Source organism: Haliotis rubra, unplaced genomic scaffold (genome assembly GCF_003918875.1).
Source record: "Haliotis rubra isolate DU_JTF1 unplaced genomic scaffold, ASM391887v1 Scf139, whole genome shotgun sequence".
Classification (NCBI taxonomy): domain Eukaryota; kingdom Metazoa; phylum Mollusca; class Gastropoda; order Lepetellida; family Haliotidae; genus Haliotis; species Haliotis rubra.
In genome coordinates this window covers 1,307,738-1,451,916 of record NW_025765325.1, presented here as the reverse complement: position 1 = coordinate 1,451,916, position 144,179 = coordinate 1,307,738, and the positions used below count along the sequence as shown (strand labels likewise).

At 40.5% G+C, this 144,179-nt stretch overlaps 3 protein-coding genes across 6 annotated transcripts; all 3 read left to right on the top strand.

Moving 5' to 3' along the window:
* Positions 1-18,415: 18,415 nt before the first annotated feature.
* LOC124268540 (monocarboxylate transporter 12-like) lies at positions 18,416-45,120 on the top strand. Of its 4 annotated transcripts, none has more exons than XM_046703532.1 (7): positions 18,416-18,644; positions 31,115-31,321; positions 31,714-31,857; positions 32,649-33,434; positions 42,031-42,081; positions 42,498-42,853; positions 44,942-45,120. In XM_046703532.1, the coding sequence occupies exons 2-6, from the start codon at positions 31,138-31,140 to the stop codon at positions 42,800-42,802; spliced, it is 1,470 nt and encodes a 489-aa protein (XP_046559488.1). In that variant the 5' UTR covers positions 18,416-18,644; positions 31,115-31,137; the 3' UTR covers positions 42,803-42,853; positions 44,942-45,120. The 4 variants fall into 4 exon arrangements, with proteins under 4 accessions (XP_046559488.1, XP_046559489.1, XP_046559487.1 ...); XM_046703533.1 differs by lacking the exon at positions 18,416-18,644 and adding an exon at positions 21,597-21,689; XM_046703531.1 differs by lacking the exon at positions 18,416-18,644 and adding an exon at positions 21,848-21,959.
* Positions 45,121-69,401: 24,281 nt separating this feature from the next.
* LOC124268542 (monocarboxylate transporter 12-like) lies at positions 69,402-133,334 on the top strand. The gene is given in 8 exon segments (XM_046703535.1): positions 69,402-69,458; positions 69,739-69,832; positions 127,135-127,342; positions 129,690-129,833; positions 130,500-130,720; positions 130,722-131,286; positions 132,333-132,383; positions 132,827-133,334. Coding segments are annotated over 6 exon segments (1,470 nt in total). The 5' UTR covers positions 69,402-69,458; positions 69,739-69,832; positions 127,135-127,158; the 3' UTR covers positions 133,132-133,334.
* On the top strand, positions 111,226-111,636 carry LOC124268565. The gene has a single exon (XM_046703558.1). The coding sequence runs from the start codon at positions 111,226-111,228 to the stop codon at positions 111,634-111,636; it is 411 nt and encodes a 136-aa protein (XP_046559514.1).
* Positions 133,335-144,179: the final 10,845 nt, after the last annotated feature.

The following is a 144,179-nucleotide window of genomic DNA, read 5'->3' as shown; positions in this document are numbered from 1 at the left end:
TGTGTCCTTGAATGGCTCAATCAGGATGATTCTATTTAATTCCGGTCTGAGCTTGGGTTCATCGAGGTCAACAGCAGAGAGATATTGGATTCTGCAGCACTTCCGAGTACTTCACCGATTTCTTGCAGATGTAATTGGTTCTGAAGACGCAGATAATCCGACAGTCATATATATTTCTCCTTATTCGCTGATTTGACAACTTGAGAGATATTCTTCAGTAGTGTTAATAGTGTTTACATTGCTATGGAAATTAAACAGTAGGCTTCATTTGTGGTTACTTTTATTTCAGCGGATGAAGGGAACGAAGAACTGCACGGAGTGTTGTCAAAAGTCACAACAATGACATCACTTATATTTCACGTGTTCATGTAACGTTTAACGTATATATACATACTTTTGTACACACCGAAGGACAATGGATACATTTATAGGTAAACATATTCAGAGGAAATTAAGGTATTTAATGTGCCAAAATCCCAACATACCATAACATGACACATTTCAGGACATTGTATGTTGATGCGAAATTTTTACTTTCTATTTTTCATTATGTTTAATATAACGAAATATTTCAACAGGGTAATAAACTGTATGCATTCTTTCCATGAGTTGTATTACAAACAGAACCGTGAAAGGCCGGGTAATTGCTGGCCTACATCAATCATCCTGTTATCAATCACTGGCTTATCTGGCCCAATCTCGATTATTTACTGGAATAATGCTGTGTACTGGCAAACGTCAAAGAAACGAACGTACAATATAACTAAACATTTTATTATCAGCTTTCTGAAATTAAAAGTCTTGAATCGAACGATTGACCTGTTTTTAAGTCATATTATAGATTACTGTTTTGTTCAGCCCTTACGTCGTATGCATTTGAAAATTCAGTTCCCTTTGAAATAACACTGAACAAGACACATCATTACAAACTGCGATGTGACTTCTGTGTTCACCAAACTATCATGTGATAGATTATACGCACGACTCTTTTGAAAATATTCGTTTGTGTTTTGGTTGTCGGCGACGTTCAAGCTGGATTACGGTCTGTGTGTAATCGAGACTTGACAATCCAGTGATGGACATCATGAGCAGTGATCCTTGAAGAAGGGACTCTATGGTATGCATCAACGAAGTCAACGAGTCTACCCACCAATCCTCATCCACAGAGCGGCGCCTCATCAAACAAGAGATTGGTTGGTTTGTTGTTTAACGCCGCACTCAGCACTATTACAGCTATAATCGGGTCTTGGTCCCGATCCTCAAAGCATTCGTAAAGTTACGACCTATCGTACCTCTATACATCGCCGTATGCTTACGAATGTGATAGTGCTACGAACGTTTTGTGTATAGGGTCCCCGGACCAGAGATTCCAGTGATCAACAGCATAAGCAACGATCTACGGAATTGGGATGCGATGAAATGTGTCAACCAAGTCAGCGAGCCTGACCACCCGATCCCGTTAGTCGCCTCTTACGACAAGCATGGTTACTGAAAATCAGTTGTCAACCCGGACCTTCACGGGTCTCAAACAAGAGGGTTGCGGAGTACCAACGCTAACACGATCTTGATGGATTCTTAACCAAGCGATATTAACCTGGTCACAACCTTTCATCTATGCGCTTGAATTGTAACGATCGCTACAAGAATGACGAGAATGACTCTATGAGTACGTTGTGCCATTTAGAAAGTGGATAAATGTAACGTATGTTAAATCGGGAATTGCACTTTCTTAGTAAAGTACAGATACTAAAGTACTGTCGGAAATAGAAAAAAAACCCTGTTTTTTGGCTGTTACTCCGTATCCCGAAATTTTACACAAATGCAAATGGCATATGTCGAAATCACCCACATCGACCTAACTGGGCGTTCAGTGGGATGGAAACAGATCATTTGTCGCGATACTCTACCGTATTTTGTGTCCTGTACATGCGTAGTAAATTACCTGCCCATATATAGCTGGTCACAGCCATTTCAGGAAAACAAATACTTGGCACATATTTTCTTATAGCGTTGCTGAGGCACCTTTCCTTGCGTTCAATAGCGTTGGCATAGGGTTGTTGAATAACTGTCGCAGGTACTTCCTTTCCATTCCGTGGGAGTGCGCGTCCTTCACCTTAGCGGTGATGATGTGTCCTTGAATGGCTCAATCAGGATGATTCTATTTAATTCCGGTCTGAGCTTGGGTTCATCGAGGTCAACAGCAGAGAGATATTGATTCTGCAGCACTTCCGAGTACTTTCACCGATTTCTTGCAGATGTAATTGGTTCTGAAGACGCAGATAATCCGACAGTCATATATATTTCTCCTTATTCGCTGATTTGACAACTTGAGAGATATTCTTCAGTAGTGTTAATAGTGTTTCCATTGCTATGGCAATTAAACAGTAGGCTTCATTTGTGGTTACTTTTATTTCAGCGGATGAAGGGAACGAAGAACTGCACGGAGTGTTGTCAAAGTCACAACAATGACATCACTTATATTTCACGTGTTCATGTAACGTTTAACGTATATATACATACTTTTGTACACACCGAAGGACAATGGATACATTTATAGGTAAACATATTCAGAGGAAATTAAGGTATTTAATGTGCCAAAATCCCAACATACCATAACATGACACATTTCAGGACATTGTATGTTGATGCGAAATTTTTACTTTCTATTTGTCATTATGTTTAATATAACGAAATATTTCAACAGGGTAATAAACTGTATGCATTCTTTCCATGAGTTGTATTACAAACAGAACCGTGAAAGGCCGGGTAATTGCTGGCCTACATCAATCATCCTGTTATCAATCACTGGCTTATCTGGCCCAATCTCGATTATTTACTGGAATAATGCTGTGTACTGGCAAACGCCAAAGAAACGAACGTACAATATAACTAAACATTTTATTATCAGCTTTCTGAAATTAAAAGTCTTGAATCGAACGATTGACCTGTTTTAAGTCATATTATAGATTACTGTTTTGTTCAGCCCTTACGTCGTATGCATTTGAAAATTCAGTTCCCTTTGAAATAACACTGAACAAGACACATCATTACAAACTGCGATGTGACTTCTGTGTTCACCAAACTATCATGTGATAGATTATACGCACGACTCTTTTGAAAATATTCGTTTGTGTTTTGGTTGTCGGCGACGTTCAAGCTGGATTACGGTCTGTGTGTAATCGAGACTTGACAATCCAGTGATGGACATCATGAGCAGTGATCCTTGAAGAAGGGACTCTATGGTATGCATCAACGAAGTCAACGAGTCTACCCACCAATCTCATCCACAGAGCGGCGCCTCATCAAACAAGAGATTGGTTGGTTTGTTGTTTAACGCCGCACTCAGCACTATTACAGCTATAATCGGGTCTTGGTCCCGATCCTCAAAGCATTCGTAAAGTTACGACCTATCGTACCTCTATACATCGCCGTATGCTTAGTGCTACGAACGTTTTGTGTATAGGGTCCCCGGACCAGAGATTCCAGTGATCAACAGCATAAGCAACGATCTACGGAATTGGGATGCGATGAAATGTGTCAACCAAGTCAGCGAGCCTGACCACCCGATCCCGTTAGTCGCCTCTTACGACAAGCATGGTTACTGAAAATCAGTTGTCAACCCGGACCTTCACGGGTCTCAAACAAGAGGGTTGCGGAGTACCAACGCTAACACGATCTTGATGGATTCTTAACCAAGCGATATTAACCTGGTCACAACCTTTCATCTATGCGCTTGAATTGTAACGATCGCTACAAGAATGACGAGAATGACTCTATGAGTACGTTGTGCCATTTAGAAAGTGGATAAATGTAACGTATGTTAAATCGGGAATTGCACTTTCTTAGTAAAGTACAGATACTAAAGTACTGTCGGAAATAGAAAAAAAACCCTGTTTTTTGGCTGTTACTCCGTATCCCGAAATTTTACACAAATGCAAATAGCATATGTCGAAATCACCCACATCGACCTAACTGGGCGTTCAGTGGGATGCGTAATAGGATATCCAGAAAAGCATGTTTACTCGTAAAATCGGGCAAAACTTAGAAAAAATACGAATAGCTGCTTAAAACAATAGATCAGTCTATAGATGGCAGTTAGGTCGCCAGGCCAGGTGTGATGACGGACCGTTGACACACCGAGCGTGAAATGTACGTGCTGCCTACAGGCACAAGGGGTCATCTCAAAGATATTCTATGCGTTTTTTGGTGTGTTGAATATGTCTCAAATATTGATTAACATCTAAAGTGTCTTATTTTCATAAAGTTTATGTTGAGATATGTAAAACAGTATGATACCCATAGAAAGGCTTAAATCAGCCATCGCATTAAATGTCTCAACATATATAGGTAGAATGAACACCCGAATATCGACAGGACTGGATATTATTTTGTAAATTGTTACTTCCCGGCCCCAGTTTAATTCCCCTAAAGGATTATCTTATCTTAGCTGATATCTCTATCCCCCAGCCCGACCCCAACCATCGTCTGCGACACCCGACCTGGTTTTGCTTTTGAGACGACACCCACCCCCCATCTCCCTACGTCTATTTTTTTTTTTAGTGGCAGTGAGACTCCATGGTAGGTACATCCTTAAGAGTTTCACAAGTAAAAATATTATTTTGTACGTCAGCTATCGTTTCTAATGAAGCTAAGTCTAATTTCAAAATGGGTATTTAAAAAGTGTCCTTTGCAATACATTATCATCGCACACTAATTTGCATACAGCCAAGGTCTTTTCCAAATAAGTCGACTTGGACTTAGAAAAAAACCCACATTGCTCATTTCTGCACTAATTTCTCGTCAGTAATGTCCCTTTTTTACGTTTCCTATCTCCCTACCACCGATACTGTAGTTAGGCCGAACTTAGTTTAACAGATATTTCACACTTTCACATATTAACTACATAAATTGTGGATCTAAATGTAACAAAAACAGGGTTTTTTTCTATTTCCGACAGTACTTTAGAACTTTTGTTTTTGGGACCCATCCGTGATTCGAAATCACGCCCTCGGAGTCAGGCACCTAATCGCTAGCACTCGTGTGAAGTGAGTACATTAGACTACCAGTTGTTTAAATTCCGTTTTAATGGAGTGAGTGAGTGAGTGAGTGAGTATGGCTTTACGCCGCCTTTAGCAATATTCCAGAAATATCACGGCAGGGGACAATCGAAGTGGGCTTTACAAATTGTATCCATGCTCGGCGTTTCGAGCAAACGCTTTAACCACTTCGTTACCCCACCGCCCCCTGTTTTAATGGAGGTTACGATGGCTGAGTGGGCTAGATCGTAGATTGCTAATATTTGCAAAAATACATGATTTTTAGTGAAGACTAGCGATATAAATGACAATGACAGTCTACTCTTGAACACGGTTACCCGTCTGTGAAACCCATCACAAAGTATATAATGCTGATACACCAAGAACCCTGATGAGATTACAGTAACTCCTAAAACAGAGAAGGGCTATGTGTCATAACTGTACTTGTTTGTCTAGCCAGCGAAGTCTGTTTGTCAATATCTTTTCTGTGTACCATCAGTTCAATGTTCCCTCCTTCCTTGTGAACCCAAATGCCATCTTTAATTTGTAGTTCTATGTAAGCAGAGTGTGCAGGAACCTTTGTGCTTTTGTTCATTGTAACAGTGTTGGGACGGCATTCTCAAAATACAACATTTTGGAGAACAACGTCCAAATAAGTAAATGCTAGAATACAAGACTAATAGACTAGGAAAGAGGTGTACAGTTAACAACACGCTCTTCACTCAAAGATACAGATGCTTGTATATGATTGGTCCTTATCCCAAACTTCGAAAACGGGACGCGATGGTAGACGGCGGATTGTACGACATGGGCATTTCAAGTTTTTGAAGCGTCATCTGGAGAATGGTGTTTGTGTAGTAATTGGGTAATTTATGGAAATGATGTTTATTCACACTCGTACGCTGGACGTTAAATCCAGGGAGTATTTCAAACGAGGAATCATTTCAAACGTGAGTAAAACGGACATAAAATATCCACAAATTACCACCCACTATTTGCAAGTTATCAGTGGGTGTTGTGCCTCTTGTTTGAATTTCAGAGTGTCCATGTGATGGAAGATGTTTGTTTATTCTGTCCCTCTCAGCTGTATGATGGCGGTATCATCAGTTCACATCAGTTAATACTGTTCTTTGTGAACAATGTAAATCGAAAGGAGGGCCCGTTTCAGTTTAAATAGAGTTATTTGTATTTTTACTAAGCTTTAGTCAAGGATATAATTCCGCAGTCATTTACTCAATCCTCACTACATGAATATAAACATTAAAAAATAATGTTCTTGCCGATCGACACTGTACTGGATAATAATGGATAATATGGATAGGTCTCTATACTGCTCAAATAATCCCGGATTTATTTAACATCAATTGTAAGATTGGTACAAACGATGAGTGTCGTGCTATCTTGTTTAATGCTCTGGACATATTACATAATGGCTCGCTCTGGTTCCGGTCATGTGGGAGACGACAGCGAGGCTCGGTGTATACGAAAACCTGGCATGCATTAATGTATAATATGGAATGTCAATTGACCGGAATATGGATTCTACATCAATAAAGTACCTGTGTGACCCTGGCTGTTACGTTCATCCAAAGTCTCATTGTTAGAATATTTCAGTGACCATCTTTGGCGACTGAAAAGACAAAGTCATAACCATCAGAACAACGTACAGCATCTGGAACGTGGGAAGTCGGGTCAGTGGAGTAAGGGTCCTGGAATGTATGGACGCCCGTGGATGTCACTTTCTCGCCTTCAGTTACGGCCGCGAGAGAGAGTGAGTGAGTGAGTTTAGTTTTACGTCGCACTCTAGCAATATTCCAGCTATATGGCGGCGGTCTGTAAATAATTGAGTCTAGACCAGACAATCCAGGGATAAACAGCATGAACATCGATCTACGCAATTGGGATACGATGACACGTGTCAACCGACTCAGCGAGCCTTACCACCCGATCCCGTTAGCCGCCTCTTACGGCAAGCTAGGGTTACTGAAGGTTCATTCTAACCCGGACCGTCACGGATTACGGCCGCGAGAACGCGATATTTGTACATTAGATGATTGCTTTATCATACCTTTCAAATGAAATATGAACACATTCACTGGTTTTAGCAATATTCCAGCAATATCATGGCGGAGGGGAACAGAAATGGGCTTCACTCATTGTAACCATGTGGGGAATTGAACTCGGGTCTTCGGCGTGACGTGCCAAGGCTGTAACACAAGGCAACCCAACCGCTCCTGTCCCGCCGGCGGACGTCACGCAAAATACATAGCTCGAAAACGGCAGGTGAAAACAGCGTATTACAAGTGGTAGTTATTATTATACTGAAAGCCATTAAAAATGCAATTTGACATTCATACTTTCTTTCCTCACACCAATTTCAACATATATAAACCTAACTGGCAGATATGTTTCAAGTTAACATCTGTGAATAATTTCATCTGAAAATGTCCAGTCAACAACAACATCAGTAACGCAACAACGACATCACAAAAAGGAGGGTCACTTGCAGTCAATATCGTGTGTGTCCACCGTGCGCTGCAAGACATGCTCGCAGTCTTTGGGGCATTGAAAGACACACATTTCTCAGGAACAGCTGTTGGATGGTCTGCAGCGTCTGATGGTCTGTGGTCTGATCATGACACCACCGCCTCCAAAACGATCATTATCAAGGACACAGGTTGGCGCAAGTCTTTCTCCTTTACGTTGATAAATCTGTTGACTCCCATCTGCAAAGGATAAGTTAAACCTGATTCATCTGAAAAAATGACATCTGGCCATGTCGGGTTGCCAAGATTGGCCCCATTTGCTGCCCATCGCCGTCTGGCAAGTCTGTGGCGATGCAATAAGGTTGGACCGCGGTACGGGTGACGACGCCGGATGTTGAAGGCAGCAAGGCGTCCTTGCACCTTTGGGCGCTGAAATGACGTTGACTTGTCCCAGTTGTCCGCCTTGCCTAATCATCAGCTGTTTGGAACCGATTTCGCAAGTGTGAAACTCGGATATTTCGGTTTTGTCGAGCTGTTATCACAGGTGTGGACCAGGTCGCGGACGATCAGCAACACTTCCGGTAGCCCGAAAAACGTTGTCTGAGTCGACTTACAGTGGATGGATGCACATTAAAGTGCCTGGCAATCATCACATCTGAAGCACCTTGGCTGACCATACCGATAACCTGATTCCTTTCGTCTTGTGTCAAGTGTGGCATTTTCTCAAAGTGATTGAGTTCCACGATTCCTTGTGCTTTACAGGGCCTGGGTACATGTAATGCATGTGCACAACGTGTTTCATGAATGTGGTTGTGTTTACGAGAAATGTCAAAGGTTCAGTTTTAAGTATCAAAGTTCATGTGAGAGGAATGCTCCGGGACTCGAACTCGAAAAGGGCCAGAATAACAGCCTTTTATCCCCACATCCTCTGTATCGCAGGAAAAATCTTCAATAGAACTTTGTAAGTTTCAGGACAACAAATACCAATTGCGTTTTTTAATGGCTTTCAGTATATTATGATCATTATTTCTTTTCTGTTCCTAAGCTCACAAAATGATTTCTTTCCAGAGATTGTTCACCACAAAGGGCACCTTATTAACTGAATGGTGTTCTTTGTTTCAATGAAAATTACATATTCTTAGAAATTACGTATTAGCAGCAAATGCTCTTGAAAACAACCAAAGTCAAATAGCCCATATCATGATATATTTGGTTTAACCAGGTATACTGACATTTGGTCCAGTTTCTTTTGGTCTTTCTTCGGATTAAGTTCACTCTTCGTGCTACACGAACAAAGGATATAGTCTATAAATTGCGTATATACCTTCGGAGAGATAACGCTGAGAGATGGCTACCTTGCCTTATCCGCAAGCGGTATGTCTGTGAACCACTAGACATTAATACAGAGCAACAGATGTTTCTCACCATACAATGCGTACAGGCCTAGGAAGGAAGTGTGCGCAGTGGAAATATCCCCGTCAGACTGAAATGTACCCATGATATCTGAGCATCGTCGGTGCATTTTAGTGTGGTGCGTTTTAATGTTGTTCAGTATATGTTCATCCAAACATCGGCACACAATGTCCGTACCTTTTACTGGAATTCCGGAAAGGTTCCTTAATCATTTATTTATTTTCAAAATTAGCCTTCAAAGTCAAACGAAAGTACACGATATGAATCTCACAGATTGTTTAAAAGTCTACTTAGTCTAAATAATACCTTTTCGTCACCAAGTCCAGAAAGGTATGTGGATATTTGCCAGGTTTAGAATGAGTTTGACTGATGAAAGTAGAAACAATAGGTATCGATAAAAGGAGCCCTGAGACCTTCATTTTCAGAGACTAAACAAATCTGCAGAGGGATCATTTCTTAGAATTTCACAACATCGAACCCGGGTCTTCGGCGTGACGAGCGAACGCCTTAACCACTGGGCTACCCCACCACCCGCCCAATCTGTAAGCAACAAAACTGTTGAAATTGTGGATGTTATCATGGATGGAAAGTTGGATATATACTACCCATCAAAAGTTTAGACTCCCTTTAAGCACTCACTATATGTTATGTATATATATGTGGTTACATCGAAGATGAATTTCTCCACTAAATTTGGAGAACCAACTGCAAACTTTATGCAGATGAATTGCACGAGGATCATGCATTAAATTGCTAAACAGCATGTGCAAATATCGTGCATGTGATATTTGTTAAAATGCGCCAATTTTCAGTCAGTTTCATCATTTTTTAGCCCATGACAAAAATCTTTTCAACGTTACGAATTTGTTTTACAATACATCAGTTCATGTGTAAACAGTACCTTTAAACAGTATTGATTTTTTTGCAAAATCTAGTTTAGAAGAGTTGACTTAAGTAAGTGGCTACTTTTACACTAGTGAGTCTAAACTGTTGATGGGGTGTATATGTTTCCTTCTCTGAAAGTTGGCTAAAGGAATGTCGATATGAGGCCAGAGTTTCTGAAATACACCTGAGTGATATAAGTGTAAACACTTGCCGCGGCCAGGCTGTTCAGTTGGGGTGTAGCAGTCATACACCGGTGTGATCATAGTTGCATCAGAATGCTCTTTCATTTCAATGGAACTTTTGGGAGTGTTAGTTACCTCTGAGAAGAGTTGTCTACGAGTTTTATAAACCTAACCCTATGTTTGTCCATTATTGAAGAGGTAGCTTAAAACCTTGAAATAGCCTCAAATTGAGATTTTACCTGTTGTAAAACAGAGTTAGGTGTTTTACTTTTGAATAAAGACCTCTAACCGTGTTTTTACCAGTGGTAAAACCTGAAAAAAGATAAAATAACAAGTTTCTTCCGTACTTTTTTATTTAATGATTAACTACTTAAAGTTGAGAATAACATGGAAAGTCTTCTGCGAGTCAGTAGATGGGATTTCGGGTTGTGAACGAGCCTCTCCAACAGAACATCCTGGCTGTAGGTCGGTCTTTGTAACCATGGTTACGGTTGTGTGCGGGTGGGTCTCGGCTGGTTTTGAATTTTTAGCATGCAGGATGTCAGACACTGCAGCTTTCTGGCCTCACATGTACACCCTTACTGCCTCGCTGCGATGTCCTAGACAATGGAAATATGTATAATTTATACACCTTCAACAATGTGTTTTCAGTAAATTCTGTAGATGACACTTTTGTTCCAAGATCAGATCATATCCATATTTCCGTTTTAATAAGAAACGTGGAATCATATAACACACTTTTTATTGTATCTCAACATCGTCATTGATCCATATAACTGAACCTTTGAGTTATTGGATAAACATGCACCGGTTACAACAATGCAGAAAAGCAAACATCTCCATGGTACACGGAGGGGTGACAGAAGCCAAATCAAAGCATTGTCAAGCAGAGCGCCGGTTGAGAAAAACAAAGCTAGAGATCCACAGACAGGTCTTCTGTAACACCTGGTCTGATGTTGTCCAGCTCATCAGGACTCTGAAGTCACGCTATAACAACGAAGAGTTGGAGAAGAACGAGTCTAATCCCAGAGTTTCGTTCTCAATTCTTCAATCTCTGGTGGGAAAATCATCCAAACTCTGTAAATGACCCAAAAGTCTTAGCTGATGGTTTTCTAAATTCTTCACTGAAAAGATCAAAGAAATCAGACAACAGCTCAAGCCAGATCACAAGCCACAGTCTGCACTTTCTCATCTTGATGGTACTAAGCTCTCGAGGTTCAAACCATTCACCGAGAAGGAGATATCCGATATGCTTGCTTTCTCAAAGGCAACATCATGAAGAATTTCCGGCCGGTCTCAAATGTGCCATCTGTCTGCAAGATACTGGAAAAAGCTGTCAAAGGAGATAGGTGGAGCATATTCAAGAACATGGCTTACAAGAAAAGTTTCAATCCGCCTCTCACAGCACAGAGACAGCTCTCAGTAGGGTGGTGAACGACATACGCACGTACGCTGACAACGGAGATGTCGCCTTATTGGTGCTCCTTGATATGTTGGCAGCGTTTGATACAATTGATCACAACATCCTGTTAACTCGCCTCTGTAATGACTATGGAATTATGGACACTGCATCACAGTGGTTTCATCTTACCTGACGAACAGAAAGCAGAGGGTACAGATCAACTCGTCATCATCAGTTGACGTAGTTCTGACCTGCGGATAACAACAAGGCTCAGTTCTTGGACGACTGCTCTTCACACTATACAACTAACCTCTAGGAGAACAAATTGCAGTAAAGGATGTAGCTTGTTTTTCTATGCAGATGACGCACAGCTGTATAAAAACATCCCTTTGAAACCAGAGAGTCAAGCTGACACAATGTTGGAGGTGGATGCTGCATCAATTCGGCAAAATCCTGGATGACAAAGAACATGTTGATGGTAAACGAGGAAACGACCGAAGCCATACTATTTGGCACAAAGGCAAGACTGAATCAGATCACACCTCAGCACATATCTGTCGGTAAGACAAGCATCAGTTATGCTCAGAATGTGAAAAAACCTTGTCATCTACCTCGAACAAACTTTATCCATGTACAAAAACATCAATGAAATCTGTAAGAAATGTTTCTTCCACATCAGGAACGTAAGCTGCATCCGACATCTGATTTTATCCAAATCTGCTGCAAACTTTTATGAGATCACTTGTTCTCTCAATCAAAACCTTATTTACGTACAAAGACCATCGACCCATATACATACAGTTTCATACATATAATACAATTTGCATATATGTATACACGCCCATCTGAATACATGTATACAAGTAATCAGAACATGCAATACAGGTTAATGTGGATAAAATATTAAAAAGGTATGATATGATAACACAAAAGTATAATATGGTAGACCTCCGTAGCATATAGGACATATTCTCAGATTTGCGTTAATTCTACACCATCGTCCTTCATTAAATTTTATCCTTAGTAATCCTACTCTAAACCTAACTAAATATTTACGTAATTTATAATCTGCAATTTCAAAAGGTATTTTTCAGGGTTTAATAAGCTTTAGAATGCTCTATGCAAAGTTATCGAGATTAAGTAACATTTCATAAGCTTCCTTTGGTATGCGATCTTTATGCATTGTTATTATTTTCATCAAGTGGTTAAGACAACGAACAGCTGCATTTACAAAAATAGGGGAAACGGCCACATTCACCATACACAATAGCGTTAGGTCTCTGAGGTCCAACGTTTAGGTATAATTTGCAAGCCGAAAGACGTATTTTTGTTCTCTCAAGATTGGACTATGGTAACAGTCTCCGGTACAGTATCTCTTATGAAAACCTGAGGAAACTACAGAAAGTTCAGAGCTTAGCAGTTCGTGTGATAGCCAAGATAAAAGTCAGGGCATATGTTCGAGTAAAGGAGAGAATATCTGTCAGAGTTGATACATCTGTATGAACCATCAAGACGTCTTCGCTCAGTCGACCAGGACCTGCTCCAAGTTCCTACATGGAAGCTGAAAACATGTGACTCAAAGACATTTGCCAGTTCTGCTGCCTTCTGCTGGAACAACCTTCCAATCTCTGCAAGACAGTGTCTGCATTTAGCTCCTTCAAATCACTCCTGAAAACTCACCTATTTAAACGATACACTGTCTAATATTGTCGGGTATCATAATGACTCAAAATATCATCTGTCTTCCTACCTTCTTCTAAGCGCCTTGAGCATGCTGAATTGTGTGGATTGCTGCGCTATACAAGTTGCCTTATTATTCTCTACACATACTGTTTATAGAAAATGTTTAGGTGAGGTCACTCGTGTGGTCAATTCTTTGTGCCTTGAAAAGAAATCTGCAATTAATTTTTACCAATCCTGTGGAACTGAAGTGAACTGAAGTGAAGAAGATGATTTTGAATCAAGGGATTCACGGAAAAGTTGTTTTTGCAGGAAACAAGATCGGAAATCTCCCATGAATCAGACACTGCGTCAGCTTTTATCTGTATCATGCCACCTGCATCATGCATGAATGAAATGCGCCAAAAGACAGATACAAATATTGGCATCGTGGAGACTGAGCAATATATTGATGATATCACGGATATCAGCAACTTTATTCAGATATCAAGGAATATGCCATCAGATACCCATGACAATGTCTTTTCAAATTTGATGGAAACAGTCACAAATGCCTAGATCGTTGAGGTACACTGCTTTGAGCCTAATGATCTATATTTCTCTGTTTGTTTCCTCACCGTGGAAATAAGGGTGACACAACAATGATAGAAGCATGACTTGTATTTCCTACAGCCTTGTATAAATTGGGAGGATTTCGAATGTCAGTGATTTTCCACTCTTGGTTGGAGAACAAAACAACACGTTTTCACCACTTAAGTACCTTTCAACCATTGTGTTCTGATTTGGACGAATGCTCTGTATATTTGCTTTCACTTCATTTTTACCCTGAGGTGAAAAACTTTTTGGGTCTTGGGGAGTGGTGGCGGAGGCTCCCATGAGTTAATATTAAACACTAGTGACAGCAATAGATCAACTGGTAATTACAAGCGATCTGCTCGCTGGTGAATTCAGCAGATTGGTACAGACCCTGAAGCTGTGACATACTATGTAGACCCGTTAAGCACGACATGATACAGTATTAGTGTTACATTGGACTATGATCGTACATTTAATACAGCTGATACAGTATTAATGTTACATTGAACTATGATGTACATTTAATACAGCTGATACAGTATTAATGTTACATTGAACTATGATCGTACATTTAATACAGCTGATACAGTATTAATGTTACATTGAACTATGGTCGTACATTTAATACAGCTGTTACAGTATTAATGTTACATTGAACTATGGTCGTACATTTAATACAGCTGACAGCTAATGTAGTATTTGTTTATACTATGATCGTACAGTCGCTTTTACATTGAACTATTTATGTACATTGAACTACAGCTGATCAGTAATAATGTTACATTGAACTATGATGTACATTGCTACAGCTGATACAGTATTAATGTTACATTGAACTATGATCGTACATTTAATAACAGCTGATACAGTATTAATGTTACATTGAACTATGATCGTACAGTTAATACAGCTGATACAGTATTAATGTTACATTGAACTATGATCGTACAGTTAATACAGCTGATACAGTATTAATGTTATATTGAACTATGATCGTACAATGTTAATAACAGCATGATACAGTATTAATGTTACATTGATCTAACTATGATCGTACAGTTAATGTCAGCTGATACAGTATTAATGTTACATTGAACTATGATCGTACATTTAATACAGCTGATATAGTATTAATGTTACATTCAACTATGATGTACACTTTAATACAGCTGATACAGTATTAATGTTATATTGAACATGATCGTACATTTAATACAGCTGATACAGTATATTGAACTAATTGTTACATTGAACTATGATCGTACATTTAATACAGCTGATACACAGTATTAATGTTATATTGAACTATGATCGTACAGTTAATACAGTATTAATGTAACATTGAACTATGATCGTACATTTAATACAGCTGATATAGTAGTAATGTTACATTCAACTATGATGTACATTTAATACAGCTGATACAGTATTATTGTTACATTGAACTATGATCGTACATTTAATACAGCTGATACAGTATTAATTTTACATTGAGCTATGATAGTACATTTAATACAGCTGATACAGTATTAATGTTATATTGAACTATGATCGTACAGTTAATACAGTATTAATGTTACATTGAACTATGTATCATACATTTAATACAGCTGATTATACAGTATTAATGTTACATTGAACTATGATGTACATTTAATACAGCTGATACAGTATTAATGTTACATTGAGCTATGATCGTACATTTAATACAGCTGATACGAGTATTAATGTTATACTGAACTATGATCGTACAGTTCATACAATATTAATGTTACATTGAACTGTGATCGTGCATTTAATACAGCTGATACAGTATTAATGTTACATTGATCTATGATCGTACATTCAAACAGTATTAATGTTACATTGAACTATGATCGTTAATACCGATGATTACAGTATTAAGGTTACATTGAACTATGATCATACATTTAATACAGCTGATATAGTATTAATGTTACATTCAACTATGATCGTACATTTAATACAGCTGATACAGTATTAATGTTACATTGAACTATGATCGTACATTTAATACAGCTGATACAGTATTAATGTTACATTGAACTATGATGTACATTTAATACAGCTGATACAGTATTAATGTTATATTGAGCTATTCGTAACATGACATTGAACTATGTACATTTAATACAGCTGATACAGTATTACATGTTACATTGAACTATGATCGTACATTTAATACAGCTGATACAGTATTAATGTTATATTCAACTATGATCGTACATTTAATACAGCTGATACAGTATTAATGTTACATTGAACTATGATCGTACATTTAATACAGCTTAATACAGTGATACAGTATTAAGGTTACATTGAACTATGATCGTACATTTAATACAGCTGATACAGTATTAATGTTACATTGAACTATGATGTACATTTAATACAGCTGATACAGTATTAATGTTATATTGAACTATGATCGTACAGTTAATACAGCTGATACAGTATTAATGTTACATTGAACTATGATCGTACAGTTAATACAGCTGAATGTTACATTGAACTATGATCGTGATACATTGAACTATGATCGTACAGTATTAATATATTGAGCTATGATCGTACATTTAATACAGCTGATAACGTTATATTGAACTATGATTGTACAGTTAAATACAGCTGATACAGTATCAATGTTACATTGAACTATGATCGTACATTTAATACAGCAGACACAGTATTAATGTTATGTTGAACTATGATCGTACAGTTAATACAGTATTAATGTAACATTGAACTATGATCGTACATTTAATACAGCTGATATAGTAGTAATGTTACATTCAACTATGATGTACATTTAATACAGCTGATACAGTATTATTGTTACATTGAACTATGATCGTACATTTAATACAGCTGATACAGTATTAATTTTACATTGAGCTATGATAGTACATTTAATACAGCTGATACAGTATTAATGTTATATTGAACTATGATCGTACAGTTAATACAGTATTAATGTTACATTGAACTATGATCATACATTTAAAACAGCTGACACAGTATTAATGTTACATTGAACTATGATGTACATTTAATACAGCTGATACAGTATTAATGTTACATTGAGCTATGATCGTACATTTAATACAGCTGATACAGTATTAATGTTATACTGAACTATGATCGTACAGTTCATACAATATTAATGTTACATTGAACTGTGATCGTGCATTTAATACAGCTGATACAGTATTAATGTTACATTGATCTATGATCGTACAGTTCAAACAGTATTAATGTTACATTGAACTATGAATGTCGCTTAATACCGATGATACAGTATTAAGGTTACATTGAACTATGATCGTACATTTAATACAGCTGATATAGTATTAATGTTACATTCAACTATGATGTACATTTAATACAGCTGATACAGTATTAATGTTATATTGAGCTATGATCGTACATTTAATACAGCTGATACAGTATTAATGTTACATTCAACTATGATGTACATTTAATACAGCTGATACAGTATTATTGTTACATTGAACTATGATCGTATATTTAATACAGTTGATACAGTATTAATGTTATATTCAACTATGATCGTAACGTTCATACAGTATTAATGTTACATTGAACTATGACTGTCACTTAATACCGATGATACAGTATTAATGTTACATTGAACTATGATCGTACATTTAATACAGCTGATACAGTATTAATCTTATATTGAACTATGATCGTACAGTTAATACAGCTGATACAGTATTATTGTTACATTGAACTATGATCGTACATTTAATACAGCTGATACATTATAAATGTTACATTGAGCTATGATCGTACATTTAATACAGTTGATACAGTATTAATGTTATATTGAACTATGATCGTACAGTTCATACAGTATTAATGTTACATTGAACTATGATCGTACATTTAATACAGCTAAAACTTTAGACTGGCATACAGGCCCTTGCAAGTCTAGAATATATGGGAAGTCTAGATTACAATAGTTTCAGGAAATAAAGAAGTATGTGGGCACCTTTCGATTAAGTTTTATGAAATAGTTTCCTCTATAAAATAGGGGCGGTGGTGTAGCCTAGTGGTTAAAGCGTTTACTCGTCACGCTGAAGACCCGGGTTGGATTCCCCACATGGGTACAATGTGTGAAACACATTTCTGATGTCCAGCGCCGTGCGTAAAACTAAATTCAATCACTCACTCTGTAAAATATGTTCATTTCAGAGACTAAATGTGAGTCTATACCGTGTTAGCTTTTCATACAGAGCTAGAAAAAAACAAAGCCAGCACACTTGCTTGAAGCATTGTGCTACCTCGCATAAAACAACCTGTTGCAATAGCAGTGCAGACGGGGGAGATAGGGTGCGCCTTTCATTCTTGACCTGAATTCCTCCCTGCTGAGATTTCTCCTTGGTTGCCTGAATAGCACACTATACAGGGAAAATGTCATGCGCAATAGAGCTATTTGGGCAAGGGAGATAACTACTACTCAAACCCACGCGCAGCTTACAGCTTGAATAAGATTCTGTGCACAATACTGCATGGTAAAGCCGTGTAATATGTTTATAGCTAAAGGGGATAATCGCTCAGTGCAAAATAAGATATACTTACAAAGTATAGACTTATTATAATAAATTTAGCACAAGTAGAATATTATGTATATTCCATGAACCTCTTAAGCTTAATTTGTAAAGACAAAATGAAAGAAATGCATGGGATGTCTACATTACGAGTCGTGTCTTGAGTGATTCGTTAAAACATGTACAGATATAATCACTCCCAAATCATTTTGCAGGCTCCACGTTTTCGAGAAACCAAGATGGTGCTCTCCTTCACTGGGAAATAACTTGTCGAGAAGAATACGGACTCAGTGCTACTCCGTTAAGTCCTTTTCTCAAGCAGAATCGGACCGTGTTCATTCAACAGCCATCCTTCACAGGCACTCCTACCCTGTTTTACCAGTCGCAAGGTAAATTATACAGCATTAATTTGGAAAAAGTTCAACATAGTTTAATGTTAGTTTAAGCGTTTTATTTGAGGTTCCAAAAGGCAGCAGTGTGGAATGTGAAATAATGTGAATACATCGGTATGTCCCATCCGCTATATGTCCAGGGCGCGAATTTGGTAAACACACACTAATCCCTGCAGCCATTCACGCGGCTCTTGCAATCGGAAATTACCCGCCCTTGATTTTTATTTATATTTTACCGACCAACCAAACGTCGACATGAGGGAAAAGGAAGTGGTTAGGGGGGTAACCCGCCAGTGTTAATGTACAGGAAGACATTCTCTCCATCAAAAGGATGTATAAATGAGGGTTTTCTCCTGTCAGTCTTTCATTATAAAATTCCTCCCAAAATTTGATCATAATCAACGGGACTTGCCGTCGTGTTGTTGATATTACCAACCCAACATTTAGGCGAGTATGATATTCGTATTCTGGAACGTAAGACCTCATCCGTAGCAAATCAAAATGGCACAAGGAAATCAGGGAGAGTAATTATATGAGGAATGCTCCGAAGTTAATGCTGTAAAGTGGTATATTTCCAGGAATATTCAGTAACCACATTTTTACTTCCCAACACACAAATCGGATACAAATAGTAATTTGTCTTCAGCATAAGCAAGGTTAAGGTTTTATAGGCCATGTAATTGGTCGTTCTCCCTGATAGGAATTATATAGAAAGAACCATATAACGCAAGCTGAGATTCTTCTTACAATGATGTTTACTTCCAGGTTCTGAAATTACAGAATGACACAATATATCTAACTTGTATCTAACACTTACTGTCATGGAAACATTCAAGAATATCCTATTATAATGAGATTGCAGCCCAGCAATAAGTTCACAATACCCGACACAGTCATGCAATGACTGCTCCCTAGTTACACGCAACTTGAACAAGTCTAGCAAATTACAGATATTAAATTCCATATATTAAAGAGCGAATACATTTGTTTTTGTACTTTGAACCATTACATATGAAAGACGTGTGGTTAGTCTTAAGCGGAACACCAAATTCATTCTTAATAAAACGTATCGGTCATTAATACTGAGCGATCAAAAGTAGCCAAAACGTCGTCTGCTTCACTCTCGCCCGCCAACGAAACCACAGAGAGGTTACGTAACTCTGTCGCCAGAGCACTGCATCGAACCGTAAGTGACGTTATGTGAGGAAGGATTTCAGTTGCGTATAATGTGTGTACGAAGTTCGTCTTTTGCTGATTTCTCGACGTCAACGAACACATGCCGAATCGTTGCCTTGATACTTTGGGTGATGTTGTCAACATGCACAGATTTTATCCGGACCCCGCAGTTCGTGCTAAATGGGTTATGTTTGTGGGAGCGAAGCGAGCGTTGTGGAAGCCTGGAACGATATATTACTCGTGTTCAGATCACTTCACGGAAGATTGTTTTGATCGTTCCTTTGACCTACAATAAGCGTTGGGAATAAACTCGGGGTGTATATGACACAACTTGTAACATACCGATTTCTTCCTCGGAAGCGAGGTTGTGGTGGAAGTGACAATAATATTGTAAGTAGCATTATATTGACACCCACCTCGCTTCCAAGAGAGATATTGTTATGTTATAAGCTGTGTCATGCAAAATCCTATTGGTCATCAATCAAATACATACTTTACTACCAGTAAAGAGTAATTTTGATTTTGTAACTCGGTGAAAACAAACCTAAACAGCATTTATTCTCAGACTGGCGGATGTTCGCGACAGGGCGCCGCCATGTTTAAAAAGCGTGACGTCACGGGTTTAAGTCTGTTCGAGAATCAATGAGATTATGGTTTGTTTTCATTAAATTAGAAAATCAAAACTCTTTTTTTACTCGTAGTTAAATATGTATTTGAATCATGACCAAAGGGATTTTGCATGAAGTGACAATACTGCGCGATACATTTCTTGCTACATTCACGTGACTAACGTCCACTCACCAGTATGCAGATACTATACTCCGTTTGGCTCAAAAGCGGACCGATGAATTGCAATCTAACTCGAAAACTAATAAACATATAACACTCAATGAAACGCTGATCATAATCAAAACATCAGACCAACTCAGTGATTTGTTTGCAGAATTTATGTCCTAAAATTAAAAGAGTTGTTTAACAAACTATCATTAAAATATTGACACAGTTCACTATTTTTTACGAGGGGGGAGTGCAGAGAAAGGGACAGCCAGGTGTTAGAGAAGCACGTGCACAAGTGCCGACAAAGTTAATGATTCATTAACCTGTGCTGTGCCGTCTCCATCCTTTCTCGCACACCTGGCTGTCCATAACTCGTAGGCGTTGCTAGTTTGTCTAGGAAGGTACATGCTTCTTCCCAACGCATCTGAAGTTTCCATCGTTGCTCTACATAATATAATATTATTCTTCCTTCTGCATTAACAGATCTCTGTACAGGGTTACAGGGTATGTTTCCACACTCATTCCAGCCCCCTAAGTTTTAACTCTCACTCACCAATACCTCCTTCTGCATGAAGTGCAAAGTTCATTTTAAATTATGGACTTTGCATAAGATAATCCAGCAATAGACACAATCACGCAACGCAAACTACGCAACTCGGATATATTATCATGCTTCAACCAGTTCAGCGAGCATGATCACCCGGTCCCGTTATGCGCCTGCTACGATGTGAGCATGGTTTGTTTTTCTAACCCGGATCAATATAGTGCTTGGAGAAAGGAGTCGCTACACACAGCTGTCCCTTTATCAAGCGGCACGCTGATGTCGGAGCGCGAAGTTTTGTCAATATTAACGGGAGAAATAAATTGCTGCCGTCGCAAAAAAATAGAACTACCTCTTCAACTAAAATTGATATTTTGAGATATGCCACTTAACTGCATCTTTAACTGTGTCCTATTCTCGCTTCCAATAATTTGTACAGGACACCGATGGCACATGCAATAACTGCTCCCAACTCTGCCAACTCCACATTCTCGGAACAACCACTGTAGCACGCGACCTTCCGTGGCCGGGTTAATCAGTCAATAATGGTATGTAGTTATGCCCCTGATCTTCTGTTGTGGTAAGATATCAGTATATTAACAAATATCAATATGCCAAGAGCACTGAAAAAGCGTGCATTGAGCCAGTCACGTTTTTCTATTATTGAAAGAATGTCTGCTTGCCAACCAGGTCTTGTCACGTGATACAGGCGTCGCGCTCAGTCATCACGTAGCTGGATGCTGTCTCGCAAGGCGTGGATTCCGTGGCAGAGGTATTGACCTGTATTGCTGTGGATACCTCGACAATTCGTTTCGCAGGTAACGCTCGAAATGTGGTAAAATTGTTTGACTAAATTGGCATTACTGGGCTTGTGGATGGCAAGACGGTTGTGGTTGCCTGCTCATAATACTTGCCCCTGTGTTTAATCAGCATAGCCATGGACACAAAGCAAACGAGAAATAGCTATCACGTTCAGTTCAATCAGCCATACGTTGCAGCGTATCTCTGGTATGTGAACACTGACTTCGCGACCCGTGCAGATTCGGGTTAGAATTGGTCTTCAGTAACCCATGCCTGTTGTAAGATTCCACTATAACGGGATCTTGTGGTCAGGCTCGCTGACTTGGTTGACACATGTCATCGTATCCAATTGCAAAGATCGATGCTCTTGTTTTTAGATTACTGGATTGTCTGGTCCAGATTCGATTATTTACAGACCGCCGCCATACAGCTGGAATATTGCTGAGTGAGGCGTTAAACAACAAATTAACCAACCAACACTGACTTGCCATAAACGAGAAAAATACTCTTAAGGTAAGTGGCTGTAGCATGCAATACCATATGTCCAGCCAAAACAACATATGGGCTCAGGGACGTGAGGCGGACCATTCGATATGCAAGGTATACAGCTTCTTATTCCCACATGCTAAGGTTGCAGGAGTAGCCTATTCGCCTTTGTGCAGATACACGAAGGAAACCTATATTGGTTCGAATCCCAGTTGATAATGGTTTCTATGTTAGTCAGCGCTGTGTTCGTGGGTACCACCAAAATGATGAACTTCTTAATACCGCATCCCTTCGGGCTCTCGTTGCATCAAGCCGTAACCGGGATACTGTTCAAAGCGTCATTAATACATACTCACTCTCGCATTCTTATATATGTTAAATTGCAAGTAATTTCCGCACATTTCCATCTTGTACCAGGACCACAAGTACTACTACTACTACTACTACTACTACTACTACTACTACTACTACTAAAGCCAATGCTCAAATACCGGAAAACTAATTGCTCAAAACGAGGTCAAAGACACACATACGTTTGTTGTGCCAGATCCTCCTTGGTTTTTTTTGAGTAGTTAATCTATAAAATCACTACATTCAGAGTAGTGACCGCCTCACTGGAAGAATGATGTCTAACAAGAGAGCCCACAATCCCCGATCCTCTCACAATCGTTCATGTGTTCCGGCCAGTTCGGGAGTTCGGGGATGTATTAAAGGTATAGAGTTATAGAATTATATTTTGTGCCTTAACTTATATTTATTTATGTGACGGTGCTCTTGTGAGGACTCATGACGAAACCAAGACGTTTCATTGCTATTTGGAGGTTGTTGAACAGGATGTCGAAGGTTAAGTTGATACTTTTACGTCGATGTAAGGCTGGAAGGTACAGCGATGGGTTCCTGGGAACCGTGTGTCCACCGCCGTGATATTGCTGGAATATTTTTAAAAGCGGAGTAACGGAAAATGTGCGTCGCTGAAAATGAACTTTTATTATGCTTCTTTGGAATACGGCCATCCACCTCCTGAGAAATATCCCTGCCAACAAACCATTATTATAGAGCCAATGACATTATTTATGTTATTGAATTGTTTGTCTCTTTTACGGCCAGGTGACTAACAACATCACGGAAAAAAACATCAGACATATGTGGACTTTGACTTTGAAACATCTCGCTTGCCCCACCTGCAATAAATTTTATTATAATGTAATAATGATATGACAAATATGAAGTGCCTGTTGAATAACAATAATGCAATATGTACTCAGTAATTTGCCATCATATTGTTCCGCGAAATATGTGACCTATTTCAGCATGAATACTAAAACCAGTTCTTCAATATTCCATCACGTTTCAAGCTGTTACATTCTGCATAATTAAATCATGGGTAGTGCGTGAACTTATTATGACATGTCCCGAATAACCAAGAGGTGTGTAATAAATGGTTAGTTGTAACTACACAGCTAAAAATAAGTGATTGTTTGTTGCCTAACGCCGCACACAGCAAATTGTCTTCGTCAGCGAAATATACGATCTATTTGGGTTTGGTAGTTGTTTAACGCGACACTCCAGCTATATGGCGGCGGTCTGTAAATAATCGAATCTGGACGAGACAATCCAGTGATAAAGAGCCTGAACATCGATCTACGCAATTGAGATAGAAAAACGTGTGTCCACCAAGTCAGCGAGCCTGACCAGCCGATCCCGTTAGCCGCTTCTTACGCCGAGTGCGAGAGCGGGAGACAGAGGTTCGACCCCGTACCTTACCTTGTTTTAGCATAATCAACTGTAGGATTTTTTTATAAACTACTTGACCATGCCAATAGGCCATGTAGTTACAGTTTAGCAGCAAGCGTAGTCCTGATACAACACGTTGTAAGCGTAGTAGCTACTTGGCCATGTTGAGCAAACAGTGTATGTTTGTTGTTGGTAATTAACCTCTTGCCGACCACTGACCGGGCAGTTGGGACTTGTTCCTTGGTGTAGTTATTCACCCTTTAAGCTGTAAACATGACACGGTGGTTCTCTTAATATAAGTCGGGCACACCCCACACCCATCAGAGGGAGTACTGTTGGCAAATGCCGCTAGGGAAGGACATACTAACCGTTTTCGCGAACACCTGGTATCATTATTTATGTGCAGTGATTCTTTCTTAAAGCTGTAACAGTGGCTTTGCTTTTAGCCCTCTGTTATCTGCCTTGGCGTATAAACGGTGACTCGATATTGTCAGGCGTTGCCGTTTCATATTTAATGAATGATTTTGTGAACGGTAGAACACAATTGTTAGACCTCTGACTTGGCAGAAGACGCATAAATTGGGTCGGAAATTGGGTTTCTTTGAAAGCTATGTTGCAGTTTTATTCTGAAAAGAATTACAAAGGATTTCGTTGAAAGTTTGTATACTCAGCAGAAAAAACCCGTCAATACGAATTCAAAATTAGATAGGCACTGTAATCAAATGATTACAGAAATGGACATAATAAGCGGTTTTAAAACCATTTTTTGTGCACAATATCTTAACAAATCAATGAATAACCATTTCAGACCCTTGACTTCAGTATCTAGTGCTGACCACCACGAGCGGCAATAACTGCAGCACAGCGTCTATGCATGGAGTGCACCAATCAATTGATGAAGGCCATTGACACCTGGAACCACACTCTGAGAAAGGCCTGGCGCAATAAATCGGCTGTGTTCGGCCTTGGTATGACATTATTCAGTCTCCTCTGAATTTCATCCCAAAGATGTTCAATTGGGTTTAAATCAGCACTAAAGGGCTGACCACTGCATAATGTTCACACCGTTCTGGCAGTATAGGCCCGGACGTTATCATGCTGGAAAATGTTGTTCCGTTGACGTGCGAAATGTGGTATGACGTGGGGTCTGAGAGCTTGGTCGATGTAGCGCACCGCTGTGATGCCGCCTCCTCTCCCTGGTCCAAGGTTCTGGAACACCACAGGACCCCTCTCTGGTTCAGGCCTATTCCACCCCATACCATGATGCTTGCATCTCCCCATGAGTCTCTTTCAATAACACGTCGGTCTGAGTAACGCTGGCCAAGTCGCAGCCATATTCTTGTTCTGCCATCTGCAGTAAATACGCAATACCGACTCTCATCTGTGAACAGAACAGTTCTCCATTGCCTGTATCACCAGTTGTGGTGTTGTAGGGCAAACTGTAGACGTTCACGCCGATGACGAGGGGTGAGGATAGGTCCACGGTAAGGTCTATGGCAATGGAGGTTCCCGCTGTTAAGACGTCGTATCGTACTGAGTTGGTCTTCCGTGTGTTCCACACTGTCTTGCGGGCTTTTTCGGATGCCTGCATGAATGGATTCTGTACATGCTGTCGCACAACATGGTGGTCTTGTCGTCTTGTAGTAACCCTTGGTCTGCCAGTACGGGGCGATCATTTGTGGTGTTGGTGGCCCGGAAACGTTGCTGCTGCCTGTAGATGGTCCGAACGTTGACCTGGAAGTGATTGACAACGGCTTGTGCAGTGTGGCCAGCTTCAAATTTTCCTAGCGCCTGGTTCCTCTTGGAGGTGTCGTGAGTCGCGGCATCCTGCTGACGTTGTAATGTGAATGTTTCAACCAGGTTTGGGGGTGCATTTTATAGGGCTGGTCCTTGTGAACAGCACGTACAGCATGAGTTGCATGAAAAACATGGAGAACACAGTACCATCTCCGAGATCAGTTGCATTTTGAGACCATTCCTAGGTTCCATTCTGAGTTTGGGAATAAATGTCTTTGCTCAGGTAAAGTTGGAGATGTTTTCAAAAATATACAATCAAAACATTAAATAAGTTTTCAGTTATCCGTTTCTGCGAAGGAAAATTCCAAAGTGACGTTTCTTTTGCTGCTTAGTATATATCTGGCTCTACATGTAAACGAATCTCTACCCATAGTACACTGGCATCTTAAAAACACTTCGATGCATGTGTTTATATGACACACAGGAAGACGTTAACATTGAAACTATTAAAATCAACCTGTTTTCAATAATTGCATATTAGGAAGCTCGGCCAGAAACCTACAGAGATATGGTTAATATCTTCCAAAAATGTACACACGTAATGAAACCACTTTGTAAATTACGTAGGTATTTGTGAACACATTGATATTTGTGAATGTAAAACCAAAACATTTTTTTATGCATGAAGTTGTTAGCGGAATGAATTAGATCAAAAAGTACAACCCAACAGGGTAGAAGTATCCAGTGTAATAACTCCGATATGTGGACATTTGCGCTTTGGGGATTCTCAGAAGCGTTGATATGTCTCATTGCTTCATCATTGACAACAAAACGCTTTAAAGTCATTGATGGCTCACATTCAAATATCGATCATATTTGTAAGGCTGGAAGGTACAGCGATGGGTTCCTGGGAACCGTGTGTCCACCGCCGTGATATTGCTGGAATATTTTTAAAGCGGAGTAACGGAAAATGTGCGTCGCTGAAAATGAACTTTTATTATGCTTCTTTGGAATACGGCCATCCACCTCCTGAGAAATATCCTGCCAACAAACCATTATTATAGAGCCAATGACATTATTTATGTTATTGAATTGTTTGTCTCTTTTTACGGCCAGGTGACTAACAACATCACGGAAAAAAACATCAGACATATGTGGACTTTGACTTTGAAACATCTCGCTTGCCCCACCTGCAATAAATTTTATTATAATGTAATAATGATATGACAAATATGAAGTGCCTGTTGAATAACAATAATGCAATATGTACTCAGTAATTTGCCATCATATTGTTCCGCGAAATATGTGACCTATTTCAGCATGAATACTAAAACCAGTTCTTCAATATTCCATCACGTTTCAAGCTGTTACATTCGCATAATTAAATCATGGGTAGTGCGTGAACTTATTATGACATGTCCCGGAATAACCAAGAGGTGTGTAATAAATGGTTAGTTGTAACTACACAGCTAGAAATAAGTGATTGTTTGTTGCCTAACGCCGCACACAGCAAATTGTCTTCGTCAGCGAAATATACGATCTATTTGGGTTTGGTAGTTGTTTAACGCGACACTCCAGCTATATGGCGGCGGTCTGTAAATAATCGAATCTGGACGAGACAATCCAGTGATAAAGAGCCTGAACATCGATCTACGCAATTGAGATAGAAAAACGTGTGTCCACCAAGTCAGCGAGCCTGACCAGCCGATCCCGTTAGCCGCTTCTTACGCCGAGTGCGAGAGCGGGAGACAGAGGTTCGACTCCCGTACCTTACCTTGTTTTAGCATAATCAACTGTAGGATTTTTTATAAACTACTTGACCATGCCAATAGGCGATGTAGTTACAGTTTAGCAGCAAGCGTAGTCCTGATACAACACGTTGTAAGCGTAGTAGCTACTTGGCCATGTTGAGCAAACAGTGTATGTTTGTTGTTGGTAATTAACCTCTTGCCGACCACTGACCGGGCAGTTGGGACTTGTTCCTTGGTGTAGTTATTCACCCTTTAAGCTGTAAACATGACACGGTGGTTCTCTTAATATAAGTCGGGCACACCCCACACCCATCAGAGGAGTACTGTTGGCAAATGCCGCTAGGGAAGGACATACTAACCGTTTTCGCGAACACCTGGTATCATTATTTATGTGCAGTGATTCTTTCTTAAAGCTGTAACAGTGGCTTTGCTTTTAGCCCTCTGTTATCTGCCTTGGCGTATAAACGTGACTCGATATTGTCAGGCGTTGCCGTTTCATATTTAATGAATGATTGTGTGAACGGTAGAACACAATTGTTAGACCTCTGACTTGGTAGAAGACGCATAAATTGGGTCGGAAATTGGGTTTCTTTGAAAGCTATGTTGCAGTTTTATTCTGAAAAGAATAACAAAGGATTTCGGTGAAAGCATTTCCTCCCAAGTCAGTTTGTATACTCAGCAGAAAAAAACACGTCAATACGAATTCAAAATTAGATAGGCACTGTAATCAAATGATTACAGAAATGGACATAATAAGCGGTTTTAAAACCATTTTTTGTGCACAATATCTTAACAAATCAATGAATAACCATTCAGACCCTTGACTTCAGTATCTAGTGTGACCACCACGAGCGGCAATAACTGCAGCACAGCGTCTATGCATGGAGTGCACCAATCAATTGATGAAGGCCATTGACACCTGGAACCACACTCTGAGAAAGGCCTGGCGCAATAAATCGGCTGTGTTCGGCCTTGGTATGACATTATTCAGTCTCCTCTGAATTTCATCCCAAAGATGTTCAATTGGGTTTAAATCAGCACTAAGGGCTGACCACTGCATAATGTTCACACCGTTCTGGCAGTATAGGCCCGGACGTTATCATGCTGGAAAATGTTGTTCCGTTGACGTGCGAAATGTGGTATGACGTGGGGTCTGAGAGCTTGGTCGATGTAGCGCACCGCTGTGATGCCGCCTCCTCTCCCTGGTCCAAGGTTCTGGAACACCACAGGACCCCCTCTCTGGTTCAGGCCTATTCCACCCCATACCATGATGCTTGCATCTCCCCATGAGTCTCTTTCAATAACACGTCGGTCTGAGTAACGCTGGCCAAGTCGCAGCCATATTCTTGTTCTGCCATCTGCAGTTGATACGCAATACCGACTCTCATCTGTGAACAGAACAGTTCTCAATTGCCTGTATCACCAGTTGTGGTGTTGTAGGGCAAACTGTAGACGTTCACGCCGATGACGAGGGGTGAGGATAGGTCCACGGTAAGGTCTATGGCAATGGAGGTTCCCGCTGTTAAGACGTCGTATCAGTACTGATTGGTCTTCCGTGTGTTCCCACTGTCTTGCGGGCTTTTTCGGATGCCTGCATGAATGGATTCTGTACATGCTGTCGCACAACATGGTGGTCTTGTCGTCTTGTAGTAACCCTTGGTCTGCCAGTACGGGGGCGATCATTTGTGGTGTTGGTGGCCCGGAAACGTTGCTGCTGCCTGTATATGGTCCGAACGTTGACCTGGAAGTGATTGACAACGGCTTGTGCAGTGTGTCCAGCTTCAAATTTTCCTAGCGCCTGGTTCCTCTGAGGTGTCGTGAGTCGCGGCATCCTGCTGACGTTGTAATGTGAGTGTTTCAACCAAGTTTGGGGGTGCATTTTATAGGGCTGGTCCTTGTGAACAGCACGTACAGCATGAGTTGCATGAAAAACATGGAGAACACAGTACCATCTCCGAGATCAGGTTGCATTTTTGAGACCATTTCCTAGGTTCCATTCTGAGTTTGGGAATAAATGTCTTTGCTCAGGTAAAGTTGGAGATGTTGTCAAAAATATACAATCAAAACATTAAATAAGTTTACAGTTATCCGTTTCTGCGAAGGAAAATTCCAAAGTGACGTTTCTTTTGCTGCTTAGTATATATCTGGCTCTACATGTAAACGAATCTCTACCCATAGTACACCGGCATCTTAAAAACACTTCGATGCATGTGTTTATATGACACACAGGAAGACGTTAACATTGAAACTATTAAAATCAACCTGTTTTCAATAATTGCATATTAGGAAGCTCGGCGAAACCTACAGAGATATGGTTAATATCTTCCAAAAAAATGTACACACGTAATGAAACCACTTTTGTAAATTACGTAGGTATTTGTGAACACATTGATATTTGTGAATGTAAAACCAAAACATTTTTTTATGTATAGTTGTTAGCGGAATGAATTAGATCAAAAAGTACAACCCAACAGGGTAGAAGTATCCAGTGTAATAACTCCGATATGTGGACATTTGCGCTTTGGGGATTCTCAGAAGCGTTGATATGTCTCATTGCTTCATCATTGACAACAAAACGCTTTAAAGTCATTGATGGCTCACATTCAAATATCGATCATATTATGTCATCCGAGCAAAAGGTGAAGTAGAGGCATCTATGGCTGTTACATTTAAGGAACGCAACGATCCAGAGAACAAATTCACGCCTTAATCCGGCGTGCATCACATCTAAATGCTATTGCAAAACTCGAATAATATGCCGACTGAAACTCCATTTCCATTTGTTATATGTGATTTAGCTTTCTTCAAAACGTCTCTCTTACATTGATACTAAATAATGTACTGGTACACTCGGAAGGGGTGATAGTGGGCGAGCTGGCTAAGGCGCCAGGGTAGTCATCCAGCGTCCATGAGGTGCGGGGATCGAGCCAACCTGTGGCCGGGTGTAAAAAAAACAACCTTGGAATCAACCTTGTGTTCAGACTCTTTCAGTGTTGTCACGACCCCTAGTGTACAGTACACAACACTGTGCACTTAAAAGAAGCCACGAATCACAATGTATATGACCAGATGGTGGCCACTTGCAAACACCTAGTTGCGGGAACAGCAACGTGCAGTTAACTTTGACAAAGTACTGTGACTATGTGTCCCAGTCCAACCAACTGTTAATGGGTACCTCGTAAGGATGAGAAAGCCGCAACAACTCGGTGTGCCTAGTGGCTGCAAGTGTTGTATGCTCTCCAGGGAGTTGATCTTGATAAAAGGATGTGCCGTAGAGATTGACATCCAATGATCAAGGGAACATACCAGCGCCTTGAGCATGCACTAGTGCGTGGATATGTATGCTATATTAATATCCAACAACAAGTATAAATAGGTGTTGATTGAATAATTGCTGTGTAACCATTGCCAACAGTTGCAACATTTGACAGATCAATCATGCTACAAGTAGTCAATATTTTCAGAACACAAACCCTTGAACACCGACATGGCGAAGCAGAGTATTTATCCAGCAGTTGTTCTCTTTGCGTCCTTTGCAACAATGCTCTGTGGACCAAGCATCGTGTATGCAAACGGAGTACTCCACGTCGCGTTGCTCGAAAGATTCCAGGAGGACGCGACGATGACAGCATGGGTAGGATCTCTCTTTTCCTGCATGTTCGCTCTCACAGGTATGGAACTGACGAAATAAAAAGGCAGGTTGCTAAAAGTATTTGCGAGCCCATTGTGGTTCTCATGTCAGTTTCATTAACCAATGCTTATGGTTTACGTTCATGCTGTTCATTCACATTTCCTAGGCCCCGTGAAGATCCGGGTTAGAATTGATCTTCAGTAACCCATGCTTGTCGTAAGAGACAACTAACGGGATCGGGTGGTCAGGCTCGCTGACTGGCTTGACACATGTCATCGTATCCCAATCGCGTAGATCGATGTTCATGCTGTTGATCCCTGGATTGTCTGGTCCAGACTCGATTATTTACAGACCGCCGCCATATAGCTGGAATATTGCTGAGTGCGGCGAAAAGCTAAACTCACTCACTCACATATTTCCTGTCTATTTCAGGACCAATTGCCAGCATAGTCATCAACGTGTTTGACTGCAGAACGTGTGTGGTGACGTCTGGTGTCTTGATGATGGTTGGGTTCTCAGCCAGCTGTTTTGTGACAGAAATAAGGACATTGTTCGTAACATATTCCTTAATTGCAGGTAAGTGGATGGAGTCCTTGGTTCATTGGGGAAGACTGCCATTTAGTGCCTTCTTAATCCTGAACCGCAGGTGTCAGACTGAAAGTAAAATCGATCGTTTTCTTGTTGACGTTATATGAATGATAAATAATAGAAACAATATCAAAATCTGTCGATATGTGCTACTTTGATATGTCCCTTTGTGAAAAACCTCGGAGTATATAAGTTATGCATTTGACGCAAACGTAACTATCAGCAAGTTCCAGAGTTAAAATGACAACGCCAATGTTAAAGTAAGTTCAAGAAAGTTGAAGGCAAACATTTTGAACATATTTTGAAACACTTCGGGACGTTGGTTGTTATGTGAAAAGACACATGATCCTGCTATACACATGGAAAATTAAACTATGAGTAGAAAACTGGTATTCTCCGAGTTCGAAATTTGTTCAATTTAGTCTTATAGATGGCGCACAATTCCAGAGAGCGCACGCAAACGTCTTTCAGAGTGACACATGAGATGAAAAGAAAGCAACAATAAGAAATATCTAATAAACTGGGAGCCAACGTACGCTTCCGCATATGAACTATTCCATAATCATGTGTTTATGAATCACTAGCATGTCAAATTTTCAATAGTGATGATAGCCGGTCTTTCGTGAAAAGAGGTGATTGTGGGGACGGGTACATTGATAACCTGCCAGTAAATGTTGGATCACCCAATTGGTTTTCATGTATTTTGTATGCCATACTTGATAAAATACTTACAATAATGGTATGAAAAGGATTTTGATGTGTTGCCGTTCATATTTCAGGTCTTGGCACAGGTTTGGCACAAACCGGAAGTTTCGTCATTATTGGATATTACTTCCCTGTAAAATCAGGTCTGGTTACAGGAATATCTATTTCAGGAATTGGATTTGGGATATTGATACATCCCCCACTCTTGCAGTATTTGACCGAAACATATGGAGTCCACGGAGCCTTCCTTATCACCGGAGGAATAGCACTTCATGTATGCATTGCCGGAATGCTTATGCGTCCGTCTGACATAGAGCGCAAGAGAAAGCAACGTGTCGGAAAGGAACAACGTGCAAAGAGAAATATGACATCAATATGTCGGGATGTAAGGAATGTCTACCATGTTTTCAGTAATGTTTCATTTTTATTCTTTTTATGCAGTCTTGTGTGCTATTCAATTGCTATAGCAACAGAATATCTCTTTCTTCCGGACTTCTTCATAAAACAGGGATCAACATTCCAAGAGAGCGCCTTTGTTGTATCAACTTCAGGCCTAGGAAGTATTGTCTCTCGGATTCTAATTGGATTTGCTCTGAGCGACGAGAAGATTGGAAGTGCCACACTGTATGCCTCTCTGAATGGCATAATAGCAATTTTTACCTTCATGCTGCCACTGTTCAACACATCCTCATTTCTGAGAATACTTTATGGCTTCATTCTTGGATTGTATAGCGGAGGAACATGGGTTCTCCTCAATACTCTAACACTTGAAATTCTTGGAATTCAAGACTTCGCCACTGGTGTGGGTGCAGCTTTATTTTCCTGTGGAGTCGGTTATCTTACAGGTCCTCCTATTGCAGGTACGTACACACACATACATGAGTAAGTTAAAATGTATCGTCACATCAGTAATATTTCGGCCATATCAGGACAAGAGCAAATTATACGACATTGTTCAAAAGGACAAGGTGTGATAAAGGCCCTTGTTGGCCCACAACATTTAATATTATTCAAAATTTTACAACATGATAATTTTAGCATCACAACGGCTACATACATTGTTGAAATTATCGCAATTTTAGTGCTGTTTTTCTTTTTCCCTCTTTGAAGACCTCAAAGTTAACCTATTTTACAATATCTTCTAAAAACCTACATTTTCTTATTTTCAGAGTGATAAAAAAGTGTGAGCAAAAGCATGACCCATCCCAATTTTTTCACCACACATGAAGAGAGTAAATTAGAATGCACACCTAAAAAATTGTGGTGGGTCACGCTTTTGCTCATATCAAAATGTTTAAAAAGTACATTTTTTCTGTAATATGAAATTGCCCCATACATCTCAAAAATAAACATTGGTGTAAAGTAATATCTTTGAAAACTATCCGTCACATTTACACAACTATACCATGATTCATTATTTATTTTGAATGTTTTAGAGCACTAAAATTAAAACATGTTCAATATCATAGGGGACTCTCAAGGCTGATTACTTTGAGGTAAACAAGGGTAATTTTTTTTTGGAGACCCTGTTGATCTCTGCTGGAAAAGTAAGAAGACATCAGAAGATTTTTCAAAATATTATCAGGCAGCAATCTAAAGGTGAGAATCTTTGTAATTATGCTAGAATTTTATCATATTTGTTCTATCATCTGTTTATCAAACACCTCTGAGTCACCTGCCACTGTCAAATAAACACTGTCATTCCACAGGATGTAACTGTGTATAAACATACACATTTTAACAAAAATGATGTACCTTGATGTTTTCTAGGATATATCAGATTACATTGAACCAAAATGACTATGCTTAACTGTATGAAAAGTTTATTGTTAAATTAAAAACATTGTATCAGGGTCTAGCATATGGTGAAGGCAAGCAGACGCAAAGTGACACGTTGTTACAAGGTGTAATATATAAGCTTAAATTGACAAATGGTAATAGTGGAAATTGTAGCCTAGTGGTTACAGTGATGGCCGATCAATTTTTTTCTATTATCAGACATGCAGGTTCAAACGCTGGTAATTTCTTCTTCTTTTCTTTTTTCAAAAGTATGGTCAGCCAATTTACAATGTTTAACTTAACTTGTGCACATGAAATCCAAATTTTATCAAAACAATTCTGGAGTTTGGTAATCTATTTTACACTGTTCAAACAAACTCGAATTAACATCATGTAAATCTTTTTTGAGCCTAAAGAACTGACTGTTCCACTCTGTCTCGTTGCCTTTGTTCCCACACAATAAAGAACACGGAGAAGGTAAGCATTGTTTCAAAATGTTAGTATGGTAAAGTAAATATTTACAATTTGCCCAGAGCTGTTAATTAGTCGTGTACTGATCAAACAAATAATTAGTTTATGGATATTTTGTGGGCTGCAAGTCAATTACCAATAACCAAAACACATAATCGACTCAAGCGTTCACTATTTCTTCTTAAAAATATGTTTACAGAATCAATGACTATTGGTCATACAGAAACTGAGGACTGATTACCTTTGTTTTCATGTGCTCTAACAGTTGTTTTTATCTTATATCTATAATTGATCGAAAGGTGGCCTCAACAATTGATTATGCTTTTGGAGGTCAATCCCCTTCCTTATATAACTATACTATTGACATATTTAGCATTATAAAAACTAGAAAACACCTATTTCTTGAACCTAATGATAATTCTTATATAATTTCAAATATTTGTTTTCAGATAAGAGAAAATTGCTAGGACTGATTTCAGGAGTGTCATTTCATGAAGATGGAAACTTAAAACTTGAGGTTGAAGGTAAGCATAATATGTGTGTTAAAAAATAATCAATATTATGCTTTTTCAATTTTCTAATTTAATATGACAGAATTTCAGAAATACTGATGCCTCAGGGGTGATTAAATCTGCAAAAGCCTTCAAAGCCAGACTAATGACATTTGAAAATAAGTCATGTTACCCTTGAATAGATTATCAAAGTTTTTTTAACAGAATTTTCTATTGATATAAAGTCATCTGTTTTTCAGTTGAGAAGATCTGGGTATGGCAGACACCAAGACAAGATGCCTAGTGATACACTGTTGACTGCTGCAGTTCTTGACAGTGATTCAGAAACTGAGATTGATGACCATGTGGATGAAGAGTGAAAGTGGATGTTTTATATCTTTGCAGTGAATGAGTTGTGAATAACTACTTTCTGAAGATATTTGAATACTGACTTTTAACACTTACTTGGAGTTAAACTCAAGCTGTGCCAAGAATCTAATTTCACCCGAAATGGGCCCCTTTGAGGTAAAGACCTGTTAAAATCAAGCTGTGCCCAAAATGTAATTAGACCAAAAATGGTCCCCTGTGATTTTTAGTGCGACATGATTGGTTATCATAAGTACATGTTGTAAAATTGACCTATAGTTTATATTTGCAAAGAGAGTTGTGAATATTGATTTGGTTTGGAAACAATTGGCAAGTAATTGAATTACTGTCTGCAATGTTTTGCAACCCTAATTGGGCCCCTTGAAGTTAAAACCTTGCGATTGATATTGACATGTTTCTTCATCATGAATACCTGTTGTAAAACTGATGTTATTTGTATGTTAATAAACTCATAGTTGTAAATAAGTCATTATGGCACACTGATATTTCAGACTTCTTGTTATTTTTCATGAGAACTGATAAAACCCATTTTGGGCCCCTCTGCATTGAAATTACGGCCTCAGATCATTTAAAAATTAACTTTTTATGCAAAGCTATCTTGTCTCTAAACAAATAACATGTGTTCGGCCAATTCTGTTTGTGGGCCAAGAAACACCCTTATCATACCTTGTCCTTTCCAAATAGTGAGGTCAAATGACAGTAGAACATCTCGGTTATCACATTTTATTGAAACTAATTTGAGAGCATGTAATGTAGTACATTACACAAACATGAAAGAAGCAAACACCGCACAGGCACATAGGGATGTCATTTATGTATGGATGTATATTTCTGAATGTGAAAAACAGAAGGATGATATAAAGAGAAATATGATATTGTTATGCTGTACTACCAAGAGACGAGCTATTTACAATTGTATTTTGGACAATTGTTACGTACCATGCAGCCAGAAGATATTGTCCCACAACCAGGCACAAATACTGTTCATTATGAAGTCAAGTTGCATTTATGGATTTTGGGTAAAGGAGTATCAGCTAAAGTGCTTTCCATTCTATTAATCATGTGTGCTGTGTCATCAGGTGTCTCAGGTGGCAAGACATTTTCAAAGGATGTTGTATGAGGACATGGTAAATAATAATAATAATAATAATAATAGTAGATTTGTATTGCGCTTTTCAATACTTGGATATTATGCTCAAAGCGCAGTGAGATTTGATCAGAAGAAAGCTTGGCGGAAAAGATGGGTTTTGATAGCTGTTTTGAAGGCAGAACAGGTTTGACACAGGCGAACATCAAGGGGAAGATTGTTCCAGGCAGTGGCTGCAGCATATGCAAACGATTTCTTCCCATAACTAGAGAGTTTCACTTTTGGAACAATAAACAGATGTTTGAATTCAGACCGAAGGGTTCTGCTGGGACAGTACAATGGAAGTAAGTCACAGAGATACTGTGGGGCTGTTTGAGAGTAGCATTGGAATGCCAGATAAAGGAGCTTAAAGTCGATTCGTTGTTTTACTGGAAGCCAGTGGAGTTCTTTGAGGATGGGTGTGATGTGGTTCGACATGGGTGACAGAGAGTGAGTGAGTGAGTTATTATTTAACGTCACATCGGCAATATTTCAGCCATATCGTGACGAGAACATTTGACATTGTAATAGAATATATATAGTTATTAGGTGACAGAGAGACAAGGCGAGCAGCTTTATTTTGAATCCTCTGGAGTCTGTTTAGGTTGATATTTGGAGAGTTGGCGAGAAGACTATTACAATAGTCAAGGCGAGAAATGATAAGAGAGAGAGAGAGTCAGCGATTTTGTAGCTTCTTTGGTGAGACAGGGTCTGATCTTGCCAATGTTCCTTAATTGTAGGTGGCAGACTTTAGAGAGTTGACTGATTTGCTTGTCCAGGCTAAGATCAGAATCGATGACAACCCCGAGGTCTTTCACATGGGATGACAGAGGTATGGTAGAATTGTTCACTCTCATCGAGTGAATTTGGCATTTCTGACGCCTCTGTGATGGACCAATGGGAATTGCTTCAGTTTTCTCAGCGTTCAGCTGTAGCTTTTTGTTGGTCATCCAAAGTTTGATTTCTTCACAACAATCGGATGTTTGGGAGATAGCCATGGCAGCTGCAGAAGGACTTGGTGTGAAAAGATTACACAGCTGAGTGTCATCAGCATACAAGTGGTTTAGGAGATTATGTTTGCTGCTGATTTTGCATAGAGGTCTGGTGTAAAGACTGTGTTGGTCCCAAAACCGATCCTTGTGGGACACTGCATTGAAGTTGAACAGGACTAGATGAAATTCCATTGATGACTACTTTCTGTGTTCTATCTGTCAAGTAGGATTGAATCCACTTCAGTGCCGATCCCCTAATTCCGAATTCTGAGTCAAGACGTGTCAAAAGGTTGTTATGATCAATCGTGTCAAAAGCTGCACTTAGATCAAGAAGAATTAGAAGAGCAACATCACCATTGTCCACACCACAACGTATGTCATTCAGAACTTTCAACAAGGCAGTGCTATGGCGAGGTCTATAAGCCGACTGAAAGGGTTCATGGAGATTGTGCTTGCTGAGATGTTCAGACAGACGACAGCTCACAGCCTTCTCAACAAGTTTTGATACAAAAGACAGATTGGAGACTGGTCTATAGTTCTTCAGATTTTCTCTGTCGAGTCCAGATTTATTCAATAAGGGCTTGACTATAGCTGTCTTGAAGTCTTGCGGCATAGAACCGGAAGTTATCGATAGATTGACAATTTTGGAGATGGGAGGCAGCAGAATATCCAGATTGTCGTACACAAGCTGTGTGGGGATTGGATCAAGTGCGCAGGTGGTGTGCTTGGCTTTCTTCTGGAGTGAGAGAACTTCTTCTTCACTGAAGGTGTGAACATGTGTAAGCGGATCATTTACAAATGTGCTTGTAGGGAAGTAATGCATAACTTCCTCGGAACTGTCTAACTTTGAACGGATAGTCTGGATTTTATTGATGAAATAAGATGAGAAATCTTCTGATATTTCGAGATCACTTCCCCTGGATGGTAATGACGAGGTATGGGGTTTCCCCATCATAGTGAAAAGGAGTCGATATAGAGCCTTTGAATCTTTCGTATTTTCTTTGACTTTGTTGTTGAGATAGCGACGCTTGCATTGGCGGATTATCAATGTCAGTTCATTCCTAGCTGAAACATACAGCTGCCGATGTATTTCCAATCTGGATTTTCTCAAAATGTCTCTCTGCTCTGCGTCTTTTACGTTTCGCAGCTACAACTTCTGCTGTGAAATCCCATGTTGATTCATGACGATTAGGAATCTTCTTGATTAAACTCAATAACTTTAACGCCTCTTGGAAGTCATGCACACAAAGAGGCACTCTTATGGATGTTAAAGAGGAAGTGTACACGATAAAATCACATTTATGCTTACGTGAAACAATGTGAAATATTTTAGTTATCTAATATCAATATTTGAAATTACACATTTTTCTTACAATGAAAGTATAACCCTTAAAATAAGTGCTGAAATGTTATGCCATTATGCGGTCCTTGTTTGCCGATCTAAACAGGCCAGAGTTACCGCCCTTCGATTATGACGTAATTGGTGCCACTTGATTTTAGACTGGTTTCCCGTCTGGTCCCAATTCAAAGGATAATAATACTGAAATTAATCACGTGAGAAAAGTTTGTGAAATTACGAAAGAAGCATGAGAACTGAAAATGTAAGCAGCAGGACAGATTGATCGGTCGTATTTTTATTCATAACCACACGTCAGTGAAATACCAAATATGTATAACAATGTTGACGTCCGTATGACATCACTGTCGGGAAGCGACATTCTCAAAATGGATTGTTCACTGACGACCGAAAATTTCTTTGTTTCAAGCAACGTATATATATAAATGTGACATATGTAAGTAGTCCGAAACATTCTGACAATCTGCTTGATGTTATTTTCCTTTTGTTTTCATTGTGACCGAGGGAAATAGTCAGAAATGAGGAAAATTTCCATCGTCGGTGTGCGTGAGTTTGCGTCTGTCATGGCGTCACGGTTTCAGAAACTGTAATATGTTGTGATGAATCTCGGAAATCATTGGAATACACCTATTTTATGTAACTATCGCTTGCTACGAAACCTATCCTATGCATGGTCTAAAACTAATGAGCAAGTGTATACAACACAAGTAGGCGAAAAGATACACAGAGTGAAATGTGAGATTGACTTTGTTTACATTACAAACAATTAAGTGGTCCTCTCGCAGCGGCACATCTGATAAATTTCGGTAGATTTCACTGAAACACTTGGTATTGGTGACAAAGACCATTTGTCATTTATTTTGAACTGTACGAGGAATTCAGGGATTCGTGTAAGTGTACGTGTGACGGGATTTTGTAAACACTCTGCTTTATGGCTGAAAATTCACTTTGACGTTAACTGTGCGTATTTTCAAAACATTCTCAGCGATTCTCAGTTGAATCGAGCATTCGTGATTCGACAAAACAACAACAACAAAAATACCGTTGAATCGAGCATTGGTGTTTCGATCAAACAACAACAACAAAAATACCGCTGATCACAATGATACGTTGTTGTTGTTGTTTTTTGCTTGTTGTTGTTTTTTTTTTTTTTTTGTTTTTTTTTTGGCTTTTAAATTCAATTCTCCCAGCAAAATTTGACATTTGAATTAAGGCATACTATAAATTACGCAAAACACAAGTGAATGGGGATTTCGTATTGTGTCAAAACTGGCCAGGTTTACGATACATGTAATTTTCAGTATATTTGCTTTACAATGGGCGGATGATGTCATAGAAAAACGATTTCAAACAGAATTAAAAACGGCCAATTGCATTCATCTTCGTGATGTATTTGGATTGGTATCGATAGGTAGGAAGAGTGGAAGAGGTGGGACATATATTGTACGATTTATGAAGGAATTAAGTAACAAACATAGAATTCCGACACGTACCGATGGCAAGCTAAGGTGTAGTGCATAAACGTTTTAGTTTTTGTGAAAAACGATACTGTTGAAAGACGACCGACTCAGGTTGAATGTTGTACTATTGGGATACGTGGTAACATTGTTTGTACAATGTATACGTTTTTTCAAATTGCAACGTCATCACAGTGTGGAACTGACCACATAGGCAGAGAAGGCCAGGCAACAGCTGGATTAAAACAGTAGCCTGCGCATCGAGACACTAGAACCACACCTATACCTGCACCACGTGAAATGGGTCTAACAACGTCATTCGTTTATCGGTTTCGCACCAATGACGTCATTTCCAAGGGACATAAGCCGTGGTGTGTTTATTGTGGACATAGAACTCTCGGTAAATGTGGAAAATCTGAATCGATATAACGCAAAAAATAAATTAGTTACTTCTGATATTTGTACTGTTTTGGCTATAAAACTACTTGGCAAATACTTTTTATGATGAAAAAGTTCAAGACAAAAATGTTAATTTTCGTGTAAACTTGCCCTTTAACTTCTTTTACGAGGCAGACGAGGCCTCAGACCATATTCGGAGTCTCGATGTAGGAGTAGGATGTACTTCATGTTGCTCAGTTGATCCTTTATGACTAATTATATCGGCATTCACCTTGTGTAGCGAGTGTGTGAGTGAGTGAGTGTGGTTTTACGTCGCTTTCACCTTATGTGTAAAAACCTTGGAGTCAACTGTGTGTGCAGACTCTTTCAGTGTTGTCACAACCCCTAGTGTACAGTACACAACCCTGTGCACTTAAAAGATCCCACGAATCCGTTGGTATTTGACCAGATGGTGGCCACATGAATACGTGCAAACACCTAGTTGCGGGTACAGCAACGTGCAGTGAACATGGACAAAGTACTGTGACTATGTGTCCCAGTCCACCCAGCTGTGAATTGGTACCTCGTTAGGATGAGAAAGCCACAATAACTCGGTGCAAGTGGCTGCAGTTGTATACTCCCCAGGGAGTTGAGATTGATAATGCGATGTGCCGTTGAGATTGACATCCAATGATGGAGGGAAAAAATACCAGCGCCTTGAGCATGCACTAGTGCGTGGATATGTGCGCTATATACATATCCTATAACATAACATGTAAGACTTATTTGATGACATAAAAGCTTACTAGTAGCATGATATATTTTGCTTGTAGTGCTAGAACATCGTGAGAAACATGAAAAATGTTGTTAGTGTGCGCATTTCATGTCTTCAAAATCTTCCGAATCCGAATACCTATCCACAACTGAACTGGAATATGTTGCTTTGGCAGTTGAGTCCCATATCATTTCTGTTCATTTTTCTAAAATGATCTGTGTTCACATTTCTTAACTGTTTCAGGAGCCATAGTAGAAGCAAGAGGATCGTACTACAGCGCGTTCCTCCTTTCAGGTAAATCAGTGGTACCTTATCCAGTTAAGGGGAAATTTAATTTCCAACAGTCAACAGTGTGACATACTGTATTATCAGTGATGTTAATGAAAGATGTGAAATGACGTATTTGTTGCTTTGGATTGAATCAGTGAGTACGAAAAGCATGGACTTCTAGGTTTCAGTTTCACAAACTATGTTATTATTTGCGACAAAATGTATTTTATATAGTCACACACATGTGAGAGTTTGGAGACCAGTTACAAAATTGAATACATTCGGTCATCATAAATTTTATAAGCTTCAATGCCATAGGATGCTGCATCTGCTGCATACAGCTATTTCGTTGTGGGGTAGTAAATTCGTTTGTCAACAAAACATATGTTAGCCTTCCAGTTCTAGTTCAAGTTCAAAGGCTTATGAATGTTTCTTTTCAGGTGCCATGTTTTTCTCGACCACGGTCTTGGGATTCCTGTCAACACTCAGCAAGAGGACGCAACCACGAACAAAAGACTCCGAACTGAAGGTGACAGTACTCATCAATGAAGTTGATACTGAAGTAGCATTAATACAAACATCAAAACCTATGATCGAAACAAAACAAATACCCAGCGAGTATTGTGATGACAAATCGACTGCTGCAGCAGTAATAGATGTACTGAATCCAGCGATTAAATCAAAGGAGAACTGTGGGGATGATTATTCTGAAGGGGGTAACAAAGAAACCTGTACAAACTATTGAAGCAAACCAAAAGCCAAGGCTCTGTTGTGAATACTCTGTAGCCGGTTACAGTTTTTACACTCAATTAGTGTTGATGATGCTGACGATCAAACAAAAATTCATCATGAGCTGGAGTCAACGATTACAGAACAAGAGATACTGAGTGGTATAAAATTATTAAAGGGTGGGAAATCATCAGGTTTAGATATGTTATTACCGGAAATGTTCAAATCATCATGTGACCTAACTATGCCTTACGTGCAGGTTTTATTTAATAGAATATATTCCACAGGCGAATTTCCCTCCTCCTGGAGCAATGGTATTATAGTACCTATCTACAAAAATGGCCCTAGAGATGATCTTAATAACTACAGGGGTATAACTTTAAATAGTATATTCGGAAAGATATTTGCAACTATAATTAAGCGCAGATTAAAAACACGGGCAGAAAATAATAATAAGATATGCGAAGAACAAGTACCCTTTAGGCCTGGATAGGCAACAACGGACAACTTGTTCACACTAACAGCTTGTAAACAGAAATATTTAAGTAAACGTAGGAGTCGATTCTATGTTGCCTTTGTAGACTTCAAAAAAGCATTTGACTCTATAGATAGAAATAAACTTATGTATGTCCTCCAAAAATGTGGTTTTCCTCCAAAAATGTGGTTTACCTGTTAAAATGTTGACTATGATCCAGTCTATGTATTCGCTGGTTTTACTGAGTGTTTTGATTATCCTATCGGACTAAAACAGGGCTGTGTATTAAGCCCAATTCTTTTAACTCTTTTTGTTAATGAGTTGGCTGCCGATATTCTTGATACTTGTCGTAGGGGAGTACAATTATACCCTGATTTACATGAACTGTTTCTACTGATGTTTGCCGATGATGTTATGTTCATGTCTGATAGAGTTAGTGGGCTACAAGAGCAACTGAATATTCTCGATGACTACTGTTCAACATGGAAGTTAAATGTCAACCTTTCAAAAACAAAAATCATTATTTTTCGAAAGGGTGGAAATCTTATAAAATGTGAAAAATGGTATTATCGCAATGAAATTGTAGAAGTTGTTCCAGAATATAAGTACCTTTGGCTACTGATGACTCCATCATTAAATTTAACAAGGGAAGTATCCCATTTGGCGTTAAACGGAAAACGAGCACTAATGAATGTTTTAAAATTAGTTTGGACATATGGAAAAGTCCCACTCGGAACATTTTTCAAAATATTTGATTCAAAAATTAAACCCATCCTTCTTTACCAATGCGAAATGTGGGGACATCAAAGACTAGAGGTGGTAGAGAGGGTCCAGTTTCTCGCATGTAAATACTATCTTGGTACTGGCATTAACACTCCTAACGTGATGGCTCTTGGGGAATGTGGTCGTTACCCATTGTTTATAGACAGTTCAGTGAGGTGCATTAAATATTGGCTAAAACTACTTCACATGCCACCTAGTCGACTTCCACGTAAGGCGTACGAAATGTTAGTTAATCTTGATTGAGTAGGTAGACATAGTTGGGCAAGTAAGACATATCTTATTTAGTTCAGGTCTTGGTTATGCTTGGGTATATCAAGACGTTGGGTGTATAACAACTTTTCTCAGCATTTTCCAAACCAGATTAAAAGATATGTACTCCCAAGAATGGACAAATATAATGGCATCTAGCACTAGATATGAATGTTATGCAAGTTTTAAGATTAGCTTGGAAGCAGAGAAATATGTAACAGATCCGACCTTGTGTACATTTGCAACGGACTTTGCTCGTGTTCGAGTTGGATGTACACGGTTAAAATTGATACCGGGAGACATAATAAAATTGCAAAGTCTGAAAGGGTATGTACATATTGTAATTTAAACAACGTCGAAGATCTGTACCATTTCACCTTTGTATGTCCATCCTTAAAGAACATTCGAAAGAAATACATACCAATTAAATATTTAAATCGCCCTTCAGTACAACAATTTGTTCGCCTCATGGCAACCACAAACTATCAAGACTTAAAATATGTAATGTTCTATTTCAAATATGCATTCAAGAGTAGAAATTAAATGTGAATCTTTTGTTTAATATATCCTATACTGTACCATGTACACTTCATGTATATGGGCCTATGGCCTTCATACAATAAACATTTGAGTTGATTTGATTTTGAGAAGTATGTCACAGATAAGGAAGTGCGTTATTTGGATCAAGTTGATGTGCAGTATCGTGAAGACAAGTACACTACAACGGGTAACAGACGTGTTTCAGTGAGAAGAAAGTATGTTATTTTGATTATGTTACAATGAACTGATAAAAAACAACAGAACAGAGCAATCCAGCAATCATTGCTAATTAATCCCACCTGCTATATATATCTTGTTCCGCCTCCTCAACAACTGGCTTCCACCTATTGTTACGTATTCCATTGTTGTTGTTAATCCCTCTGATGTATTCCCTCGTGTTGTATTACTTAATCTCTGCTACATATATATGTCAGTTCTGTGCTGTATAACTTTACTCTTGCTTGACAACGGTATAAGAAGCTATACCAAACTGTCGCATCATAATAAATAAAGAAGTTGTTATCCGTAAAGTATTATACTTTTCATAGAATCAAATTTGCTGATTTCTTTTTTATTCTCATTCATTTTTTAATGCCGACCGACCTTCGATCACGGTTGCTACGCCAAACACAAAAATTAACATTCTGCCTTGAATACCGAAATACAAAGAATATGGTGATCAACTTTGCACCTGTCGACATGTGTCCTACCGTCAGCTCTGTGATGAAGAAAACGTGCGTCATCGTTGAGAACTCTTCTACAACCATGTGCATGTTTTGTCTTCTCCACTGGCGACGTCGACGTCGATTGCATTGGCCCCGTCGGACTGAGCGTCTTGCTCACGTAGTTCGTCGTCGAACTGTTCGCACATACACCTCTGTTGCCAGTTATGGTAAGGTTGATGGCCGGTACCTGTGCTGGAAGTGCGTTGGTGGAATCCATCGGTCAGACATGGGGTCGTTACTGGCGAGCCTCCAAAAATGTTTTGCTGAAAACGTTGACAAACGGTGTTGATTCGACGTGCCACCTTACGCTGCGAGAATGAAGCATACCTATGTCTCCCTTTCTGTCATTTTCCCCTTAAGTGTTTCATGTCGCATTTGTTCCAGATGAATAAATCGATGTGTTTGTCAGACTTCTCCACTTCTTGAGACTTTATTGAATGGAAATGATAAGCGTCTGGTTGTCTCGTCTTTTAAAATGAACATTAACGGGCATTTTGCACGAACATGTCATGCTTCCTGCAAATTTTGTACAATTCGAACAACTGCTTGTTTCCATCGTAACGCCCTCATTCACTGGTTTAATGCATATATTCATTAACAAGGTAACAAATACAAACACCGTGACAATAACGCTTGCTTCGGAGTATATTATACCCAACTCCCAAAGACACACAGTGTCCACTTTGGAGCAGGTATGAGTTTTGCATGCATCAACGTTGGTTGTGACGTAACATGCTTCCTGTGAAATGCTAATGTTAATACACTAGTGGTGTAAGGTATTGGGAGCTAAACAAGCCAGTCTAGCGTACATCACTACTCTCCAGCACAATCGATAATAATGAACACAGCAGAACTAACACAAAATATACACAAGTGAATGAGTAACAACCGGTGTTGAACAACTGTTTGTTATCTGTTTCGTTTTGACGTATAATTTAACAATAACGATTGTTCTCATTTATTTCAAGGATATACCTGGTGGCGTAAATTTGGCTGCTGGCAATCTCTTGTCCTGTTTGAATATGCGATTGTCGTAGTCAATTCGATGGTTTTAGAAATAGAGGTGAGGTGAGGTGAAATTGATTTTAACGTCATGCTTGAGAATATTTCGCTCATATGACAACGTGCATGCGTGTATATGTGTATGGGCGGCTGCTTGTACTAGTCCAGACTGATGCTGGTTTTATAGTGCTAGCTCACTGAGATACCATCCCGCAATGAAGCATGAATACCCCACCGACCAGTCCTCGATGTACCCATTAATGCCGAGCGCCAGGCAGGGACCAACAGGTACCATGTTTTAACGTCTTTTGGTATGACGCGGCCGGGGATCGAACCCGCGACCTTCCGCTCTCCGGGCGGACGCTCTAACCACTACACCATTGAGGCTGTCTTTAGATATTGAACAGTAATATGCTAGTTCTTATGCTTTCCAGCAACGGAAAGTTATCCATTGGTGTTGCTGGTGTGTGGACGGTGATGGACGATTCGGAACCTGGGGAAATATATACGAGCTTCATTATTTGCTTTAGCATTGCAGAAAGGGCTCGACAAAAGGTAAAACATGTGGTCAGGGACTGAGTGAGTGAGTGAGTTAAAATTTAAAGTCACATTGGCAATATTTCAGCCATATCGTGACTAAAACTAGTTCTAAATTCATAATACATACATATAATATATAAAACCCTGTCAACGAAGGACAGTAAAATTACTAGATTATCACAAAATGAGTTAAAACTAGCTAGCATATATCTTTAAAAGTAGAAAACTATTTTTGGACAATACAATGTAAAAATGGGCTATATATCGCCAGCAACTGAAGGCTGATCACCATGCTAGGGACCATGGGGACGGTTCAGGGACTGTGAGACAGAACCAAGTCTACTCCATTATGCAGTTTTTCACAGGCTCTGTTAACTGACGCGTTTCGGGGTATTTGTTAACAAGGAGAGTTGTCGGGCTGGATTTCATTACGTTCATCGTCGAAATGTTGGATAACACCTTTCAGGATTCAAGGCCTGTTTAAACCCTTTGAGATGTAACGACCGACTTAAACATGGATATTACATTTGTCTAAAATGCAGGGGCGGTGGGGTAGCCTAGTGGTTAAAGCGTTGGCTCGTCACGCCGAAGACCCGTGTTCGAATCCCCACATGGGTACAATGTGTGAAGCCCATTTCTGGTGTCCCCCGCCGTGATATTGCTGGAATATTGCTAAAAGCGGCGTAAAACCAAACTCAGTCAGTCAGTCTAAAATGCATGGCATCCTTATCTCTAATACGTATTGCTTGATATAGAGCTAATGATAAATCACGTTAACAAGTGATGATTCAGGTTACACATTTCTTCAGCAACACATCCTTGTCTTAAGTAGGTGACTAACTGGTCAGTCTCAATGTTTGGTTGATGAATGTCATCGTAACACATTTGCATAGATCAACCTGACCACCCGATCCCGTTAGTGGCCTCTTACGACAAGCATGGATTACTGAAGATCAATTTTCTAACCAGGACCTTCACGGGGTTGTTTCATCGAGAAGATTATTTTGATTATGTTGATGTGAAGTCATGACCATTTATTGAAGTGGGTAACAGAAATATGTCGCACAGAAGAACATATTGTTTGGACGGCCCGCGAAGATCCGTGTTAGAAGTGGTCTTCACTAAGCCATGCTTGTCGTAAGAGGCGACTAACGGAATCGGGTGGTCAGGCTCGCTGCTCGATTTGGTTGACACATGTCATCGTATCCCAATTGCGTAGATCGATGCCCACACTGTTGATCGCTGGATTGTCTGGTCCAGAATCGTTTATTTACAGATCGCCGCCATATAGCTGGAATATTACTGGGTGCGGCGTAAAACTAAACTCACTCACTGTTATTTTGATTGTGGTGTTGTTCAGTGTCCTGATGATATAATTACCTCATTGAGAAGAAAATATGTTATTTTGATTATGTTGATGTACAGTGTCATGGCGACCAGTGTATTGAAACGGTTAACAACAGTACGTTATTGAGAAGTGAGTATGCTATTATGCTCATGCAAAGTGACATATTCACGTGACATGTCACAAAGGTGAACATTTCCCTTTACATGGCCCACTAAATTGATCATGACAGCAACGGTTGGTACTTTTGCTATGGAACTCTACATAGTAATTCATTGTTACTGAAAATACTTAGCTCATGATCAATCATGACCAATCGTGACCAATTTTTGTTGTGATTGAGTATTACACGCTCTCTACATACAGTTTGTGTACATATATCACACCTGAAGTACAGAACTGGAGTTGAACCTCAGCAATTACCAGGACCAGTTTGGATTCAACAATAGATATGGTTAGTAGTTAGAGCGGACATTAATAATGAAGAGTGATGGGACTGTGTTTGACATACGACATACGAGGGACGCTCAAGTAGTTGTCAGACTCACCTAGAAAATGATACAAAATGCAGCTGTTTTTATGTTTTATTCTTCTACACATTATCTGTCAACCTCAAGTAAATTGTTTTTGCTATGTTCCAGCCTCTTGATCCCTACTTTGTTTGACGTTTGATATTGGTGGTCCAAGAAAACGCAAAATCTGCAATAAATGCATCACAAATTTCAAGAAACAAAATATGCAAGAAACAATTTGTGTATTAGAGGTAGGCTAAAGTCCGCTAGAATCAAACGTAGATATTAAAGTGCATAAAAAGGCAATTTGAAACTACAATCGCATGTTAAAGTGAACTCCCCCCCTCCACACACCACTACCTTTCAGATGACGTGATCATAAGGACAAGGGTTCAAACTAAATAGTGAATTGTCACACAAGTGTCAGCTCTCTATATACTGAAAACAGTGCCAGCTTGAATATCTGGACAAAATGTTTTTGAAAGATTAAAATGGGGTGTCCTTAAACAACAACCCCTGTCTAAATATACTCTCCCAAAAAGAAACTCATCACGAAAATAGCAAATTCATGTAGCAATGAATTAAAACGTGATTCATTTTACAAAAGGTTTTGCTCTGTTTATGAGTCCTATGGTGTTTATGTTTTGAAACATCACAATAAAACGCACCATCCGTAAAACACCCGTATTTAACAGCATGATTTCCAATTTCGGCGTGTAGTGTCACAGAATACACAATTCACATGCAATGCACGTGGAAGTTGGGGATCAGAAAGTCTCAATGATGGGTATAAAAGGTTGATCGCTGTCTGTCGATTATTCACTGTATTTGGGATATTGTTGACGAACGCAAAATGCCACGTCTAAGTGAAGCCAACCGTCATATCGCCATTGGTTTGCTTGAAACTGGCCAGTCTCAACGTGCAGTTGCCCGACGCATGAATGTTCACTAAAGCACCATTTCACGGTTCTGGGAGAGATATCGCCGGCAGAATGCGGTAGCAGATGCCCCTCGTAGTGGGCGACCTCGAGCGACCACTGCGGCGCAGGATCGCTACATCCGGGTACATCACCTGCGTCATCGAACAGCTACGGCGACCAGTACCGCTCGACAAATACCGAGATTGAGGAGGCTTCTGCACAGACCGTCAGGAACAGGTTGAGAGAGGCTGGTTTACGTGCCAGAAGACCTTATTTTGGCCCTGTGCTTCGACAACAACATCGTCGACATCGAGTTCAATGGTGCCCGAACGTTCAGGCCTGAAACCTACCGAATTGGCGTAGAACCTGGTTCAGTGATGAATCACGATTTCTATTTGAACGACGCGATGGAAGTATGCGGGTGTACAGACGTCGACGTGAACGTTTCGCCGACGCTTGCGTTCCCCAGGTGGACAGATTCGGCGAAATCCTACGCCCACACCTCCTTCCAATCATTGATCGCCAGAGGGAGTTGTTTCAACAGGACAATACCAGGCCCCACACAGCGCGTCACACTGGAGACTTCCTCCAGAACCACAACATCAATGTGCTCTCAAGATCACCGGACTTAAACCCGATCTAACATCTGTGGGATGCCCTGAACAGACGGGTGCGACGCCGTAACCCTCAGCCCCAGACACTTCAGCAACTCGCACAGGCACTACAGGCAGAGTGGACTGCGATTGGGCAGCCGAGATTCTAAGACTTATTCGTTCGATGACGAGGCGATGCCGTGCAGTTCTGGATGCCCACGCTGGTCACAGGAGGTATAGACTTCAGCGCCACCACAGGTCTCCATGTGACACTCAAACTGACTTTCCTCGAGTTGGTGCCAAAGACGGATAAGTCTGCATTCCCAGTGTGCAATTTCGCTATAATTCATTGACTCATAAAGCCTACAAGATGTTTGAAAAAAACATAATAATATGGTTGAAATTCCTATATGCGTTTCTTTTTTGGGAGAGTATATAAATCAAGCAGTTCAACTCTTTAAATGTTGATTGTAACGTCAAGTCATTCAATACTATACTGAACATATTTTATATGATATTACCCAAGAGGTACCAAATGGCAGATTGGTTTTCATTTTCTGCAATTTGTAAAGAAATATTATACCCCAATGTATTGTGATGACCAGTCTCGTTAACCACAGTACCGACATATGTGAAATTTTTGGATATGGCTTTGCTAATGATTCCTTCAAAATAATGGAAGCTTTTCAAACATTGGACATCGAGAATATAGTTAGACTGACTACTTTTTGAACGCCCCTCGTAGACTGGAGTTCATGCTTTTTGTCTGTTCTTGTAAAAATGACAACGTTTCATATTCGCAGTGAAGGGAATAGAGACTTTGCAGCTTCATCTCATCGCCTGGCTGATAACTTGGTTGGGTATTTAGTCAAACTCACTGTTTTTTTGTCGCAGAAAAGTTCATATTGTGGCAGTTCTCCAACGAGTTTCTTCTCTGTTTTGTTGTTGGTGTTGTTGTTGCTGATGATGACAATGTTTAGCAGTAAAAAGATTGTAATAAAGCCATCAACTGTGAGTAAGATTTTACGCCGATTTAAGCAATATTCCATCAATATCCCAGCGGGCGACACCTGAAATGGGTTTCACATACTGAGGTGAGGTGAGGTGAGGTGAAAATGGGTTTAACGTCGTGCTTGAGAATATTTCGCTCATATGACGACGTACATGCGTGTGTATGTGTATGTGCGGCTGCTTGTACTAGCCCGGACTGAAGCTGGTTTTATAGTGCTAACCCACAGAGATGCCATGCCGCAATGAAGCATGAATACCCCTCAGACACATTATACTGACTCCGAGCCGACCAGTCCTTGATGTACCCATTAATGCCGAGCGCCAGACAGGGACCAACAAGTACTATGTTTTAACGTATTTTGGTATGACGCGGTCGGGGATCGAACCCGCGACCTTCCGCTCTCCGGGCGGACGCTCTAACCACTACACCACGGAGGCGGTCGTTTCACATACTGTGCAAATGGGGGAGTCTTTGGCGTGATAAGGAAACACTTAAACCGCTAGGCGACAGCCTGACCCCTGACCATGTTCGATGCAATTGACATTATCTAGAGTTAGGTGTGGAAGTTGACCGTGCCTCTTGAGAACATATAATGCTAATGCTATAGCATAACAATGAAACCACTCTCCTATATGTACCGTACATATGACGCAATATACAGTGGAGGATACAAGAGTGAGTGAGTTAAGTTTTTAAGTCACATCGGCAGTATTTCAGCCTTATAGTAACTAAAATAAGTTGTACATTCATAACATAAGTTATATAAGTAAATTATTAGAAATATCCGTCAACAAAGGACAGCAAAAACTTCTAGAATATTACAGATATAGATATAAAACAAGTATGTAATATACAATCAGGCTATTGACCGTTAACAGTTGAAGGTAGATTACCAATCAAGCCACCATGGGGACTTTTGTCATCGCCCGACCGACTGACATTTGTCCGCCGACCCGAAAGAAAAAAGCTTTTGTAATTCCGCTCAGAACCAACGAAGTGTACCTTCAATTGCTTCCATCCTGCGTCAGTGTTGGAATAAATGCTGAAGGTCCGAAGACAAGAGAAAAGTCAGAAGAAGGCCGAGCGCTAGGTAGTAAACTTCTTTTTTCCATATTACACTGTCACATGGTGACAATCAGATCGCCACTGGCCGAGGTGTTTGAAACTTTGTGAGAGAACATCTCTTTTGATGTTCACTGCAGCTTGTCTTTGTTAGCCATGTTGCTGTATATATTATATATGACAAATCAATAAAATAAATATTGATTTAAAGACAATCCATGTCATTATTAGCCAAAGTGAAATTTTCTGATGTTCTTTATTCATTTTGAATGCCGACCGACCTTTGAGAGGGGAGGCAGCCATGTTGATGTCCATGGTGACAATCAGATCGCCACTTATTGGAGAGAGGAGGCAGCCATGTTGATGCCCATGGTGACAATCAGATCGCCACTTGTTGGAGAGGAGGATGCCCAGCCATGTCGATGCCCATGGTGACAATCAGATCGCCACTTATTGGAGAGGAGGCAGCCATGTTGATGCCCATGGTGACAATCAGATCGCCACTGTCGATGGAGAGACGAGGCAGCCATGTTGATGCCCATGGTGACAATCAGATCGCCACTTGTTGGATCGCCACTTGTTGGTGAGAGAGAGGGAGGCAGCCATGTTGATGCCCATGGTGACAATCAGATCGCCACTGGTTGGAGAGAGGAGGCAGCCATGTTGATGCCCATGGTGACAATCAGATCGCTACTTATTGGAGAGAGGAGGCAGCCATGTTGATGCCCATGGTGACAATCAGATCGCCACTTGTTGGAGAGAGGAGGCAGCCATGTTGATGCCCATGGTGACAATCAGATCGCCACTGGTTGGAGAGAGGAGGTAGCCATGTCGATGCCCATGGTGACAATCAGATCGCCACTGGTTGGAGAGACGAGGTAGCCATGTTGATGCCCATGGTGACAATCAGATCGCCACTGGTTGGAGAGACGAGGTAGCCATGTCGATGCCCATGGTGACAATCAGATCGCCACTGGTTGGAGAGAGAGGTAGCCATGTTGATGCCCATGGTGACAATCAGATCGCCACTGGTTGGAGAGACGAGGCAGCCATGTCGATGCCCATGGTGACAATCAGATCGCCACTGGTTGGAGAGACGAGGTAGCCATGTTGATGCCCATGGTGACAATCAGATCGCCACTGGTTGGAGAGACGAGGTAGCCATGTTGATGCCCATGGTGACAATCAGATCGCCACTGGGTGGAGAGACGAGGTAGCCATGTCGATGCCCATGGTGACAATCAGATCGCCCACTGGTTGGAGAGACGAGGTAGCCATGTCGATGCCCATGGTGACAATCAGATCGCCACTGGTTGGAGAGACGAGGTAGCCATGTCGATGCCCATGGTGACAATCAGATCGCCACTGGTTGGAGAGACGAGGTAGCCATGTCGATGCCCATGGTGACAATCAGATCGCCACTGGTTGGAGAGACGAGGTAGCCATGTCGATGCCCATGGTGACAATCAGATCGCCACTGGTTGGAGAGACGAGGCAGCCATGTTGATGCCCATGGTGACAATCAGATCGCCACTGGTTGGAGAGACGAGGTAGCCATGTCGATGCCATGGTGACAATCAGATCGCCACTGGTTGGAGAGACGAGGTAGCCATGTTGATGCCCATGGTGACAATCAGATCGCCACTGGTTGGAGAGACGAGGCAGCCATGTCGATGCCCATGGTGACAATCAGATCGCCACTGGTTGGAGAGAGGAGGCAGCCATGTTGATGCCCATGGTGACAATCAGATCGCCACTGGGTGGAGAGACGAGGTAACCATGTCAATGCCCATGGTGACAATCAGATCGCCACTTGTTGGAGAGAGCAGGCAGCCATGTTGATGCCCATGGTGACAATCAGATCGCCACTTGTTGGAGAGAGGAGGCAGCCATGTCGATGCCCATGGTGACAATCAGATCGCCACTGGTTGGAGAGAGGAGGTAGCCATGTCGATGCCCATGGTGACAATCAGATCGCCACTGGTTGGAGAGAGCGAGGCAGCCATGTTGATGCCCATGGTGACAATCAGATCGCCACTGGTTGGAGAGAGGAGGCAGCCATGTTGATGCCCATGGTGACAATCAGATCGCCACTTGTTGGAGAGAGGCAGCCATGTTGATGCCCATGGTGACAATGTTGGAGAGAGGAGGTAGCCATGTTGATGCCCATGGTGACAATCAGATCGCCACTGGGTGGAGAGACGGAGCCATGTCCAATCAGATCGCCACTGGTTGATGGTAGCCATGTTGATGCCATGGTGACAATCAGATCGCCACTGGTTGGAGAGAGGAGGCAGCCATGTCGATGCCCATGGTGACAATCAGATCGCCACTGGTTGGAGAGACGAGGTAGCCATGTTGATGCCCATGGTGACAATCAGATCGCCACTGGTTGGAGAGACGAGGTAGCCATGTCGATGCCCATGGTGACAATCAGATCGCCACTGGTTGGAGAGAGGAGGCAGCCATGTTGATGCCCATGGTGACAATCAGATCGCCACTGGTTGGAGAGACGAGGCAGCCATGTTGATGCCCATGGTGACAATCAGATCGCCACTGGTTGGAGAGAGGAGGCAGCCATGTTGATGCCCATGGTGACAATCAGATCGCCACTGGTTGGAGAGAGGAGGCAGCCATGTTGATGCCCATGGTGACAATCAGATCGCCACTGGATGCCCATGGAGAGAATCGAGGCAGCCATGTTGATGCCCATGGTGACAATCAGATCGCCACTGGTTGGAGAGACGAGGTAGCCATGTCGATGCCCATGGTGACAATCAGATCGCCACTGGTTGGAGAGACGAGGTAGCCATGTCGATGCCCATGGTGACAATCAGATCGCCACTGGTTGGAGAGACGAGGTAGCCATGTCGATGCCCATGGTGACAATCAGATCGCCACTGGTTGGAGAGACGAGGTAGCCATGTTGATGCCCATGGTGACAATCAGATCGCCACTGGTTGGAGAGACGAGGTAGCCATGTCGATGCCCATGGTGACAATCAGATCGCCACTGGTTGGAGAGACGAGGTAGCCATGTCGATGCCCATGGTGACAATCAGATCGCCACTGGTTGGAGAGAGAGGTAGCCATGTCGATGCCCATGGTGACAATCAGATCGCCACTGGTTGGAGAGAGGAGGTAGCCATGTCGATGCCCATGGTGACAATCAGATCGCCACTGGTTGGAGAGACGAGGTAGCCATGTCGATGCCCATGGTGACAATCAGATCGCCACTGGTTGGAGAGACGAGGTAGCCATGTTGATGCCCATGGTGACAATCAGATCGCCACTGGTTGAGAGAGGAGGCAGCCATGTTGATGCCCATGGTGACAATCAGATCGCCACTGGTTGGAGAGACGAGGAGGCAGCCATGTTGATGCCCATGGTGACAATCAGATCGCCACTGGTTGGAGAGAGAGGCAGCCATGTTGATGCCCATGGTGACAATCAGATCGCCACTGGTTGGAGAGAGGAGGCAGCCATGTATGCCATGGTGACAATGCCCATGGTGACTGGTCAGATCGCCACTGGTTGGAGAGATGCCCATGGTGACAATCGATTGGAGCCACTTGAGGCAGCCATGTCGATGATGCCCATGGTGACAATCAGATCGCCACTGGTTGGAGAGAGGGAGGCAGCCATGTCGATGCCCATGGTGACAATCAGATCGCCACTGGTTGGAGAGACGAGGCAGCCATGTCGATGCCCATGGTGACAATCAGATCGCCACTTGTTGGAGAGAGGAGGTAGCCATGTTGATGCCCATGGTGACAATCAGATCGCCACTTGTTGGAGAGACGAGGCAGCCATGTTGATGCCCATGGTGACAATCAGATCGCCACTGGTTGGAGAGAGGAGGCAGCCATGTTGATGCCCATGGTGACAATCAGATCGCCACTGGGTGGAGAGACGAGGCAGCCATGTTGATGCCCATGGTGACAATCAGATCGCCACTGGAGAGAGGGAGAGATGCCGAGGTAGCCATGTCGATGCCCATGGTGACAATCAGATCGCCACTGGTTGGAGAGACGAGGTAGCCATGTCGATGCCCATGGTGACAATCAGATCGCCACTGGTTGGAGAGAGAGGTAGCCATGTCGATGCCCATGGTGACAATCAGATCGCCACTGGTTGGAGAGAGAGGGGTAGCCATGTTGATGCCCATGGTGACAATCAGATCGCCACTGGTTGGAGAGACGAGGTAGCCATGTCGATGCCCATGGTGACAATCAGATCGCCACTGTTGGAGAGAGGAGCCATGTCGATGCCCATGGTGACAATCAGATCGCCACTGGTAGAGGTAGCCATGTTGATGCCCATGGTGACAATCAGATCGCCACTGGTTGGAGAGACGAGGTAGCCATGTCGATGCCCATGGTGACAATCAGATCGCCACTGGTTGGAGAGACCATGAGGTAGCCATGTCGATGCCCATGGTGACAATCAGATCGCCACTGGTTGGAGAGACGAGGCAGCCATGTCGATGCCCATGGTGACAATCAGATCGCCACTGGTTGGAGAGACGAGGTAGCCATGTCGATGCCCATGGTGACAATCAGATCGCCACTGGTTGGAGAGACGAGGTAGCCATGTCGATGCCCATGGTGACAATCAGATCGCCACTGGTTGGAGACGAGGTAGCCATGTCGATGCCCATGGTGACAATCAGATCGCCACTGGTTGGAGAGACGAGGTAGCCATGTTGATGCCCATGGTGACAATCAGATCGCCACTGGTTGGAGAGACGAGGTAGCCATGTTGATGCCCATGGTGACAATCAGATCGCCACTGGTTGGAGAGACGAGGTAGCCATGTCAATGCCCATGGTGACAATCAGATCGCCACTGGTTGGAGAGACGAGGTAGCCATGTCGATGCCCATGGTGACAATCAGATCGCCACTGGTTGGAGAGACGAGGTAGCCATGTCGATGCACATGGTGACAATCAGATCGCCACTGGTTGGAGAGACGATGTAACCATGTCAATGCCCATGGTGACAATCAGATCGCCACTGGTTGGAGAGACGAGGCAGCCATGTTGATGCCCATGGTGACAATCAGATCGCCACTGGTTGGAGAGAGGAGGTAGCCATGTTGATGCCCATGGTGACAATCAGATCGCCACTGGTTGGAGAGAGGAGGCAGCCATGTTGATGCCCATGGTGACAATCAGATCGCCACTGGTTGGAGAGAGGAGGCAGCCATGTTGATGCCCATGGTGACAATCAGATCGCCACTGGTTGGAGAGACGAGGCAGCCATGTTGATGCCCATGGTGACAATCAGATCGCCACTTGTTAGAGAGAGGAGGCAGCCATGTTGATGCCCATGGTGACAATCAGATCGCCACTTATTGGAGAGAGGAGGCAGCCATGTCGATGCCCATGGTGACAATCAGATCGCCACTTATTGGAGAGAGGAGGTAGCCATGTCGATGCCCATGGTGACAATCAGATCGCCACTTGTTGGAGAGAGGAGGCAGCCATGTCGATGCCCATGGTGACAATCAGATCGCCACTTGTTGGAGAGAGCCAGAGGATAGCCATGTCGATGCCCATGGTGACAATCAGATCGCCACTGGTTGGAGAGAGGAGGCAGCCATGTTGATGCCCATGGTGACAATCAGATCGCCACTGGTTGGAGAGAGGAGGTAGCCATGTCAATGCCCATGGTGACAATCAGATCGCCACTGGTTGGAGAGACGAGGCAGCCATGTCGATGCCCATGGTGACAATCAGATCGCCACTGGTTGGAGAGACGAGGTAGCCATGTCGATGCCCATGGTGACAATCAGATCGCCACTGGTTGGAGAGAGAGAGGTAGCCATGTGATGATGCCCATGGTGAGGTACAATCCAGATGCCCATGGTGACAATCAGATCGCCACTGGTTGGAGAGAGGAGGCAGCCATGTTGATGCCCATGGTGACAATCAGATCGCCACTGGTTGGAGAGACGAGGTAGCCATGTTGATGCCCATGGTGACAATCAGATCGCCACTGGTTGGAGAGACGAGGTAGCCATGTCGATGCCCATGGTGACAATCAGATCGCCACTGGTTGGAGAGACGAGGTAGCCATGTCGATGCCCATGGTGACAATCAGATCGCCACTGGTTGGAGAGACGAGGTAGCCATGTCGATGCCCATGGTGACAATCAGATCGCCACTGGTTGGAGAGACGAGGTAGCCATGTCGATGCCCATGGTGACAATCAGATCGCCACTGGTTGGAGAGACGAGGTAGCCATGTCGATGCCCATGGTGACAATCAGATCGCCACTGGTTGGAGAGACGAGGTAGCCATGTCGATGCACATGGTGACAATCAGATCGCCACTGGTTGGAGAGACGATGTAGCCATGTCAATGCCCATGGTGACAATCAGATCGCCACTGGTTGGAGAGACGAGGCAGCCATGTTGATGCCCATGGTGACAATCTGATCACCACCTATTGGAGAGGGGGTGTAGCCATGTTGATGCCCATGGTGACAATCAGATCGCCACTGGTTGGAGAGAGGAGGCAGCCATGTTGATGCCCATGGTGACAATCAGATCGCCACTGGTTGGAGAGACGAGGCAGCCATGTCGATGCCCATGGTGACAATCAGATCGCCACTGGGTGGAGAGACGAGGTAGCCATGTCAATGCCCATGGTGACAATCAGATCGCCACTTGTTGGAGAGAGGAGGCAGCCATGTTGATGCCCATGGTGACAATCAGATCGCCACTTATTGGAGAGAGGAGGCAGCCATGTCGATGCCCATGGTGACAATCAGATCGCCACTGGTTGGAGAGAGGAGGTAGCCATGTCGATGCCCATGGTGACAATCAGATCGCCACTTGTTGGAGAGAGGAGGCAGCCATGTTGATGCCCATGGTGACAATCAGATCGCCACTGGTTGGAGAGAGGAGGCAGCCATGTTGATGCCCATGGTGACAATCAGATCGCCACTGGTTGGAGAGAGAGGCAGCCATGTTGATGCCCATGGTGACATGTCGATGCACATGGTGACAATCAGATCGCCACTGGTTGGAGAGACGAGGTAGCCATGTCGATGCCCATGGTGACAATCAGATCGCCACTGGTTGGAGAGAGGAGGCAGCCATGTTGATGCCCATGGTGACAATCAGATCGCCACTGGTTGGAGAGAGGAGGTAGCGAGGCCCATGCTGACATGTCGATGCCCATGGTGACAATCAGATCGCCACTGGTTGGAGAGACGAGGTAGCCATGTCGATGCCCATGGTGACAATCAGATCGCCACTGGTTGGAGAGACGAGGTAGCCATGTCAATGCCCATGGTGACAATCAGATCGCCACTGGTTGGAGAGAGGAGGTAGCCATGTTGATGCCCATGGTGACAATCAGATCGCCACTGGTTGGAGAGACGAGGCAGCCATGTCGATGCCCATGGTGACAATCAGATCGCCACTGGTTGGAGAGACGAGGTAGCCATGTCGATGCCCATGGTGACAATCAGATCGCCACTTGTTGGAGAGAGGAGGCAGCCATGTTGATGCCCATGGTGACAATCAGATCGCCACTGGTTGGAGATCGACTTGAGGTCATGTCGATGCCCATGGTGACAATCAGATCGCCACTTGTTGAGAGAGAGGGCCATGTGATCGATGCCATGGTGACAATCAGATCGCCACTGGTTGGAGAGACGAGGTAGCCATGTCGATGCCCATGGTGACAATCAGATCGCCACTGGTTGGAGAGACGAGGCAGCCATGTTGATGCCCATGGTGACAATCAGATCGCCACTGGTTGGAGAGACGAGGCAGCCATGTTGATGCCCATGGTGACAATCAGATCGCCACTGGTTGGAGAGACGAGGTAGCCATGTCGATGCCCATGGTGACAATCAGATCGCCACTGGTTGGAGAGACGAGGTAGCCATGTCGTGCCCATGGTGACAATGATCCCACTGGTGACAATGTCGATGCAATCAGATCGCCACTGGGAGAGAGGAGGCAGCCATGGATGAGACAATCAGATCGCCACTGGTGGAGAGACGAGGAGGTAGCCATGTTGATGCCCATGGTGACAATCAGATCGCCACTGGTTGGAGAGACGACGAGGCAGCCATGTTGATGCCCATGGTGACAATCAGATCGCCACTGGTTGGAGAGACGAGGTAGCCATGTGATGCCCATGGTGACAATCAGATCGCCACTGGTTGGAGAGAGGAGCAGTAGCCATGTCGATGCCCATGGTGACAATCAGATCGCCACTGGTTGGAGAGAGGAGGTAGCCATGTCGATGCCCATGGTGACAATCAGATCGCCACTGGTTGGAGAGACGAGGTAGCCATGTTGATGCCCATGGTGACAATCAGATCGCCACTGGTTGCCATGTCGATGGAGGCACAATCAGATCGTCCTCTGCCCATGGTGACAATCACATCGCCACTGGTTCTGAGAGAGTAGCAGGTAGCCATGTGATACACTCAAGTAGGTATAAATAATAAATAAATTGCATGAAATTAAACCAACTATCCATGCGGTATTGGCCACCGCAGATATACACATGAATGTTTATTGAAAGATGAGGATCCTTTTTGCATCCCTTGTGAAGAAAGAATCACAGTGGAGCATATCCTGCTTGACTGTTGATTTTTCATCACAGAGGATAAATATTTCAGTGTAAAACTGTTAAAGATCTTTTTTAATAATGTTAACTGCCATTTACTTACTAACTTTTTATGAGACATAGAATTGGTTGATAATTCTGTATTGATATGTTTTGTAGATAGATTTCTTTTGCTGGTTGGTAGTTGAAATGAAAAACTGAGAATGTCAGTGGCTGTATCCTCAAAGGAGGTTCAAATAGTATACAATTATTGTCCTCCTGAGAGACGATCTCGTGTTTTAAAAAGCATTACATAGAACTGTAACGCCACACAAAGCACGATAACGCAAGTTATCAAGTGTTGCAATCCTCGCATTCTCACGATTTTAAAAATCATTACATAGGACTGCATGGACATTTGGCACAAAAACGCGAGAACGCGAGGTTTTGGCCAAATCTCGCGTTCTCGCATTTTTGGCATTTTTTTAGCTGTTTTCCAAAGGTCTAGATCGCGAGAATGCGAGATCGCGAGAATGTCCCTTACAGTATTCCATAGATGTATAAGTCCCGAAACATTCAAAGAAAATTTTAGACCAAGCCTATTCTTTAATATAAGCATATGTGCTGTATTAAATTATGGTTAGATTTGTCTCCTGCCCCTAGCATGTAAAGGGATGGTGTAAATCCAGCTAGGGTCCATGAATTTGGCAAAAGTATTGTATGTCTCCATGATCCATAGTGTTGTGATCTACCTTCCGATGCTGGTGATATATAGCCGACTTTTTTATAATGTATTGTTCCAAATAGAAATCAAATTATAGAGATAGATGTTGTACACATGGGGGTATAAAACATTTTTGGTGACCTAATTGAACACCTGGCTGACTTCATTTCACAGGGGGCAATGACCGCGCACCCCCGTGGGAAAACGGATGACACATCATAGCATCACACCAAGACATCACGCCATTATTTTTACCAATCAACATAGAGCAACTATTGAACACCTGGCTGACCTCATTTCACAGGGGTCAATGACCGCACGCCCCATGGGAAACGGATCCGGCGTGACATCATAGCATCACACCATGACATCATGCCAAACAGCATAAAGCAACTTTCGAACTCACTCCGGTGTGACTCAGGCTGACTGAGGTCAATGACCGCGTACCGCATTGGACACGGATGACACATCCAGCGTGACATCATAGCATCACACCATGACATCACGCCATCACTGCTGTGGCAGGGGGAGGGAAGTTTCTGTCGCCAGTTAGCCTGGAGATTTCTCGCGAGTGTAAACAACCTATGTTAATATGGTGGAATTACTCCCTACTCTCAAACTAAATAGTATGATTTTGTATTGAATGAATGCATCATGATAAGACAATACTTGATGTATTTTAAAACCAAAAACATCCATCAATAAAATGCTACATGCTCGTTAGAATCAACACTAGCTAGGGCGTGTCAGCTTTGACTGTAGAAATGTGCGTTCTCGTCATGGGGATTATACATGCGCTTCCCTACCTATTTAGGAATGCAACTTTCATGATATTCATCTAAAATTCCATCAAGAATGGGGTGTAATTGTATAGTGTTAGTATGAAAGAGTAATCATAAATGTATGAATGATTACGCATAGGTGTATATTATTATTATATGGGTACTTATATAACGCTATAGTCCATCCCGCATGCATGCTCAAAGTGCTGGTAAATGTTCCCTTGGATGTCAATCTTAGTCATATTACCATTCTCAACTCCCTGGGGATCATCTTGCTGCCACTAGGCGCACCAAGTTAATGTGGTTTTCCCATCCTAACGAGGTATACATGACAAAAAACAAGATATACTGATTTCATTTTTTTTTATTAGCTCCGTTTCAAACGAGTAGGTTTTAGGATAGGAGCGCTCCCAGAAGTCTACTTTACATCTGTTGTGAATTGTCTTATTGCCCCGCCTCATCGTCCTGTCCTTCACTCTCTTCATCAGATGTTATGTCTTCATCTTCAGTCAAGCCTTCGACCCAACACTTATATTGGTACAGATTGGAAAACACGTCATGATACAGATTATTTGTGTCTCCTTCTTGTTTCAGTCTTTGGAACACACTGCATATGGTACAGATAAGTAATAAATCGGGCATACGTCTCTCTAAACGTGCGCCAGATGAATTTGTTCAGTATGGCTTGAATCATGTCTTTGTTTAAACCTCTTTTCATGTACAGCTGTCGTTTCTCATTCAAAAAGTCTTTATTCAGCTCATGTGTACATAAATACATTTGTCTTATACCTTGTTCTTCGAGATAAGCAATCTTTTTTTTCCTGTTGTTTTGTGTGACATCATTTAATGATTCATCATCATCATCATCATTTTCCATTTCAGGACATTGTTTATCGTGTAAATGTCTTTGTAAGTTGTGGTTATTGCTAAACACTTGACCACAATAGTCACAATCTGACAGTGGATGTGGTGCCTTCACAGGAGAGAAGCTGTCGTCTTCCTCCCACTTCCTTTTAACTTGGGGTATTCCCAGTGGACCCACTGAAGACTTTACAGGACACCAGTTTCTTCTGTGTTTTTGCAAATCATGCACGTCTTGAAACAGTCCACAGTCATCACAAGATGGCATGGTTAGGAGGTTTTCTTCACAGGTCTGCTCACGCCGAAAGTCTAACTCAGACTGAATGGTCCTAGCTTGGAGGTCTCCTTTTAAACTGAAATCATTGGGACAAAGTCGCAAATGGGGAGGTGTTTGTGGTTTTAGATCGGTTGTTGATCGATAGGGTTGTTGAACAGAAGCAGATAATGGCAGTTTCTTCGTTGTGTGGGATCCTTACTGAAATACAAATTCTGGTTCAAGGCTATCACTGAGAGATTACGATGATGACTTCCTTCCGTAAACAGATCTGTAATGCGTGGAGCTTTGCTCGCTGTCGGTATTAAGTCGTCGAGGATAACCACGTTCACCACATGGGGGTCCAAAAAACTGATCCTTTTCGAGATCAGAAGGAATGCCTTGATGAAATTCCACATAGGGGTAAACACGGGTTTGAATGGTATTTATACAAGAGCTGCCATCGTTTGTGGAGCCAAATAATACGTTCAGGATAACATTTAATGTTCATCCGTTCTAAAAGCTGCTTCACTAAGTACGTTTTCCCATGGTAAAGGGGTGTAGAAGCCTAAATTCTTCCAAAGCACCCACATGTGGTTGCACTGGTTGCATCATAGGTGATGGTACTTGTGGTGGTGGTGGTGGTGGTGCTTGTGGTGGTGGTGTTGCTGGTCGTGCTCGTGGTGGTGGTGGTGGCTGCGTTGCTCGTCTGTGTTGATTCCAGAGATGTCTAAGCATGGCATCCCTTCTGGAAAAAGTCTGATAGCACACGGGACACGTTGCTGACTGCATGGTGGTGCATGTCTAAATGGCAGCAAACCTGTCTACTGGCTGCATTTATCTAAAAAGTCGTCTTCCATTTGTTTGGACGACTCTGAGAGGTAGTAATTATTTTGGCTTCAGTTCCCCCGTTCTCCTGCATCTGAATACGTGCTTTGGCCTGTTGAACGACTTGTTGGGCTGGAGAAGTAAGTGCAAAATTCTCTTTAGAATGGGGTAGGTCCATCTTTACCCCTTGTTTCTCATAATAGATCACATAATCATCAATGTTAGTAAAGGGATTGATATCCTTTAGCCTGCAAATAGTAATATTTGGTCCATTTATTAGGGTCGTCCAGATAGGGTCTCCAGTATCTACTGTTCATTTTCTTGTTCAGAATGAATACTGACTATAACACAGAGGTTTCAGATGAAGTGTCACTATCACGGGTCCACGGCTAAATGAAGCTAAATCACCGTTCCTGTCCTTTATATAGATATCCACAGTCTGTACATTTTTTTCAGTTTGATGGGTACAAAGACATCTTTTAAGGAGGAGGACCACGTTTACTATAAGTGACACATAATGAAAACACATATCTATACAGTAGCATATCGTTTAACCTTGGGTTGACAGTAATAACTGTCAACAACTGTCAAAATGTTCTGTGTGTTTTGAATCTTGCATCCAAATAGCTATCCAGTGTTGTCCAGGTTGATGACAGGCTTGGCTATTCAAAATGTATCCTTTGGGATATGTGGATATGGTCCGTGGTAACTGATTGGCAGCAAGCACTTTGATTTCCATCCCTTTAGTAACACTGTCTTTGTTCAAGAGGCATTGTAGTTGTCGTGTATTCATGGTGTTGCTAATGTTACGTGCTTCGTCCACTTAAAAAAATCAACTGATCCTCGCTGTAAATGAGACAGTTGATACCTTCCGGAAGCGCTGACTTAAAATGTAACTCCAAATGAAGGTTGCCTTGTTTTGAGGTTTTCAAACAGTTCCCTTCTATGCGTTTGGGATCCAGCATAAATTGATAAATAGCATATCCCTTATTGAAATCTTTTCTTTTAGTGGGAAAGTTCCGTTTACATAAGTAACATTAATTTTTCCCACGGTCAGCTCAGTACAAGGTCATTGCCCCCTGTAAAATGAGGTCAGCCAGGTGTTCAATTAGGTCACCAAAAACGTTTTATACCCCCCTGTGTACAACAGATAGATGCTAGTTGTAAATTCTTTTCTGTGATATACTAATTGCTTTATTGTCATTTTACTGTTTTGCTGACAGGTTTGTGAAATTGATCTGTGTTTACCGTCAATTTATAACTTCTTTTAGTCACGATGTGGCATGATATATTGCCGATGCGACTTAAACTCGTAGCTCACTCATTCACGCGAGTGTTACTACCGGAGGGTCTGTTGGAATATTTCCCTTCCTGTTAAGTCTGGGACTGATTGTGAGGAACCCGGGACTCAAACCGCTAAACAAACATCAGCTGAAACTGCTTCAAAACCACATACATTTTCACGAGACACGGGGACCCTTAGTTGTTTCTGATCAGGGATCAGGAGCGTACAGACACTTTTTGTCATGCAGATGTCCTCTCCATATTGCTGTCACTCGACGCCATAGTCTCTCCTGCACTGTATGATCGTAAGGATCTTCTCTCCTGATAACGTAGGGCGCGGACAGTCCTCGGAAGGGTGACCGTGCTTGAGCAGCTTGACTCCTGAGAGTTTCTTGGACTATCAGTCCTGTCCCACAACGAAGCACATGTAATACATGTGGTCTCACCTTAGGCAAGTGAGTTTGTTCAAAACTGACCCTGTCCACCCAGCAGTAAAATTGGGTATCTGGTATGATACGATGGTAGTCTGAATTTGAATCTTGAGCGCCTGACAGGCGACCGGTTGCAATTGTATTCTCCACATGGAGTGTTCTGTACTCGTTGACCAGAGGTAATACGTCAGCGTTTTGTCAGCAATGTGCATGGATAAATGCGCAATATAAATGGAATATATATTTATTATTATATCTTTTTTCCTGAACTTTCTCTTGTCTGACAATTTGCACGTTGCATTTAATAGCTTCTGATACCTCGTTCCTTGATTATTTTCTTTCTGATATCCACATTCAACCCATGTCTTCTAATAGTAACTTTCTGTGCTACATGTTCCCTTAAGTATTCTGGATATCCTTTTCGAGGAACACTAAATTTACAACTGATTTTCCCAGAATTCACCAGCGATGGGTAAGGACACACTCAGCTTTTACTGAACACCTGCAATCATCATGATTTGATAGTATGTAATAAACGGACGCCCATAATGTAGTGGAAATCAGAGGTCTTTCGGCAGAGATTCCCTGGCGGTCCTGGTAACTGCACAATGAAGCAATAATTGTTTTACACGGCGCTGGAGTTACCATTGAGTGATCAAAAACAGTTTTAATAAAAATATATTTGCTGCCGGTGAAACCGTTTCAGCGACTTTATTGAATTTACATGTGCTAATTCCTGAGTGCCATAATAATCATGTTTGAAATTTGACATGTGTCGAACTAAGCAATGTCAAATTTGAGGATTGATTCGGCTTTTGGCCATATATTACAATTTGTCCTTTCTAGTGTCAATTAATCCGTTGCTTTTATCACCAGTGAAAGAGCACCAACATTAAAATGGAAATAACACGATTTTCATCAGGACGTTAACCAGTATTTCATTACCAGTGTCACATAATGTTTGAAAGTCGGCAAATGTGTTACATTCAACCACTTCCCTCAATTTTGTTTTGAGTGAGTCGAATTTTTACATCAAATCGGCAATATTGCAGCTTTGTACCCACTAGCTTATATTACTATAAAGGCAAGTAAAAGTAAGATATTAGAGTGTATTTTAAAACAGAACATGTCAATATTATTTTTTATTTTTTATCAGATTATTAAAGATTAATTACAACTAGGCTGTGGACCAGTAGCAACCAAAGCAATTCCACCTTAATTGGGATCGTAGGGACGTTCGGTGCTTCAGCTTCCAGCATTGTTTCCCATTGATTGACGTCATCGCTTTGGTCACTAGCGGTCAACTTTGTTTGACGTCAAAAACACGTTTGTCCAATTTTGTCCAATTTAAAATTTCAATTTATGCCTTGTATAAGTATTTATATATGTCTGTCATTGTTAGGATATGAACTTTATATGAATAACAGGGAATCTAAATTCAGACGAAAGATCTTACTTGACTTTACGTAGCACATCGTTTGCTTCCATATTACGAATAATGTAGAAACGTAGCAAACTTTGTATACCGACAAATTGAGCAATGACTAAGTAGTGCATATCACCTTTAGGATATACAGAATGTACAAAGAGTGTCAAGTAAATTTGAATATAGTATATTTGTGTTATAAAGTGTGAAAAACTTTAATACACTTACAACCGAAGGAAACTCGTGAATAGTTTCAAAATCAATACAAGTTAATAAATGATAGTTACATGAAGTATGCGTGTTTCAAAACGATCAATATCTCAATGACATGAACATTTATAATGGCAGGAAGACAGCAACGGATACTGACATAACAGTTGCTCGAATTGAGGAGGGGAAGCCAAAAAACAAGCTCTCAACGAAATGGGGACAATGGGCACACACTTCTAAAAATAGCACTATCAATGTAAATGTTCAGAGTGTAGAACATAAAATCCGTAAAGATCCGGGTTAGAATTGGTCTTCAGCAACCCATGCTTGTCATAAGAGGCGACTAACGGGATCGGGTGCTCAGGCTCATCCAAACATCTTGAATATAACTCTTTTTGGCACACAATGTCCATACGTTTTACTGGAATTCCCGGAACGCTCCACAATCAGTTTGTTTTTGTTTTTGGATTTTTTATATTAGCCTTCACAGTAGAACGAAAGTACATGATATGAATCTCACAGATCGTTTTAAAGTCTTCTTGAAGGCAAATATTACCTTTTCGTAATCAAGTCTGGAAGAGTACGTGGAAAGTTGCAAGGTTTAGAATGAGTTTGAGCAATGAAGGTAGAAACAATAAGTATCGATAAAAATGAGATAGCTTGTACCGTATGTGTAAGAGGTACAGAAAATGAAATCCACTTCATTTTTACATGCCCAGATCTTAATGATTTGAATGTGTTTTACGCAGCTGTCGGCAATATTCCAACAGTATCAAGGCGTATGACACCACAAATGTGCTCAACACATTGTAGCCATGTGTAGAATAGAACCCGGATATTGAGTGTGACGAGCGGACGCTTTAACCATTAGGCCACCCCATCGCCCCATATGATTTGAGAATTCAGTATTTACTAAAACATACGTACGTAAATCACACACAATTCCATTCCCTTCTTTATGACCTCCAGAAATGATATCAATACTTTATACTTCACAGGCAACAATGTGAGTGAGTGAGTATGCTTTACGCAGCTTTTAGCAATATTCCAGCAATATCGCGGAGGGGGACACCAGAAATGGGCTTCACACATTGTACCCATGTGGGGAATCGAACCCGGGTCTTCGGCGTAATGAGCGAACGCTTTAACCACTGGGCTACCCCACCGACCCTGCAACAAAGTTAAGAAATAAGGTCTTCAAATATATCCTACACACAAACTGATGTAACACTGACTGCAATGTCAAATTGTGAGAGTTGGTTTACTCTGTAACGTTTTCACATAGAGCTAACAATACAAAGCCAGTAAAGTCATGCTTGGTTGAAGCCTCCTGCTACGTCGCGTCAAACAACCTGTTGCAATACCTGTGTAGATAAGGAGAAAGAGTGCGCCTACATTCTTTACCTGAATTACTCCCTGAGTGCTCTCCTTGGCTGCCTGAATAGCACACTATACAGTGCATAGGTCATGCGCAATAGAGCTATTTGGGTAAGGGAAATAACTACTACTCAAACCCACGCTCAGCTTACAGCTTGAATAAGGTACTGTGCCCATTACTGCGTTGTTAAGCCGTGTAATATGTTTATAGCTAAATGGGATAATCGCTCAGTGCATAATAAGACATTCATACAAAATATAGACTGATAAAAAGTTTAGCGAAAGTAGAATATTATGTGTAATCGGTAAACCTCTTAAGCTGTATTCGTAAAGACAAAATGGAAAATTGAATGGCCTACATTACGAACTATGTCTTAATCACTGAATGTGACAGTGATTCGTTCAAACACGTACAGATATAATCACGCCAAGTTCATTTTGCAGGCTCCATGTTTTAGAGAAACCAAGATGGCGCTCTCCTTCAGCGAGAAATAAGGTGACCTGAACCTGTCGAGAAAATGCGGCTTCAGCTGACTCAGTTAAGCAGCATCGGAGCTTGGTCATTCGACTGCCTTCCTTAGATACTCCAAACCTGTTTTCTCCAACCAGTTTCAAGGTAAATTAGACAGTATACACTCAAGGGCAAAAGAAAGTGGCCCATTTTATTTTTGATATATGAAATTTATTCAAAATTGTTGAAATTGATTTTCTATTGTTTAACAATCGCCAAAACACACTAATAATGTTGGCATTTGTAAAAATTGACTTCGAACTAAACATTCGTGAAAGGACAAGGTATGATAAGGGTGGTTTTTGGCCCACAAACAGAATTGGCTGAACACATGTTATTTGTTTAGAGACAAGATAGCTTTGCATAAAAAATATATTTTTTAAATGATCTAAGGCCATGGGTTTTATCAGTTCTCATGAAAAATAACAAGAAGTCTGAAATATCAGTGTGTCATAATGACTTATATACAACTATCAGTTTATTTACATACAAATAGTATCAGTTTTACAACAGGTATTCATGATGAAGAAACATGTCAACATCAATCACAAGGTTTTAACTTCAAGGGGCCCAATTAGGGTTGCAATACATTGTGGACAGTAATTCAATTACTTGCCAATTGATTAAAAAAACACTCATTGTTCACAATTTTCTTTGCAAATATAAACTGTAGGTCAATTTTACAACATGTACTTATGATAACCAATCATGTCCCACTAAAAGTCACAGGTCTTGACCTCAAAGGGGCCTATTGCAGGTGAAATTACATTCTTGGCACAGCTTGATTAACACCATGTATGTGTTCAAAGTCAGTATTTACAACATTCTTGCAAATATACAGTAAACATCTCATTTACAACATGTTGTTATAATAACCAATTATGCTTCCCTAAATATCACAGGTCTTGACCTCCAAGGGGGCCATTTTGGGTGAAATTACATTTTTGACACAGCTTGATTTTAACACCATGTAAGTGTTAAAAGTCAGTATTTACAACATTCTTGCAAATATACAGTAAACATCTCATTCACAACATGTTGTTATAATAACCAATCATGCTTCCCTAAATATCACAGGTCTTGACCTCAAAGGGGGCCATTTTGGGTGAAATTACATTCTTGACACAGCTTGATTTTAACACCATGTAAGTGTTAAAAGTCAGTATTTACAACATTCTTGCAAATATACAGTAAATATCTCATTCACAACATGTTGTTATAATAACCAATCATGCTTCCCTAAATATCACAGGTCTTGACCTCAAAGGGGGTCATTTTGGGTGAAATTACATTCTTGACACAGCTCGAATTTAACACCATGTAAGTGTTAAAAGTCAGTATTTACAACATTCTTGCAAATATACAGTAAACATCTCATTCATAACATGTTGTTATAATAACCAATCATGCTTCCCTAAATATCACAGGTCTTTACCTCCAAGGGGGCCATTTTGGGTGAAATTACATTCTTGATACAGCTTGATTTTAACACCATGCCATGTAAGTGTTAAAAGTCAGTATTTACAACATTCTTGCAAATATACAGTAAACATCTCATTCACAACATGTTGTTATAATAACCAATCATGCTTCCCTAAATATCACAGGTCTTGACCTCCAAGGGGGCCATTTTGGGTGAAATTACATTCTTGACACAGCTTGAATTTAACACCATGTAAGTGTTAAAAGTCAGTATTTACAACATTCTTGCAAATATACAGTAAACATCTCATTCACAAAATGTTGTTATTATAACCAATTATGCTTCCCTAAATATAACAGGGGGCCATATTGGGTGAAATTACATTCTTGACACAGCTTAATTTTGACACCAAGTAAGTGTTAAAAGTCAGCATTAAAAAATCTTCAAAAAGTAATTATTCACAACTCATTCACTGCAAAGATATATAAAACATCCACTTTCACTCTTCATCCACATGGTCATCAATCTCTGAATCAGTTTCTGAATCACTGTCAAAAACTGCAGCATTCAACCGTGTATCACTAGAGTTGCTGGAAACACGCATTTTGTCTTGGTGTATGCCATACCCAAACAACTCAACTAGAAAAAATGGTCATATCCAAACATTTCCAATTTGGAAATATCATATATCCAAACATTTCCAAAATTGGAAATATGAGCTATCAAAGCCTTGGAAATCTTTTGGATATATAGGAAGGATTTTACTGCTGCTTCGTTCAGTTCCTCCTTCAAAGGATCCCCATGAGCGTGTACGTTTAACGATATCATACATATTTTGTTCTGTTATAGTTCTTACTGTTGATCTACATAATGCATTTTGCATTTGACAAAATTTATTCATGGCGATTGCATGAATATGCCATCTTTGAGCTATCTATTTGTGCTTTATATTAATGTAACTGCATCTGACACGTGAAGAGATACTTCTTTTGAAAGTTGTGATCATGTTTAAAATAGGTGTTTTCTACTCGTCCTTCAACTAGGAACCAATCCTTTATATTAGTATAACTTCACTCATCTTCATCTTTCTTATTGTCAGTGTCAAAAATGTATATTGTCTGTTATATTTGCCCCAAGTAAGGTACAATTTTCCAAAATACCGTTTTAAATGTATATTTTACTTGTTATCCACAAAAGCGGAAATATTTTTCCCAATTTGTATAAACACGAATTACATAGACCTACTTTACATCATGGATTAATTATAAGCCCTCTGTCTGCCAGGACAAGGTTTATTACATGTCATGAAAGTGAACCTTTGTCAGGGGAATAATGGGCTTATTGTGGTAGAATATACATTTAATTGGTACCCTCTAATTAGCACCTGCCACAAAGAGGTGGACATTTTTAGTGGTGTATCATTGCGTAAAAACAGTCAACTAACCATGAAATGTTGTTTTAAGACTGTGGGCTAATTTGGGTTTGTGGTCAGAGACTGTGTGGTACATGCCCGGAAGGCTGAAATTGATGACCGGCCACATGCAAAAATGTAAATATGACTATTGACGGTGAGGACACATTTCAAGAATGTTTTGTGCATGGGCTTGTCTGTCACACTAGTACTCGAGTGTAAGACTTATCACCAGGTTTAGTTCATATATCTAAGATATATGTTTGTGCAAATGGCAACAAACTTCAACATTATCATTATTATTGTTTTAAAGATATAGGTTTATTATTATGTGTAATTATTGTATGTAAAATACCTATTAGCCTATTATATTGTGCTAATTATAGAAATAACCCTAAATCACGATGCTTCTCGGTTTGGGGGTAGGAGCGTGTGCAGTTCAGTCTAGAATATTTTACCCATATATGATAATACAATATAGAAACCGGCTATAGATTGCCAACAACTGTAGATATAACACCATACTTGGGACCATGAGGGACTTACAGTTCATTTGCTTCCTGCATGGCCTTTGCTGGATTTACACTATCCCTTCAGCCGTTAGCAATTGAATATTCGAGTAAAAGTTGTTTACACAGAATATATACATATCACATATATATAATACATAATAATAAATAATATCTCTGTTCAATGGTTTAATTATTTCAATCGATAATTGGTTTACTTATCTAAAGATACTAACAAACCTTTGTTCGATATCTGAGATCTGACTTGCCAAAGAGTCCACCCATTCCTGTTTTGTTGTATGTTTCATACATCATTATAATAACTGACTGTATGTTTACAATACACAAACTATACACGACAGTTCAAACATTCGAAACAGCCGAAACACAACCTACCCATTGGTTAACGATATAACCAATCTCTGTTCATTCTGCTGAGTCACCAAATGTTCCTTTCAGAAATTTAGGCCACGTCCATCACCTGTCACCTGTCCTTCCCCCTATGTGACGGGTATATCATAAAACGATTGGTCATACATAACAAATGATCAACCACTGTAATGAGCAATTGAGATAGTAAGGAGTCTTTCAGGAACGTGATCCAATCCCATCACATGACGCTTTGTATCAAGCGTTCACTCTGACTTAACCAGAGTCCCACCTAAAAGGTCTTGTTGAAACAACATTGCACTATGGCTAGTGAGAGATGCGAGCCAGGTAATTAGCACTAGCCACCGAAGCGTGAGCCTTTGTTCAAGGGCTATAGTCTATATTATATCTACAGTGTGACAAGATTAAAGAAATATGCGAGTGTGCGTTTTGTAATAATTGTAAAATCAAAATTTGGTTTTAACATATATATTTTATGTGTCTCCAGACAAAATAACATTTATGCGATTAACACGATTACAAAAGTACATGACATCATCTGGGTAATACCATACTGAGCATCAATAATACATATCAGTGTACATGTATCTCCCTTAAACACATTTCATGAACCACAAATATCACTAACTGAGCATTTTGTTAAAACAAACTATAACTCATATGGACGAAGTGTTATCAGAACTCTAACTCCCAGTCAGCCAAACCCCACTCTGGCTTTGTGAGAGACCAGTTTTACAGAATCTGGCTAAGTGAGGAGGGACACCGTATCAAGTCAAGACAAAGGAAAATGTATATGCATGGTAATATATGGTTGCAGTGATGAAACAAAGTGACAAAGTATGAATCTGTTCCATCTTACTTCATATTCATCATGTGGTACTGTCCTTGAGATATATGCAATATTAATAGATGTTTTGTAAAATTAAACCTCACGCAAAGGTATGAGAGAGACAGTTTGTTTTATGTATGTCTCGTGTCTTACATACAAGAAATACACACAAATGTTAATTACACATAAATGTTCGATTCGCCAAAGGTCTACGGGAGAAACTTGCAATAAAATTACATATAACGTTACAATATATGACAGCACACCTGCTATCTTTTCAACATATACCTTTACGACACAGTTGAACAATCAAGACTTGTTTGAATGACTAGACAGTTTCCTGTTTAATCCCCTAGGTGTGTAGAACACTAATTAGTCTCACCACAGCGAGCCAGGCAATCAATTGAGGGGCTCCAGGTGTTGGAGCAGTGAAGCGACTCTCTGGCTTAATGGAGTTCATGGTGGCAGGCACCAAATATATTATGTCATGAAACATCAAATTTCAACTCCAATCATGCCTGTTAAAACACACACTAGCCTTTTTATCACTTAAGACTTTGAAGGTAATAACCCCAATCATTACGGTGCTTTTACACAAACAGGGAAATAGTGTACATTCTCAATTAACACCTGTCGCAAACATTTGTGTTCATTAACGGTGTTATGCAACGGGGTTGTATTCACGAAATCTCATGCACTTTTAACAGTAGATTTGTTGTGTTGTCAAAGATGCGAGGGTTTGACAAATGTCTCAAAATGAATTTCCTTTTTAATAAATCACAGTGTAACCTAAATTAATGTGACCATTTACAAGAATCATGTTACATGTTTCATTTTATATCAAATTAATTTCCATGAGAACCAGGGACACAAAGTCACAGATGATGATTCCACAGACAGGCATACATTTGGAAGATAAGCGCATAACATAAGCAAACAAAATTATACATATAACTTTAATAGAAATTTCACGAATCTCACTAATTGAGCTTTTTGTTGAAACAAACTATGAGACCAGTTTTTTACAGAATCTGACTTAGTGAGAGAGGACACCAGGTGAAAGAGGGGAGATGTCAAAGCCAACAATGTCACAAGTGGACTCTCATTTGTCCTTTTATGTTAAACATGCATAAATCGATAAATTACTAATAATACATAAAACATAACATACATAACTGTGTATGTCACAATAATCAATGTCCCTGTGGCATTGTTATTAGAGTTGAAGTCAGATATGGCATGTCGGACATCAAAAGTGAAACTCTGTATTTACGTTTATTTAATGATTGTTGTATTTGATATACCATTCATATGATAGTTCATATGACGCCACATGCTTCAATTGAATTATGTATTACAAATTGTGTGGGACCGGTGTTCATATAAAGTGTAAAATTGTTCAAATTCATTTTATGAATAATAATAAAAACGAAACAAAAAGCCCCACCCCCTGAATACATGGAGATGTTTGGGTTGTATGGAGAACTGCAATATAATTACTAAACAAAAACATTCCCTCAGTGTGAAGGCCGTGCGATATTGGTATAAAACAATCAAACAAGCCCAGTGGACCAAGCCTCATAATCCATGACATACCCTTAAAATAAAACAACGTGCCTGACTGGCAAACAACGATACCATTTGTATGACATATATTTCTTTACTTGCTCCACAAATTGTTGTATGCACTGCCCATTGTATTTCTTCCAACAAATACAGTAACGGACATTCGTTAAGATTTGAGATGCGTTCACAAGGTGTGTATGCTAATAAATTTAAGAATCATGAGAAGAGGGTTTTAATTAGTGACATCCGGACTGTTTCGAAATACAGTAACAGGTTATTCAAGCCAGATGAAACCAGCAGAAAGTTGGAGAAGCTGCAGATGGGAGGAGCAACTCATATGTAATTGGATGAACTCATAGTTCTGAATATATATATATGAACACCGATAGGAAAATGCAGTCCATTATCGCACATCAATATACTGAATTTTTGTTATCGTAGAATTTGAGATTTTGCATCTACGAAGCCGTCAGAATGTCTGTCAGCGATATCTCTTTAGAAGACGCTATCAAGCTCAGGTAAGTATATTATTGATTACACAAGATATCAGTAGTAAGGCAATCCCTGATGATGCAATGTGCTCCTTCAACAGCAGTACAGTTGTTGAAATGTTACACTCAAGACTACCATACCAAATAATGACCTATTTAGTATATTGAATCACAATTTGAAAACAAAAAGTAACAGACCGGATCTAATTGGCTGTTCAAACCTTTAATGGATGACATAAAAGTTCTCCCTGGGGCTTATGTCAGGATAGCAAGGTTGAATATGCTCCCTAATTAACACCGGCTATTTTCAGTGGGACTGTACAGTGGCCAGAACGGTAAACCAAAGTTCTGTATGTCGAATTGATATTTCAAAATATGTCCTATCCCTATTTTGAATCGGAGACAGCATTACATTATCTTGTATGCTATGTTTGTGTTCAGGGGGTGAATACCAAATAGACACAGACCAAACTAGTTACGACAGACTCTGCCAAAGAGCAACCAGGTAATTTACGGTGTCACAACTGCATATTCTTAACATGGTCAAATGCTGCTTCTACCATGTATTACTTACTGTACTTACTGTCAGTGAAATCAAACCTCATTCTATCTCAGCTATTGATGATAATCTTAATGTGTCTGAAATAAGGGAAACTATATATTCCGACTTCTCTGTCAGACAACAGCAAACGTGTTCACTTTTTTCTATCTGAGTCGATGAGAGAAAACTTGTGAAGGTATGACCAATATCCATTGTTTATTTCATTATCATGGTTCAAAATGTTGTATAAGAATGCAACTGAATTTTCAAAATCCGGTCACCAATCACGTCCGCGAGCGACAAGAATGAAAATCAGACAACAGCGGAGCAGCGGTGCAGTTCACGTCTACTCCTACGGCAACGGCCTGTGCAAATGCAGCAGCTTTCATTCCTGTTATCAGGTACTTTCTCTCCGATGTTTCAATGGGTGTTCCCTCTGAATGTAGTTCCAGTAATTGTAATATAGCATGGCTTCTTTTGATGGTTATGCATTTGATGTTTTATGTGTGTCACAGGCTAATGTTTCTAATCCACAGACTGCGAAACTGAAGACGATCATCAGTTTAACCTTGACAAGAGATGCTGTAAGTAGCACGCATTTATATATAGCAGAATTATACAAATTAGTTACTAATATAGCAATATACTTTATCTTATCATTTTACGGGAAGTGCTTGGCTATAACAAAATAGCGACGTACTTCAGTCAGCTATCCTGATATAGAGTTTGCAAAATATTCCCACGTTTTAGAGGAATTTTTAGTTTACATATGAACTGAAGTATCGTAAAACAAATTTGTAATGCCGAAAAAGGTTATTGTCAAGAGATTTCAAGAAACGAAGAAACTCCGTAGAAATTCTTAAAGGTCACATACAACGTAAAATACAACTTTGCAGATTCTGATACCTTTGGAATTACTGGAAACAAGTCATCAAAAATGCAAATTCAACTCATAAAGTTGGAAAAAAATGCGATGAAAAAGCCAGCTAAGTCGGAGTTCAAACGATTCACTAAATTTCCACTAGCGCTGGGGAACAAGTGCTTTCCAGCTTAGCTGCGCTCATAACAGCATGCGCAGTGAGGCAGGGTTCGCGGAGCTTGGAAACACGATGCATATCAGGATTATATATATACAAACAAGAGTAAATAATATCCTCGTTGCATAAACAAAAACATGTTGATTGTGGTAAGCTAACAAAACTCAATCTGCCTGCCTGTCACTGCTCACGACAATATACACAACACACAATTTCAATGTCACTGACAACATGCAATTTGAACTTAACACCTATCGAGGCTTATTACGCCATAAACAAAACCGAATGAAAGGTGCATCAGCTAATGAACCAATAAAACGACCCCGTTACACATGAGTGCAATCACACCCGCTCTGACTGGGTTCGGTATGTTTGATTTTTTGGATGCATGTGAATTTTAACAAAACTTTGCACCAAAACGCAGCTGTTCTCATGCACGATATTTGCACACGATTTTCAGTTATTTGATGCATGATCCTCAATTGCAATTCATCTGCATAAGGTTTTGCAGTTGGTTCCCAAAAGATTGTTGGAGAAATTCATCTTTGATGTAACCATATATTCATATCATACAGTGAGTGCTTTATTTGAGTCTAAACTTTTTGATGGGTAGTATATATGACATCAGGACGACAAAGGCAGTTCTTCAGCAAATAACTTTGAATTGTACAGTTTCAGAGAAACACACACGGAAGATATTCTTCTACAGATAATGGAACGGAGGATGAAGCTGATGGAGGGACAAAATGTGGATTGCTGTTGGTTTGCCCTGAGACGAGATATGTCGCAATGAGGAGATCGACAGGTATGGTGTAGCGCTAAATCACCGAGTTATAGTTATTTGTTTTTTCTTTTGCGGTTATACGCACTTGTACATTATCTGAGTGGATATGTTCCGCATGAACAAACTTCCCGGAGAGGCCACCTGTCTATTACTTAAATAATCAACTAATCAACAGAGATCAAAGGTTACCCACATCCCTACGGCTTACGATCAAGCTAATCCAAAGGCCTGAATCAAGAATAACCCACCTTTCTCCTGGCTTCAATCATCTCCTATCACAACAAGCCCCATGTCAACACACTGCACATCAACCTCCTCTACTGTATAAACACATACCCGTCATGTATATAATTCTCCTTGTGCATACATTGTGCATCATTTGCTTTGATAACGGTGTTAGAATCTGCACCTCGAAACGTCGCATCCACTGCAACAAAGAAGTTGTCATATCCATAAAAGTTCTTGGATCCTCATCATACCAGCTACTAAATGCCGCTTAAAGAAGTAATCAAGGTGTGAACGTGGGGGGCAGTTTTGGAAAATGTACTGGTTGTCAAAACAAAGTTACTCTGCAAGAAAGTATGTCATTTTCAGTAATTTCATTTGCAGATTGCAGATATGCAAGAAACAACTGGAGAGATTTCTGCAGAGAGGAAGGGATAGTCAAAGAATCCGGTGACTGGAAACAAACAGAAAAACAACTGGACTTGTAAAAGGTATTTCTGCTGCCATTCTCAGTAACTTTGTGATAGTTATTTTTAGACGATTCAGTGTTCTGACACACTTGAGTGAGTTAATATTTACTGTCACATCGGCAATATTGCAGCCATATCGTGCCGCTGACACGCAAGTCATATTTATCGGAATGTTGTATTTTTTCCCATAAATCTTTTACAGGCAAACTGTGGGGCAGGCACTTCAGAATGCAGCAGAGACTGCTGGAGGGATGGCTCTAAATCCACAATACAAGTATGAATATACTATATATTGCTCATATATATACACCTGAATTCAAAGAGTTTCAAATGCATTAAAACGCGTTCAACGATACAACTTCAGGTAGAATTACGACAATCTGACTCTTGAGTGATAACTTGTATTCCACAAGACAATAAATTTGAACTTTAATTCAGGTTGGAAGCAGAGCAGAACAAAGGAAGTTGTGGACTATGCTTGGAACTGCTAAAGACAGCACTCCTGCTATTCCGCGCCCTGAATTTCAGGCGGTATTGCAGTTTTGCTATACAGTTCTTAATCAGTTAATGATGCATTTACATGCGTCACTGCAACCGCCAAAACAAGCAAGACCCACTATAATGTAATGATAATACCGCATTTCTTGATCTTTCAGAAAGTGATTTTTGTTGCGTAGTACAAAAACCTGTTTATGTGTTCATGGGCATTTTTTACATTTAACCATTGTATTTTGTGATCCCTTCGCTAGATATATAATATTCTATGCGTTTTCTGCCACTGTATTGCATTTTTTTTTTGTTCAGTTGCTATGAAAAGATGTCTACAGACAAAGAAGGGAAAGGCCTCAAGACAGAAATGTGGCAGCCGAACAAAGCGGAATGATGACATGAGAAAATACTCAGAAAATCTACAGTAAGTAAAATAAAAACACAACAAGGTGTCTAACTGATTCTGACTCGCTCATCAATTAACATGTTAATTGATGAACCTTAACTGACATGACTCACTCGATCACTCAACAGTGGGATTAGGCCTCCTTGTCAATTAGTGAATCTTAACTGAAATGACTTCACTTATCAATTAACAAGGGATTATGTATTGTTAAACATTGAGTTTTTTGTTAGAGGCTGAACATACGTCCAATAAATATTAACTTCATTAACTGTGTTCAAATCCACTAAACATGCAACTATCGATATTACTGACCATAAGAGTATCAGAATAGCCATTAATTCAATTATCACGTTGGTTTTATTACTTCACTTTACCTATATATGGAAATATAAGTATGAGCATATTGGTTTGTTTTCTTCTGCGAAGAGTCGTAACAGAGTGAAGGGTATTCGAAAAGCTGACCTCCCCAGCCACAAAAAAGACCAAGTATGAAGAGGCTTTGAAGAATGTTCAACTCATGTCATCGGAAGAAGAAAGTGATATTGACGAAGGTGGCTTCAGATATTTTATTATTGGCGACCGAAGGTCGAGTCACGAGAACTGATGTCAGCAAAAGAGGCTTGCTAGTTGATGAAACTTTTTCAACAGTTGCAAGGTCAAGGGGCCATCCCAAAGGCAAGTTAGGCGTGTCCGGACCACCGTCCAAAACAACCAACATCCCAAGAATGATTAATGATCTGTCATGGGTCAACACTGAGTATGGAATGTTTTAGATAAAGTGGAGAAAGTTTACGTCGCTTTTAACAATGTTCCAGCAATAATTAATTAAGTTGACGTGTCTGGTGGCTGGTGTATAATATATAGTATAATATATCTTCTATAATATATATATATATAGGATGAAATAGATCAGATCATTATAATAGCATAAATGACGCTTTTAATGTATATATAATGCCATTATAATGATCTGATCTATTTCATCCTAAATAGTTTTTCTTTCATCCAATGTTTTGAAGCTCAAATGATAACATGGAAGTGTTACTATTCCAATCCATTCTTCAAATGGTCCAACAATATAGTCATTATGGTTACCACCGGCCTGCTGTTTAATTACTATCAGAGTTGGATGATATATTAAATTATGCGCACAAAACCAATACACAAAATATCTGTGATTTGTGAATTCTGTTTTGACAAGGAAATATAAGAATCAATTATAGAAACTATGTTCCTCTACCTCTGAGAGGAGCATGACATTATTTATTCATTTTTTGATAATTTTATTTGCATTAATAATGGGGCTTATCAAAAATTGAAACAAACTCCTGTATACTACCATTGCATAATATTGCGATATTGACCATGGAACAATGTTAAAGGTCACATGCAACGTAAAATACAACTTTGCAGATTCTGATACCTTTGGTATGGAGTTACCGAAACAAATCATAAAAATGCAAATTCAACTTATAAAGTTGTTAAAAAAACGCGATTAAAAAAGCCCGCGAAATCGGAGTTCAAACATTTCACTGAATTTCCCCGAAACTGGGGAAAACTGAGTTTCAACAGCTGCGCTGCTCTCATAACGCATGCGCAGTGAATAGGTTCGCGGAGCTTGAAATAAGATGCATATATCCCGATTATATGTAGGCCTACACAAAGAAGTAAATAATGTACTCGTTACATAAAATAACATATTGATTGCAAACAAAAACTCAATGTCTGTTTCCATTAACACCTATATGTCTGCCTGCCTGCCTGTCTGCTAATGACAATATGCAATACACATCTTCAATCACTGACCACATGCAATTTGAACTTAACGCGTATCGGGCCATAAACACAGGTAAATGAGCCAATAAAATCATCTCCGTTACAGTTGAGTGCACGCACACTGGCTCAGACTGGGTCTGGTATCCCGGCTATCACTGACTCGCTTCTGTTTCGAGAGAAGTAAACCGAAGTATAAAAAATATTGCACTTTTGATTTGCGATTATGGGCTTATAATTTGTTTATTTGTTTTTTTCTTAAGCAGCAATGCATTGTATATATCATGAATAAGTGAAAACTGTGTTTTAATTATGTTCGATTTTTGTTGCATGTGACCTTTAAGTTCAGTCGGTTAAAATGCCAGGTTCCTCGTTCACATTACATAGAAACTAAAACCTTATCACAAAACCAAATGCAAGATGTCCCTCGTTTAGAAAGCAAAGCGAATTTTAACAGATCAAGTTATCCTAAGATGGCAAGAAGATAAACGTTCCAGCCCTAAGGGGTTTCTATATTCAATATTTAAAAAACCCACTGTCTTTTGAAAAATACCTTCTATTTCCAAAATCTATACATGACCCTATTTTGAAGTTTAGAACCTCAAATTTAAATCTTACAATCGAAACTGGCAGATGGCAGAACATACCGAGAGAAGAAAGATTATGTGAACTATGTAATTGCAACTTAGTTGGTGACGAATTTCATTATCTTTTAAATGCATCGTCACTTAATTCTTACAGAAAATCAAAGCTAAGCAAGCTAAACAACAGCTTAGTAAGAGTCATATCACCTGTCAATTTTAAACTTAGCAACTGTTCTATCACTTTGTATCTCTCATTTGTATAAATTGTTACATAAATAACTCATCATCATGACGCATGTCCATATGTATACACATTTGTGTAAATATTGTATAGTTAAATGCTCTTGTACCACCGATGGTGGTTTTATCAGAATAAAGAAGAAGTTGTAAGAGGCATATAAACTGAAACTGGGTTATCCTTCCAGAGGCTGTTTTAACTGTTCACTTGCTAATTAACAAGACAGCAGGCCTTGTTAATTGGTGAATCTTAACGGCCTTGATAAAGGTCGTTGGGCGTACATTTTACCATCACCATCGGTTATCTCCCTTGTGGACATATAAAAATGGAAATTAATCAACATACAACCAAGTTGAACCAACTTGTTTATGCTGAAAGATGTACATCGAAATGTATGCAATAATCAGGTATTGTTACCACATACGTGGTATGATGCCTTATGTATCCCCATACTGTTTAATGCAGTATAAGGAAATCTGCTTCAGGCAGTGTGCCAATGACCGATCTATTGAAGTTTTACTTTTAGTGAATGCTACCTAACAAAATGATCTGAGATTAAACGTCTCACTGAAAATTTGTGTAATCTTATCTCAAGTACTAAGAAATACTGAATGTTTACGTAATACATATAAATCTACCGGTACCAGGTTGATGTGTCTGGCCATGAGTAAACTAACAATGTCATAGTGATTATATAATTTTAATTTCACCATTACATGAGTCATGTAAAGCCTCATTTATGCCATTATAATGTTCTCTGATCCATTTCATCATAAATAGTAATTATTTCATTCAATGTTTAGAGGCGCAAATGATAACCTGAAAAATGTTGCTGTTCAAGTTCATTTTGTAGCGTGATATTATTCAGTGAGTCCAACCAGTATAGTCATAAAGGCTACAAACAGCCTGATTTTAATGACTATCAAGTTGTTAATTGGTTAATCTACGGCCTTGATTCGCTCATCGTAAGTAACGAGGGTCAGGTCTTTCGGCGTACATTTACCATCACCCACCAGTTATCTCCCCTTGTGCACATATCCAATAATTGAAACGTATGGATATCCTCATGTATCCATTTTGGATATGTCTTGAAACATCATCTTTCCAAGATTGGAAATGTCTTGGAAACATCATCTTTCCAAGACATTTCCAAGCTTGGAAACATGCATTTTTTTTCCAGTGTCAACTGAAAAACAGATGACTTTATATCAAAAGAGAATTCTGTTTTAAAAACTTTGATGTTATAAATCTATTCAAGGGAAACATTACTTATTTAATTTCAAATGTCAGTAGTCCTGGGCCCTGTTCCTCAAGGCGATCGTAGCGCTAAGATGATCATAACTCGCATACTTTAACATAGACTTACGACTGTCGTAGCGATACGATCGCTTTGAGGAACGGGGCCCTGGCTTTGAAGGCTTATGCAGATTGAATCACCACTGATGCATCGGTATTTCTGAAATTCTGTCACATTAAATTAGAAAATTGAAAAAAAGTAATACTGATTATTTTTTAACACACATATTATGCTTACCTTCAACCTCAAGTTTTAAGTTGTCATCTCCATGAAATGACACTCCTGAAATCAGTTCAAGCAAATTTCTCTTATCTGAAAACAAATATTTGAAATCATAAAGCATTATCATTATGTTCAAGAAATTGGTGTTTTCTAATTTTTCTAATGCTAAATATGTCAATAGTATAGTTATATAGGGAAGAGAACTGCCCTCCAATAGCATAATCAATTGTTGATGCCACCTTTTGATCAATTATAGATATAAGATAAAACCAACTGTTAGAGCACATGAAAACAAAGGTAATCAGTTCTCAGTTTCAGTATGACAATTGAAACCAATACTCATTGATTCTGTAAACATATTTTAAAGAAGAAATAGTGAATGCTTTAATTGATTATGTGGTTTGGTTATCGGTAATTGACTGGCAGCCCACAAATTATCCATAAACTAATTATTTGTTTGATCAGTACACCACTCTGGACAGTTTGTAAATATTTACTTAAAGAAATTACCATACTAACATTTTGAAACAATGCTTACCTTCTCCAAGTTCTTTATTGTGTGGGAACAAAGGCAACTAGACAGAGTGGAAAAGTCAGTGTCTTCAGGCTTAAGCAAGATTTACCTGATGGTAATTCAAGTTTCTTTGAACAGTGTAACTTACATTACCAAAAAGAATTATTTTTTTTATAAAATTTTGATTTCATGTGTACAAGTTAAGTTACATTACACATTGTAAATTGGCTGACCAAAAGAAAATCAGGATTTGAACCTGCATGTCTGATAACAGAAAAAATTGACAGGTCATCACTGTAACCACTAGGCTACTAATTCTACTATCATCTCTTGTCACTTTAAGCTTATATATTACATCTTGCAACAATGTGTCACTTGGCGTCTGCTTGCTTTTCATCATCTGCTAGACCCTTGATACAATGTTCCTATACTAACAATATTTAATGTAGCCTAATATATCCTTGAAAACATCAAGGTACATTATTTTTGTTATAATGTGTATGTTTATACACAGTTACATCCTGTGGAATGCCAGTGTTATTTGACAGTGCCAGTTGACACAGAGGGGTTTGCTAAACAGATGATAGAACAAATATGATAACATTCTAGCATAATTACAAAGATTCTCACCTTTAGAATGCTGCCTGATCATATTTTGAAAAATCTTCTGATGTCTTCTTACTTTTCCAGCAGAGATACAGGGTCTCCAAAAACTATCCTTGTTTACCTCAAAGTAATCAGCCTTGAGAGTCCCTTACGATATTGAAATTGTTTAATAAACATGCTTGATAAGTTAATTTTAGTGCTCTAAAACATTCAAAATAAATAATGAATCTGATATAGTTGTGTAAATGTGACGGATAGTTTTCAGAGATATTACTTTACGCCAATGTTTATTTTTGAGATGTTGTACGGGGCAATTTCATATAACACAAAAAATGTACTTTTTTAAACATTTTGATATGAGCAAAAGCGTGACCCACCACAATTTTTTAGGAGTGCATTCTATTTTACTCTCTTCATGCGCGGTGAAAAAATTGGGATAGGTCATGCTTTTGCTCACACTTTTTTATCACTCTGAAAGTATGAAAATTTAGGTTTTTCAAAGATATTGTAAAATAGGTAAACTTTGAGGTCTTCAAAGAAGAAAAACAACAGCACTAAAAGGCAATTGGAGGTAATTTCAACCATTTATTTAGCATTTTTTATGCTAAAATTATCATGTTGTAGAACTTTGAATATCATGAAATTGTGTGGGCCAATAAGGGCCTTTATCATACCTTGTCCTTTGTGCAAATGGTGAAATACACGTTTTTTAAGGATAAAAGCGACACTACGTAAGAAGAAAAGAGGCATTTAACGACCGCTGGCATAACGTTTGGTTGTCACACACATACTATCAATAGACTTATTAAACGTTTTAATGAGACTGGCAGGACTGTTGACCGACCAAGGTCAGGTAGACCAAAGGTCACTACCCCCAGGGAGATCGATATCTACGAGGCACCCGTGAAGGGCCACCTCCTCGTGGTGGGTGCTGGGTCACGCTAAGCGCCCCTTCAACCCCCGCCAGTGGACCCGGGGGGATATTAGGTCCACCAACCCGTTTGCCGTGGGTTGCGCCCCTGTGTCGGTGGAGGACGGGATTCTGGTGGTTGAGGGCAAGGGCTCCAGGAACAGCGTTCCTTTGCCCAATACACCACTTCGACCCTTACCTTCACCCTAGACGGGTGGTAGAACTGGCCAGGTTCTATCAATCGGTTGGTCACGCCAAGCCCCTGTGCATGGTACATATATTATTTGCACATTCTTATTTTGGGGGCTTTTGATATTTTGGTCTTCCATTTTACAAATTATTCTCATGTTGAATTGCCTAGAGTCCCATGCCAGAGAGGCGGTGGCTCATGGGCCAATCTGGCAATAGAGACCTCTGAATTCTGTTCTTCTTCAGAAAAGGTGTCAAGGGCGAACCAGCCTGCCATTTGTTCTGTTAGATTCGACAGCTATTCAAGTGTTTATGTGCTGGAGTATAACATCTCTGTAACCCTGGTGGAGCATGCTGGATTCCGCTGTAACACCGTCCTTGTTGACACTCCATGGTGGGTGGGGAGCAGGGATGTTGAACACTTTTCCTTCACCATGGCTTTTCCTCTTCCTTCTGGTTCATCGAAGCATAAACGTAGATTTGTAGAATCTACATCGTCGGATGAAGGATCTTCTGACACTGTTGACTCGTGGCCGAGGTTCATTGTTATCTCCTCTATAGAAGACACTCCTTTACAACTGAACCCCTTCGCAATCTCCAAGGGCATTTATGGTGTCTGTGGAGAAGTGAAGGACGTTACACGTCTCCGAAATGGCTCGCTCTTAGTGGAATGTGCCCGTAGACAACAATCGGTCAATCTGTTGAAACTAAAACAGTTTGTGAATACACCTGTTGTTGTCTCGGCGCACAGAACTCTGAACTCCTGCAGAGGTATAGTCAGAGACAGGGGCCGTTGCCTTCTCTGATATGGATGAGGACGATATTGTTATTCATGAACTAGAAAACCAGGGCGTAACAGGAGTAAAGCGTTTTTCTAAAAAGAAAGATGATGGCACAATTGTCAAGTTGAATACGTACTTGTTTACGTTCTCACTTTCCACGCTTCCAAAAGTATAAAAGTTGGTACTTTAACATCGGAGTTGAGGTATATGTACCAACTCTGCTCCGATGTTTCAAATGCCAAAAGTTTGGTCATGGGGCCAGGTTCTGCCGTAATACCATGGTATGTTCCCGTTGTGGTGGTGCACATGAACTCTCTGAGTGCACGAATAGCATCAAGTGTGCTAACTGCGATGGAGAAGCACTTGGCCTCATCAAAATCATGCCCGGTCTTCGAACGTGAGACTAAAATTCAAAAGATAAAACACACCAGCAACATTTCTTATGCTGAAGCTAAAAAGCAGGTAACTGTATCATCCAATTCTACTATTTCATATTCAACTGTAGTTTCCTCTCGTGGCAATACCTCCAGACCTCCCCATGACATCAACGTCGTGTCAGACATCCATATCCTGGTGAACAAACAATTTACAATAGATGATAAAATCCAGACCTCTCAAATTGGTATCTCTTTTGTATTTCGACACATCGGCCTCTCAGACGGAGACTGTCACATCGCTGCCATCAGCAGATCCTGCTTCTGATCCTGAATGTGCCCCTCAAATGCATCACAGCAAATTAAACCATCCAAAATGAAAAAAAGGAAAAGAAAAATCGAGAGGAAGGACCAGGGCCCCTTCAACATTTGAGGTGCTCTTCCTCTCAGTCGTCCCCTGTACAGGTTCAAAATCAATTTGAACCTTGGAGATGGAGGTCAATCCCTCTGTCCCAGTCCATGGGAGTAGACCTCACCTTAATCCGCACGTTCTCCAATTGATCCTCCATGAGTGGCTCAAATAACATTGTTCAGTGGAATTGTAGAGGACTGAGAAATAATTTTTTAATGATTTACAATTACTAATACAAGATTTCACACCATCAGCATTTTGTTTACAGGAGACGTACCTAAAACCACAGATCAATTTGATATCCGGCAGTATACTTCATATAACTTCTTTTCCTCCGGGACCTGAGCTACTGGTGGCTCTTCAATTTTGGTGCGACAGGGTAAGTTATACATAGCCCTGTTCCCTAAAACAACACTTCAGGCTGTTGCCGTCAGGTTGACTTTACACATTGCCTTTTACATTATGCTCCTTTTATGTGCCGCCATCTTCCACTCTTCACCAAACTGATCTTCAGGCTCTTTATGACCAGCTCCCAAACCGTGTATCATTATGGGTGACTTGAACGGTCATAATCCTCTTTGGGGTAGTTCTCATACAAACAGAAATGGGACAGTACTAGAAGATTTTATTTCAAACAACGATCTGTGTATATTTAACGATAATTCGAAGACATACCTACATCCTGGCACAGGCACATATTCTTCTCTTTGATTTATCACTCACTCACACAGATCTGTTAAATGAATTTGAATGGTCAGTCCATAACGACCTGTGTGGCAGCGACCATTTTCCAACCATTCTTAAAACAATAACTCCTGCTGATGTTGCTCCATCATCAAGATGGAACTTCAACAAAGCAAACTGGCCTTTGTTTGAATTACTCTGTATTGACAAACTAACTCCTGCTCGTTTTATTGATGCTCTTGATTCAGTGCAATTATTCTCTGATGAACTACAATAAAATAGCTGATGAGTGTATTCCTAGGTCCTCTACAAATCCACATATACGTAAACCATGGTTTAATAATGACTGCAAACAAGCTAGAAAGGCACGGAAAAAGCTGAACACTATTTTTCGCAATTCGCCACCCAATGGTGCATAATTTAGATAAATTTAAAATTTTAAACGCTAGAGCATCGTCGAACATTTAAGCTTAATAAGCGCCAGTCGTGGCAAAATTACGTTTTCGAAAATAAATTCACGGACGCCGATGTCCAAGGTATGGAACATGATCCAGAGAATTAAAGGTAAGGGTACCAAATCAAGCATAAATCATCTCAAAATTGGGGACCAATTGTTGTTAACAGATAAATCTGACATCGCAAAATAAACTGGGTGGGAGACACTTGCAAAACATTCTTCCTCGTCAAACTATGTTCCCAGATTTCAAAAAATTCCAAAAAATGCAAGAAAAGAAACAAGTCAATTTTCATTCGGATAATGGGGAAGACTATAATGAAATCTTTTCTATCCACGAGCTTCATACTGCTCTTGAACAAGCTCATTAATGCTGCAACAGGAGCTGATAACATTCATTATCAACTCCTGCAACACTTACCGGAATCTTGTTTAGAAACACTATTAAATATTTTTGATGACATTTGGACATCTCGTAACTTTCCTTCATCTTGGCGTGATGCCATTGTTGTAATCTATACCTAAACCTGACGTGATCATACCGATCCCTCAAATTATAGGCCCATTTCCTTGACTAGTTATAAGGTTTGCAAAACCATGGAACGCATGGTCAATAACAGATTAACTTGGTACTTAGAGTCCAATAATTTAATCATACAAATATTCAATGTGGTTTTCGTAAAATCGCAGTACCATTGACCATTTAGTTCGATTGAGTTGCATTCGTTAAAAATGCCATTATTAATAAGCAGCATGCAGTGTCAGTATTTTCGATTTAGAGAAAGCCCCATGACACGACATGGAAGCACGGCATTTTACAAGATTTACATGATTTTGGTTTGAGAGGCCAGTTTGCCCTCAGTTTATATCCGAGTTTTTAACTGATAGGCAATTTCTTAAGTCCGCGTGGTTCTACCCTGTCTGACCATTATAAGCAGGATCAGGGTGTCCCACAAGGTAGTATTTTGTCTGTCACATTGTTTAGTGTTGGTGATCAATAGTTTATCAAAGGTCTTAAGTGATTCAATCGATGGGTCACTATTCGTGGATGATTTTAATATTTTGTCGTGGTAAAATATGCATACCTATTGAACGGCAACCTGCAGTTGTGTTTAAACAAAATAGATAAATGGTGTCTTGAGAATGGATTTAAATTTTCAAATCCAAAACTAATTGTATCCATTTTGTAGAAAATATAAACCACATAAAGAATCTGAACTGTTTCTAAATGGCTCTCCTATCAAAGTTGTTAAGGAAGCCAAGTTCTTGGGTTTAATTTTTTTGACTCGCATCTAAATTTTCTTCCCATATATCAAGGCCCTTAAAACTAAATGCATGAAAGCACTTGACTTGCTGGAAAGTCGTTTCCAATTCTAAGTGGGAGGGGACTGCTTACTACCCTACTACAATTATATCGATCATTGGTTCTGTTCCAAACTTGACTATGGCTCCATCGTGTATGGTGGAGCTCTGCAAAAGCAACCTAAAACTTTTAGATTCTGTCCACCACCAAGGTCTAAGACTATGTCTTGGTTCCTTTAGAACTTCACCTGTTGACAGCCTCTACATCGAGGCTGATGAGCCATCTCTTACACAACGCCGTATAAAATTAACTTTTTACAGTATATAACAAAACTTTATTCCAATAAGTCAAACCCTGCATATGACTGTAGTGTCTTTAATCCAATATATGAAGATCTGTATAACAAGAAGCCTTCTCTTTGTTCCACCTCTTGGTATAAGAGTGAAACCTTTCCTTTTCTGCTGCTGGCATTGAGCTAGAAACATATAGCTCCTTCCTCGTCTTATTTCTTCTCCTCCTTGGCAATTGGTGAGGCTACAGGTTGACCTTTACACTGACAACATTTAAAAAAAATCAGAAACAAAATGAATTACAATATAAACAAGAATTTAATCAATTAAAAACTAAATATACTACATACACATCCTTATTTACAGATGGGTCCAAGGATGGTGGTGCGGTTGTTTGTGCCACCGTCATTGATCCAGAACAATAATCTCTTCTCGATTACCCAATAACAGCTCTATTTTCACAGCAGAAGCAGACGCCATATTAACAGCTCTTAAATATATTCAAAGACATCCTAAACATAAACAATATATAATATTTTCTGACTCTCTTTCTTGCCTTCAGGCTATTAAAAAATCTATCTTGCAAACATCCACTTTTAATTGAAATAATCGAATTATATAATGAGCTTGCTACTGGCCAATGCGACATCGTCTTTGTTGGTTACCCAGCCACGTTGGCATTTCTGGGAATACCATGGCTGATCTTGTTGCTAAGGTAGCCCTCAACAAATCTGTGACACCACTTCTTATCCCATACTCTGATTATAAAGCCAGCATTAGAACATACATCCGTGATCTGATGCAAAGAAGTGGGACACCCAAGTAGGTATCAATAAATTACAAGCAATTAAAACCAACTATCGGTTACACCTACTTGGGTTGTCAGTCCAGATTTGAAGAGGTCATCATACGACGTTGTCGTATTGGCCACACAAGATATACTCATGAGTACCTATTGAAAGGTGAAGATCCTCCATTTGTATCCCTTTGTGATGAAAGAATCACGGTCAAGCATGTCCTGCTTGACTGTGTTGAATATTCCATCACAAGGGATAAGTATTTTAATGTCAAAACATTGAAGGATCTTTTTTATAATGTTAATTATCATTTAATAGTTGAATTTTTAAGAGAATTAGATTTGTTAACTGATTTGTAAATAGATAAATATTTTATTATTGGTAGTTTATATTAGTTACTAAGATTGTTAGTGGCTGTACCCTCAAAGGGGGTTGACGTAGCGTAAAATTATTGTCCTCCTGAGGGGGTACGTAAGTCCCAAAACTTTCAAAGTCAATTTAAACTTGCCAGGATTTTAGACGTAGCATTCTTGTCTTTTTAATTATAGCTAACATTTCTTACAATCGCCAGCAGCTGAAGGGATGGTGTAAATCAACTAGGGTCCATGCAGGTAGCCAAGGTACTGTAAGTCCCCGTGGTCCCTAGTTTGGTGATCTACCTTCTGGTGTTGGCGATCTATAGCTTGTTTTAAATTGTATTGTCCAAATAGTGCTACTCAGTTTTAACTCTCAGTACTAGTTTTAGTTGTAATTGTGGATATTCTAGTTGTTTTACTGTCCTTCGTCGGCAGGTTTTATTATTTCTATATATATTCTATTTAATGTCAAGTGTTCTCGTCACGATATGGCTGAAATATTGCCGATGTGACGTTAAATAATAACTCACTCACTCACTCACTCACGATATCTACGATTCTACATTTGAGGAATCGGTTCCTGACAGTTTCGGAATCGGCATTAACGACACTCGGTCGAGTTGTCAGCAGACACACAGCTAGACGATGACTACAGCATGCCGGAATTCGAGCCCACAAACCATTCCGCGGCACAATGCTGGGCACGTCGTGTTCGATGATGGCAGGTTCGTGATTGGCGTAGGGTTCTATTCAGTGATGAGAGTAGGTTTCTATTATAACATAACAACGGTAGAGCACGTGTGTATCGCCGTCTTGGTGAACGTCATGCCCCGTCATGCGTTATGGAGGTTCAGGCTCATGGTGGTGGGAGTGTTATGGTTTGGGGAGGTATCTGTGGCGAGATGAAGACGCAATTGGTCAAAGGTCAAGGCAGCCTGACAGCACAACAATACACTGACCAGGTGATTCGTCCAGTTGTGCTTCCTTCCGTTAATCAACACCATGGGACATTATGTCAACAAGACAATGCTCCTGCACACACAGCTAGGATTGTGACAGACTTCATGGGAACCAATAACGTCAACGTTTTGCCTTGGCTGTCTCGTTCACCTGACCTCTCACCAATACAGCAACTATGGGACTTTCTGGGGAGGAAATTCAGAATGAGACTAAACCCTCCAGCAAACCTGAGACAACTGGAACAGGCCATTCATGAGGAATGGCGGAATACACTAAATGCCTTCATTAGACGTCTCACAACGTCAATGAGACGGCATGTATCAATGCAGAAGGAGGACACACAAGATATTAAGTAATGCACACCTAAACGTTAACAAATGTGTTTTAATCTGGAGTTCACAGATATTGTTCAACACAACTGAACACATGTAACTTTGCCTTTTGATACCGGTGTCATTTAATTAAATGTTGCTTAAACATTACTTCGTGGTTGATGTTGTAATAACCTCTAGATGTTTAGCAAGTGGCCTTTCTATCAACATAAACAGATATGAAATTACATTTTTGTCTGTGTTGATTTGTATTAAGATCTTTGGCACGGGCCACTTTCTTTTGGCCTTGAGTGTATATTTATAAAATCGTTAGACATAATTTTAAGGAAAGAGTTCCTTCCGTTCCCCAAACCTTAAACCTAACTCTAAACCTAACCCTAAAAACCTAACCCCAACTTAAATTTTGGACTTTTAGTCATTTTGTGAGTTCTCTAGTAATTGTTGTGACAAGTTTTGTTAATAATTTTAGTATATTTACAAATATTATTTGGGATTGGGGAATGGGAGGAACCCTTACCTTTAATGTTAGTTGATGTATGAGGTTAGTCAGGTACCAAAAGAAAAACGTGCATGGAATGTGAAATACAGGCAATACATCGATATATCCCATCCGCTATATGTCCAGCCTGCGCATTTCGGTAAACCTCCACTTAACCCTGGAATCGTTCTCATGGCTCTTGCGATTGCACATTACCCGCCTTTGAGTTTCATTAATATTTTACTGACCAATCAAACGTCGACATGAGGAACAAGAGTCATTGGAAGATGACATATCCCCCCGGCCCACACATCTTTGAAAGAACAAATCATCTGAGAGTTACTTAAAGTCCAGCTTGATTTTACACTAAGTGCAAATCGTTTCCATGGAAACCTAGAAAATTAAAAAAGACAGAAATCTGCAAATAGCAAAAGACACCACTTTGGGATCTGCCTCACATATCTGCCAAGTTTTCCTGAAAGAAATTAAGAAGTTTTTGAGTTGTGCTCCGGGAAACGAAACCTAGCCCTCCCTTTTGAGACTAAGTCCGAATCGTTTCCATGGAAACCGGGAAACATAAAAATGCCAAAAATCTGCAAATAGCAAAAGGCACCACTTAAGGTTCTGTTTGATATATCTACCAATTCTTGTTGAAAAATATTAAACGGTTTTTGAGTTATGCTCAGGAAACGAAGCCCATTCCTCTTTAAGACTAAGTCCAAAACGTTTCCATGGAAACCGAGAAAAATAAAAATGACAATAATCTGTAAATAGCAAAAAGCACCACCTTAGGTTATGTTTGACATATCTACCAATTTTTTGTTGAAAAATACCGAACGGTCTTTGAGTTATGCTCCGGAAACAAAATGATTACGGACGGATGGACGGACGAGGCAACGACTATATCCCCCCGTATTACATGCCGTGGGGATAAAAAGGAAATGGTAAGGAGGTAACTCGCATTACCTTGAAATGAAAGCCACCGCCAATGTTAATGTAAAAGAAGACTTTAGTTCAAGCAAACGGGTTAACAAGAGTTTGCTCCGGTCAATTATTCAATATTGAATTCCTCGCAAAATTCGACCATAATCAACGGGTCTGGCCATCGTGTTGTTCATATTACCAACCGAACATTCAGGCGGGTGTTATATTCGAAGGGAGGTAATAAAATTAGAGGCACCCGTGAAGAGCCACCTCCTCGTGGTGGGTGCTGGGTAACGCTAAGCGCTCTTTGACCCCCCCTTTGTGGACCCGGGGGTATATTTGGTCCACCAACCCGTTTGCCTTGGGTTGCGCCCCTGTGTCGGTGGAGGACGGGATTCTGGTGGTTGAGGGCACTGGGAGCCTGGAACCGTGTTCCTTTTGCCCAACATACCACTTTGGCCCTGACTTCACCTAGACGGGTGGTAGAACTGGCCCGGTTCTATCAATCGGCTTGTCACGCCAAGCCCTGTGCATGGTAACTATGTTTGCACACGATATCATTGGGTTTTGGTTATTTTCATCTACATTGTACTAATATTTGATTAATTTAAATTGCCTAGAGTCCTATGCCAGAAGGCTGTGGCTCATGGGCCAATCTGGTGGTATTAGACCCCTGAAATCTGTGATTCTTCGGAATGATGTCATGGGCCGAACCAGCCTGGCATTTATTCTTTTAGTTTTTCATGGCTTTTCATGTCTTTGTCTCTGGAGTATAACACCCCTGTATCCCTGGTGTCAGAATCTAGGAGATCCGGTGCTATTTGACACTGTCCTTGTTGACACTTGCCTTGCCGAATCTAATTACACTTATCATGGATCCCACTCCATCTGGTTAATAGCGAAACGAAAAAAAGCGACGTTTCGAACATGTTGATGACCCTTCAAAAACTGTTTCTTCGAATTCTGACTCATGGGCTAGTTTCCTTGTGATTGAGGCAACTGATTTTCTGCCTATAAAACTAAATCCTTTTGCGATATCTAAGGCTGTGTCTGGAATTTGTGGAGATGTTAAGAACGTCACCCGTCTCCGTAGTGGTTCACTTCTGGTGGAATGTGCATGGAGACAGCAGTCTCTCAATCTTTTGTCCATCAAAACTTTTGCCAATATTGAGGTTGCTGTGTCTGTGCACAGAACATTAAATTCATGTCGAGCAATCATTCGCGACAGAGCTCACTGTTTGTTCGACATGTTAGAGGATGATATTGCTGCATAGCTTGTAGATCAAGGTGTAACCGCTGTAAAACGTTTCACCGTCTAGAGAGAGGGTACCCTTGTGAAAACTAATACCTATCTCTTGACGTTTGCCCGTGCATCTTAACCACATTCAATTAAGGCAGGATACTTTAATATCGGAGTGGATGTGTATGTCCCCAGTCCACTCCGGTGTTATAAATGCCAGAAATTTGGTCATGGGTCCAACTCTTGTCGTGGCTCTGTGGTGTGTCATTGCTGTGGTGGCAACCATGAACACGCAGACTGTGACAAAGAGTTTAAGTGTGCAAACTGTTCTGGTCCACATGACTCTTCATCCAAATCCTGTCCCGTTTGGCAAACGGAATAAAAAATAATGAAGCTGAAGTGCGAAAAGAACATCCCATACCTTGACGCTAAAAAACTCTTTAACAGTGAGAATTCGACTCAATTACATCTGTCATACTCTGCTGCAGTAACTCGATCTGTAGTGACATCCTCTGTTACCTGTCAAACAGATCTGACTTGGGTCAAGTCAGAGAAGCCCATGAATTCTGCTTCAGTCTTACCATCGACATCCCCAGCCACTCAATCTCCATCTGCCTCTCAGGATTTATCTGGATCTCAGACTTCATCTGGATCTCAGACTTCATGTGGCTCTCAGTCTTCATCAGACTCGCAGACTAAGACTCAGCCAGAGACATCACAAGCGTCAGCTAAACAGTCTAACACTGGTCATTTGCCCCAAAAGAAAGGGAAAAAAATCAACAGGAAACAACAATTACCAACTGTCCCAATACCTTCAGAGGTTCCTTTTGAGAACCCCTTTGAACCTCTAGATATGGAGGTGTCACCGTCCTCTCAGGACACATGGAGGAGCTCCACTTCCTCACATTCACGCGGAAGATCACCAATTGAGGCACCATGACTCAATTGTCCACTATAATTCAATGGAATTGCAGAGGACTCAAAAATAATTTCAACGAGATTCAATTACTAACACAGGATTTTCAACCGTCAGCTATATGTCTCCAAGAGACATATCTAAAACATACAGATAACTTTATTCTGAGACGGTATAGTGATTATCACTCTTTCTCTCCTCCATGAGACAAAGCAACTGGAGGTGCTTCCATTTTGGTACGGCAAGGGATAATACACAGCCCTGTCCATCTTAGTACAAATCTTCAAACTGTTGCTGTTCGCATCACCCTGCATATTGTATTGACTCTGTGCAGTTTATACATTCCTCCCTCTTCTGATATTAGACAATCGGATCTTAAAAAACCAATATGACCAGCTTCCGAAGCCATGCCTCATTATAGGCGATCTGAACGGTCATTACCCACTTTAGGGAAGTGACCATACTAATACAAAAGGTAAAATCCTTGAGGAATTCATTTCTGATAATAATTTATGTATTTTAAATGACGATTCAGCCACTTATTTACATCCAGCTACGGGAACATATTCTTCCCTGGATCTGTCACTTGCCGATTCCAACTTATATAATGAATTTGAATGGATGGTTCATGATGACCTATGTGGGAGTGATCACTTCCCCACCATTCTCAAAACAATTAGCCCTGGTGATGATCCACCTTCATCAAGAAGGAACTTCGTCAGGGCTGATTGGTCATTATATGAGGCTTTGTGTGTTGAACACTTAAAACATGAAGTATTTGCGAACAGCGAAGATCCTATACAATTGTTTTGTGATCTCCTCAATGACATTGCTGATCAAACTATACCCAAGTCCTCTGCAATTCCACATATTCGTAAACCATGGTTTACTAATGATTGCAAACAGGCCAGAAAGAGTAGGAAGAAAGCTGAGAAGTATTTTCGTCGACATCCTATTGTCTATAATTTAGATAAAGTTAAAATTTTAAATGCCAAGGCTCGACGCGCATTTAAGCAGAATAAGCGTCAGTCTTGGAGGACATATGTTTCTAAGATAAATTCCCGTACACCAATTTCAAAGGTGTGGAACATGATCCAAAGAATTAAGGGCAAAAGTTCCAAATCTACTGTTCACCATCTCAACTCTCGCCAAAAACTCTTCTTCGTCAAATTACGTCCCTGAATTTCAACAAAATCGGAAACAACAGGAGAAGAAGAGAATAAATTTTAACTCGGACAATGGCGAAGACTATAATGAATTATTTTCATTACATGAGCTACATACTGCCCTTGAGCAAGCTCAAAATACAGCAACAGGAGCTGATAACATACGCTATCAGCTCTTGAAGCATTTACCGGAATCATGTTTGGAGACTCTTCTAAATATTTTTGATATAATATGGACTTCAGGGAAGTTCCCAACTGCGTGGCATAAAGCCATAGTAGTCCCTATACCAAAGCCTGGCCGGGATCATACTGATCCGTCTAATTACCGACCAATCTCTTTAACGAGTTGTGTCTGTAAAACTTTGAACGAATAGTAAATAATAGATTAACATGGCATCTTGAAACCAATAATCTCATAACAAATATTCAATGTAGTTTTAGGAAAAATCGTGGTACCATTGATCATTTGGTACGTTTAGAAGCCTTTGTTTGATCTCGAGAAGGCGTACGATACCACCTGGAAGCATGGCATTTTAAAGGATTTACATGATTTTGGTTTAAGGGGTCGTTTACCTCTTTTTATATCACAGTTTTTAACAGACAGGCAATTTCAAGTCAGAGTGGGTTCAACCCTGTCTGACCATTATAATCAGGATCAGGGTGTCCCCCAAGGAAGTATTTTGTCTGTCACTTTATTTAGCATTAAGATCAACAGCTTTTCCAAGGTTTTAAACGATTCAATTGATGGATCACTTTTTGTGGGTGATTTTAACATTTCTTGTCGCGGTAAGAATATGCATACTATAGAACGGCAACTACAGTTGTGTTTAAAAAATAAAAACATAAATGGTGTCTTGAAAACGGCTTTAAATTTTTTAAATCAAAAGCTAATTGCATACATTTCTGCCGTAAATATAAACCACATAAAGACCCAGAACTGTTTTTAAATGGCACTCCCATCAAGGTTGTAAAAGAGGCCAAGTTCTTAGGTCTCATTTTCGACTCCCATTTAACTTTTCTTCCGCATATCAAATCTCTAAAAACTAAACGCCTGAAGGCACTCGATTTATTGAAAGTCGTTTCTAATTCCAGGTGGGGAGGGGATCAAGCTACGCTCCTACACCTTTACAGATCACTTGTCCGCTCGAAGCTTGATTATGGCTCCATCGTATATGCTGGAGCCTGCAAAAGCAACCTAAAACTACTTGATTCTGTCCACCACCAAGGCCTAAGACTTTGTCTTGGGTCTTTTATAACCTCTCCTATTGATAGTCTCTATGTTGAGGCTGATGAGCCATCCCTTACCCAACGTCGTATCAAACTATCTTTGCAGTATATAACAAAACTCTATTCTAACGAGTCTAATCCTGCATTTAACTGTGTTTTCAATCCTTCTTATGAGGAGTTGTACAACAAAAAGCCTTCTCTTGTTCCGCCTCTTGGTTTAAGAATTAAACCATTTCTTTCTGCTGCCGGCATTGAGCTGGAAAATATATCTCCTTCCCGTCTTCTTTCTTCTCCTCCTTGGCAACTGGTGAGGCCTGAAGTTGACCTAACTCTGACAAAGTTTAAGAAATCAGAAACTAATGAATTACAGTATAAACAAGAATATAATCAATTAAAAATGAAATATAATACATCCAAATCCTTATTTACAGATGGGTCCAAGGACGGTGGCGCAGTGGCTTGTGCCACTGTCACTGGATCCAGAACAATATCTTCTAGAACACCTGATAACAGCTCTATATTCACAGCAGAAGCAAACGCCATCTTAACAGCTCTTAAATATATTCAAAGACATCCCAAACATAAACAATATATAATATTTTCTGATTCTCTTTCTTGCCTTCAGGCTATTAAAAATATTTCTTGTAAACATCCACTTTCATTAGAAATTATTGAATTGTGTAATGAGCTTGCTACTGGCCAATGCGACATCGTCTTTTGTTGGTTACCCAGCCACGTTGGCATTTTTGGGAACACAATGGCCGATCTTGCTGCCAAGGCAGCACTCAACAAATCTGTGACACCACTTCTTATTCCATACTCTGATTACAAGGCTAGCATTAGAACTTACATCCGTGATCTGATGCAGAAGAAGTGGGATACTCAAGTAGGTATTAATAAATTACATGCAATAAAACCCTACATTGGTTACGCCTACTTGGGTTGTCAGTCCAGATTTGAGGAGGTCATCATACGACGATGTCGTATTGGCCACACAAGATATACTCATGAGTACCTATTAAAAGGTGAGGATCCTCCGTTTTGTATCCCTTGTGATGAAAGAATCACGGTCAAGCATGTCCTGCTTGACTGTGTTGAATATTCCATCACAAGGGATATCTATTTCAAAGTAAAAACTATGAAGGATCTTTTTAGTAATATAAGTTCTCATTTAATTATTGCCTTTTTAAAAGAAATTGATTTAATGAATGACTTTTGAATAATATATTCTGTACATATATGTCTTTTAATTATTGATAGATTTGATTAGTAACTTAGATTGTTAGTGGCAGTGCCCTCGAAGGGGGTTGAAGTAGCGTAAAATTATTGTCCTCCTGAGAGGGTACGTAAGTCCCAAAACATTCATAGTAAATTTAAACCTACTACTATTTTAATCGTAGAATATATGTTCGTTTAATTTATGGCTAGATTATCTAACATTGCTAATAGCTGAGGGGATGGTGTCAATCCAGCTAGGGTCCATGCAGGAAGCAAATGTACTGTAAGTCCCCATGGTCCCTAGTACGGTGATCTACCTTCAGTTGTTGGCAATATATAGCCCGTTTTTACCTTGTATTGTCATCTATAGTTAGACTGTTTTAGATTTGATTGCTAGTTTTAAATTCGAATCTGTGATAATCTAGTTATTTTACTGTCCTTCGTTGACAGGTTTATATAGTTTACCATTGCTTACTATGCATAACATTAATTGTTCTCGTCACGATATGGCTGAAATATTGCCGATGTGACGTTAAATTTTAACTCACTCACTCACTCACTTAATAAAATTAGATGCATCCAGGGTACAGTGGAGACTTATTAGAACGCATACCTGGAGATTATCGAGGATGCCCTTACGCCAAGTGACACAGTTGCTATACACAGTCGGCAACTGTCAGTTTTACCTGACACGCATGCTAACATCTCAAGCTTAATGCATTGCGGTTTCATATCAAATCACATTTTGTTGCAATGAATATATATCTGCAGTTTAAGATCAGATTACTCTAAAATCACTCATGTCAAGACAACAACAAATAGAAACAGCATAGTCAGGGAATGTGTGATTATTAATACATATAATTCACATACTAGTCTGAACAGCAGAGTAGGAGTACGTATTCTACACGAGACAGATGTATCATATTTGTCCGAAAACACCTTCTTGTTATCAATTTTAATTTTTTTTTTAATAATGAAGATTCTTTTACTTGCAACTTTTCATCCAGTTCGTTTAGGAAAACGACCTCAACTTGGGTGTTAATATGCTCATTCCATTATATCAAGTATCAAAGCGAAATGCAGTTTTTTTGTGCACTTTGTGGGAATGTTTTTGGCTACGAAGGAAACGATTGGGTATTCTCACGACTTCAGCTTCGTAAGAGAGGTTGACGTCCTCCTACTTGGACAAGTGGAAAAAACTACAAACTAATTTGAAATCAGACAATTGATCGATGGCAATTAATAGAACTGGACACCGCTTCTTGATATCCACGGGGGTCCAAAACCCTATTATTCACCTCACGTAAAATATATATATATATCATACTTTTATTATGCATGCAGCCTTTCGATTACTGAAGAGGTGATGGGCAGTAGAGTGTAACCAGAATGACTGAATACATGAGTTTACTTCCTCCATTAATGCGACGTTATTTCAGCAGTAGCACTGTCATCTGCACCAAGAAAGGATTCTAACAGAGTGGTTATGTGTTCAAGACATTTGCTGGCTGCTTTTTGAAAGAGATAACAATGAAATATCGCATTCATTCGTTTGCTAGTTTGTCTGGACAAGACAATCCAGTGATTGACAACATGAACGCAAATTGTGTTTCTTTTTTGTGAAAATATGTATTGTGTATTACTATTTTCATAGTTACATTATAAATGCAAACGGATTCACAATTTAATAATTGGAAACAGCATTACTGACTTGGGCATGCGGGTAATGTTAGGGGAAAGTTTCGAAAGGAGTGTGTGAGTGAGTGAGTTAAAATTTAACGTCGCCTCGCCAATATTTCAGCCATATAGTGACGAGAAAGGCTGTGCATAAACAATAAATACAAGTTGTTAAACAACCAGTCATCGAAGGACTGTAAAACAACTAGAGAATCAGAGATAAAACTAGCATATATATATATTTCCTAACTATAATACTATATAAATACTATATTTAAAAAACCTGATAATTTCCTTGAAAGTTTCGGGACTTACGTTAAAAGGAGGGGATATGATATTGGATTCTGAAGCAAATAATCGACTTACGCCCTGATGATCCTATCGCCCGCGGCGTGTATTTAGATTCTAATAATATGTATAATCATATCGTGTCTCGGAGAGGGATATTCAGGGGGGTCAGTTTACACGGCTGAGACACGTTTAGTGTCATGAACATTGTTGCCAGTCCAGGGTCTTACAATATCTGGAGTACTCACATGGCCCCTCAATGCTAGAGGTTACCTTCTGGCACCTGTATATATTAGGAGGACATGAGAAACCCTCCTACAACATTCCCGCCAATTTAAACAATTATGTATCAGCTTAACATCTTATAAACTCTTGAACAAGTAATGAAACAATATTCTGAAACATTCGTAAGGTCCGTTCTCACACTTCATCAGGAATATGAGGTTAATGTGGAGGCAACAGTCACATAGCTAACATAACTCATGACCGTTGCTTGTCTGTCTTGTAAGGAACATTTCTCTTCCCAACACTTCTGAAGTTTCCACCGTTGATCTTTATAACCTTCCTTTTGCACTGATAGATATTTGTACAGAGTTGAACGCCTATGTTTCCGCACATATTCCAGCCAACTTTAATCCAGTAATAGAAATGGTCATAGATCTACGCAACTGGGGTGTATTGGCATTTATCAACCAAGTCAGCGAGCATGACCACCCGATCCAGTCAGTCGCCTCCTATGACAAGCATGGATAGCTGAAAACCAATTATATCCCGGATCTATATAATGCTCAGAGAAAAACAGTCTCACACACTGTTGTCCCTTACCAAGCTTCACGCAAAAGATGTCAGAGGGCGAAGTTCTGTCAATACAAACAGGAGAAATCTGATGTTGTCGTCGCAAACATAAATCTACCTCTTCAACTAAAATATACATTTTAAGATATGTCCCTTAGCCGCAACTATTTACTTTATCCTTTTTCCGCTTCCAATACCTTGTACAGGCTACCGTTGGCACATGCAAATAACTGCTCCCCACACTCCCAACTACACATAAACCGTACAACCACTGAAGAACGCGGCCTTGCCGTGCTCCAAGGCTGCACTGAGTGCTAAACCCATGCGTTATTTATATTTGTGTTAAAAACTATCATTTAAAATAGTAATTAGTACCTTAGAGACTAGTGCAAGTCTAAAATCGGCATTCCGTTGCCGGGTTAATCGGTCAAAAATGGTATGTAGTTCTGCCCCTGGGCTATTGTGGTAAGACAAGTGCACTGAAAAGCGTGCATTGAGCCAGTGTCGTCTTCTATTATCATAAGCAGGCTTGCTTGCAAAGAGAAAACCAGGACTTGTTACGTGATATTTAAATTAGTAGCAGCTGTTCCGTCCTGCTCAGTTATAACAGCGCCGCAGTGTGATTCTGTCTCGCAAGGCGTGGATTCCGAGGCAGTGGTATTGACCTGTACGTCTACGTGCTGTGGTTACCCTTCTGAACAATTTGTTTCGCAGGTAAAATTGTGTGACTAAATTGGCATTACTAGTTTTGCGGTGCGGATCAACAGATGGGTGTGGTTGCCCTACTCATAACGCTCGCTGTCATGTTTAATCTGCATGGCCATGGACTCAAAACAAACGAGAAATAGCTATAGTCACGTACAAGTTGCCATGCGACATGTGTTGTGAATATACTGAAGCCGGTTACAGAAGTACAATGTATGCCACAGAGAGGTATGTATGTTTTTTGATCATGTTGATGTGCAGTATCGTGAAGACCAGTACACCGCAACGGGTAACAGAAGTGTTTCATTGAGAAGAAAGTATGTTATTTTAATCATGTTGATTTGAACTGTTGAACATTTATTGAAGTGGGTAAAGGAACTATGTCGCACAGAAGAACATGTTATTTTGATGGCCCGCGATGCGGGTTAGAATTGGTCGTCAGTAACCCATGTCTTTCGTAAGAGGCGACTAACGGGATTGGATGGGCAGGCTCGCTGAGTTGTTTGACTTGTCATCGTATCAGAATTGCGTAGATTGATGTTCATGCTGTTGATCACTGGGTTCTCTGGTCCAGACTCGAGTATTTACAGTCCGCCGCCATACAGCTGGAAAATTGCTGAGTGCGGCGTTAAATAACAAATCAACCAACCAACACTGACTTGGCATAAATAAGAAATAAACTCCTTTGAGGTAAGTAGCTGTAGTATGCAATACCATATGCCCAGCCAAAACAACATATGGGCACAGGGAAGTGAGGCGGACATTTCGTTATGCAAGGTATACAGTTTCTTATTTTCCACATTCTGAGATTGCAGGAGTGGAGTATTCATCTAAGGCATTTAATTCGCCTCTCTGCAGAGGTACGTGCGTCCCTTTCACACGAAGGAAACCTATATTGGTTCGGATCCCACTTGATCATGTTCCTAGGTTAGGGTACCACCAAAGTGATGAACCACTGAGTACCGCATCTCGTCTGGCTCTAATCCCTCTAAACCGTTAAGTAACAGGAATACCGTTCAAAATGACATTAACGAAAACCGTACCTACGCTCGCATTCTAAATTGCAAGTGATTTCAGCACATTGAGATCTTGAACCAGGAACACAACTACAACTACTCCTGCTTTTACTACTCCTGCTACTACTACTACTACTACTACTACTACTACTACTACTACTACTATTACAGCCAATGCTCAAATGCTGGAAAACTAATTGCATGAAACGAGGTCAAACACACCAATACGTTTGCTGTGCCAGGCCTTTCTTGTTTCTTTGGAGTAGTTGTACCATTAAATCATGGCGTTCAGATTGTTGACCACCTCATTGGACAACCCACAATCCCTGATCCTCTTACAATCGTTCATGTGTTCCAGTCAGTTCGGAAGCTCGGGGATGCCTTGATGGGAAAGAATTCTATTTTGTGCCTTAACTTATATTTATTTATCTGTCAGTCCTCTTGTGAGAACCCATGATGAAAACAAGACGTTCTACTGCCTTTTGTAGGCTGTTGGACAGGATATCGAAGGTTAGGTTGGTATTTGTACGTCCATATGGCTGGTGAGGTGAGGTGAAATTGGGTTTAACGTCGTGCTTGAGAATCGTTCGCTCATATGACGACGTGCATGCGTGTGTATGTGTATGTGCGGCTGCTTGTACTAGCCCAGACTGAAGCTGGTTTTATAGTGTTAACCCACTGAGATACCATGCCGCAGTGAAGCTTGAATACCCCACTCAGACACATTATACTGACTCCGAGCCGACCAGTCCTTGGTGTACCCATTAATGCCGAGCGCCAGGCAGGGACCAACAAGTACCATATTTTGACGTCTTTTGGTATAACGCGGTCGGGGATCGAACCCGCGAGCTTCCGCTCTCCGGGCGGACGCTCTAACCACTACACCACGGAGGCGGTCTCCATATGGCTGGACGGTACGGCGACGGGTGTTAACCAGGTGAGGTTCTGACAAGACACTGGACCGTGTGTCTATGCACTGTGTGAAACAGAATAGCAACCAACCAACTTCTGTGCCTGGTTGAAGTCGGTTGGTCGTAAACGTGAAACAGGGACTTATTCCTGTCCGGGGCAGGAACTTCACACTTGCTATCGCCAAACTGTGATTCTTTAAGAGAATGGAATATCGACTTCTATTGCCGTCTGTGCCTTGCCTGTTGCTTTGACCCTGAAGTTGACCATGGTCGAACCTTGAGGTCGGTGGGGTAGCCTAGTGGTTAAAGCCTTCGTTCGTCACGTCAGAGACCCGGGATCGTTTCCCCACATGGCTACAATGTGTGAAGCCCATTCCTGGTGTCCCTCACCGTGGTATTGCTGGAATAGTGATAAAAGGGGCGGAAAACTCAACTCACTCACTCACTCACTCGAACTCTGAACATGTCCTTAAGATGCGTCTCTGAAATAAGGCCACACATCTCCTGAGATATATGTCTTCCAAAAAAATCGCTATTCTCCATCATTTTAAGCCAATTAAATTATGTATGTTATTGAATTGTTCTACTCTTTTACAGCTAGGTGACTGGCAACAATACGGAAAAGCATCAGGCATATGTGGACTTTGAAATATCATGCTTGCACCCACCTGAAATAATATAATAATGACATGATGAAGAGCCTGTTGAATAACAATTATGCAATATGTATACATTAATATGCCATCGTACTGAATGTACGATACTTTGTTCCGCCAAATATGTGTCATATTTCATCATTAATATTGAAATAGTTCATGAATATTCCATCACGTTTCAAGCTGTTACATTCTCATAATGTAAGCATGGGCAGAACGTGGAGTTCTTATGACATGTCCCGGAATCCCCAAGAGGTGTGTAACAGATGGTTAGTTATATAAGCTTGAAAAAAATAAGTGATCGGTTTTATGTCAACATATTAACCGAAATACCTACGCGGTTCACCCTCAGTGGTGGATTCTTGCAAATATTTGTGGAACGCCTTTTGGTTCCATGTCAAATCCTAATAAACTTTATCACAGTTCTATGTGATTATTTCATATTTAATACATTCTAGATATGCGTTGCTGATACATGACGATGCATTTGGTAAACTTCCTTTTCTCCTGCGACTGAACGCAAGATGTTGACAGTGGCTGTGTTGTCTTTGGCGAGATGCTTTGTTCACAGGTGACACGTCCGTGAACTACGTTAACACAATATGACATGTGAAGTACCATTTCGGTTAGGCGTCGATGCTTTTTCATTTTACAGATATTTGGCCTTTTTTAAATCTCAAAGACATGACATAAGCCAAAATGCAAGATTTGTGGGTTTTTTTGTTTGTCGCACACAGCAATATTTCCGCTATATGAAGTCGGTCTGCAAATAATCGTGTCTGGACCTGACAGTCCAGTGATCAACAGCCTGAGCACCGATCTACGCAATTGGGATACGGTGACATGTGTCAGCCAAGTCAGCGAGCCTGACCAGCCGATCCCATTAGTCGCCTCTCACGTCGAATGTGAGAGCAGGACTTGCGGTCCTCACGACCTTTTTGAGCATAATCGACTACAGAAATATTTTGTGTAAACTACTTGTCTTCTTGTCCATGCCAATTGGTAGTATACTTTACCAGCAAACATAGCCCTGATACAACAAGTTGCAAGCGTAAAAGCCACTTGATGATGTTGGGTGAACAGTGTAAGTTTGTTGTTGTCAAGGTAATTCACCTCTTACCGACCATTGCTCAGGCATTTGGGACTGGAACCTGAGTGTAATTACATGTATTCACCCACAACCCGTGACACAATGATTCTCTAATGTTAGTCGGGCACACCCCAACAGTGGAGTACAGCTGACAAATGCCACTTGGGAAGGATATACTAACCGTTTTCAGTGTCATTATTTATTTGCAGTGATACTTTCTTATAATTTATTTTGTAGTTTCAAAAGTTACGGAGGTTGTTTTTAATGATTGTTTCTAAATGGAAACAGGACCATGTACAAGTTGGTAGTTTAACTGGTAGGGTAACAAGTTACGCACATACTGTACTTTTAAGTTTGATTTTGGAAGTGAATTTTATATTAATTGGAATATGTCGCGTTCTATGAGAAAAACACTAGCTTTGTTTAGATGTAGGATAGCGCCACTTAGAATCGAAACTGGTCGTGGTTTTTATTTAACTGAAATAATTTCCTTTCACTGTAAATATTTTATTGATGATGAGTGTCATGTTTAATCGCATTGTCCTTTGTATGCTGATGAGCGAGTGCAACTTTTATCTAGATGTACAAGTCTTTTAGATGTTTTTGTTTAAATCTGGGGGATGATGAAAAAGTTAGTTTTATTCTAGCTTGTCGAGATGTATCGTTTTTATCTGCCTTAATATTCTTAAAAAGGGCACTTCAAATGTGTATGTAACTTCTTAATGTAAACTGTCTTAGTCACTTTGCCTTTTAGCTCACTGTAATATGTGTATATAAACGAGACTGGTTATTATCTGTCGTTGATAATAGTAAGTGGAAGTATTGTGATTGATCACAAGTCAAGACATCAGGTTTGTTTGAAAGCTATGTTGCGGGGTACTTTTCTGTGAAAAGGGATTATAAAGGATTTCAGTAAAAGTATTTCCTCTCAAGTCACATGGCTTAACATGTAAACTAATCTCTATATTTGGACATTTGCGATTTGGGATACTCAGAAGCGTTGGTATGTCACACTATTTCCTCATTGAGAACAAAATGCTTTAAAGGCGTTGATGGATCACCTTCGAATATCAATAACATTATGTCATCCGAGCAATAGGTTAAGTAGAGACATCTATGAATACTTGACACGTCTCTGTGGATAACAACTTCTTTTTTTTTTATACGACGTTACACCTAATGAAGGAGCAGGAAACGTTGTATAAAGAATATAAAGAAGTTTTTATCAAAACAGACGTGTCATATATTCATAATAGTTCAACTTCTAAATGCCTGTCAAGAACTTCATACAGACATCTATGGCTGTTAAATTTAAAGAACACAAAGGTCCAGAGAAAATGTTTGCGCCTTAATCCGACGTGCATCACTTCTAAATGCCTATGTAAGACTCGAATAATATGCCGACTGAAACTCCATTTCCATTGTGTGTCAGCTTTCTTCAAAACATCTTTCTAACACTGACATCAAATGATTTACTTGAACACTCGGAAGTATAAATAGGTGTCAATTGAATGATAGCTGTGTATCTCATGCCAAAAGTTGCAGCAGAGTAATATATACTTTGATATCCCCATCAAGTCCAACAAAGCCTCCGTAAAAGTTTACCAAATAAAGCTTTTGTCAGGCAGATAGTATATCACTTTGACCGCGTTAACTTCCCGGTCACCGTGACACAATAGTGTCACTATCACCGCGATCTTGATCGTCGTGTGAAACAGTTTAATGTTTCGTACCCCTTGTTCTATGTACTTTTTTTTCTCGTCTTCGCTTATAGCAGACTTACGAGACTTCGACCGGATTTCTTGTTTCATCTTACGGTACGTACTTGTCGAGTTCAGAGAGGATTGAACGAGATTCCTCCTCTGAGATCTTTCTGTCAGCGAGTGCTGTGGAAATACGCTCACTTACCGTGTTCAGCTTTGCTTCGGCCAGAATCCTGATCTTCCTGTGTTTCAATGCCTTTGCAATGCCTTCCGATGCAGTCTGCGTGACACAAACTGCGGGTGCGGCTACACCAATCCAGCCAACCCTGACACCCCAGCTGTTATTTCGATGCCTAGCACTGCGGGTGCGGCTATGATGGTGGCCAACAACCCCACACCTACTGCCCCCTAACCCCATACTGGGACTATAGAACCCGTTGAGGGGTTCGGTTGTATGACGATACGGCAACGTTCGCCCAGGATTAGGGCGCTATAGTGTATTGTCACCCCAGGTAAAGGTTGCTGTTCTACGGGATCACCCTCCATGAAGTAGACTTCTATGGCGAGTGTGGACCCTGGGTTCACCTTCATAAGGTCCAATTGGGAATTGGGGACGTCGAACCTTAACTCGTCCTCCAAGCCTGAAGCAACTAACATGTTACCCGTGTGATCCGGTATTAGTTGAGTACTTATACCATACTTTGGAACGAAAGCCCCGAACAAGATACCATTGTTCCTAATTTCGGAGACATACCTATCTTTGTCTAACGGGATATAAAGTTCGGTGAGGGTCATGTTGAGCAACCATTTGGGCTCTATACAGCCGTCTGGCAGACGCCACCGCACGTACACACTGTTTCTTAAGTGCAGGACGTACGAGGTGTCTTCCTCACCGGGCTGATCGAATCCCTCCGTGTCTCCTAGATCGTTAAGTGTGGCGTTGGGCCGATGACGATTGGACATTGCTATAATACTATTACGAGATAGTTTCCAATTGTTTTTCTGATAATTTCTCAAGGGTGCACTTCACCTCCATGAAGTGTATGTTGTCGGGTAGGAAGATCATGGTTAGTGATATCATGTCTTCCACGGTCACGGTGACCCCCCTGCAGACTGGTGTGGGAGTCGACACCCACCCGCACGTAAACAGTGCAAACCTGATACTGGTGCCGTTTCCCCCACCGGAGTTTGATCCCCTTCACGATTTCAACTTCATCCTGCGATGGTTCCCCTAGGTAGACTATTGACCATCACATGTTGTTGTCAAGAATGGAAAGTGACCTTAAAGTCAGGGGTACTGCTCTTTCATGGTTCCAATCTTACCTATCAGATCGATCTCAAGTAGTTAAGATTGAGAGCAAAACATCATGTCCCACAGATCTCAGGAGTGGCGTCCCTCAAGGTTCCGTGCTAGGACCAGTGCTGTTCTCTGTGTACACTACACCACTGGGAAGAATAGCAGACAAGCACAAAGTCAGCCAACATCAATATGCAGATGACAATCAAATCTATTCTTCATTCCCTACCACAGAAGCCCTGCCATCGTTGGACACCCTTTTTGATTCCTGCAATGACATTCAGACATGGATGACTAAAAAACCTACTGAAACTTAATGAAAGTAAAACAGAATTCCTGCTTATTGGGTCGAAAACAACACTTTCCAAACTTGACAAGCCATCTCTTCAAATAGGGAATACTGCCATAACTCCAACCCCGAAGGTCAAGAATCTAGGTGTTATTCTCGATGAAAGTCTGAAAATGGACAAGCAGATCTCCAACATCATTAACACGGCCCATATGCATCTCAGGAACATTGGAAGACTCCGCAACTATCTGAGTGCTGATGCTACTTCAAAACTTGTCCTATCTCTGGTCATGTCCCGAGTAGATTACTGCAACAGCCTCCTCAACAACGTCAACAAAGATCAGCTACGTCGCCTTCAAGCCCTCCAAAACACTGCTGCAAGAATCATTACAAAGTCTAAAGTCTTCGATCACATTACTCCAATTCTAAATGATTTACACTGGCTACCAATCACCGCAAGAATTGACTACAAAACTATTGTAATGACGTACAAGTGTCTCAACGGAATGGCCCCTGACTACCTCGCAGAGTTACTGCCCCTGTATCAGCCCTCACGCTCACTGAAATCACAAACCAAATGCTAGTGACAGTGTCTAACATCAAAACCAACTTTGGCAAAAGGTCGTTCGCTTTCAATGCAGCAATGAAGTGGAACGCGCTACCGCTTGAACTCAAAACCAGCGAGTCACTAACATCTTTTAAGACTGGCCTCAAAACATTTCTTTTCAAGTGTCAATTTCCATCCTAAGCGCACAGAGCATTTATTAGTGAATGATGTGCTATATAAATGCAATTATTATTATTACTATTATTATTATTAGACTTGGATGACCAGCGTGGAGTTCGCCGGTAGGCTCGCCAGGATGTTGACCATGCCAGCGAATTCAGACACCAACTGCATGCCCCGTCTTGCACTCGCGGTTTACTCGACAGCATGTGGGCTGCCATACTCGAGAGTGGGCTGATGATTTCGCTACGTCTCTGCGCCGGGACGTAAGCCACGAGCAGGCTTCCGTTGTTCACGACTTTGTTTAGGTAGTTGTCTTTGTTCTCCGTGAACACATAGGGGGAGCCGAGACAAATGTTGAGAAACCAATCCACTCGAGAGGGTAACAACACCCACTTGTCATCATCGGTGAAGACGAGGGTATACTGCTTGTTTCGGGCAACAGTCGTGCTCTCAACATCTTCTAAGTCGAACAGTTTTTATTATCAACATATTATCAACTCAGGCTGGTGCCGAGTTAACCTCTTGTACAAACACTTTTGCGTGAAAATGACTCGGTTCTGCCATCGTTGTATTTCTCCGTTTTCATCGGTACATTGCCAAGGTGTGGGGCAGACGGCCATATGAGTCGACATGCCCAAGGAAGGCGACAATATCCTAAAATTCGACAACCACAAGAACCAGATGCCCGTGCCTTACATCATCTATGCTGACTTCGAAGCCTTCGTCGAACCCGTTGAGGCTGCTGGGGGTACCCCGGGGGGCACACAAAAAACACAGGAGCACGAGGCCTGTGGGTTTGGATACATGGTCGTCCGGTGTGATGGGGAAACAAAAGCTCCCGTAGTGTACTGGGGTCCCGACGCAGCTGAAAAGTTTCTAAAGTGTTTGCAGGGGGAAGAGAAAACTATCAGGAATGCACTGTACACAGTCGCTCCCATGCGTATGGCTCAAGCCGACCGGCTAGCTCATGGCTGCAGCACTCACTGTCATGTGTGTGATAACCCGCTGAACGGCGATTCGGTGAGAGATCACTGCCATGTCACCGGTAAGTATAGAGGCGCCGCTCACAACGCGTGCCACTTCAAGCTTAGAATCAACCCCAAGACAATAAACATCCCCGTGGTCTTCCACAACTTGAGGGCACCTGTGAAGAGCCACCTCCTCGTGGTGGGTGCTGGGTAACGCCAAGAGCTCTTCGACCCCCCGTTGTGGACCCGGGGGGATATTTGGTTTTGGTCCACCAACCCGTTTGCCGTGGGTTGCGCCCCTGTGTCGGTGGAGGACGGGAGGCTGGTGGTTGGGGGCACTGGTTCCAGGAACAGTGTTCCTTTGCCCAACACACCACTTCGCCCCTTACTTCACCTAGATGGGTGGTTGAATGGGCCCGGTTCAACCAATCGGCTGGTCAGGCCAATCCCTGCGTATTATTTTGTATTTGCATATAATTGTTGAATTCCGAAATTGTCGTTTCACTTTTGGTCTTGTCCCAGTTTGTTTATCAAGCTGAACGTAATTTCAAAATTAGTTGATTTTATAACTTGCCTAGAGTTTATACCCAGAAGGCGATGGCTCATGGGCCAATCTTGTGGTACATTATCTGTAATGCTACTGCTTGAGTATACCCTCTTGGTATCCTTGGTGCCGCCTGTTGACACTCCATGGTGGGTGGGGATCCAGGAGGGTGAAACACAAATATATTACCATGGCAAACCAAAACCCCAAAAAGCAAAAACGTTATCACATTGATGATACTGACGATGAGGATGATTCCATTACCAGACTATGTTATTCTGAAAGTAACACATGGCCTCGATTCATTGTTGCTGAATCAAGTGAGAAAAAGTTAACTTCTTGTTCTCCCTTTCTACTAGAAAAAGCAATTCAAGGAATTGCTGGGACTGTCAAAAATGTTACCAAAACGAGATCGGATGTCTAAAGAGAGAGCAAGCGGCTAATCTTCTGGAAGCAAAATCATTTGCAAATGTCTCTGTCAAATGCTATGCTCACAAGTTTTTAAATTTTAGCAAAGGAATCATCCGAGACCGAGATAGGAGTCTTGCTGATCTGTCAACTGATGACATTGTTAGTCAGTTACGTATGCAAGGTGTGGTCGAGGCTAAACGTTTCAGCTTTAAGAAGGATTGTATATATTCACCCTCGAATACTTACTTGCTTACGTTTGATGCACCCTGTTTACCTCACTCAATTAAAGTAGGATGCTTCTCCATGAAAATTGACATGTATGTTCCAAATCCTCTGAGGTGTTTCAACTGTCAGAGGCACCCATGAAGGGCCACCTCCTCGTGGTGGGTGCTGGGTAACGCTAAGCGCCCTTCAACCCCCCGTTGTGGACCCGGGGGGATATTTGGTCCACCAACCCGTTTGCCGTGGGTGCGCCCCTGTGTCGGTGGAGGACGGGAGGCTGGTGGTTGAGGGCATTGGTTCCAGGATTAGCGTTCCTTTGCCCAACACACCACTTCGCCCCTTACTTCACCTAGACGGGTGGTAGAACTGGCCCGGTTCTATCAATCGGCTGGTCACGCCAAGCCCTGTGTATAGACTATATCTATATATGTCATTGCACAAATTACATTTGGAATTGTTTTAATTTCGGGCTTACTTGTTTATCTAAAACGTTTGTGATTTTGAATTATTATATTATGAACTTTGCCGAGAGTCTTATGCCCAGAAGGCGGTGGCTCATGGGCCAATCTGGTGGAACTATTAATCTTTTAATTCTTCTGCTGGAGTATATCATCCGGGTATCCTTGGTGCTGCAAGTTGGAAATCCACTTGGTTTTAGCATTGTCCTTGTGATACTCCGTGGTGGGTGGGGAGCTCGGATGATGAATTCTAAAAACTACACATGGCTTATGAAACCCCATAAAAGACCAAGCGTACACTTGACACTGATCCTGTTGAGACTGACCATAGACTGCCCAACTCACTTGATTATTGGCCACGTTTTTCTTCTACTTGAAACTGTTGACTTGACACCATTGAAATTGAATCCTTTGCCGTCTCGAAGGGTATACAAGGTATTGCCGGTGATGTTAAGAACATTAAGCGGTTACGTTCTGGTGCTCTACTTGTTGAGTGTGCGAAAAGACATCAAGCCACGAACCTTCTGAGCACGAAAACCTTTGTCGGTATTCCGGTCACGGTCACTGCTCACAAAACACTCAACACGAGCAAAGGCATTGTCAGAGATCGTGACAGATTGTTTGCTGACATGTCAGAACTTGACATAGTGTCTGAAATGAAGGACCAAGGCGTGCTTTATGTCAAACGTTTTACAACTCGGAAAAACAATGAAACTTTCAAAACTAATACATATCTGTTTTCCTTTTCATGCCCAAATGCTCCCAAATCACTGAAGGCAGGTTATTGTAACGTCCAAGTTGACACCTACATCCCTAACCCGCTCAGGTGTTTTAAATGCCAGAAATATGGACATGGTGTAAATACTTGCACATTGTCTGTTGTGTGTGCTCACTGTGGTGAGAAGACACACACAACAGAAGATTGTACCAGTGATTTTAAAAAATGCACCAACTGCTCAGGCGAACATTCTTCCTTCTCCAAAGATTGTCCTATTAAAATTAACAAGATCAAATTTACCCAAAACATTAGCTTTTCCGAAGCCAAAAAAACTTGTAAAGAGTTCTGACCTTAAGGAAACATATGCTTCAGTAACCGCACCACCATCTGAGTCAAGCTCTAAAGTGCCCAAATTGTCCACAAGCTGTCAAACAAATTTGACTTGGGTCAAAAGCGATTCTCCAGAGCTCTTGTACCCTGCAATGTCTTCTCAAACTACAGACTCACTTCCTGTTATGTCTGAAAAGCAGTCAGCGTCATCTTCTGGTAAACAGTCTCAGTCGAGTTCAAAGTCTCAATCGTCATCTACTGGTCAACAAACTGGTAAAGCCAAAAATAAACATAAACCTGATTCCTCAAAAGCACAAAGTGGAAGACCCCCCAAAGGGTCAGAAAACAGAATACAGTTGTACAACAAATATGGATCTCTTGATGATATGGACGTGACTGAAGCCGTCGATACTAGGGCACACAGCTTGTCGCCCACCAAACAAGTGCGTGGTAGATCCCCCATAAATCCCCCCAAGAGATAGGTTATCAGAATAATATCATACAGTGGAATTGCAGAGGACTAAAGACTAACTTCAGTGAATTGCAACTATTAGTCCAAGATTATACACCATCAGCAATCTGTCTGCAGGAGACATATTTAAAACAGACGGACACTTTGACTTACGCCATTTCAATGCGTATCATTATTTTCACCTCCGGGTGACAGGGCCACTGGCGGATCTTCCATCCTCATCAGGCAGAATATTATCCATAGCCCTGTTTCACTTACTACTGGTCTACAGGCTGTTGCCGTTCGACTCACTTTTCATGTTACGCTCACATTATGCTCTTTGTATATCTCACCGTCTTCACCTCTTCAGAAGAGTGAACTTCAAAATCTATATGACCAACTACCACAACCCTGTATTATTATGGGAGATTTAAATGGCCACAACCCACTCTGGGGTGGTACAAATACTAATGCTAAAGGTAAACTATTGGAAGAGTTCTGTTCAGATAATGATTTATGCATATATAATGACGGTTCCAACACCTATTTACATCCTGGCACGGGAACTTATTCAGCTCTAGATCTATCAATTACAGACCCAGACCTATTGAATGAATTTGAATGGTCAGTCCACAATGATCTTTGTGGAAGTGACCATTTCCCAACAATATTAAAGCCTGTGAACCCATCTGATAATACCCCATCCTCTAGATGGAACTTTAAAAAAGCTAACTGGAATTTATATCAAACTCTCTGTTGTAACAGACTTCAACCTGCACTGTTTATAGATGTTCCTGATGCAATAAAAAAAAATTCTCTGATGAACTCAATAAAGTAGCTGATGAGTGTATACCCACATCCTCTGCAATTCCACACATCCGAAAACCATGGTTTAACGCTGAATGGAAACAGGCTAGGAAGGCACAGAAGAAAGCTGAGAATTATTTCCGTCGCCATCCTATGGTCCATAATTTGAATAAATTTAAAATGTTAAATGCTAAGGCACGGCGTACCTTCAAGCAAAATAAACGTCAATCCTGGCGAAATTATGTATCAAATAAATTCACGAACGCCGATATCAAAAGTATGGAATATGATCCAGAAAATAAAAGGTAAGGGTTCTAAATCTAGCATTAAGCATCTTAAAGATGGAGACGAATTATTAACTAGTAAATCTGATATTGCAAATAAACTTGGAGAAACTTTGGCCAAACACTCTTCCTCATCGAATTATTTACCTCAATTCCAAAATTATAAAAATCAACAGGAAAATAAACCTGTTAATTTCAATTCAGATAATGGGGAAGATTACAATGAACTATTTTCTATTCATAAGCTTCGTACTGCTCTTGACCAGGCTCATGATACTGCTGCAGGGGCTGATAACATACATTATCAGCTTCTAAAACACCTACCAGAATCATGTTTAGAGACCCTCTTAACCATTTTTGATATTATTTGGACATCTGGAAAATTTCCTCCTTCTTGGCGGGATGCTATTATTGTTCCCGTCCCTAAACCTGGACGTGACCATACTGATCCTTCGAATTATCGACCGATTTCACTAACAAGCTGTGTTTGCAAGACCATGGAACGCATGATAAATAATCGACTTGTTTGGTACTTGGAAACCAATAACCTTATAACAGATATCCAGTGTGGTTTCCGTAAAAATAGAAGTACGATCGATCATTTAGTGCGTTTAGAATCCTTTGTTAAAAATGCCATTATTCAAAAACAACATGCAGTGTCGATCTTTTTCGATTTAGAAAAAGCATATGACACTACTTGGAAACATGAGATTTTAAGAGAGATTTACACGATTTGGGTTTGCGAGGCCGTTTGCCTCACTTCATATCCAAGTTTTTAACGGACAGGCAATTTCAAGTCCGCGTGGGTTCTACCCTGTCTGATCATTACAATCAGGATCAGGGTGTCCCACAAGGCAGTATTTTGTCTGTAACACTTTTTAGCATAAAGATAAATAGTTTGTCCAAGGTTTTAAATAATTCAATCGATGGGTCGCTGTTTGTGGATGATTTTAATATTTCTTGTCGTGGTAAAAATATGCATACTATTGAAAGGCAACTGCAATTGTGTTTAAACAAAATAAATAAATGGTGTCTTGAAAACGGCTTTAAATTTTCTAAATCAAAAACTAATTGTATACACTTCTGTCGAAAATATAAGCCACATAAGGACCCAGAACTAAATTTAAATGGCACTCCCATCAAGGTTGTAAAGGAGGCCAAGTTCTTAGGTCTCATTTTCGACTCCCATTTAACTTTTCTTCCGCATATCAAATCTCTTAAAACTAAATGCCTGAAGGCACTTGATTTATTGAAAGTCGTGTCTAATTCAAGGTGGGGAGGGGATCAAGCTACGCTCCTACACCTTTACAGATCACTGGTCCGCTCGAAGCTTGATTACGCCTCTATCGTATATGGCGGGGCATGTAAAAGCAACCTCAAACTACTTGATTCTATCCATCACCAGGGTCTAAGACTTTGTCTTGGGTCTTTCAGAACCTCTCCCATTGACAGTCTCTACGTTGAGGCCGATGAGCCATCTTTAAAACTTCGCCGTATCAAATTGTCCCTACAATATATCACAAAGTTATATTCTAATGAAATCCAATCCTGCTCACACTTGCGTTTTTAATCCTCTTTATGAGGATTTGTATAATAAAAGACCTTCACTTGTTCCACCTCTTTGGATACGAATCCAACAATATATTTCTGCTGCCGGCATTGAGCTGGACAATATATCTCCTTCCCGTCTTCTTTCTTCTCCTCCTTGGCAATTGGTGAGGCCAGAAGTTGACTTAACATTAACCACATTTAAAAAATCAGAAACTAATGATCTACGGTATAAACAAGAATTTAGTCAATTAAGAAATAAATATAATACCTATAAATCCGTATATACAGATGGATCCAAGGATGGTGGCGCGGTTGCTTGTGCCACTGTCATTGGGTCCAAAACAATATCTTCCAGACTACCCAAAGACAGTTCAATTTTCACAGCAGAAGCAAACGCAATACTAACAGCTCTTAAATATATTAATAAACACCGTAAATATAAACAATACATCATCTTTTCAGATTCTCTTTCGTGTCTTCAGGCTATTAAAAATCTTTCTTGCAAACATCCACTTTTATTAGAAATTATTGAATTGTACAATGAACTTGCTACTGGCCAATGCGACATCGTCTTTTGTTGGTTACCCAGCCACGTTGGCATTTCTGGGAACACAGTGGCTGATATTGCTGCTAAGGCAGCACTCAACAAATCTGTGACACCACTTCTGATCCCATACTCTGATTACAAAGCTGCTATAAGATCTTATATCCGTGATCTGATGCAAAAGAAGTGGGACACCCAAGTAGGTATCAATAAATTACATGCAATAAAACCCTATATCGGTTACACTTACTTGGGTTGTCAGTCCAGATTTGAAGAGGTCATTATGCGACGATGTCGTATTGGCCACACTAGATATACGCATGAGTACCTATTAAAAGGTGAGGATCCTCCGTTTTGTATCCCTTGTGATGAACGAATCACGGTCAAGCATGTCTTGCTTGACTGTGTTGAGTACTCCATCACAAGGATATCTATTCAAATCCCGAACTATGAAGGATCTTTTTACTAATATAAGTCATCATTTAATTATTGCCTTTTAAAAGAATTTTGATTTGTTAACAGATTTGTAAATAGCTAAATATTTTATGATTGGAAGTCTGAATTAGTAACATAGATTGTTAGTGGCTGTATCCTCGAGGGGGGTTAAAGTACTGTAAAATTATTGTCCTCCTGAGAGGGTACGTAAGTCCCAAAACATTCAAAGTAAATTTCAACTTTCCGTTTTTTAATCGTAGAATATTTGTAATTTTAATGTATGGCTAGATATGTCTTAATTGCTAACGGCTGAGGGGATGATATAAATCCAGCTAGGGCCCATGCAGGAAGCAAATGTACTGTAAGTCCCCATGGTCCCTAGTATGGTGATCTACCTTCAGTTGTTAGCGATCTATAGCCCATTTTTAGATTGTGTTGTCCCCTATGGTTAAAATGTTTTAGATTCAATTACTAGTTTTACATATATATATCTGTGATACTCTAGTTGCTTTACTGTCCTTCGATGACAGGTTTTATAATATATACATATTCCATTACACTGTAAAATGTTCTCGTCACGATATGGCTGAAATATTGCCGATGTGACGTTAAATATTAACTCACTCACTCACTCACTCAACTGTCAGAAATTTGGCCATGAGCAGAACACTTGTAAAAATCATGCTTCTTGTTATCGTTGTGCTGGCAAAGATTACGATAGCAGCGCTTGTTCCTCTGACCTTAAGTGTGTAAATTGTTCTGGCTCTCACATGTCTTCATCTAAAGAGTGTCCGGTGTGGCAATTCGAAATGACTGTCAACGCATCAAAACTGAAAAGAATATAAGCTTTTCAGAAGCAAGGAAGTTGGCAGCTTCAGGTACACCATCTGGCAACACTTTTTTGAGAGGTAAGTCAACTTATGCTGAGGTGACGCGACCTTCGACTAAATCTATTGACTGCCAAACAGACTTGACCTGGCTGAATGCACAGATACCAATAAACATTTGTGATCTTCCTTCTGTTTCTTCTTCCACACCAAAAATTTCACGATCCGCTGAAACTCAAACAGCACCTACACCAGTTGTCAAGAAGAAGAATGCAGATGTCAATTACTCAAAAAAGCAAAACAAACGTGACCGTATTCCTAAAGGACAAAGAGACCCTGTGTCCCTTTTAAACAGATTCGAACTTTTAGATGACATGGAAGTGTCACCTCATCTGACTACCCGTTCACGGAGCCATTCTCCTAAGAAAAAGGGTCGGGAGCTTTCTCCAATAACACATACTAAATGACTGATACACTGATACAATGGAATTGCAGAGGACTTAGGAAGAATTATAATGAGATTCTTTTGTTGATACAGGACTTCAATAACTGTGAAGACTATAATGAAGTGTTTTCATTACGTGAGCTCCACACTGCTCTTGACCAAGCTCATGATACTGCAGCGGGTGATGACACTATTCATTATCAGCTACTGAAACACTTGCCTGAATCATGTCTGGAGACACTTTTAGATATATTTGACAAAATATGGACGTCTGGACTTTTTCCTCCTTCGTGGCGTAATGCAATTATAGTTCCGATACCAAAACCTGGCCGGGATCACACAGATCCATCAAATTACAGACCAATTTCTTTAACCAGCTGCGTCTGTAAAACCATGGAACGAATGGTAAATAACAGATTAATTTGGTATCTGGAAACCAATAACCTCAATACAAATATTCAGTGTGGTTTTCGGAAGAATAGAAGTACTATTGATCAGTAAGTACGTTTAGAATCCTTTGTAAAAAATGCTATTATCACCAAACAACATGCAGTATCTATATTCTTTGATCTTGAGAAAACATATGATACTACTTGGAAGCATGGCATTTTAAAGGATTTACATGATGTTGGTTTGCGAGGTCGTTTGCCTCTTTTTATTTCACAATATTTAACCGACAGGCAATTTCAAGTCCGAGTGGGTACAACCCTGTCTGATCATTACAATCAAGATCAGGGTGTCCCACAAGGCAGTATCTTGTCTGTCACGCTATTTAGCATTAAAATAAATAGTCTTTCAAAGGTTTTAAGTGATTCAATCGACGGATCCCTTTTCGTGGATGATTTTAATATTTCTTGCCGTGGTAAAAATATGCGAACTATTGAGAGACAATTACAACTTTGTCTCAACAAAATTCATAAATGGTGTCTGGGTTTAAATTTTCGAAATCCAAAACCAATTGTATACATTTTTGTAGGAAATACGAACCCCATAAAGACCCTGAATTATCCTTAAATGGCGCACCAGTCAAAGTTGTCAAGGAAACTAAATTCCTTGGTCTCATCTTTGACTCGCATTTAACCTTTCTGCCACATATCAAATATCTCAAAGACATGCCTGAAGGCACTCGACTTGCTGAATGTCGTTTCCAGTTCAAAGTGGGGAGGGGACCAAACTACTCTCCTTCATTTGTGTAGATCACTGGTCCGATCGAAACTTGATTACGGCTCTATCGTATATGGTGGGGCCTGTAAAAGCAACCTCAAACTACTTGATTCTATCCATCACCAGGGTCTAAGACTTTGTCTTGGGTCTTTCAGAACCTCTCCCATTGACAGTCTCTACGTTGAGGCCGATGAGCCTTCTTTAAAACTTCGCCGTATCAAATTGTCCCTACAATATATCACAAAGTTATAATCTAATGAATCCAATCCTGCTCACACTTGCGTTTTTAATCCTCTTTATGAGGATTTGTATAATAAAAAACCCTCACTTGTTCCACCTCTTTGGATACGAATCCAACAATATATTTTTGCTGCTGGGATTGATTTGGAGAATATATCTCCTTCCCGTCTTCTTTCTTCTCCTCCTTGGCAATTAGTGAGGCCACAAGTTGACCTAACACTGACAAAGTTTAAGAAATCAGTAATTAACGAATTACAATATAAACAAGAATATAATCAATTAAAAAGTAAATATAATACATATAAATCCTTATTTACAGATGGGTCCAAGGATGGTGACGCGGTGGCTTGTGCCACTGTCATTGGATCCAGAACAACTCCTTTCGACTATCAGATAACAGCTCTATTGTCACAGCAGAAGCTAATGCCATATTAACAGCTCTTAAATATATTAATAAACACCGTAAATATAAACAATATATAATATTTTCAGATTCTCTTTCGTGTCTACAGGCTATTAAAAATCTTTCTCGTACACAACCACTTTTATTAGAAATTATTGAATTGTATAATGAGCTTGCTACTGGCCAGTGCGACATCGTCTTTTGTTGGTTGCCCAGCCACGTTGGCATTTCTGGGAACACAATGGCTGATCTTGCTGCCAAGGCAGCACTTAATAAATCTGTGACACCACTTCTTATTCCATATTCTGATTACAAAGCTGGCATTAGAACTTACATCCGTGATCTGATGCAGAAGAAGTGGGACACCCAAGTGGGTATTAATAAACTACATGAAATAAAACCTTACATTGGTTACACTCACTTGGGTTGTCAGTCCAGATTTGAGGAGGTCATTATGCGACGATGTTGCATTGGCCATACAAGGTATACTCACACATACTTGTTGAAAGGTGAAGATCCTCCGTTTTGTATCCCTTGTGATGAGAGAGTCACAGTCAAGCATCTCCTGCTTGACTGTGTCGAATTCTCCATCATAAGGGATAAATATTTCAATGTTAAAACTGTTAAGGATCTTTTTAACACTGTTCATGTTCATTTAATTCTTGGTTTTGTAAAAGAAATTGATTTGATTAATGATTTTTGATTACTATGTTCTGTAAATAGATGTATTTTAATGATTGGTAGTTTAGATTGTTAACTTAGATTGTTAGTGGCTGTACCCTCAAAGGGGGTTAAAGTACCGTAAAATTATTGTCCTCCTGAGAGGGTACGTAAGTCCCAAAACTTTCAAAGTAAAATATCAGTTATCACTTTTTAAACGTAGTATTTTTGTTATTTTAACTGTTGGCTAAAGTGTCCTACCACCGCCCTAGGATCCGGGCAGGTAGCAAAAGTAATGTAAGTCCCCAGGGTTCCTAGTATGGTGACCTACCTTCAGTTGTTGGCCATTTATAGCCCATTTTCATGTTGTATTGTCCAAAAATAGTTTTGTACTTTTAAAGATATATGCTAGCTCGTTTTAACTCAATGTGTGATAATCTAGTTGTTTTACAGTCCTTTGCTGACAGTTTTTTTATAGTTTACCATTGCTTACTATGCGTAAAATTAATCGTTCTCATCACGATATGGCTGAAATATTGCCGATGTGACGTTAAATTTTAACTCACTCACTCACTCCACAACTTGAGAGGGTACGACTCTCACTTGATCATGCAGGCCATCGCGAAGGTCGACGGCAACCTGACGTGCATCCCCAACAACATGGAGAGATACATCTCCTTCTCCCTAAACGGCCTGAGGTTCATCGACTCGGTTCAGTTCCTCCTGTCGTCACTCGACAGTCTGGTCAAGGCCAACGATACCTTCCCCATCGCTGATCGATACACAGACGCCGAGACTCGACCCCTGCTGATGAGGAAGGGCGTGTACCCCTACGAGTACATGGATGGCCGGGCCAAGTTCGCCGAGACCCGACTGCCTCCCATCGGCCGATTTTACAGCAGCCTGACCGACTCGACAATCACCCAAGACGATTACTCGCACGTGATTAACGTATGGAATAAACTAGGCTGTAAGAATCTGGGTGACTACCATGACCTGTACTTGAGAACAGACGTTCTCCTGCTAGCCGACGTGTTCGAGACGTTTAGAGGGAAAGCAGTATCAGCTCGACCCCGCATGGTACTACACCAGCCCAGGTCTATCTTGGGATGCCTTGCTGAAGAAAACCGGAGTTAAGTTGGAATTGCTCAGCAATTACGACATGCACCTGTTCATTGAGAAAGGCTTGCGAGGTGGGATCTCCATGGCTGCCAAACGCTACGTCAATAATCAATACGTGAAGGGCTACGACTCGAGCAAGCCAACCAATCACATCCTCTACCTCGATGCCAACAACCTGTTCGGCTGGACCATGAGCCAGTATCTACCCGCAGGGGGATTCGAATGGGCATCACCCGAGATCGATGTTATGAGCATCGCGCCGGATGCGAACAAAGGCTATATCCTCAAAGTGGACTTGGAATACCCCAAGGCATTGCACCCCCTGGCCCCCGAACGTTTGAGGGGTTAACCCAGACTGGATGTCCGAGTACCAACATAACATGCTGGGTGGGCGGGTGGCAGACGTTGAAAAACTCGTGCCCAACTTAATGAATAAGACCAAGTACATCGTTCACTATCACAACCTACAGCTGTACCTGTCGCTGGATATGAGGCTGACCAAAATACACAGGGTGCTCGTGTTCGACCAGAGCCCCTGGATGGAGCCATACATCAGAATGAACACAGACCTGCGAAAGCTGGCCACCAGTGACTTTGAGAAAAACCTCTACAAGCTCATGAACAACTCGGTGTTCGGTAAGACGATGGAGAACCTGAGGAAGCACGTAACCGTGAAGCTGGTTCGGTCGAAAGAGGAAGACAAGCTCAGGAAACTGATAGCCAGCCTGGCATTCAACCGGAGCAAGATATTCACCAAGGACCTGGTGGCCCTGTACATGAAGAAGAGCCACATAAAAGTCAACCGGCCTGTTTACTTGTGGATGAGCATCCTCGATTTATCCAAACACCTGATGTACGACTTTTACTACAAAGAGCTCAAGAAGCAGTACGGCGACAGGTGTGAAGTGCTGTACACAGACACGGATTCCCTGCTGATGGAGATTCGAACCGAGGACGTGTACGAGGACATGAAGAAACTCCTCGAACTGACGACACCAGGGACTACCCCGAGGACCATGCCATACACAGACGGTAAATAAAAAAGTGCTCAGCAAGATGAAGGACAAGATGGACACGAAGCGATGGATAGCCATCGACGGGATCAACACGTACGCGTACGGGCATGAGAAAATTGAACCAAGAACATAGGTGTATTTATAAATACCCTGTCGACAACGATGTCATGGAACCAAAGAAAGTTTGAGGCTATTTACTACAGCCCGCTAGCGTACTGGAAAGGAGCTAGCGCCATACATAAGCTGGCTAAAATGACGCAAGTACCCCCCAGATGAGGCCAAAGCATGGCTTGAAAAACAAGCCCTGTGGCAGATCTATTTACCGGCACCACGCTACGTGCCTCAAAGAAGGTTCGGCATTACCGTATCCAATAGCGCCCACCAGGCCGTCCTCCTGTTCCTACCCCACGACAAGAGGCACAAGTATGCCCTAACCATCGTGGACGTGGCCAGCCGCTACAAAATAGCCGAACCCTTAACCGCGAAAGACTCGGCCCAGGTAGCCCGCGGATTCGAACGCATATACAAACGCAGTCTGCTGACATGGCCCACAGAGCTGCAAGTCGACCCCGGGCGTGAGTTCATGGGTGCCATGTCACAACTGCTAGCCAAACACGATACCAAGGTAAGGCGTGGCGCTGCCGGGGCTCATCGCAGTCAAGCCATAGTTGAGAGATTCAATAAGACTTTGGCCGAGCGCTTATTCAGGCATCAGTATGTGAGAGAGATGGCCAACCTGGGAAAACGATAGACGGAATGGGTAGTGCGGCTACCTCAGGTGGTGTCGGCTATCAACCACGAAACCACCCGTCTCACCGGCAAGAAACCAGCCGACGCTATCAAACTGAAATCAGTGATAGCCAAACCGGCTGCACCATCGCGTGGGAAGGAGAAACAGATACCCAATACTGCCCTCGTGAGGTACCTCTACCAGCGGGGGGAACACGAAGGGGACACTCGGAAACGAGCAACCGATCCGATATGGTTAGTCAAAACTTACAACATAGATAAAGTGGACATCAAAGCTGACGACCCGAACTTGTACTACTTGAGAGATGGGCCAGGGAGAGGTTTCGTTAGAGAGGAATTATTAATCATACCGTACGGCACAATGTTACCCCCCAAGCAAAATATTTAACACTTACCTTGTCGAGTAATCTTAATGGTATCCTGTCAACACAACATAGAGCTATCACATGATCAGGAAAGTGTAAGTTCGCAGTCATAGTGACCGGGAAGTTAACTGGGGATTCAAAGTAGTATATACAATAGGGGGCGAGATCTAAGGGCCTGACAAAAGCTTTAATTGTGAAATAAAGCTTTACAGAGGCTTTTGTTGGACTTGATCTCGGACTATCATTGTATATACTACTCAACAGTGGACAGATCATGCTATAAATAGTCAATATTTTCAGAACACAAACCCTTGGCCATCGGTATGGCGAACTACGTGTCCCAGTCCATCCACCTGTTAAGGGGTACCTCATAAGGATGGGAAAGCCGCAATAACTCGGTGTGGCTGCAAGAGTTGTATGATCCCCAGGGAGTTGATCTTGATAATAAGATGTGCCGTTGAGATTGACATCCAATGATTGAGGGAAACATACCAGTGCCTTGAGCATGCACTAGGGCGTGGATATGTGCACTATGTAAATATCCAACGACAAGTATAAATAGGTGTTGATTGCTGTGATTGGCAACAGTTGCAACATTTGACAGATAAATCATATTAATATTAATCAATATTTTCAGAACACAAAACCCTTGAACACCGACATGGCGAAACAGAGTATTTATCCAGCAGTTGTTCTCTTTGCGTCCTTTACAACGATGCTCTGTGGACCAAGCATCGTGTTTGCAAGCGGAGTAATCCACGTAGCTTTGCTCGAAAGATTCCAGGAGGATGTGACGATAACAGCATGGGTTGGATCTCTCTTTTCCTGCATGTTTGCTCTCACAGGTAAGGAACTGACGAAATCTCAATAAAGAAGGCAATTTGCTATATTTATTATGTCAGTTTTATTTACCAATGTTTGCAGATTTGCTCTCACAGTTAAGCATCTGACGAAACTTGAATAAAAAAGGCAAGTTACTAAATGACTTATGTCAGTTTCATTTAGGGCAGCATTATTATTTTCTGTGTATCTCATCGCCCGACTGACCCTAATTATACTGAGTCAAAAAAGAAACTTCAGGTTCTTTCTTCAGGGCACTATAAAAGAACGAGAGATGGTAAGATGGTTAAATTTGTTTTATGAGATCTCCGTGATGTACTCGATACACTGACAGTGCCATAATCAGCTCCATTAGGCTACACCGCTGTTCCAAAACACGGGTATACAGAATGTCAAGACTCAAGAATAAAACTGGGAAATTTCTAAGTTCAATATCGTGTATGGCCGCCCCGCGCATTCACCACTGCCAAACACCGTCTCCTCATCGACTGCCTGATGCTTGTGAACACGTGGTTAGGGATTCTGTGCCATTGCTCTTGCAAGGCAGCGCCAAGATTCCTGCAAATTCTGAGGTTGGTTCCTAAGACCATGAAGCCTTCTCCCAAGTGCAACCCAAACTTGCTCTATTGGATTAAGGTCAGGGGACCTCGATGGCCAGTCCATGACGTTGATTCCAGCGTTTTGAAGGAAATTTCGTGTCAACATCGCGGTATGCGGCCGAGCATTATCATGCTGGAACTGTAGACCTGGGCCATGAGCCGCCATGAAAGGAACGAGTTCAGGGGTGAGCACCTGGTCGCGGTAAGCAGCAGCTGTGAGTTTTCCACGGATGACCAGAAGTCGGGATAGGGTGTTCCCACAGAAAGCACCCCACACCATGCAACTTCCATCCTCGAATCTGTCGAGTTCCTGTACACAACATTGGGCATACTGTTCACGACGTCGTCTCCAGACACTATGCCTGCCGTCCGCGAATCTGAGGGTAAACCTGGATTCATCGCTAGAGATGACTCAATTCCAGTCTTTCTGGATCCATCGGAGATGACGAAGGGCCCACAGCAGGCGTTGACGTTGATGAAACGGCGTCGATATTGGCCCACGATATGGACGTCGAGAATGCAGATTGGCAGCCCGCAACCGATTTCGAATGGTCTCTGAGGACAGTCGACCTCTAAACATCTCAGCCCTGGTTCTTGTAGCCGGCAGAAATCTGTCACGTAGGTGATATAGGACGATTTGACGGTCTTCTGCTCGTGACGTCACACGTGTACGACACGACCTTGGGCGATCAGAAGTGGTGCCAGTTTGTTGTAGACGACCTCGCAAGTATGAAGTCTGCATCCCATTGCTCTTGCAACGTCAATAACTGATTTTCCCATTTGCAACATGCCAACGGCACGTTCACGTTGCACATTTGACAATCGTGGCATTTCAAGTACCGTTAGAACTGTGGTTTAAAAGTGTTTTTTTCAATTCTTGAGGCGAATGCAAACACATGCATATGAAGAAAACTTCGATGCGAAGATCACGTGATCGACTGCATGTGCAAAACCTGATTTGACACTAACGTCATTTGCACGACGAATGGATGGGTTTGAGTGGGTTTTGCTAACGTTTTTCTAGAGTCGAAAGATAGGGATCCCATTTCGGAGACATAGATGTATCATCAGAGAAAAATTATTCTTTATTTTTTAAATTACATTTTGTGAAGTTTCTTTTTTGACTCAGTATATATTGCCGACCAGAAAAAGCAACACCTTTTTTGTCCATTGCAACACCGCCGACTCGAACCTAGAACGAACCGCCTCATCATATAAAATGTTACCACACAAAGAAAATCAGAGTAATGTGCCTTTTCAAGAGACCGGTCATAATGTCGGCTACTGGCATAGGAGACAAAACCAAATCGATTTATCTGCAAGAATGTCATTAATGTATATTGTATTAATACATGTAGATATATTTAGGATGAGCTTATCATTTAACCCAATCGTTTAATCAGTCGCTGCCACAAGTCCAGAGAATGCAAGAAATTGTAATCAGAATTACAATACATGAAAATCAAGAAGCTACTCCGTTAGTTTTGTCTTTATTAAGTTTTGTTTTATTTTTGTTTGTTTGTTTCTGTTTGTTTTTTTCTTTCCGACCGACGACCCATTTTCAGAATTTTGTGGCTACGTAAAACACACCCTCACAAAATGATGCCCTTATCAATATTTGCGTGTTTGCTCTCACAGAAAAGAAACTAGCGAAACTTGAATAAAAAAGGCAAGTTGCTGATTATGTCAGTTTCACTTACCAATGCTCATGGTATACTTTGATGCTGTAAGTACATATTTCCTGTTATTTCAGGACCGATTGCCAGCATGGTCATCAATGTGTTTGACTGCAGAACGTGTGTCGTGATTTCTGGTGTCTTGATGATGGTTGGGTTCTCAGCCAGCTGTTTTGTGACTGAAATAAGGACATTGTTCGTAACCTATTCCTTAATTGCAGGTATGTGGACTCAGCCCCGTGTTCCAATTGGGAGACTGCCATCTAGTTTGTTCTTAATCCTCTACCGCACAAACTGAAAGTAACCTTTAACGTTTTCTTCTTAAAGGAATGATGAAAAATAGAAGAATATCAAAAGCTGTCCCTCTATGAAAGTCCGAATATTTTAGTTATGTATTTGACGCAAAGTAACTAACAGCATGTTCCTGAGTTACGCCAATGTTACAGTACGTTCAAAAAAGTTCAAAGGCAAAAATAGACAACATATTTGGAAACACTTCGGGACATTATTTACCGTATGAAAAGACACATGATCCTGCTAAACACTTGGGATATTTAACTATTGGTAGCAAAGTGATATTCTCAAAATTCGCATATTGTTGATTTTAGTCTTTAAGGCACACAATTCCAAAAGTCGCACATAAACGTGTTTCAGAGTGAAATTAACAGCGACAATAAGAAATATCTACTTTAAGGGGTGCCCAGTGTATGCTTGCAAGTATTAAATAAACCATAATAATGTGTTTATGAATCACCAACATATAGTGATGATACATTGATACTATGCCAGTAAATGTTGGGTCACCCTTTTGGTTTTCATGTATTCTATATACCAAACTTGATCAAATAAAAAAATAAAACATTGAAATGTTGCCGTTCATATTTCAGGTCTTGGCACAGGTTTGGCACAAACTGGAAGTTTCGTCATTATTGGCTTTTACTTCCCTGTAAAATCAGGTCTGGTTACGGGAATATCTATTTCAGGAATTGGACTTGGGATTTTCATACACCCCCCACTCTTGCAGTTTTTGACCGAAACATATGGAGTCCACGGAGCCTTCCTTATCACTGGAGGAATAACACTTCATGTATGCATTGCCGGAATGCTTAATGCGTCCGTCTGACATAGAGCGCAAGAGAAAGCATCGTGTCGGAAAGGAACAACCCGCAAAGAGAAATATGACATCAATATGTCGGGATGAAACGAGTGTCTACCATGTTATAAGTAATGTTTCATTTTTATTCTTTTTATGCAGTCTTGTGTGCTTTTCAATTGCTATAGCAACAGAATATCTCTTTCTTCCGGACTTCTTCATAAAACATGGGTCAACATTCCAGGAGGGGGCCTTTGTTATATCAACTTCAGGCCTGGGAAGTATTGTCTCTCGGATTCTAATTGGATTTGCTCTGAACGACGAAAAGATTGCAAGTGCCACAATGTATTCCTCTCTGAATGGTATAATAGCAATTTTTACCTTCATGCTGCCACTGTTCAACACATCCTCATTTCTGAGAATACTTTATGGCTTCATTCTTGGATTGTATAGCGGAGGAATATGGGTTCTCCTCAACACTCTAACACTTGAATTTCTTGGCATTCAAGACTTCGCCACTGGTGTGGGTGCAGCTTTATTTTCCTGTGGAGTCGGCTATCTTACAGGTCCTCCTATTGCGGGTACGTACACTTACACGAGTGAGTGAGTTACAATTTACCGTCACATCAGCAATATTTCGGCCATATGGTGAAGAGAGAAAATTATACGACAATGTTCGATATACCCAATCGGTGTCAAATAATGACGTCAAAGGACAGTAGAACATCTATGTTATCACATTTTATTTAAACTAATTTGAGATAATATGAAATAGTAAATAACACATACATGAAACAAACAAACACTGTACAGACACACGGGGATATCATTTATGTATGGATGTATATATCTGAATGATCAAATAGGTCTAGAAGGCAGATATAAAGAGAAATATTATATTGTACATCATAGGAACAATCAAACAAGTTGTGATACATTTACAATTGTATTTTCTTTCACAATTGTTGCGTACTATGCAGCCACTATGACATCTTCCCACAACAAGACAGAAATACTCTTCATTTTGAAGTCGAGTTGCATTTATTGATTTTAGGAAACGTAGTATCAGCTAAAGTGTATTCCTTACTATTAAGTGAGTGAGTGAGTTATTATTTAACGTCACACCTTACTATTAAGCATGTGTGCTGTGTGAACATGTGTCTCATCAGGTGACAAGACCTGTTCAAGGGATGTTGTATGTAGACATGTAACTACATAACACCTCCAACTGACATTTAGAAGTGATGCACATAAAGGAACAATCTGTCACGGGAGATGACGCCTCAGAGCATATTCTGAGCCATGTTGCTCATGGCACGGAAGTTGACAACTATACGATTTTGACCCTTTGTTGCTAATTATATGGATATTCACTTCATGTAGGACTAATTTGAAGCTTAGGATGATAGCTATTCCTTGTAGCGACTATTCACAGATACTTGTGGTGCTGGAACGTCGTAAGAAACAAGAAGAAAGTCATCGTACGAATTTATGTTCATGTCTTCCAAATCTTCGAAATTGCTTTAAGACCAATGGAAAAACAACGAAGAGATTGGTAGTTGAGATGACATTTTCTTAACATTCTTCTTCTTAAATGATCTGTGTGCGCGTATCTTGACTGTTTCAGGAGCCATAGTAGAAGCAAGCGGATCGTACTACAGCGTTTTTCTCCTTTCTGGTATGTCCGGGGTAATATACCCAGTTAAGAAGTAATGTTCTTTCTCACGTCAGTGATGTATTGTCAGTGATGTCAATGAAAGATGTGAAATGACTTATTAGTTGCTTTGGAAGGAGTCAGTGAGTGAGAAAAACATGTACTTTTAGGTTTCAGTTTCACAAACTATGTGATTATTTGCGACACGACGTATTTTATATCACCTGACACATATGAGCATTATCAGACCAGTTACAAAAGTCATCAATAGACATCAGTCAACATCAGTTGCGTATCCAAAATGAATATATTAAATTTTATATGCTTCAATGACATAATACGTTCCGTTGTCCTACTGCTGCATGCAACTATTTCGTTTTCTGATAGTAAAATCGTTAGTCAACAACACCTATAATAGCATTCTAGTTCTTGTTAAAGTTCAAAGTCGTTCGAATGTTTCTGTTTAGGTGCCATGTTTTTCTCGGCCACGGTCTTAGGATTTCTGTCAACTCTCAGCAAGAAGACACAACCGCGAACAAAGGACTCCCATGTAAAGGTGACAGTACCTCTCAATAAATGTGATACTGAAGTGGAATTACTACAACCATCAAAACCTATGATTGAAATGAAACAAACATCCAGCGAGTATTGTGATGACAAACCATCTGCAGCAGCAGCAGAAGCTGTACTGATGCCAGCAACTGAATCAAAGGAAAACTGTGGGGATGATTGTACTGAAGTGGGTAACAAAAGCATTGGTACAAACAACTGAAAGAGAAAAGTCAAGGCTGTGTTGTGAACATATTGAAGGATATAACATAGAGGAATGTATTTTATTTTGATCATGAAGATCAGTACCCTGAAACGGGTAACAGACGTGTTTCATTGAGGAGAAAGTATGTTATTTTGATCATGTTGATGTGAACTCATGACCATTTATTGAAGCGGGTAACATAAATATGTCGTTATTTTCATGGCCCGGGTTAGAATTGGTCTGCAGTAAGCCATGCTTTGTCTTAAGAGACGACTAACGGGATCGGGTGGTCAGGCTCGTTGACACATGTCATCGTATCCCAACTGCTCAATGCTCAAACAGTTGATCACTAAATTGTCTGGTCCAGACTCGATTATTTACAAACCGCTGCCATGTAAGTGGAATATTACTGAGTGAACTAAACTCACTCACTGTTATTTTTGTTGTGATCTTGTTCAGTGTCGTGCTGACCCGTTCTTTGAGAAGAAAGTATGTTATTTTGATTTTGTTGATGTACAGTATCTTGACAATCAGTATATTGAAGCGGGCAGCAATAGTAACAGTACGTTGTTGAGAAGTGAGTGTGTTATTATGCTCATGCTCATTCAAAGTGACATAATCACAGTTCCCTTTCCATGGCCCCGTACATTGATGATGTCAACAACGATTGGTACTTTTACCACGGAACTCTACATAGTAATTCATTGTTATTGAAAATATTTACAGCTCCATTTTCATGGCCCCGTACATTCATGTCAACAACGATTGCTACTTTTACCATGGAACTCTACATAGTAATTCATCGTGACCAATCAGGTTTTGTTTGTGATTGAGTATCAAACGCTCTCTACATAGAGTATGAATACATTTATGGCATGTGAAGTACAGAACTGGACTGAAACTCAGCAATCACCAGGACCTGTCCTGTTTATATACAACGATAGATGGTCTCAGTACCTCACGTTAGTTGTTAGAGCCATTAATATTGGAAGAGTGATCAGCCTGTATGTGACGTTGCAGATTGTGCGTCTGTGAACTCCAATGACACAGACTGGAGTTCATGATTTATGTCGGTAGTTGTATAATGACAACGTGTGCTATTCGCGTTGAAGGGAATAGTGACTTTACACTTACATGTCATCGCCTGGCTGATAACTCGGTTGAGTTTTAAGTCAAACTCACCTTGATTTAATGCAGAAAGGTTCGTTTTGTGGCAGTTCTCCAACACGCTTCTTCTCAGTTTTGTCGTTGTTGATGTAAATGTTGTACAGTCTTATGTCATGATATGTACAATACACATTTACAATAAAGCCAGCAACCGCATTCTGTCTTTGTAAACCAACCATAATGGCGCTTGCGAAGTAAGGCCAGAAGCGATTGTTGTGTTCTGTATGGAAAATAATTGTGGCTACAGGTAGATTGTCATGTGCTGAAGCGACGCTTTTGTCTATCAATTTATCAAGGGATGCGATGACGGTATTATTACCAGCATGATTGGATGAAGTGACAGCAAGCAGAAACATTCTAACTGGTAGTGGAAAGGCTAATACTGAGAGCCAATAGTCAGGGGAGGACCTTCATCTGGCAGCTATGGAGACATGAACTTCTACTTATTGTCTGTCGCCTGTTAGTCCATGGATGTTCCAGTCGCCTGAGATGTCAAAGAAATTTGTACGACAGATATGATCAAACGCAGTGAAGATTGGGTCAGAGCCCACGCTCATTGTAGGAGGCGCCAAATGGGATAGTCAGGCCTGCTCTTGATTAATGAATGTCATGTCCAACTGTGCAGATCGATGCTTTTGATGCCAATCACTGAGTTGATTTGTCCAGGCTTGATTACTCACGGACCGACGCCATATATCTGGAAAAATGATCAATGTGTTAAACAAACAAACAAAGGTATGGTTAAGGCTGAACGTGTGCTTTTGAAAGAGAATTGGTATCATAGTAGCTTGTTACGGTTTAGATATTGGTGTGATAAAAAGCTTGTAAGTCTCCTTTAAACCAGCAAAATAACACACAGACGAGTCTATAATATTCAATTATATAATATATAAAAAAGCAAAGTTACAATGAATGACAGATTTCTGATACAATACAATTGGGTCACTAGTCTAAAATATTGACTAAATGTCTATAGTCACCAAAGTCTTGATCCCTGTAGATATGCTGATTGAAGTTCGTTGACAGCTTTTTAAAGTTCAATGTAGACAAGGCCTCTTTAGTGGTCGGTCTTGAAACGTCAATGTTAGCAGACAGATGAGCAAGTCCAAAGTCGTCCCCGTTTTACACATCAGCAACAATTCTTTATGTACCTATTATACAATTCTCGAATATTGCCACACCACCATCTTCTCAGAATTTTCAGAATCCTACCGAAGACATATATCACCTAAGTCCAATACAATGTTTGAGTTCAAATCCACATTCAGCGCTCAAAACTTGTGTGACCCATAATAACTAAGATTTAATCAACGTGACATTATAATAAGGAAAACCACATCCTCATAACAAGCTTCATAATATCAAACTTTGTTTCAAGGTTTGTGAAGTGAGACAAAGAGAATAGCAATTCATGACACGGTTTACGCATACCAACTTTATATATGACGTTTCTGAACAAATTCGTGTTCACCACACACGTTCTGCAGTCAAACACGTTAATGACCATGCTGGCATTTGGTCCTGAAATAGACAGGAAATATGTGACTGAGTGACTTAAGTTTTTCACCGCACTCAGCAATATTCCAACTACATGGCGGTGGTCTGTAAATAATAGAGTCTGGACCCGACAACCCAGGGATCAACAGCATGAACATCGATCTACGCGATTGGGATACGATGGCATGTGTCATGACCACCCGATCCCGTTAGTTGCCTCTTTCGATAAGCATGGGTTACTGAAAATCAATTCTATCCCGGATCTTGACGGGTCTAGGAAAAATGTATGAACAGTTTGAAAGTAAACCATGAGCATTGGTTAATGAAACTGACATAAGTAACACAATGGGCTTTTTATTTCGTCACTTCCATACCTGTGAGAGTGAACATACAGGAAAAGAGAGATCCTACGCATGCTGTCATCGTCGCATCATCCTGGAATCTTTCCAGTAATGATACGTGGATTACTCCGTTTGCATATACAATTTTTGGTCCACAAAGCATCGTTACAAAGGACGCACAGAGAACAACTGCTGGATAAATACTCTGCTTCGCCATGTGGGGGTTCAAGGGTTTGTGTTCTGAAAATATTGACTACTTTTGGCAAGGGTTGCACTATATATAAGGGTTACAGATAAAGCAAAGGGAGCTAACTCTGGATGACCCAATGTATTGCATTATCTGAACCATATCGCGATAATCGTATCGCGAGATACTGTACCGGTATATACCGGTAATATCGCACAGCCCTAGTATCCACGCCTTCCGAGACAGAATCCGACTAAGTGATGACTGAGCACGATGCCACTGCTCCTAAGTTAAATATCACATGAAAAGACCTCGTTTGCAAGCAATCATTCTCAAAATAATAGAAGACGAGTCTGGCTCAATGCACGCTTTTTCAGTGCGCTTGGCATATTGCTTTGTGTTAATATACGATCTTACCACAACGGAAGCATAGGGGCATAAATACATACCATTATTGACAGATTAACTGGGCCATGGAAGGTGGCGTGATACAGTGGTTGTTCCAAGAATGTGTTATTGGGAGTGTGGGGATCAGTTATTTGCATGTGCCAACAATGTCCTGTACACATTATTGGAAGCGAGAAAATGATAGAGTAAAAAGATGCAGTCAAGTGACATATATTTGATTATATATTTTAGCTGAAGAGGTAGATCTTTTTTGCGACATCAACAGATTTTCCTCGTTTGTACTGACAGAACTTCTCCCTCCGATATCAGCGCGCCGCTTGGTCTTCCTCTAAGCACTATATTGAACCGGGTTAGAAATGGACTTCAGCAAACCATGCTCACATCAAAGCAGGGGAATAACGGGACCGGGTGATCATGCTCACATCATAGCAGGGGAATAACGGGACCGGGTGATCATGTTCACATCATAGCAGGGGAATAACGGGACCAGGTGGTCATGCTCACATCATAGCAGGGGAATAACGGGACCGGGTGATCATGTTCACATCATAGCAGGGGAATAACGGGACCAGGGTGATCATGCTCACATCATAGCAGGGGAATAACGGGACCGGGTGATCATGCTCACATCATAGCAGGGGAATAACGGGACCGGGTGGTCATGCTCACATCATAGCAGGCGAATAACGGGACCGGGTGATCATGCTCACATCATAGCAGGGGAATAACGGGCTCGCATCATAGCAGGGGAATAACGGGCTGACTGGCTCACTGACTTGGTTGATGCATGATAATATATCCCAGTTGCGTAGATCGGTGATTGTGTCTAGTACTGAATTATCTGATGCAATGTCCACAACTTACAGACCGCAGCCATGTAGAAGAAGTTGAGTCGAGTTGAGTTGGGCTCTACGTCAAATCGGCATTATTCCAACTATATAGCGACGGGAGCAAGTCTGCGTTCATAAATATGTCAAGCACAAAGTCCAAATGAGTCCCGTTTAATAGACACTTATATTCATTTCATTATTATTTTTAAAAAAGGAAAAAAGCATAGCACCAAATTCAAAAGCAAGCAATTCGTTAATATAATATTTACATTGCATAGTTAAAATTTATGATACAGGTCAACTTCCCTCAGGTAGTTAACAATAACATGCCCGCTCACGCGGGAAAACAGATCTTTCAGATTTATTTCTGATAATGTGAAACCCATGCAGTCGAAAAGTCCACACAGTCAATTAGAATATGCTTGATGGTGAACACTTCATCGCAAGAGACACACATGGGAGGTCCATCCCCATACGCTCAAAGCAGATAGTCATGAGTAAAGCGAATGTGGCCAATATGACATCGTTGTAAAATTACCTCAATACCTTGACTGGCAGCCCAAGTAGGTATAGCCAATTGTTGGCTCAATTCAAGAACTTTATTTCTTCCTACTTGGAACCCGTGAAGGTCCGGGTTAGAATGAGCCTCACTAGTCTCACTTCATAAACATTGAAACATAGGTTGATATTATGAAGCTTGTTATGAGGATGTGGTTTTGTCTATTTTAATGTCACGTCGAATAACTCTTAGTTATAATGGGTCACACAAGTTTTGAGCGCTGAATGTGGATTTGAACTCAAGCCTTGTATTGGACAGGTAATGGGTATGTCTTCGGTAGGATTCTGGACATTCTGAGAAGATAGTGGTGTGGCAATATTCTAGAATTGTATAATAGGTACATAAGGAATGGTTGCTGATGTGTAGAACGGGGACGATTTTGGACTTGATCAATCAGCATACCTACAAGGATCAAGACTTTGGTGACTATAGACATTTACTCAATATTTTAGATTTGTGACCCAATTGTATTGTATCAGAAATTTGTCATTTATTGTAACCTTGGTTTTTTTATATAATATATAATTGAATATTATAGACTCGTGTGTGTGTTATTTTGCTGGTTTAAGGAGACTCACAAGCTTTTTATCACAGTAATATCTAAACCGTAAAAAGCTACTTTGATACCATTTCCATTTCAAAAGCACACGTTCAGCCGTAACCATACCTTTCTCTTGTTTGTTTAACACAGATGATCATTTATTCCAGATATATGGCGTCGGTCCGTGAGTAATCAAGCCTGGACAAGTCAACTCAGTGATTGACATCGAAAGCATCGATCTGCACAGTAAGCAGTAAGCAAGCCATGACTACCTGATCCCGTTTGGCGCCTCCTACAATGAGCGTGGGCTCTGATCCAATGTTCACGGCGTTTGATCATAGTATGTGAGTGAGTGAGTGAGTTAATATTTAACGTCACATCGGCAATATCTCAGCCATATCGTGACGAAAACAATATAAAGAGAAAACATTTTGAAGATTAAAACCTGTCGACGATGGACAGTAAAAATACTAGAGAATCACAGATATGAATAAAACTAGCGAGCAAAGCTGAACCATTTCAATTAAAGAGGACAATACAGTATAAAACATGGGCTATAGATAGCCAACAACTGAAGGTAGATCACCATACTAGGAACCATGGGGACTTACATTACTTTTGCTACCTGCATGGAGCCTAGCTGGATTTACATCATCCCTTCAGCCGCTGGCGATTGTAGGATAATTTAGCAGAAATTTAAAAGAACAAAAATACTACGTTTAAAATATGGTAAATTTACATTTTACTTTGAAAATTTTGGGACTTACGTTCCCTCTCAGGAGGACAATAATTTTACACTACTTCAACCCCCTTTGAGGGTACAGCCACTAACAATCTCAGTTAGGAATCTAAACTACCAATAATAAAATATTTAACTATTTACAGATCAGTCAACAAATCTAATTCGTTTAAAAATTCAACTATTAAATGATAATTAACATTATAAAAAAGATCCTTCAATGTTTTGATATTGAAATACTTATCCCTTGTGATGGAATATTCAACACAGTCAAGCAGGACATGCTTGACTGAGATTCTTTCATCACAAGGGATGCAAAACGGAGGATCTTCGCCTTTAAGTAAATATTCGTGAGTATATCTAGTGTGGCCAATGCAACATCGTCGCATAATGACCTCTTCAAATCTGGATTGACAACCCAAGTAGGTGTAACCAATATAAGGTTTTATTTCATGTAATTTATTTATACCTACTTGGGTGTTCCACTTCTTCTGCATCAAATCACGGATGTAGGTTCTAATGCTAGCTTTGTAATCAGAGTATGGGATAAGAAGTGGTGTCACAGATTAGTGTAGTGCTGCCTTGGCAGCAAGATCGGCCATTGTGTTCCCAGAAAGGCCAACGTGGCTGGGTAACCAACAGAAGACGATGTCGCATTGGCCATTAGCAAGATCATTATATAATTCGATTATTTCAATTAAAACTGGATGTTTGCAAGATAGATTTTTAATAGCCTGAAGGCAAGAAAGAGAGTCAGAAAAGATTATATATTGTTTATATTTTGGATGTCTTTGAATATATTTAAGAGCTGTTAAGATGGCGGTTGCTTCTGCTGTAAATATAGAGCTGTTATCCGGTATTCTAGAAGATATTGTTCTTGATCCAATGACAGTGGCACATGCCACTGCGCCACCGTCCTTGGACCCATCTGTAAATAAGGATTTATATGTATTATATTTAGTTTTTAATTGATTATACTCTTGTTTATATTGTAATTCATTAGTTTCTGATTTTTGTAAACTTTGTCAGAGTTAGGTCAACTTGTGGCCTAACCAATTGCCAAGGAGGAGAAGAAAGAAGACGAGAAGGAGCTATATTATCCAGCTGGCAGCTGGCAGATGTAATAAATGGCTTCATTCTGAGCCCCAGTGGCGGAACAAAAGAAGATTTCTGGTTGTACAAATCCTCATAGAGAGGATTAAAGATACAGTGAAATGCAGGATTCGATTCGTTAGAATATAGTTTTGTAAGATATTGTAAAGATAATTTTATACGTCGTTGGGCAAGAGAAGGCTCGTCTGCTTCGACATAGAGACTGGCAACAAGAAAAGTTCTAAAAGATCCAAGACAAAGTCTTAGACCTTGGTGGTGGACATAATCAAGTAGTTTTAGATTGCCTTTGCAGGCTCCACCATATATGATGGAGCCATAATCAAGTTTGGAACGGACCAATGATCGGACTGATAGGCGACAGACAATAAGTAGAAGTTCATGTCTCCATAACTGCCAGATGAAGCGTCCTCCCCTGACGAGTGACTCTGATATATTAGGTAGAATGTTTCTGCTTGCTGTTACTTCATCCAATCCGTATCTCCCTCATGCGGGTAATAATACTGCCATCCCATCCCTTGAGCTTTCCATGGAGTAAATTGATAGACATAAGCATCACTTTCACAGGCCACTTCAGCACATGACAATCTACCTGTAGCCACAATCAGTTTCCAAACAGAACACAACAATCGCTTCTGGCCTTACTTCGCAAGCGCCATTATGATTGGTTAACAAGGACAGAATGCAGTTGGTGGCTTTATTGTAAATGTATATTGTATATATCATGACATAAGACTATACAACATTTACAGCCTTTAACGGACAAACATCAACAACGAGAAAACTGAGAAGAAGCGTGTTGGAGAACTGCCACAAAACGAACCTTTCTGCCTTAAATTAAGGTGAGTTTGACTTAACACTCAACCGAGTTATCAGCCAGGCGATGAGATGAAAGTGTAAAGTCACTATTCCCTTCAACGCGAATAACACACGTTGTCATTATACAACCACCGACATAAATCATGAACTCCAGTCTATGTCATTGGAGTTCACAGACGCACAATCTGCAAAGTGACATACAGGCTGATCACTCTTCCAATATTAATGGCTCTAACAACTAACGTGTGGTACTGAGACCATCTATCGTTGTATGTAAACAGGACAGGTCCTGGTAGGATTGCTGAGTTTCAGTCCAGTTCTGTACTTCACATGTCATAACTGTATTCAGACAGACAGACAGGTTTTTTCGGTAATTTAGGCCCAAGGCCCATAATACATACATTTGGCAAAAGTAAATACATACTGAGTAAAGCTAAGTAAAGTTTAGTATTGATTTGTTTTACAGATAATCATTCCTTCTACGGCGAACTTGTGAAAGATATTTACTCAATGATTTTAAAATATGTATATTGTCTGATGACAACAATCGGATGAAGGTTTCAATTGTCGGTGGTTGAGTCAGATGTATTGAAAAACAATCAGATCTTTGTTGGGAATATTTTGGACATATTAATAAAATATGGAGTTCATCTTCGATGTAATCAAGGCCAGCAGCATGACAAAAGAGGCAGAGACGTTCATTATACGGGGTGTTTGTATGACGGCCACATTCCACTGCGAGTCTGAAGTTACAGCACCGAAACTGAGTTATGATTTTACGTTGATTTGGTAGCAATTCACTGGTTAAATATGGTTCGACGCTTAGAGATGATTTAAATTGTGAATAGTATTTACATTTTGGTGACGAAAATAGTGATGCATGCCCGTTTTGAGTGAAGTAGTCATAGAATCTCTGTTTAAAAATTACCATGAATGTGGATATACAGCCTATGTCTTGAGATATCCATAAGAAACCAAATCAATATTGGAATAATATCAACCTAATATGAGAAGCCCATGTTGTTTTACCATTATCATCGAGAGTTTTTATCATTAGATATGCCTGATAAGGAAGTCTGTTTCGTGGAAGCTGTATCAGTCTGCACCAGTACTTGACTGCTCTTGAGATATATTGATACTGGAGGGGAGCTCTCCCACACTCTCCCGGAACCATGTTGTTGTTGGTAGTTTTACTAACTTTAAGAAATGACTTGCAAAATCTGGTGTGCACAGTTTCAATAATTTTACAGTAGCTTGTTCCCCATATTTCAGATCCGTAACATAACTGTATTCATACTCTATGTAGAGAGCGTTAGATACTCAATCGCAAACAAAAGCTGATTGGTCACGATGTTATATGGTAATATATATATATATTTATTTCCGGTACTGAAAGGCCACAGGCCTGTAGTACAACACATTTATAAATCAATACTTACACGCACATGTAATATACATGAAGAAGAGAAAATAATTGACTGTAGGTTAGATTGTGTTCTGAGATATATTCTGTCCTAAATAACATGGCATAGTAAGCAAACATGGACAGGTTTTGAAGTATAGTATGTTTTTTTTTGTTATTTAACAATGCTGAAAATTTATAAAGGTTTTGATGGGCACAATAATATTTCTGAATATACATCTTTCTCAGGGAATTATAAGCAGGGCAAATTAAAAGAAAATGATATTGTGATATTGTGGCGGTGTGTGGTCCTGTGCGTAGAGCTCAGGTCACAATCAGTTGAAGTTAAGCAACGTTGGTCGCGGACAGTCCTCGGATGGGTGACCGTGTTTGGCAGCTCGACTCCTGAAAGTTTCTAGGACTTCAGTCCTACCCCACAACGAAGCACATGTGACGCATGTGGTCTCACCTTAGGCAAGTGAGTTTGTTCAAGATTGCCTCTGTCCACCCAGCAGTAAAATTGGGTACCTGGTATGATACGATGGTAGTCTGAATTTGAACCTTGAGCGCCTGACAGGCGACCGGTTGTATTCTCCACATGGAGTGTTCTGTACTCGTTGACCAGGGGTAATATGTCTGCGCTTTGAGCATGCAATGTGCATGGATAAACGCGCAATATAAATGGAATAGTATTATTATTATTATTATATTCATCTTCTATTTGGTTAAGATCACATAGTTTGCAAGTTCTATTTGCTTTTTTGACATTTTTAAATCTTCCACTTTCAATAAATAAATCATGTGAAGAACATCTTAATCTGCTTAACGCTATCCTATACTTTTTAACGTTTAGACATGAAAGATAAATTTCGGCGTCAAAAGTACATTTAAACATCTTATAATACAAACATTTACTGGAAAGTGATAACTTTTCAAACCATTCTTGCAAATAGATATCTTTTAATCTGCGTGTTAGTTCTAAAAGAAACTTACCCTCAGAATCAACAAACTGATCGTTCCATACAAAACCAATCCCTTTCGAAAATAGAAAATTTCTAACAGAAAAAACCCTATTTGTATGTCAATTTTTATCGAATAGCATCATCATATTATAACATTTCTTTGGTAGCCTATAGGAAGGCATCTTCAGTAAGTTTAACCAGTATTTATAACTCTGATATTTGAAAACAAATGCATCGGGTGTTTACCACATTCTCCATACACCATTGTATTCCTCGTATTGCGTTTAACACCAAGAAATCTTTTACATGCTTTCAATTGAACTCTTTCAATATCATTGTAATAATTCAAACCCCATATTTCGGCTCCATACAATAAAATTGGCTTACTTTTGGCATCGAATATTTTAAAATATGAACTTATATCTATGTCTCTAAGTACATTTAATTGTTTAAGGATACCTATCATGACCTTTTGTGCTTGCAAACAAGCGTAATTAACATGTG

Coding starts and splice junctions, on each gene's coding strand:
- LOC124268540 (XM_046703532.1), top strand. CDS start 31,138: ATGGCGAAGCAGAGTATTTATCCAGCAGTTGTTCTCTTTGCGTCCTTT. Junction 31,322..31,713: donor CTGCATGTTCGCTCTCACAG/GTATGGAACTGA, acceptor TGTCTATTTCAG/GACCAATTGCCAGCATAGTC. Junction 31,858..32,648: donor AACATATTCCTTAATTGCAG/GTAAGTGGATGG, acceptor TTCATATTTCAG/GTCTTGGCACAGGTTTGGCA.
- LOC124268565 (XM_046703558.1), top strand. CDS start 111,226: ATGGACAAGCAGATCTCCAACATCATTAACACGGCCCATATGCATCTC.